Here is a 144,179-nt window from a genome sequence, read left to right on the forward strand (position 1 = left end):
CAGAAGTTTTTGATTCCCAAATGCTGAGTATATTTAAATGTAGCTTATCAAAATAATTTCTTGTAATTTTGTAAGGAATTAATAGCTCAAATCAAGTTTTAATATCAGCATTAGAGTTGACAAATTTCCTAAAGGTGTTGAAAAAAAGATTCAAGAAATTTTACTTTTTGTATTGAACAATATAACAAAGGAAATACCAGAATTTCTTAGTATGTTTTTTAAAGGAAGTTTTGTTAAACTGTTTTCATTTGATAATATAGTAAAGTGTAGGGATTTCCAGTTGGAATTATAATCTGGATCTACTCAGTTTATAATGACCTTGAATATCTAGGCTCTAATGTACGTTTTAATATCAGGAAATGTTATCCCACCCTGATGCCATGGTCTAATATGATGAAAATACGCAATTATATCTTTAATGAGTTGGTTTCCAGGAAAAAAATATTAAGAGTCTGAGCTATATACAGAATTTTCAGCAAGGGAGTCATCTTAATTAACTATAACCTATCCTCAAATGAAATGAAAATGTTGTTCCATTTTAGAGAATAATAATTTATCAAATTTATAATATTTCATAATTAGATTCAATTGTCTCCTCTATGGAACTACATAATACTATACCTAAATAATCAAAGGAGCTAGTTTGTTTACCAATGGTATATTGACTGAGGGACTGTGTGTTTTTCTTTCCATTTAGTAATATGTGTTTAGCTTTCAGTTTATTAAAGTGAAGACCAGAGATTCCCTGAAAGATGTTCATTACAGACTCTAATTCTTGTAAGACAGTTGTTGAGTTAGATAAAATAAAAAATAATGTAATCAGCAAAGAGAATCACCTTAGAATTGTAATGATCATAAATATCAGTACCTATGATCTTTGAGTTATTTCACACAGCAGCAAAGATTTCAATAATAAGAGCAAATAAGATGGAAGATAAGGGGCAGCCTTGCTTGGTGCCTTTAATTATAGGAATACATTCTGATAAAAAATAATCTAGCTAGACATAGACTATATTGTTCTTGTATATATTTTTCAGAATAGATATAAAGGAAGGAGGGAATTCAAATAATTTCAAAACACTGAAGAGATAGCCTCAGTTAACAGAATCAAAATCATTTTTAATGTCTAAGCTAACCAATAGAGCTTCTTTGTTCTCTCTGTTTAAAAATTTAATGAGAGTTAGAATTATTCTAATATTATCATGTGTATGCCTCTTGTAAATAAAACCTGTTTGATTATCATTAATAATACTAGATAATGGGACTTTGATTCTGTCTGCAAAAATGGACATGAAGATTTTATAGTTGTTGCTTGAAAGAGAACTGGGCCTATATGAACTACAATTTCAAGGATCTCTTTTGGCTTGTATTATAGGGGTGATCAATGAATACCTCCAAGCATACTTCTTAACCTCTTAGAGCAAAAAATCTGGAAAATAAGCTATTAATAAAAGTGGGACAAAGGCCCAAAATACAGACAATTTTTAAATATTGCTCTTACAAATTTAGAAGGTTGATAGAATAACAGGTCTTGCATTAGCATGGATTTTCTGAAGGGTCTGAAGTCTGAATCTCAAATGTATGTCGTTATTTTCTAACTTCAGTTTGCAAAAATTGTCACTAATTTTCCAGAAAACCACAATTTTATGAACAACGGACCAAAAAAATATGAGGCAAAAATCTGGGCATTCTGTGAAAATCTGTACAGTTGAGAGACATGCTCCAAGAGGGAGGGATGTTATTTTGTGTTTGTACTTCAAGTAAGGTTTTGTGAAAGAAGGATGTGATGGTTGAAGGGAATAATTTAGATATTTCTATAATTATGCCATCTATTCATTGGGCTTTGTCAGGCTTAACATTTTTTATTTTTCCTTTATGCCATTTAAAGATATTTGTGTTTCTAGATCAGACTTTAGATTCTCAGGAATATTTGTTAAATTGAGAGAAGAAAAATCAATCTTGAAAGTGTTGATTTCTGAATTATTAGTTTTGTAATGATTGGTATAATAATGTTTGAAAGCATCAAGGATATCACTTATATCAGATACACTTTTTTGGCACCTTCATGTGATAATTCAGCAATGTTATTTGAATTGGATTGAATCTTAGAGCTTACTGCTAAATTATGCATATGTTTCAGTAAGTTAAAGCATAATAGTTTAATTTTAATCTTTCCAGAGCCAGATTCATTTTATGAGTTAGGATTTCTGAGTAGTATTTATTTAGTTCTTCTGCTTTCTTTTTTTTTCATCTAAGGAAAGTTGAGTAATGTTAGCTTTAAGTGTTAGAAGTTGAGATTGTATATTCTGCAATTCTGAGTCCCATTCTTTCAATTTATTTTTATGCCAGGTGATAGTTTTACCAAATATATAAGCTTTTAATGCATCCCAAACCATGATTATGTTAGCATCAGGTGTATAATTTATTTCCAGAAAGAATTGTAATTCTGATAAGAGCTAAGGATTAAAATCTTTAATTTTGGTTGCATAAGCTGGTATCTTGGATATATGTATCAACCTTTTGTAATCCATTTGAAATTGAATATTAAGTGCATCATGGTCAGAGATAGGGCATAGGAGAATTATGAAAGATGAAATGTTCAATTTTGAGTAATTGGAGACTAAGATTCTATCAATCCTTGTATGAGTCCTAAATCTATGGTCCTTATGAGAAAATCTTAAAGAGGTACAATCCTTAGATTTGAAAGTATCATATAAGTTGAGTGATTCAGACATTTTTTGAAGTGTTTTGCAGTAAAAATGAGTCTACGTGGATGGTTATTTGATGTATAAGAATTATCTAAGATGCAGTTGAAGTCTCCCCCAGTATATGATTACCTTTATATGTGTTTCTGATAAGATCAAGATGTTTTTAACAGTTTTAACTCCTAACCCTGGGAACCAGTAAAGATTTACTAAGGTCCAAATTCTATTATTAAATTTTAGAATAAGAATAATTAATTGTCAATCTGGGTCTTCATATTTATATATTATTTGAGGAAGTACAGTACTTTTTCCCCATAATGTCATGGCTCCCATCTTCTTAGCTTTATAAGTTGAATGAGCAAGTGTTATGTAATTACTGGGATTCCAAATGTCTTTTCTGGTAGTTTTAAAGCGAGTTTCTTCCAAAAACATGATTTGTGATTTGTTATTATTCAAGTATCTTAACAAATTAGATCTTTTCCTTGGATTGTTCAACCCATTAATATTTTGAGATGTTAAGGTTAATGTCATGGAATTATGTGAAGGTGTATGTGGGAGTATAATTAAAATTTTCTGCTAATAGTCCAAAAATTCTTTCTTAAGTGTAACAAATTAATATTTCTAACATCTGAGTAAAATATAACTGAACAATGAGAAGATAATTCTTTTAAGGCAAAATTTGTGATTTTAGGCCTATGGAAAGAATCAACTCAAAAAATACTATATGAAACCTGGCAATAGTAAAGATAAAAGTTTTCCAAAACATACATGGAATTATAAAAATTCCTAGTCTGAGAGATATGCTATGATCTAGCAAACTATGTTCCATAACTATACCAGTCATACCAGCAGCTGTAATATGTCTTATAAAGGAGACGTGTTATGTGTGTATTAACATACATTAGAACTGCTTAATCTAAATATAAAAGGAAATTCATCTTGCAAAATGTTAGCTAAATCTGTGAAGAAATCCTTGTGTGAGACTATGAGTAAACTTAGCTCCACTGTTCATTTATGTTTACATATAAGTGATGTTAAGTTTAGTTACACCAAAGAAATTAATAGTTGGAAAAATCAGAGTGTTATAAGTTGCATGTAATAAACAGAAACTTTTTAAATTTAAAAAGAATCTTCTGTAGTACTACTAATATAGCTGAAAAATATTCCCTCACAATCAAATGATTTAGAAACAGTAGAAGAAGAATTAACATTAAAACATCTGTACAAAGCAAGTTATGATTACCAAAGTCTACACTTCAAGCTCAATACACATGAAAATAAGTAAACCTTTAGATGGCTGATTATTATCTAGTATCAATCACTAATCCTTGTGTGTGTGTGTGTGTGTGTGTGTGTGTGTGTGTGTGTGTGTGTGTGTGTGTGTGTGTGTGTGTATATATATATATATATATATATATATATGGGTCTACATTGAATCGCCAAAATGATATTTCAATGAAACACAGTTGACTGACTCCACTTCTCTGAAATGCTATTACAACGAAACCATGGACTGCCAAAATTCTTTCCCTGTGAAAGGAACCACTTGGCAACCAGGAAAAAACACCTAAATGGACCAAAGTTAAACCCATCCAAGTGGGGGGTTTCGCCACCCACACCCTCCAAGTGGGGAGTTTCACCCCTCACACCCCCCTTACTTAAATATACCAACTCCAAGATCACACTACATTGAAGAAAGAACAAAGCTCACTATGATGGCCAAGTGGTCCCTTTCACAGGAAAAGGATTTCAGCAGTCCGTGGTTTTGTTGTAATAGCATTTTGGAGAAGTGGAGTTGGCCAACTGGGTTTTGTTGAAATGTCATTTTGACGATTCACCGTAGACCCATATATATCAAATATGCAAGTATTCAACATTCATTAAATATTTACCATTCAGTACAGTTAATGATCTATTAAATAGTTGCTGGTTAATAATTAACAAAAGTAAAGTTAATGGCAAGATGTGAAAGAAAGAAAAGGGGGGGTGTATTAAAAAAATATTACATTTCTGAGTACAAGAATAACAACTTTTAAGCTTCACTTGTGGGTATATGTAAACTTTGGTTCTTAGTTATAGCAGAATAATAAGGGAAAACTGAGAAAAAAATAGATAATTTTATTATAAAATAACCTCTATCAAGAAATACACAGATATCAACCTGACTATAATGCATTATGTTTGATAACATGGATAGTAGATTCAAGAGACTTATTGGTGCAGTATTACATGCGGCAGTTAATTCTGACTACTGGATATAGATCTCACTTTAACTAGTGCTAACTTTAAAAGGCAGTATAAAGCAGTGCTTTTGCACAGTAATGCATGTGCCTGAATATGAGACTTATATGTAAAATGCCAGTTCTTATATATAAAATGCCAGTTTTATAAAATCAAATAATTTTCTTCTAATTATACTGATAATTAGTGGCAAGTGCTTCTAAAAGGACTAGGGGGTATGGGAGAGCCATTCCTAAGCAAAACCAACTTATATTTAATAAAATCAAATGATCAGTAGTTCACCAGACCTCAAAGTATGCTCATTTGCATACATGACAGGCAAAACTTTTTTCATGAAAATAAAAGTTAAGAAATTTTTTCACAGAACAAATAAATATTATTCATTGGTTGTTTCTAATGTTTTCAGTTAAAACACTACAAAACAGCTTATTATGACTAGTGGTGCATCACAGAAATAGTTCCATTCATTTCCTGTGTGTTACACTAAAAATGGACGCCCAGGAAACATCACAGACTTCATATAGCACAAAGAAGAATGGCTCTTGAGGCATCTTGAGGCAAGAAAAGCTTCACTTCAAGCTGAGAAGTGGAATTTTTGTAAGAAAACTGAAGTGCAAGCTTTATTACCACAAATAATGTAAAAAAATGCTGCAGAGCTTCACAGCCATTTTTAGTTAGTATTTCATATAAAAAAAATATTTTATTGTAACCAATTAACTGTCCTAAAGCAATTTTGCCAGAATAAGTAAAACACACCATTCAAAGACTAATTTATATATATATATATATATATATATATATATATATATATATACATGCACATATAACATTTAGCCATGGCAGAAAGTATAGTTATGACTCTTTTGACTAAAGTTTCTTAGCTGATAATGCATTTTAAGTTAGAGAGAACCCCCCCCACCGCCATGTTGCTGATTACCATCAAAGCTGTTTAGCTTAATAGACATGTAAAAAAAAAAGAAATTTATCTGCATATAAGAGGAATAAACGCACTGCCATTGTTTGCTAATATGGGTTAATTCATGTCACCTCCTTGACATATATAAACCCAATAAAAATATAGGAAATTCCTTCTACAAATACTTTGTTGCACATGCTTGGAACTCACTCCCTCAAAACATAAGAAGCATTCATCAAAAACACCTGTTCAAAAAAGAACTTAAATTTTTTCTTCAGAGTACATGGTCCTGCCCTTGTCTAACTCCCATTTGATCTAGCCTCTTTTCTTCTCAACTTTAATGCCTTTTCCCTGTTCTACTCTTTACTTCCTTGTACTTGCCTCATATACCTTTATATCTCCATCTCCCCTCACTTCCATAGCATACATATTCATATATATCTTTATTAAAAAAAAAAAAAGAAGGAAAATATTTGATTGAATGTTTTGTCTGTTTATATGTCCTTCATGTGTGATATTCTCTAGGCCTCTCAATTGTTATTTAACCTACTCCATGTACAGATATTCTCTAACTGTTGATTTTCTTATTATGCTTCATGGTGGTTTTAATTTTTTACTCGTATTTTTATTTTTGATTTGATTTCTATTGTAAAAATATGTAATACTTCTGGAGCTTTTCTCCTCGGGTCTCCACTGAAAATGGGCCCCTGGTCATTTGGACCAACTCAGTTAACAAATGTCAATAAATAAATAAATAATTGTTTTTTCAGTGACATTGAATTATAACAAAATGAAAAAGGAGGCATCATTTTGATTGGCATACTGTATGTTACTGTACAAGATTTTAGTGAGAAAAGAGTCATTAATATTTAAAGAACACATAAGTCATTTAGAAGTAGATTCTTTCAGGGATTTGGTACTGGAAGCTGTTGTAGTGTTTATTCTTTGTTTATTCTTTTTTTTTTAAATCAGTCCAAGTACTTTTTTTCCCTGAGGATCTCTTTAGTGAAGAAGATGGTCAGTCCATATCTTCTGGGATGGTAATTATGTTGCTGTTTATTATGAAAGAAGACAGTTCATCCAGGTTGTTGAAAATTCTTGTTTCATTGACCAGTGTATTTTGACTCTTGCTGGGTATATAATTTGCATTTTGATATTATTTTGCTTTAAGAGTTTAACAAGTGGCCAGTACTTCTTTCTTATCTCTAAGACTTTGGTGAAATAGTCATTGTCAAAACTGATATGACTTTGTTTAAACCTCAAAGGGGCTTTCCTCCATGCAGTTTTCAGTACGTGTCCCTTGTCTAAATGTGAAAGAAACTTTATAACAATGGATCTAGGTGGAGATAAGGATTATGCCGATGCTGGTTTCCCTATAGCTCTCTGGACTCTTTCTATGCCATAGGAGAACCCTCCTGTAAGTTCAAGGTTTCAGGAATCCATCTGTTTAAAAAGGAAATGATGCCTTCTCCTTCAGTTTTCTCAGGTAAACCAAATATTTTAATGTTATATCTTTTTTCACACTTTTCTAAATCATCTAGTTTATTCTACAGTCAGGTATTTTGTTTTAAAAGAAAGTTTGTTGTTCTTCCTTAAGTCTACCATCAACATCATTCAATGCAGTTTCAATGTCTGATATTTTGTTTTGTTGTTGTTGGAGAAGTTCTTTAAATACCTCAGTTTATTTGAGACTATTTTCCTTAAAGTTTTCCAGATTTTGTTGAAAGCCATCTGTTTTCAAGGTCAGCTCTTGTAGAGATGATGTGACAAACTTCAGTTCCTTCTTCAAGGCTGAGTCCGAGTAAGATAGCGTTGATCTGCTCATATTCACAGTTGAAAATTATCTCCAGATATTTTGACAGGAAATTTTCAGAAATAATCCACCAAAATTTGTAGGCTTGAAGACTAGACTGCTATTAATTAAACTTTATATATATTTTTTTACTGTAGCCTTAAAATTTTCCTGTCTAATTAGTCACTTTTGTAGATCTCTAAAATTTAGCTGCTTTCGGTTGGCCATCAGACTCTGCCCCCTATTTTGCTTTATTTTGGACATGTCTGGCATGTGACTGTGAAGTACATTACCCAACATTTTGTAATTTATTATGGAGTGGATGTATGTCTGACCTCAAATAAGGTGTTATAATTGGATAAGGTTGGACCATAGTGTAACATCACATACATAGCAGTTAAAGCATATAGATTGTATACTTTATGTCAGAATTTTCAGATATTAATTTTTTGAGTTAATAACTATTATGTATGTATAATGTTTTGCTCCTGTGTTGAAATGTGACCCATGATGCTTCACTGACTGAGTGATAATAATGACTCGCCAGACCACTGCCAGCTAAGTCAGACTCTGATGACCAGGATGGAGATCACAATGGCAACAATGATGATGATGATAACATCCCAGGAGCTTCACATGCCAATGTTCCTGTGAATCAGCATTGAAGATGTCCTCCACCACGCCAGACTGAAGACTATCAGGACCATATCTGTGATGTAGTGACTGATATTCTCCAGACACAGATGAGGGACCTGATGGGTAACTTTTTTTTTTTTTTAGGACATGGAGCAGGCCATGTATGACTTCTTCAAGAAAATTGCTAGGCAGATCTTTCATGATGTTCAGCCCCATCAGGGTGGCCCCTTTGTGATGTAAGTATTGCCTGTGTGATCCATTTTTTGCCACCATGGTGCTTTCAATATTCCAATAAGTACAGCATAGGCACAACTGTGCACACATTTCATATTGTTGTCATGCTTTTTGGACATACGTCATGATGAACAATGCACCTAACAAATCATATATGGCTTTATTTTGCCACTGCAGTAGGACATGCATAAGCAAATGACACATGCATTACCATTATTATTTGTATGATTGTCACGTGCTGTCATTACTGCATACATTGCTCCATATGGGCAGGGGTGCTATTCCTTCAGAGTGTGTGTGTGTGTGTGTGTGTGTGTGTGTGTGTGTGTGTGTGTGTGTGTGTGTGTGTGTGTGTGTGTACTCCTATGCATGCAATGCAGCATAATATTGTTATGTCTGATACACTCTGGCCCTGTATGTAACAGATATGACTGTTGCAGTTAGCATAATGTGTGTGAAATGCAATTGTTCTGCTTGTGTTGTTCCTGTATATACTTAGAAAGGTTGGCAGCAACTCATATACTACATTATTCCCATTCCTCTCAAGTAACACAGTGATGTCATTCAAGTATGTTTATATGCACATATTATCGATATGTATGTATTGCACCTATATGTGTGATGATTTTTGCTGACATACATCTGCTCAACAACATGACAAGCCCTTGATTATGTACTTTAAATGACATTTTTGGGTCATGCTGTCCCATTGGAACAATGATCTTGTGTGTACCATGTACTGGCAATAATTGTACCATGTAATACATAGTTTAATACTACTGTTGTTTTACAGTATTGTGAGAAGTATATTTGCACGCTTCCTTTACATACAGCATTGGCATTCAGTGGTTCTTTATTGAATATACAGAGGTGAAGCTTTGTACAGCACAATTCATGACTCTCTTTTTTTATCTGTATTATGCTTATGGCACTAACCAGTCTTCTTGAACATAGTATATATTAAAATATGTATACACAGTTTAGCATACATGTCCATGTGTATGCATTTGTAATACATATGCGCTGATTTACTTGGATATACATGTGCATGGCCCTAATATGATCGATACACAAGCACTTTTGTAGTACAGTGGATATAAAAAGTTTACACACCCCTGTTAAAATGTCAGGTTTTTGTAATATAAAAAAAAATGAGACCACAATAAATCATTTAAAAACTTTTCCCACCTTTAATATGACCTATAACCTGAACAATTCAATTGAAAAACAAATATATCTGTTAGGAGAAAAAATATAAAAAATAAAAAAAACGTACAACACACTGGCTGCATAAGTGTGCACACCCTTAAACTAATACTTTGTTGTGTGTGCATACCATTAAACTAATACTTTGTTGAAGCACATTTTGATTTAATTACAGCATTCAGTCTTCTTGGGTACACACCTGCCATCAATTAAAGAGACTGATTAACCCCAAATAAAGTTCAGCTGTCCTAGTAGGATTTTCCTGACATTTACTCAGTTACTTGCTACAGCAAAAGCCATGGTTCACAGAGAGCTTACAAAACACCAAAGGGATCTCATTGTTGAAAGGTATCAGTCAGGAGAAGGGTACAAAAAATTTCCACAGCATTGGATATACCATGGAACACAGTGAAGACAGTCTTCAAAAACTGGAGAAAATATGGGACAACAGTGACATTGCAAAGAGCTGGACATCCCTCCAAAATTGATGAAATGACAAAATGAAAACTGGTCAGGGAGGCTGCCAAGAAACATACAACACTGAAGGAGCTGCAAGAATTTCTGGCAAGTACTCCTTGTGTACTACATGTGACAACAATCTCCCATATTCTCCATATGTCTGGACTATGAGGTGGGGTTGCAAGACAGAAGCCTTTTCTTACACAAGAAAACATCCAGGCCCAGCTAAAATTTGCACAACAATACATCAAGTCTCCCAAAAGCATGTGGGAAAATGTGTTATTGTCTGATGAGTCCAAGGTTGAACTTTTTGGCTACAATTCCAAAAGGTATGTTTGGCGCAGAAACAACACTTTGCATCACCAAAAGAACACCATCCCCATGGTGAACCATGGTGGTGGCAGTATCATGCTTTGGGGTTGCTTTTCTTCAGCTGGAACTGGGGCTTTAGTCAAGGTGGAGGGAATTATGAACAGTACCAAATACCAGTCACTTTTGGCCCAAAACCTTCAGGCATCTGCTAGAAAGCTGAAGATGAAGAGGAATTTCACCTTTCAGCATGACAATGACCCCAAGCATACATCCAAATCAACAAAAGAATGGCTTCACTAGATTAAAGTCCAATAGAAAATATGTGGAGTGACCTGAAGAGGGCTGTGCAAAAGAGATGCCCTCACAATCTGACAGATTTGGAGTGCTTTTGCAAAGAAGAGTGGGCAAATATTGTCAAGTCAAGATGTGCCATACTGATAGACTCCTACCCAAGAAAACTGAATGCTGTAATTAAATCAAAAGTTACTTCAACAAAGTATTAGTTTAAGAGTGTGCACACACAAAAAAGTATTATTTTAAGGGTGTGCACACTTATGTAACCAGTGAATTGTATGTTTTTTATTTGTTATATTTTTTCCCCTAACAAATGTGTCTGTTTTTCAATTGAATTGTACAGGTTATAGATCACATTGAAGGTGGGAAAGGTTTTGAAATGATTTATTGTGGTCTAATTTTTTTATATCCCTAAAACCTGGCATTTTAACAGAGGTATGTAAACTTTTTATATCCACTGTATGTACTTAGTTTCATACACTTATTCCATTTGTTGTGCTGTACTTGTGTACACGAGACTGTCCTGTGATCAGTCTTACACATGTACTGTGATATTTTTATCACTGTTAGTGAATATGCCACCTGTCGTATTATGTTTGCATGGCAGTATATAGTGGTATGTGATAGTCAAACCTACTTTTGCGTGAGCCTATACCATTTGCTGTTTAACAGTTGCACATTGCTGTGATGTTTGTGTCATTAGCACACAGACAGGTTTATAGCCATCCCCAGTGTACTATTCACTTGTGTCAGACGTTGGCCATTTGCTTTACTGTACTTTGTGAGGTCCTGCAGTCCATCCTGTGTTGTGATCACATGCATGTGCTCTGTGTCCCTTATTTATGATTGTTCTACTTTATTATGTGACTTCTTTTTCTCGCTAACATTAACTCAGTGATCTGGGCCTATGTTGTCCATCTCCCTTCCTCCTTATAGCTTTGGCCTTTATGTTTCACATATACATAGCATATGTACATGTGTATGTTCACTTTCCTGTAATGTATCACCATTGTAATGTAGGTGTACTATTACAACATGACCTTGTGCCACCATGTTGGGTATTATGCAAATGCAATGCAGGTGCAAACAAGGTGGTGGCAAGTGAGTAGAGTCCATCAGCATTTATGTTTTACTTGTGTGTTATGCATTACCATGCATTATTATACTTCCTGCTTATGCACAGGCTTACTTTCCTTAGCTTTTATTATTCATATAATACACACACACATACACACACACACACACACACACACACACACACACACACACACACACACACACACACACACATACACACACGCACACATTTACTTCATATTCCATGTCATTGCTGTGGTCTATTTGGCTTACGTAATATTATTGCATGTCACACATCTACATTGCATACTTCAACAGCCATCTATGTAGCCTCTTGCAGGGAATGTGGTCTTTTACACATACATCCCATTTCTCCAACGTTTGTGGCGTGTGTACTTATTGGTTTATTACACAGCCACATCACTGTTTTGCAGCAGTAGTGCTGTTTGACACTGGGCTTAGTTGTTTGCCTTTTGTATGCAGGGTTGGATGTTATAGCTTGTTCCTGCATTTCCTGCCTGCATTTGCTCATCCATGCATTTGCTTGGCTTACACTTGCACTGCTGACAGCCTACTGGATGATAGTATTTGAAGTCCATGTTATATTGTAGTGACAGCACTCACCATGCTGTGTTCTCTGACACACATCTACAATCATTCATACTCATTCTGGTATGAATGCCACGCAGTTTGCAGCATCTCAGGACTGCTTTGCACATTGGTACATATGCTTTTTTTGAGATGCACCATGACCGGTATACATTCCTGCCATGTTTGCCTTTTTTCCTTCACTAGTGTTGTATAGTCTATGTGTGTGGTGTCTGTGAAAATAACCCTTTATCATAGCATCTGCATAAAAAATTATCTAAAGCCATTGTAGCCCTCATATTCATTATTATTGTCACAAATATGTTTTGCTCTCATCAGTTGTGTTTTGGGAAGGTTCTTAATAATGTCAATGGGGCTGCAACTATGACATGTTAAAAAAGTTTTTTTTCTGAAAATGGAAGACTTTAAAGTTTGATCCTGCAATTTAGTAACTAAGGTATTGAGGAAATCAATAGTAAACAATTCAATATGCAATGTGAATTGGATATCAAAAACATTATTATTTAATCCCAAATAAATACATCCAAATCCTTACAACTCCCTTTCCATCTTAATCAACAATTGTTAAGATAAAAATGCCACATATTAATATTAGCTAAAAATCCTCTGAATGTTTTATATATATATATATATATATATATATATATATATATATATATATATATATAGGCATGAATGCTGTCCCTCTGTAGTCTTCCTCAAGTTCAAGTCACATTTTGTTTGTCGAAAAATGCATTTTAGTCAAAGCTAACTCAATGAGTTATTACCAGTAGTCACCAAATTCAAAAGAATACAAACATGAGTAATTCAATCAATATTTCAAAGGCTCATAGGTTGTACTTGGCTATCAGCCCTAGGGCCTATGCAAGCCTAGCCATAACAATTCCCTGGGTATTTCTTCCCACAATATTTGCTTCCCTGCTTTACTTCAAAGCTTCCTGCCCCCCCCCCCCATTCATGGGGAATACAATGAACTGACATGTGGTGTGCATAAGTACCATGCTGGTTGTACCTCAATATCAGATATTAATTGTTTGAAATAAATGGTGTCTTTCGTCCTCAAACCTATTTCTGCTAATAAAGATTTCAAGCAGATTTCCAAAAACATTGACAATGATTTGGTTAATGAGCCATTCTCAGAATCTCAGAAGCTATGTGTCTTCCTGGAGTTGAATGTATTTTTGGCAATACATAAAAACATCTGTGAAGCTTGGTTAGAAAGAATTAATTCATTAAGTAAATCTTTCAATATTGCATTGCTTTCATGCCAGTAAATCAACAAATCATCAATCTATTTTTTTTTAAATCTAATGGGGGGGGGGGTCAAAGAGGAGTCTGCAATAAAAGTGGGCTTCATAAGCTGTTTATCTCCTCTTCATATTTCACTTTGTCCAAAACTACTACAGTACCTCTTTTGCATGCAGTGCTAATTACTAAAGTGATCATATTCCATCTCCTTTATTGATTTTTATTCCCACTTGTAAAATGAAGATGCCTTATAACCAACATTTTAAATTGTTTGACCACAGGATTATAAAGAGGATTATATTTAGACTGTTTAAATTTGAAAATGGTCATGTTATCATCATTATTTTTAACCTCTACCTCTCTCTCTCTCTCTCTCTCTCTCTCCTCCCCCCCATAAAAACACACTTTTACATTCAAAGTAGGATAACATTACTTCAATTCTGTTGCTATCATAACTTCAGCAACAACCCTGCTGAGTACAAATTTAAGATCTTTATTCAAAATACTACTTTGAAAATGTGTTAACTCTTTCTTAGAAAAAAATCATCACTAACTTATTGCATTCAGTCAAATAATTTACTAGACTCTATTCATGGCAATCTTAAAGATGTCTATTTTATCTTTGTTGATGTTTCTGACCAACCTTTTGTTTATGTTTGCTTCTATTAAAGAGGTATTAATTAAAGGAATGGTGACAGGTTTATTATTCAGCTTTTGCATTTGTATTAATTCATAAGGTTGAGAACTTAATTCAAAATCAGCAATCAATTAGCAAAGATTCATTTATATTGTTAGATACTTAAGAACCATTATTTTTAAGACTAGAACATGAGTTCTGTGAACCCTTCCTTGTTTTCAAACTAATAACTCTTAAAAGCTTTTAAAATTATTTATATGTTATTAATATATGATTTTCCTTTAAAACACATTAATTGAATGCTGAATGTATTGTTTAAACGCTCATTTAAGTGTGATGGTTTTAAAATATTTACCTTTTACGTATTAGATCTTGTTAGCACTGCATTTAATAGTAACATATGATGAATAAGAATGTATGGAAATTAAATGGCAAATCAAATTGAATTTGATTGTTTCTTCAGGTTTGAATGGTAATATTAACTATAAATGTAAGACTCACCATTTGAGTAGTGTAGTGTTATATAAGCATGGAAAGTGGAAATGAAACAATTCTGATGAAGACGTTTTTAGGCTGACAGCACCAAAAAAGTAATTATTTTGTTATTATAAATTTCAAATTTTGGACTTAGTATTGCTTTTTAGTGGATTTAAGACATTCCTTCTTCAACATTTTGATCTTTTACAGCTTGTGAAGGCATTGTTGGTTTCCAGCTTATTTTTTTTTTGCTTTTATACCATGCATACGCATTCATTCTTTAGAAATATTTTTGTTTGTCATATATTTATGACATGCTTTCACTTTTAATTCAGCATCATATGTGTTTAATTAATTAATCATATTTGTTTAAAAATCGGTAATGATTAAATTGTTCTATATACTTACATCAGATGTTAACGAGTTGAACACTTCCTGACAGTCATTAATTCACTGCTTGTGTAACTCATATTTTCTCTAACTGTATTGTAACAATATTTTAGCAAAATCTATAAAAGAATTGTGTTGAATGTAACACCACTGTTTCATAAAAATAATGTCAGACTTACCCAGGCCTGGTTGCAAATTGAATTTCAAGTCTCTTGGACCCATATCAGTTTTAATACAGACCTTAAAAACTGTGGTCAGTGCATAACTTCCTTGAGTCAACTATTAAATGCTGGAAATGTTTATAAAGAAGAGGATGCTGATGTAATATCCATTCCTACAACTAAACAAGTCTGCTGATCACGGAAACAATTAGTGTTATCCTTGGATGACATAACATCATATGAAAATTCATCCAAATCTTTCAGTGCTTCTATCATATATCAAATAGAGTCCAGCAAAAAAATTAAAAAACACAAATCCACAAAATGTTCTAAGGACCTTCAATGCACAGCATTGCCCATGAGGAGAAGTCAGTTGCAACACAAAACACCAGCAAAGTGCTAAATTCTATGAATAAATCCACTTTTCTTTAACTCTCTTCACTGGCTGATTAGTATTATGTATGGAATATTTAATGCATCTATGCTGAGGTTATTCCTTAGATGTTCTGATGAAGTTGTGGTTTTAGTGGCAAATCTAGTCTACTATACTTAATAAAATACTTTTATATGGAGGTGAATTTATTCATAATGCTTAGCATGTTGCATGAGTTTTATGTTGTATCTGCTTTCTCCTCAAGAGCACTGTTGTTTACTAAGGGTTCTTGCAAGATCCTGTGGATTTTATACATATATATATATATATATATATATATATATATATATATATATATATAAAAAACTCAAAAAATATAATAAAAATTTAGTATAAAAGTTTTGTAAATTAAGCCCTCCTACCCACCTTAGTCATGTGTGCTCACCCTAACTAGAACCCTAACCTTAGCTCTACGCATTGCATTACTAAAAACCCTTTCTATAACAGTATCAGTACTAAAATGACACCTCCTGATCTCTTGTAGCTGGTGATTATTGATATAGGACTTTGTTTAGTGGGAGAGAAATATTCGATCTTTTGAGATTTACTCTAATGAGTCATTTACTGTTTGAAATTCTCTCAGGCCATTTTAAGCCTAGACAATTTCCCTGTTTGTGCTCAAATTAACCTATCCCCTTTGGTTAGAGATTGGTCTTACCCATCCCATGGCAAATAATTATATATTACTCCTAATGAGAATAACTGGGATCATACCATAGATAATTTGAGGGACCCATGCACAGGATAAAGCATTTAGGAGCTGCTTTTGCCCATTAGTAGCACATGGACAGTCCTGAGGTAACTTTTTTTGTTTCCCATCCATAGATCCAAGTTATGTTTGAATATGCACAGGGATGAACTTTTATTTTATGTCTGTGGGGAGTCTTTTCCAGAGCAGCAGTATCCCCTCAAGATATACCTGCCTCTCCAAGCCATTCTGTTGATATTGCATAAGAGGTTTAGATCCCTTGACCAAAAATTTCTGATCCCATTTTTCTTGCTGATGTGCAGTAAATACATCAGTGTTGATTCGGAGGATGCCTAGTATGCCAGACACATGTCACCTCTTAGCACTCTGTAGGACACCAGGTATTGTGACAGGGTATGGAGTCACAAGTAGGACATGTTGTTAGGGCTTGTCTCCTTTTAGTAATGTATGCCTGTGGGTGTTCTAGTTGTTGCAAGTGTCTGGACAGATACATGCCAAAGGGGGCATTATATTTAATGACTGGCCTAATGAGGCTGTGTGAAGTGGGACAATAACATCTCTAGATATAGATACAATGCCTTTGTCTATAAGCTGTGCAATATAGAATGACTTTCTTATAGAAATGGATACATGCTGGTCAAAAGTTATGTCACTGTCCATATAAGTTCCCAAATCCCAAAAAAACTACATAAGCTCTTAGAGAAGTATTGTCAATGTGGTAGTTCCTCAAGGTAGACGAATTTCCAAAGGATACAATAATGGATTGTTAGCATTTAGTTTCAGCCTATGATTTTGGCACCAGTTATTTATCTGGGATAATCCTTCCTGCAGGACGACTAATTCATTTGGGGATTCAAAGACTGCTCCCAGCTTGCAGTAATCTGCAAAATTAGTCAACCAGAGCCCTTTGGTATTTATGACTTTTACTTCAGAAAAGTAAATGCCAAACAGGAGATCACAGCACAGAACCCTGGGGGACTCTATAGGTGACTGATCTCTTTGTGGAGGTAACTTCCGTTAATTTGATTTCCTGCATTGTATTTGTGAGCCAGTTGGCAATCTAGAGAGTGACACAGGGGTTTATTCAGTTTATTTACTTTTTCTACTATTCCTGAGTGGAGAATTGTGTCAAAAGCATTGGCCAGGTTGAGGTATGCAGTGTGTATACCATTTTGCCTTTATCCATTGCTTTGGTGATATTTAAAAAAAATCCATCATGACCTGCCCTTGACGAATCCAAACTAAGACGGGTCCAATGTTTGGAGCTTTTCTATGTCTTGATTGATTAGTTCCATGACAATATGATAAGTCTTTCTATGGCTTTGCATGTGAAGCTGGTCAAACTTATGGATCTGTAATTGCCTGAATCTGTGGAAGGTCCTCACTTATGCAGGGAAATGACTGTAGGTGGTCTCCATTCATTTGGTACAAAACCCGTATCGAGGCTGAGAATGAACGGTATATTTAGGGGTGTAATTAAATCATGCTTCATACTATTTAAGATGCATCCAGGGATATCGTCAGGCCCTACCGATGCAGTAATTTTAGCTTTTAGAACTTCTTTTAGGACTTTTAGGGTGTTCTTCTCTCCAAGCAATTCTGTGAAAAAAGGATTAAGTCCACCAGCAGACCTTTTCTAAATAAAAAAAAAAAAAATCATTAAAAAATGTAAAAAGAAAAAAAAAATATTAATAGTCAGGGCTAACCACTCAGTAATGTAAACATTGACTCTAGATGATTTGATCACATTGACTAATGTTGATGTGATACTCCAAACACATGTAAAAATAACAAAAGGGTCTGATGATGATAATGATGGAGAACAAAACAATGTTTACATTCAGAAGAAAACTGTAAGAAGCTGCATACACAGGGTGGGTGCACTACTTTCTAGATAATTTTATACAAACCAAATTCTCGACAACCTTGCATCTATGATGCTTTTCTTCTAACTTCTCTTCCTCCCTACCCCATTTTCATTAACTAATTCCATTCCTTATTTGCTGAAATGTTTTAGCTTATTCAGCCATTTTTTTGCTTTTTTGTTATGGTCTTTCCCCTGAACTGATGATATTATTGGCAGATTCATGCAGAGTACAATCCATATCTGCCCATTAATTCAGCTAAAGTGTTAAATCAGGTTTAGTACTGGTACCCTTGAAATTCAGAAACAAATGATGAAAACCAGTGAAAATAAACGAACAGGCTACGATCTAGCTTGAACACACAGCAGTTCAATGTTAAGCGATTTTCGTTAACACCAATGGATAACTTCTTCAGACAACAATATACAGTCAAGCAGTCCTTTTAAAACTAAAAGGGCACCAAAGTAAACAATTAACTCTTTAACTTAATTACTCAAATGGTAAATCACTCAATTAAGAAACCTGTAAACCTTATTTTAAGACTTGACACTCAAGAAACAGAAAAAAAGGAAAAAAAAATACATCTAACTATAAGTTAGCTATTCCTACTAAAACGACTTTCTATTAAATTACACAGATATACAACTGTATATAATGAAAGTGTATAAACACAATTAAAAATAGACTTTATATTCCTGTACCAAGACTAAATATGTCAATACCATACAGCTGCTACAAACCTGAAAGGCAAATGTGTCAGCGGTAAAGTTAAAAGGAATTTGTCTACATAAAACATCTTAACAGAATGTTAAGAAAATATTAAATGTATGTGTTACAATTTTACAACAGCTAATGGGTGCATTAAATACAATACAAACATCAACTAATAAAAATGGCTTGCAAGATAACCTAAAAAACAGCGTTTTTAAAAAAAAAACGTTTTTTTTTTACAAATGTGTTAAAAAACAATTTTGTTAAAAAAGGCCAATTCACCTCAGTAAACTTCTCAGTTTAAGGATGCATGCTAAAGAGGTGACTTTGTTCAAGCCAGGTGGTGTGTAAGAATTTAGCCTTAGCTGCCATAACAATTCATGTTTCTCCAATATCAGTTGATGTGGTCCACCCTTATTGTCTAAAACTACCTGGTCTACGACTTTAAACAGAAAAGAATGTGAGTGGTGCTCACTGCAGTGTCTAGCCAGAGCATTAGTCTTACTTTTTTTCTTTATGTGGTATGTATGTTCATAAATCCTTTCCTTTAGCTTCCTCTCAGTTTTTCCTACATAAAATGCTGAACACATCTGACAGGAAGCCAAGTAAACCACAGATTTAGAATTACAATTGTACCTACCTCTGGCTTCATAAACGTGTTGGTTAACCTTGAAACTAACCCCTGTAGAAATAAATCTACAATAATTACAAGCTTCACATTTGTATGTTCCTTCAGTCCTAAGAGGCTTCAAACTGTTATTTTCTACGATGTTCTTCAGGTTTCTACCCTTCTTAAAGATTATGACTGGGAAGTCTCCTAGTTTCTCTGTCAAGTCCCTTTCGAATGTCAACAAAGACCAGTGCCTTTCAAAAATGTTCTTAATAAAATTTGCCTCTAAACTAAAGGGTGTTATAAAACTCCTCCTAAAGCTCACTGTTTCCTTAACTATAATACTTTCCTCTGATCGAGTAACACTAAACGAGGCAGGGGCAAAACAAAAAGACCTAACTCCAACGTTCAAATCTATTGCCTCAGTATCATGTTCCCTTTTAGAAAGGATAGGATTAAAAGAGCCTGCCAACCTTTTAGTGCAGACTTCCCTTACTAGTTCATCAATCATCTTACATGGGTAACCTCGACTCATGAACATGTTTTTTAACAAAATACATTTATTTTCAAAAGAAGCATCCTCAGTTGTCATCCGAGCAGCTCTTACTAATTGACCTTTTAGGACAGACTTTTTCTGATGAAACGGGTGACAACTGGAAAAGTGCAACAATGTGTTCGAGTACGTAGGCTTTCTATAAATTTTAGCTTAGTATCCTTCACCTACAGGGTCTCCCTTTAGTTCTACATCCAAATAGTTAATTAAATTCTCATCATAGGTGAAGGTGAATTTCAAAAAAGGTGTACTGCTGTTCAAAGTTTCCACAAATGATCGTACATCTTCCGCACTCCCCTCAAACATAATAAAAATATTGTCCAAACACCTGTTATATAGTTTTACCCTCTTGAATATATCCTTCTTAAAAATAAACTCACTTTCCCATTGGGCTAGAAATAGGTTGGCGTAACTCGCCCCACATGGTGACCCCATTGCTACACCTACCACTTGTTTGTATATGTTATCGTTGAAACATACAACATTATTGTTTAAAATGATGTCTAATAACTCCTGGATTAACCTTATTTCATTACTCTCTGCCTCATAAAGTAACAGTTTCTTAGTAATATAATCAATTTCTATTTTGTGAGGAATAGAAAAGTAAAGATCAACAACGTCTATAAGAAAAAAATATTCCTACTATAAACAAAATTCTCCAAACTTTTCAAAAAGGCCCAGGAATCTTTACAAATCTGTTCTTCTCTATCTATGTACTTTTTCAACAAGTGGTCTACATATTTAGAAAATGTATATGTAATAGATGACCTTGCATTTACTGAAGCTCTTATCGGGGGGGGGGGTCATTAATGTTTTTATGGAGTTTAGGTAAACCAAACAGGTTCGGAATTCTTGGTTTCAAAATCACTAAGTAGTTAGTAGTTGTACACCTCTATGCTGATCAAACTTTCTATTAATAAATCTCTTAATAAATCTCTTTAAGAAACCTTAAGTACACTGCAAAATGATACATTTAGAAACAAATTCACAGCTGTCAAATCAAACTGCCTGAACAGGGCTGAGAATATCAGTAATGTTCTTCATATAATTAACAATGTTGCATTAAATGTGCCAAACAACCTATTCAAATAATGCACTACCCTAGACTGATAAAGCATCTCAGGGAAAAGAGGGATGCAGATTGGAGAAAAAGACCAGTGGTGACATATCAATTCACTAAGTAAATGCAACGAAATAAGAACAAATGCCAGAAGCTGATCAGACAAGTAAAACAAGCTTACGTCTTTTACCTACAATACATAAACCTTAAAATTGTGCAGATTTCTAGAAAACTGTCAATAACATTTTGGGAAAAGGTAATAATGCTAGCGATAAGACTCTGGACCTATCATCACAGTGAAAAAATCAACAAACTACTTTGAATCCATCGTCAAACAATACAGGGTCAAAAACAGCAGCCACATCTCATAGTAACTTCCAGAAAATTGACTATCCTCATTCAGAATTTCAGCCAACAACAGTTCGACCTCTAAGAAAATAACTCAAAAAGTCAAAAAGCTCAAGGACCATGAGCCTCTCTTAATTGATAACAGCCATTAGCATACCTAAAAAAAAACTTGCACCATTTATTCCACTTCCACTAATAATGCTAATAAATAAAAACCTACACAAATTATGTTGCCCTTCTTTGTGGAAAAAAGAAAAAGTTATCTCTTGTACATAGGTTCATAGGTTCATAGGTTGGTACTAGGCTATCGGCCCTAGGGCCTATACAAGTCTAGCCGTAACAATTCCCTGGCTATTTCTTCCCACACTATTTACTTCACTGGACCCCTGTCTAGCAGGGCGACTGATGTGATCCCCGGGGTGAAGTTCTTTTCTCCCATACAATCATCAAGATTCCTTTTGAAGAGGGTCAAAGAGGCGCTCTGCTTGACATGTATGGGCAGTCTATTCCAGAGTCTGGGGAGTCTCTGGGTCAGGAACCTATCCCTCCAGCATGTTTTGTTTATTGTGATGACAAGATTTAGATCCCTGGAGCGTGTGGCTCTGAGGCATTGGGATTTCTTTAAATGTAGCATGTCCAACAGCTCGGGGTTTGACATGGCCTTGTATGCTAAGCAGAGATTGCCTCGGAGTAGACGATATGTGACAGCTACAGCTGTTTGATCTGCACAGTACACTTTCCGCCTTTGATGTCATACCCAGAAAGCAGTCCTAGCACCATTCAAATACATGGCCACCCATCATGAAAGCATACCTACAGTTATATTGTTTTCTTGAAAGCCTTCAGCAAAATAAAACATTCCATCCTATTACACAAATTCCATTCCTAGACTCTAACAACTTAGAAATATAACATAATTTACCAATTGCCTTGCAGGTATAGTTAGCATAGGGGATTAAATCTCGAAAGGACTAATGAACGTCTTCCTATAGCCAAGGTTACAGGGTTTGATTCCTACCATCACGTAACCAAACAGTGCTATTGTGTCACCTCTGTAAAGGTACCCTTGTAAAGACTGTGATTGCCTAGTTAACAAATGCAATAAATAAAATGTTTTCCAGATATATCACAGGCAACTGAGTTGCAAAACACACTTTTTCTGAATTTCTTATCAGCAATGGAGTGTCACAATAATTTCCTATGCACATGCTTAGAAACTGGATGCCTTCTCAGTCTTCTTCATTTTAGACAGACATTAAAACCATTCAAAACTAAGTTAAATTATTTTATTTAATGCAGTCTTGGGCAAGTTCATGAGTATAGCTGTCATTTAAATCCAAATTCAATGTAACCACTGTTTTGCATATAAATGTAAATAGAAATATAACTACTCTCTGTTTAATAGTCAGACTTTCTTGGTAAATAACGACAAATAAATAAATAAGGTAAATTACTTTATTAGATGCAGTCTTGGGCAAGTTCAAGAGTAAAGGTGTCATTTCTTGGACAGTAGTGATAAACATGGATAGCATTTGATTCAGCATATTACAAAGACAAAACTGCTCATGATTCAGATTGGGACTGCAATGATGTGCCATGCTCAAGCAGTAATGAGTCAAAAAAAAAAAGAAAAATGTAAAGCAGTCAACGTACCAAAAAGCTTAGAGGCAATTTGAATTGTAATGATAAATTTGATGGACTTATCTGACATTTTGATGAAATAACTACAAATGACCATAGCTTATGAGTTGGAGTGTTTCTCTGATCAGTTGGATGCATTAGAATCTTCCAGACTACAAATGCATGGCAGATAAGATAGGACTGGAGAGATACTGGGTTTATATCAGTCCGTCGAAACGGCTGAATATTGAATACCAGATGTTCGAACTGCAAAGTTCGAACACTGGTAATCGTGAAGCCGCGGCTCACCGAATTCTTTCCCAGGGAAAGAATTTGGTGGGCCGTTTCTGTGGCTTCGCCAGTATCAGAACTGTGTTGGGAAGTTACAGGTTGGGTTCAGGTAAGTGTGCGATTATGTGGATGTTAGGGTTAGTGTGCAGGTTAGGTGAGTTAGGGTTAGGGCACAGGTCAGGTGAGTGTGCAGTAGTGATGGACCTTAGGGTTAGGGTTTGGGTTAAGGTAATTGGATAGGTAGTAGTGCATGTACAGTTTAGTGTAGGGTTAGATGTAGGATTTTGAGTGTATGTGTGTGGATTAATGTTGTTTTGATGTGTTTGTGTTGCGTGTGTGTTTCTTGGAACAGCAATTTTTTTCCCTGGGAAAAAAAATCGCTGTTTTAAAACTTCAATGTTTTTGCAGTTCGTGGTTTGAAGTTCAAACATATGGTGTTCGAACTTCAGACATTTCGATGAACTGATATAGACCCGAGATACTAAAGCAACTGGAATAAATAGAACATCAGTTAATAGAAACTGAAAAAATACGAGAAAGAGAAATCTGAGACTGTACAGGATCTTAGAGTGAAAAAAGTGAATGTGTTAGACTATACTAAAAATAACATGGTAGAGTGGACTGTTTTTATGAGAGACTTTTTGAATATTATGCAGGTGAGATATTTTCCAATATCTGAGACTAAGACAAAATTTGAAAAACCCAGTCCAATTCCGACAGAATTTTGACTTGTTATCAAATCCATGCTGACCCCAAAGGTAAGAAGACTGCTGAACTAAATGAAGCAGGTGATCTGGAAAAAGTAGAAACAGGTTGGGGAAGCCCAAAGAAAATTTGGACTGGGGCAGTTTAAGAATAATAAAGGTCTTGTATACAAAACAATGGACAATGGTCAGGGAGTTTAAGTGTAGGCTACTGGTCTGTACAGTGTAAAATCTTACTTTTATTAAATTTTAAGTTTTAAGAACCATGACCAGTTTATGTAATAGTTTAAATGTTTTTGTATTATATGGATATTGGGATTCATCAATTATTAACAAAAAAGAAATTATAAAAAGGTTTTGTATTTCTAATTGTTTAGCAGTGTGAGTGTTAACCATATAATTTGTTTAAATGATTTGGAAAATAATGGAGAATTATTATGGATTAAGTTGGCCTTCTTATATATGGCAGATGTAAACAATGTGTTATTTGCATATATTATTTAAATTAATGACCGATACAGATAAATGCAGTTTATAGTTATAATTTAAAGTAGTATTGTACACAGATAAGTAATGGAATAAAAAAAATAGAAGTTTGTTTTAGGCATTAAGAAGGCTATACTTTTTTATTGTAAAGAAAGTATACTGTTTTCATGCATGGAGTATGTAAGACAATAAAATGGAATCGGGACATACCTATGTCAAGTAAAAGGTATGCAATTTTAATTTTGTATTATATGTGACTTAGTATTGCAAGTTACAAATAAAATTTAACAAATCTCTGTTTGAATAACCTTAATAATTGTCTGACTTTAATTTATAACATAATTTTTTTAAATGTTTCTCAATGTTTAGAGTGCTTCCTTTTCATGATGAATAAATGCTAAATAGTGTAAAACAAATACAGTTGTTAGTGAATTGAAAATTAAAAGTGTGAGTGATTAAGGGACTTCTCGTGGGCATTGCACATTGTAGGTGGGCAAATCATTGTAAGTAAAACTTTTGTTTAAAACTCACTTCCCTAAAGAGACATACTACGATTGATAGATGATAGAAAACGTGCATTCTGTGTGAATCAACTTTTCTGTTCTTGAAGTACACTGGCAAGAAAAGATAAAGGGCACAACAGGCCAATGCATGATCCAGGAGCTACATGAAGTAGCTAAATTGGTGGGAAGTTTTTCTAATTTTTTTAGCAATGAGTGTCAACACACAAGCAGGTTAAGCAATGATTATCGATGGCTCACGCAGAGCAAGGGTGACATTCTGAAGCCAATGCTGGTGGCAATCAAGAGGTGCAATCCTTTTGCCAAGCTGCTTTCATTGTTACTAAGTTTGAGGCAATAATGGATAAAATCAATAGATGCTGCTGAAGTGGCAAGAATGAAAATAAAACAAATATTTACAGTAATATGATAGTGTAGGTCTTCAGACCGATCATACCTCTCAACCTCTTAGCACAAGAAATCTGGACAAAGGCAAAATTATGGGGGAGAAAGACCCACCAACAGGGACAGAGTTTATAAATGCTGCTCTTCTAAACATAAAACTTTGCTAGACTAATAGGTTCTGCATTTACATGCATTTTCTAAAGGATATGAAATCTGACACTCAAATGTATGTTATTATTTAGGGATTTCATTCCTCAGTGATCTTTCAGAAAACCACAAATTCTGTGAAGAGCAGGCTAAATGTAAGAGGCAAAAATCTGGACATTCTGTGAGCATCTTGAAGTAAGAGGTACGAAACTGATGTACAAGAGGTAAAATAGGTGGCCGAAGCCAATCTAGTCAGAGCAGAAAAAATGGAAAACATAGGAGCATAATTTAATGACACAGTGCAGTTCAAAAACCTGCCAGCAATTCATGAAACAGCTTCTTGATAAATGCACTAAGCTGCCTAAACAGGAAATTTATATAGGACATACACACAGAGTTTCCAGATTGGCAGATAGTACTAACCCATCATGAAGACAAACCATTATGCATTTTCTTATGTACAGCCTTGTAGCAACCTGGTAGCCAGCTTGAATATAAAGACAAAATATGTTTTTGTAAGCATGATTACTCTGTCCCTTCCAGGTAAGGGAAGACTGATTTTATCCCAGTCATGAAGATGTGTCGAGTCCAGAAGTTAAAATTTACAAAACTACATCCAGAGGACTTTTCTGTCATGTTTTCTATTGGAATTAAAACTTTTCCTTACTCAGAGGATGCAAAGAAGGTATTATTTAAAGGGGTGCAGGAGAGAGAGATCAGGGAAATAAAACATGATTTTAGCCACTAGATTTCTCCCTGATGTTTGGTGCACACTAATAATGATGCCACTCCACAAGGGTGGCTCCACTACTGACCCCAGGAATTATAAGCCAATTAGTCTTACAAGTCTCAGTTGCTAAGCCACAGAACATATTATAATAGACTAGATAAATTATAATATTAAAAATCCCATCAGGCTAAATCATCAGCAGCTTGACTTTGTTAAGGGAAGATCCTGTCTAATGAATCTGGTTAAGTTCTTCAAAAGGGTAACATAGGCTGCTGACAGCAGTCATGCTGTTTACACAGCATGCCTTCACCCAGCCAAAGTATTTGACACCAACCCCATGTTAGCACAGTTTATGAACTTAATGCATTTCAAACAGATCCTTATGTAGTAAGATGGATAGCAAATTGGCTAAAAGACAGAACCCTTACAGTGTGAGTAGCAGGCAAGGGAGCCCGCAGGATTTTTTGCAGGGGGGTGCAAACCCAAGCCCCACCCACACAGCCCCACCCCCTCTGCTGCCCCGCCCACTAAGCCCCACCCCCATCCCCTGCCCACGCAGCCATTCCAGTGTCCCATTACTTGGCTATTTCTCCCCATTTGTCATAGACACTGTTCAAATCTCTCAGTGTGCATACTGTTTTATGCTTTACTTCTACAATGATTACAGATATCTGGATTTCATTTACAACTTTTATTTCAAATTTTATAGCACAAACACTGATAGACATTTACTAAACCTAAACAAAGCAATAGTCTTACAATGAAAACAAACAGCATTAAAACTTCTCTACCTTTGAAACCCACATTCAGAAACAGCATCGAAACCCACATTCAACGAACATGCATCTGGCCAGTGGCAGGGTAAGTTTACCTTTGGCCTGTTTCCAAATCATAGGCTCCTTGCACACATTTTTAGAACCATGCAAAAGTTATTTGATTCACCTTCCTGACTGTATTAATTATTCTACATAATAATTGAATTATATCCCTTGTATAATACAGCACCACTTGTTAGAGTGCGTTTTAAATTTATAGTTCTGAGCATTTTTCCTTTAAGCAATGAAACAAATCATATGAACCAATAATGACAACCTGCCCAATTCAGAACATTTCAACCATAAAGGGCCACTCAAACGTCTGTCATACAATCCACCAATATCAATCAATATGCAGAATCTCTGCAGAAGTAAAAGTCATCTGAATAATTCCACATTAAAGAGATCCGAAACCAATGAAGAGGTTGTTGCTAGAAAAAGCTTTATATTTCAGTGTTTCTTTTACAAATTCACTGCCTGTTGCCCTTGAAGAATAAATTGCCTGTGCTACATTAAAATAAATGGTAAGTTGGTATATTGCAATGGGGAATGGGTGGCAGGCTGAAAAACAGGTTCATAGTTATTAGGTGTCTCATCCAAAGGAGGACATACTAAGAACAGCAGTACCATACCCCCCTTAAAATACAAATGTACATGCTGTATGAATAGAACCTACAGCCCTTTGCATCAAGATGCTTCCTACTGTCCTAACACTGCTTTAAAATTCTATACCACAATAATGATACCATTTGCTAAACAAAACAGTTGCACATTTTAAGCAGACTTAGCATGACCAGCTGTAACCTTTGCTTCCCTTGAAGCTCATAATTCCTTGAAAATGCACTTGAAAATAAATTCCACCTGTTAGATCTAACTAGGGCATTTCTCTCTCTCTCTCTCTCTCCGAATCTGTCACACACACCTCAACTTCTTAGTGCAAGAAATACATAAATAGATTTTTTCAAAATTACAACAACTTTAAACTGTGTGTGACCATGGTGTGTGTTAGTTTTTGACAGAAAGGTATAAAGGAATTCATGTCTATGTATATAGTTGAATCTCTCTGTACTGAAGTACTCCCTACCATGATGCTGCTTTAATAAATAGTGTGTTTGCATTCAGAAACTGTTACAGCTTTTATACTGAATTTTATAGCTACATGAATTAGAAAATAACCAATTTCCTTTTCAGAGCCTAAGCTAAAAAGTCCACTCCTTACAAGCACTGCCTCCCCTGGAAAACATCTGTATATGCATCATCACAGAGACCTAGTTCAAGACCGATGACAGCACTCCTTTAATGCAGAATTTCAATACCTGCCACAAGTTCAGGCCTACCACCTTAGATGAAAGGGTGATGGTGTCTACATATTCTTAAAGAACAATTCATCTCCAGACTTGCTAGGTGAGATAATGACGTGGAATTCCTCTGCATACAACTTAGCATTAACAAAACTCCTTACTGTGTCAAACCTAACTCTCTATGTACCCCATCAGTCCATATCTCCTACCTAACTAATATAGTGTCCCTATGCATTAAGCCAACAACATTATTCTAGGAGACTTCAATCACGTTTTCTTCCAAAATTGCCATTTTGAGGAGGGATTATTAGGGGAGATCAACATTTTGAGCCAAAACTGGGGACAATGAAGAGGTTTGGATATTCCTAATTCTACAAAGCGATTTGCACATACCTCTCATCCTCTTAATGCAGGAAATCAGGACAAGGCCAAATATTGGGAGAACATACAAACACTACTAAAAATTGTTCTTGTACAAACTTAAGACAAGTGATAGAATAGCAGGTCTTGCATTAGCATACATTTTTCTGAAGGTTATGACATCTGAAACTCAATGTCCATCATTTAGTGACTTCATTCCTAAATTATTTGCTAGAAAATCACAAATTGTATGAGGAACAAACCAAAAATAAGAAGCAAATATCTATTCATTCTACAAAAATATGGGCAACTGAGAGGTACAGTTCAATCGGGGCTGTCTGAGATTGCTACCCCCCCTCACAAAATCATGGTCGAATGGAGCCTCTCCCCTGCAGCCATTCCAATGCTGCATTCCTTGGTTATTTTGCCCAAGTTACTATAAGCACTGTAATGTACATACTGCTTTACTTCTGTGATGATTTAGATTTCATTTGAAAGTTTTATTTTGCATTTTACAGCACAAACCCTAATAGATATCTGTTAAACAAAGCAATGCAGTCTCACAATGAAAATAGACTTAGCATTAAAACTTTTCTGCCTTTGAAACTCACATGCATTGAAACAGCATTGAAACCCACATTCAAAGAAAATACATTTTGCCAGTGGCAGATAAATATTAACTTTGGGCTATTTTCAAAATCATAGGCCCCTTCAACATGAAACATACACATGCTCTTTGATACACCTTCCCGACTGCATTACATTATATTCCTTGTACAATATAGTACAGTTGTTAGAGGGCATTTTAAATTTATTGTTTTAAGCATTTTTCCAGTAAACAATGAAACAAAATGCATACACCAAATGACAAAACTGCCCAATTCAGAACATTTCCATCATAAAAAGTCTACTCAACCTTCTATAGTCCACCAGTATCAGTAAATATGCACAATCTCTGTAGTAGTAAAATCCACATTAAAGACATCTGTAACTAATAAAGAGGTTGCTGCTAGCAAACAACTTTATATGTCATTGTTTCATCTACAATAAAGTGCCTGTTGCCCTTGAAGAATAAATTGCCTATGTTGCATGCATTAAAAAATAAGCTAGTAATACCACAATAGGGAATGGATAGCAAACTGATAACAGGTTCATAGTTACTAGGTATCTTTGCCAAAAAGGACTGCAGCATCCACCCCTTTCATAACACAGTACAATATCAGCAATGCATCTATCTACTGTGGGAGTAGAACCCACAACCTTGAGCATCAAAAGCAAATACACTAGCTGTTGTGCTATTAACAATGCAAGCAGACTAAGCATAAGCAGCACTAAACTTTTGTTCCCCTGCAGCTCTCAGCTCCTTGTAAAATCTACTTAACACTCAGCTGTATCTCTGAACTTTGCAGCACAAGAAATCTGGAAAAAGCCAAAATTTATTGGGGGGGGGCAAAAACCAGGGACACATTTTAAACATTGCTTGTATAATGTTGGAAAGATGCTAGAATAAAATGCTGCATTACCACCATATATTTCACTGCCACGTCTTGAACCCAGGGGACCCTGTGCAAAACAGAGCAACATACCATTATGCCAAATAAGCTGTTTTGTGAAAGAGGAAGATGGAAACTTAAATGGCTACCATCTAGTGAATTCAGTTCTCACCATAGCACAGCTGTCAACCTCTTAGCACAAAACACCTGAACAAAGCCAATAATGGGTGAATACAGCCCCCAAACATTCAGTGAATTCAGTTCTCACCATAGCTCTCATCAATCTCTTAGCAAAAACAACCGGACAAAGCTAGTAATGGGGAATATAGCCCCTGCCCCAAACATATTCCGTTCTTACCATAGCTCTCACACTTAGCACAAAACCTGGATGAAGCCAATAATGAGCGAATACAGTCCCAAAAATATGCACAAATTTCAAATAACCATCTTATACACTTAAAAATTGCTAGAATAAAAGCTTTTGTGTTACCATGCACTTTCTGAAGAATATGAAGTCTGATATGCAAATGTGTGTCAGTTTTAACATTTGTTAACCAGGAACGTCTGACTTGGAACAAAAGCTAACTTTTAGTAGGTAAGGCACCCCAGCCAAGAATCAAACCAAAGAACATGTAGCTGTCAGGCAACACTGCTACCACTGCATCAATGCACTACTGGCTTTGCAAGGGCACAAAAATACAGAAACCACAGATTTTATGAAAAACAGATCTTAAAATGCATCCATTCTACACTTCCTTTTATACAAATACAGAGGAAATACCATACTTTCAATTTAACAATCAATCAATTAATCCAATAGCTACTTAAAGTCACAATTGCTTAGATACACTCAGTAATTAAACCTGAACTCTAGCTACAATTGCAACCTACAAGTATACATTATATTCGCTATGGGTTTGAGCACACTAGATAATGCATAGACATTTCTCACCGCTACAAATCTATGAACATGAACTAAATATAGAATGAAAACACATTATAAAACAAAATAAAATAAAATATTAATAATCTCCGACAAAAATATATATAAAGTTAATATAATACCATTAAACAAAATATATGAAAACAAGCATATATACTATGTATGTGCATAAATATAAATGCATATTTGTACTTGTTGTGGAGTGACTTGAGTTTGTGCATTATGTGGCGGATCCTGGCACCCAACAGGCAGCTGATAGTAACTTTCTCCTTGTTTAGCCTGAGGAGTGGAACATCAGTGTGCCTGACTATAGAGTCACCAATGACTAGAGTGTTGGATATGTTGTTATGACTTATGAGCTGTGGTTGAGTGACACACTGAGTTTGTGAGCTATGTGTCATTTGGGTTGTGTTGGGGGGCTGGAGGTTGCTTGCATTGCTGCTTTGGAAGTCCCTGTTGCTTGGGCAGATTTTTATTGAAAGCCTCCATGAATGTAGGTGTGTGTTTTGTGTTTCTATGTGTGTGTTTTGTTGGTGTAGGTTTTGAGGGACTATGTAATGAGTGTGGTGTGGTGCAAGTGTTTACCCTCTCCTCTTGACTGTCTAGTCCAGTCTTGGTTGAAGAGAGCTTTCGTTCCAGTTTGGCTATATAAGAGCATCTCTCACAGGTTATAGTGTTGGGTGGTAGGAGGAGAGGGTTGTCTGTGTACATGAGGCAATTGCTGCATTGCCCCAGGATGCCCAGATTCATCAGGTAGATAGGAGAAAACACTGGTAGCTGACCCTTAGACATGCCTGGATAGGTGCTTATTTATTAAGTACTAAAACTTGTTTTCCTCTAGACAAGTGAGGAAAGTTGAGTGCTGTAGTAAATTGTAGCTTATTTAGTGCTTACAATGAGTTCTGAACAAGTGCTGAGCTCAAAGAAACAGATTTGAGTGCTACAACTAAAAAACTGGCTAGTTCTAAGGGAAAATTTGAGGAGCAGACTTTGACGCCGGGAATAGTTTAACCCTAGCTAAGCGGCAGGGGCTCAGAAGCTTACAAACAGTCCTGGATGCAGCAAATCTGTATCTGGACTAGACTACTTAAAGGAAAGGCAGGAAACAAGTTTAAACATTTTTTTTGGTAAAGTGGAAAGGGAATAAGGAGGAGCAGAAGATACAAAAATCAGAACAAACAAACCCAAACAGGTGCTTAACAAATGTAGAAAAATTCCAGTTAATACCTCACACACAGTGAAACTAGCTAGAAAAGTATGCAGCAGACAATAGAAGTGCTATAAATAACCCGTAAAAATAAACAAAAAATAGGATACTTGTACTTGTTTTCTCTGGCATTGTATGTACCTCTTATTTGGAAAAATGTGAATACGTGTCCATTGTCTGATGGAAAGAAAGTCTGAAACTGAAATGCCTGTCATTATTTCGTGACTGTTCCTCAATGATTTGTCAGAAAAAAATACATTTTATGAGAAACAAAGTCAAAAAATAATGACATGCTTTTTAATTTCAGAGTCCTTCATTCAGACTAGTGCTTGTCTAAGAGATAGCAATTAAAAAAAAAAGTCTGACCACTCAACTGGACTTTTGCTGTTAGTATATGCTCAATTTACAATGGGCACACTGGTTGGGCTGACCAATCAGCGTGCTTGTTTCTGAATGTTAATGGCGGTCACTGTATAATTCAGAATATTCATGTATTCCTAACTCAAGCATGATATTTGTATAAGTAGTAGTGGTCATGACACTTTCATTCATTACCTTGATTGTGAAAGGATTTCATTTAGATGGACTTCCTCATTAAAAGCACTAATTAACTAAATAAATTGGGTTAATTAAGAATTGCATTGTCTAATCTGCATCATTCTTTTGGGAGAGTCACTCTTGGAGCAATATTGTTTACATCTGTACTTTTGAAAACTTTGAAAAATATGTGAAAATTTGAAGGGTTTCATTCTCTTTTTTTGGTCATCTGTATAAAACTCACTACCACCTGTCTGAGTGTCCATATTTATATTTTCTACGGCACATCTTAAAGCAGCTGAAATGAGTACTTACATAAAATTTGTGAATCTTTTGTTCTCAGTTTGGGTAGACTTTTAGTTGAGTCTAGAACAAGATTATGTAAATGGACAATTATTAGGGCATACAAAATACTGTATGATCACCATAAAAATCAATCAGAATAGGTTAGAAATTATTGGGAAAATAGAATAGAGAGATAATTTATGAAGGAAAACTGGAAAAAAAACTTTAGGACTCCCAAATATTCTACAAAGCTCAGAAGGTTTAGGATTTTTGCATGGAATTATATGTACCTGCATTTTTTGACTTGAAGTAGACTTAGAGGATTTTTCCTCAGACAGACAGCAAATGTTGTAGATGTGATGAATAAAAAAATGCAGACACAATCAGCAAAATGAAAATTATTGCCTTTCTTTACAACATTCAAAGTCTCTTTTGTTGTGTTAAAATTTCCAAAATTGTGTTCCTTTGCTGTCTTACAGTGCAGCTTTGTACAAGTTAAAATACATTTTATACTCACTTCTAATTTCTAATTTTCTAATTATCAGATCCACGTTGTGCTTTACCAGATAATGGTGTTCTTGCATGACTGAATATGTATATATATATATATACACACACCTACCTCTCCCTTCTACATTCATCTGGCGCGTCCATAGTCCAAACGTCCTCTGCAATTCAAATCCCCGGTAGGCGCGTAAAAGACGTAAACCAATGATCGCACAGACACAGAAGATGAAAACGGGTCGCAAAGACCTGTTGCGTCTGTGCAACCGGAAAGGATGCAAAGGGCATTCTTAAAGGGGAACGCGATGCAAAGGGCATTCTTAAAGCGGAACGCCGCTTAAAAAAAAAATGAAAAAAAGTTTTTTTTTTTTTTTTAATTAAAATAAAATTGCATTTTCAGCCATCCGGTTCCAGGGGGGTGCAAGTGCACCCCCTTGCACCTGCCTGCGGGCGCCCTTGGTAGCAGGTACCTTATCAGAGGGGATGAAGGTGACCAGTGGTGTCCCACAGGGCTCAATGCTGGAACCCCATCTGTTCAATATTTATTTTTCTGATCTCCATACCTTGCATCTCCATAAAAATGTAGGGATCTATATCACATTGCCCAATTCTTAAAAGTTCGAACATCATATGGTTGACACCATATGATCGAACTTTTAAAAGTTTGAACATTTCAACGGAGATCTCCGTACAGTGCGGAATAGGAAGATTTCCCTTATTTGCACTGTAGTGCAATCTTGGAGTTGGTATATTTAAAGAGTGGGGGTGTGGGGGGTGCAGCTCTTGTGGGCCATTTTAAGCCTAGCCAATTACCTCACATGAAAATCATACCCTGCACCTTGCGTCTGTAAGGTAAACATGTTAACAATTATGCCAACCTCCCACCTGTGAAGTTAATGTCTTTATCTCATAGACACAATGAACAGGGTTTGATTATGACCTCAGGTTATTGGCTAGGCTTACAAATGGCCCTCCAGGGTAGTTAGCCTAATATTCACTTGTGAACCTATGAACCAAGACCTCTGACTAATCAGATTTCAGACAACTGTAAACTGGAAGCAACTGTCAAGTCCCTCTCCGATGCCAAGTACCTGGTGTACTAAAATGGGCTCAAAGTAAATGCTAAAAAGTACAATATTGTCATATTTAGTCATTTTTAGACTAAAATGGGCTCAAAGTAAATGATAAAAAGTACAATATTGTCATATTTAGTAAACAACCCCCCCCCAGTAGACGATATAGTCGACACCCCAAATGAGAATGTTGCCTAAAACCATGGAACTCTGCTTAATAATTCCCTCTTCTTAAAACATCATGTAATGACAGTAGTCGGAAATTCCTACCACTTACCACAACTAATTAGCAAAGGAATTTTCTCCTTCTATTCAGCACTGGCCTGACCAATTATTAAATACAATGTCCTCTTTGGGATGTACCTCAATAAACATCTCAAACAACTAGAAAGACCCCAGAGGTTCCTAACTAGGAAGGTGACTGGCTTGGTTTAAAAACCCTGCATTACCAGAAAGCAGTGAAAGCGCTGTCTCTTTATTCGGTATCTTACAGATTTCTGAAGGAACACGGTGGTCCTGGATCTCTTATATCTCCATAAATCAAATGGCGCCACAAATAATCGAAGCAGGAATGTAAATTCTCATCAGCATACAAATAAAACAGAATGGAGAGAGAGTTTTCTTACACTGCTCCTTCCCCACCTCAGGAATAGATAGGGATAGACTACTGCTGTAACTCAAGTAGTCTGATACATGGTCTGACTTCAGACAGGAACTGGATGACTAGATAGGTATTCTCAAATTCACCTACAGATTGACTGGTCTAACTGTCCTTTAAAAAGGAGAAAAGGAGATACAGTCTAAGGGTGGGTACTGGCAAGACATAAATGATTACAAGACTCACTTAACTTATACTTCCCATGATTCCTATAGGTATTGACAAACAGGAAGGTGTTGTTGATAATGCTGGGATCCCCATTCTTAGAGGAAGTCAAGAAGCCTTATGAACTCTTTCATAAGAGAATAATAGCAAGAGAGAAAGTCATTTTGGGAGTTAAACTAAAAGGTTCATTTTTTTTAACATATGCTTTTAGTAACATCACAAGCATCAAAAGTAAGCGAACAACACAAAAACAAGAATGAAACAGAGATGTAGGAGTGGTAAGATTTACATCTTATCAGCTAAATTCAAGATAAGTAAAACAAGGTGTATGCAGTTTAAACTAGGCACGTATTACTTGGCATTCATGCCCTAAGAATTCTTCCCACATTATGTTTAGTTTTTGTAATGTCTTTTTCCAAGATTGTTTTCACACTTTTAAGGATTTTGGGCAAAGGAAGTCTCTCACACATTTCCCTCTTTTGGACATTCACTCTTTCATATACTTAACTGACAATTTACAATGTTATATAGGATCTTACCATTGCAGATAACTGCAGGAGCCATGGTCTTTCAGAATGTTCATACCATAACCTTTGGAATTCAATGCCATCTGAAGTGAGTTAGGAAAACTGTGCCTCCATGAAGCTAATGCAGGTTGTCACAAAGTCCCATAAAAACCTCACAGGAGGAGAGCCCCAAATGTATGCAACATGCAGTCATCTACATTTTCACATTCAGAGAATATCACTGACTTCACAGACCTCCTAACAACACTGCCAGCAGGATTTCAAAGAGCCCTTTGGTATCAACAAGGCCATGTTTTCAAATACATGTGGAAATTGCTTAAGCCTGACTAAGCATGATCTTTATTAATATGCCTCTTCATTTGAGTTCCCCATCTTTTGAATTCTTGGTGAAAGAGTCTCTTCTCTGATTTACTTCCATAATGGAATTATGGATCAAAATTATGTAAATGGAAGAGGCTTTAAATATCTCCTGACTGTACCCACTTCTCTAGCAAGACTAGAATGGGAAGAAAAGTGGGAGGGCTGACCCAATCCTTTGGCTGTAATCTCATTATTAAATATTTTAACCCTAGTATTTCTAAATGGTGTTATTTGGAGTCACAATTTGATCTGTGTGTCGTCAAAGGAGACACATGCATCCTGACCATCATCCTCTAGTCTGACATTTGACAACCATCAAATGCCTTTCTTCTCCCACATCTGATCCTGCATAGGGCGTCCCTCTACTCACATTCATGGACACCCCAGAGAGGTATGGCTGATCCCCACACTTCCTTAGGACCTACTAATACAGACTTTTAAGAGCTAAATACTTGGCCCTAGGGGTAGGTCATGCACTAAGGTGCCTTGGGAGAGAAAAGTTATACCAGCTTAGCCTTCTTAGTGTAACACTATTAAGGATTTTAACTTCAAGCTCAAGGTGGATGCTCATTTCTTCTTAATCTGAATAGTCCCATGCATAAACTATATCTGGCTCAAAAGAACTAAATTTGAAAGTGCCAAAATCTTGGTGTACTGTTTAATAACAGCATTAATCACTGGGGGAATATGGGTCTATAGTTAATAACTTGGAATAGATAATTTGGAATCACTGTGATGAAGAAGGTTGGAGAGGGTGGATTAACTCAGCCCTCTTCTTTAAAGAAGCCATAAAGTTTTCAATACGCTGAATTGTTCCTGAAAGCATTGCTATACCTTCACACTAAGCTCATCTGGGCTTAGGGATTTGTCTTTTGTCAGTTTTCTGAAAGATTTCTGGATTTCATGTATGGTGAAAGAGGCATTTAGCAGAGCTTGTTGTTCCTCTGTTGAGCTGTGGCAGTAATAACTGCCCCTGAAACACTCTGATTGTCATATTCCTGATCGCCTGATGGTATCATTTGTGTACAAAGAAGCATAAAAGAATGTAAATGTTCTGTCTGTCTCCCTTTCAATGACTAGGATGTTTCCAGTCCCTATTTATTTTACCCTGGCAATTTCTGAATTGTTTTTCCCTCTTTTGAATCTGTCCTCTGACAGCCTCCCTGGCGTGTTGCCCTCTGCCCATGATCAAGAGCCTGTGCTGTATAAGTACAGTTGAATTTTTTTTAATTTGAAGGCAATCTCTGCTCTATACAGCCTCTAGTATTTCTTAACCAGCTTTGACCTTTGCTTTATAAGTCATCATGTCTTTCGACTTTTCCCCGTTAAGGGTTGCCAAAGCAGAACTCCGATCCGCTAATGATTGGCAGTGGATTTTTACTGTCTCAAGTTACCAGCCTGATGCCCAACCTTCAAAGAAGGCACACCCATTCACGCATGCACCTACCTGCATGTCTTTAGACGTCACTCGACTGTGGGGAGGACGTGCAGACTCCACACAGAAGGTGGTCCAGACGAGAATCGAACTGGAGAACCTCTTGCTGTGAGGCAACAATGCTAACTGCTGCACCACCGCGGCTACAACCGTTGCTGCCTAAGTATGGTTGAACTTTAATGCAGTCTATTTTCTATGTAGTTTCTAGTATTTCTTAACCAGCTTTGAGCTCCTGAATTAAGTAATTCATCAGACATTTCATATGAAGGCCAATGTGGCTTCATGGTGTGTAAGTTTCCTCCAGCAGGATAGTCTTACACACCTTACATATGCCTACTAACACAAAATTCAGTGATTCCTACCATGTCAAGATGGGAATACTTCTCAGTTGATTATCTTTTGACAAACTACTCAAATCCTGCTTTGATGAAATGAACCATTTTAGGATCCTTAAAGATTAAAGGGCCCATTCTCTATAAATGGGATGGCTCAGACAGGCTCCTGCAATCCAAATATATCAATCCTTATTTATGTGTAATCAGTCACTGGGAATGGAATTATCTCTGCCTCTATTATCCATTGTACAGCTACATAGGTTACTACATAGGATACTAATTAATAATCAAGCCTGACAGCTGAACCATGGACTGGTAAACATGTTTTAATGCTTCAGAAGGATATAGTAGTCTCCAAATGTCAACTGTTCTGCTCCTGTGATAAAATAGATAGATAGATAGATAGATAGATAGATAGATAGATAGATAGATAGATAGATAGATATCATTAAGCTGTAATATGTCACTCTGTTTTGGGGTTACTCATACTACAAATGCTTTTTGTGAATGTCAAACTACTATAAAGAGATTTTGCAAAGATTGTCAATACACTTGGTTCCATTTCATATACTACTGCATAAATATGTAAACTAGGTAAGGAGTCCAGTTGAAGACAGAGTGTATGAAGTGTATAAGTAATGACTTCATTTTTATAATGGATGTATATTTGAAGATGGCAATACTTTAGGGTTCATATGATGCAAAATGAGAGGATTTTTGATTTGTCTGAGTATGAAATCTGCATCAATAATTTAGCATAAAATGCCATGCAGATAGATAAAGTTACTGGCTTTGTGTTTAGAACCCTGAAACCTACAGAAAAAAATACAAAAATAATGTTTTACTGTGATTTTTGAAGTAAAGAGGTTTCTTAATTATATTTATGAATCATGTTTTTGTGCAGATTACTATTCAAATAAATGACACCACTCACAGAACTATGTCACAGATATTATCACAAATAATTTTGAGATAGTCCATATAGCTTAGAACATGCATGTTTGGAATAATTTTCATTCCAGAAAGATATCATGGGGATAAAGATGGTTTACAAGGGTTACCACTCACTAAGAGTACTAATGCAAGTTGTTCAGAAGAAAAATGTGATGATTGTGGAGTATTCAAATATCTTCCAGTGGCAACTTTATACATTAAATCATGGACACATAAATATGTAGTGATATGTCAAGGCTCAGAATGTTTTATTAAAGAATTTCATGACTTAAAGAATATGTATTCACAGCTTTTATATCCAGAAAAGATGATCAAAGTATACATCATTGTATGTATGTTGCAGCCGGAGTCATGCTTCTCAAACTAGACCAATGGTATTGTCATAATTACGTGTCATTCTAGTATCATTCACATGAAAGGTTTATATTTAAATACGGTACTCAAACATGAACTGGGATTTATAAAAATATTACCACCCGTGGTATTTTGGCATTCCATAGTGCCCAATAGCGAGAGCAATATAATGTGATTTAGAGATATGATAAAGCTCCATACAGCAATAGCTCATTATCATATCTCTGAAATAAGCAGTTTCACAAACACCTGCACACAGTACACACACATACACACACACACACACACACACACACACACACACACACACACACACACACACACACACACACACATACACACGCACACACACACGCACACACGCACACACACACACACACACGCACACACACACACACACACACACACACACACACACACACACACACACACACACACACACACACACAGACACGCACACACACACACACACACACACACACACACACACACACACACACACACACACACACGCACACTCACCTAAATGTGTGTACACACAGACAGTTCCCCACACAAAAGAAATTACTTTGTAGTACTTACCTGCTGCAGCACTAATAGTCTCCCCTCCTACAATAGGGTCTATCCTGTTAAAATACCATGCACTTTTTTTCATTTCACTCCCCAAATAGTGAAGTAGTGCTACTCATTGAATTGCACTAATGGTTTATTCCAGTCCCAATGAAAAATTCCAGGAAAGCTCACATGATTAATTACCATTAACCATTCCCCTGGATCACTGCATTTGCATGTGGCTTTTACGAATAAGACTGGTATAGCACTATGGACTAGAAGCTTCCTACTTCTGTAGTACTACAGTGGTCTCTGAATCACTTTGGCAGAATGTGACAATCCTGTTACAAGCAGATTGCACAGTGCATTCATTATGCATTTCTGAATCCTGACCATGATTTTTGACACTAAGAATGAAGTTGCTAGTTCTACTACACATCAAAAATGCAGCAAGTGTCAAGCCACTGCTCCTTTTTGTTTTTATGAGAAAATCCAAAGAAACCATGGAAATAAAAACATCACATTGACTATGTTCGCTAGTTTCAAGAAAGTATGTATATAGCCATTACTGAATGTTTTTTTAGCTACTCCTAGTTGTAACTACTGAAAACGTAAGGGAAAGCTTCAGTGTTCAGGGCTTACCTCTCAACTGCTATGATTTAGGAATAGCACTATGATTTTGGCCCTCATATTTAGCCTTGCTCCTCATCGATTTGTGATATTTCTCATAAAGTCAGACCTGTTTATGGGTACATACTTTATTAAAAACATAGGCTAAGCCTATACAAAGATTCATTATCACTAACACTGTGGGGGTCTAGTGGGTAAAGAACTTCTGTTGAAAAAGTTAGAAAGTGCTTCTCCTTCTGACCCTCTGCTATGATTTTTAAAGGCCAGTGCTATGATTTCTAATGCTTGGAGGTTGAGTGGTATGGTTCAGGGGATAACGTAAATGACTGCATTGGACGACTAAGAATCAGTTATAAATCATAGACTATATAAGGAAGAATGGAATTTTTCACATTACTACTTAGTTGTTATTATTGTTTGCCTATGTGATTAGCAATTAACTGAATATGTTGTACAAACACTCAAAGAACAGACGAAATAAGTGACCGATGTGTATCTTAAAGAACAGGTAGCTAAACTTTATTTAACACTTTGTGCCTTACACACTTTAGTTCATCAAATCCTGTTGTAAACTGGGTGTCTTTTTAACAAAACCATAGTCGATATAGTTTGCCCAAACATTTCTATGTACGTTTGACTGACCTGAGTAGTTATTATGCTTTTTCTATTTGGCCTCTAAAAAAAAAATAAACAAACAGCCTATCTTAGGACCTTGCCTTTGATAATACTTCATCACTATCCATTAAATGTTTTATGATTTGAGGACTTACTTCTGCTTCATCTTCTTTTTTGATGAAATCCCCAGTTGATCCATATTACTGATAATTAATACCTGCACATCTGTATGAATATCATGAAAATTGTAAGAGGTACATGTTACTGCTTGTTAGGATCACACCAGTTGTACATTAAATGGGAATAGTTGATTCTGTTTAATGTTTAGTCAAAATGCAGCTATTGGCATTAATGAGATTGTGGGAATAGCATTTCTTATTGCTCTGAAGGGTGTGTGATCTTGGACTTAGCTCATAAGTTCATAAGTACAGTAATAGTGTCCTGGCCTAAAGGTCAAGTGACACTGATTCCCTTATATAATGTTTCTAAACTCTATCACCTGCCCAATCATTAAAGATTATTTTAAATATTTCCAAGATTCCAGACTGATGGGGAAATGATAGGAATTTTATTCTAAAGCATGCTATGTTGTTTGTAATACATGAGTGTTGCAATTTTCTTTTTCATAATTGTTTGAAATCTCATGTTCTTGTGCCCATGTATTTTATTTCTTCTATAAATGTCCATATTAAACAACATTTCTAGTACAGTATCATAAAAATGTATAGGTAAGATTTAATTTCCCACTTATGCACCTGTAACATATGGACTACATATTTAAATATTTATATCATCTCCTAAAAACTTTTATTGAAATTATTATTTTTATAAACTTCCTCTGTAGATCTCCTTATGTATTTAGTTGTCCCTTTGTTTTTGCACAACACATATTACTGTGTACTAAGATAGGTCTAATGCAGATTTTATATACCAGAATGAGACATTCTTCATCCCTAGGTGACATATTCCTCAGTAAGTATCCAATTTGTTTTATAGATTTTTTGCTAACAAGATTAAAATGAATAGTAAAAGATAAGTTAGATGAAATCATAATCCCTAAGTTGTTATATTGATTAATTTGATTAAGTATAATTGGTGTTAGATATATAAGGTTGATTACAATTTTATAACTAAAATACACAATGTTATCCTTCTCAAGCTTAAAGTACTGTAGCAGAGCTCCATTCTCCCATAAACTTTAAGTAAGCATTTAAGTTTTCACTACCATTGTTATTTTGTATTATGAATTCTATTTTGTAGTCATCAATATATTTGTGAATCCAAAACTTCCTTCTTCTTTGTATTGTAGAAAACATGGTATTAAATAGAACCAGACTCCACACTGATCCTTGTGGGACTCCAGAACTCACAGATTAAATGTCTGAATTTTAACACATTGTTTTCTGTTAGTTGTCCATTCCATAATCAATCTCGTTATGCAAAATGTACTTTTAACTTTTTAAACATTTATGAATTACCAAAAGATGTCAGCAATCAAAAACGTTGTCAATGTCCAAATATGTGACTCCGGGGACAGTCTAAGATCTAAAGTTATTGTTATATTTTCATTATTGTTATCTTTTCATTAAAAGTAATCAAATTACTTAGAATAGACTTGCCTTTTACACAACCATGCTGGTCAATGTCAATAATTAAAAAATTAATTCTGGTTTTCCCCAAAATTTCAATCTTTAAAAGCATTTGCCTGTGAATGATGTTAAAATTATTGGTCTATTTTTTCTTATTTTCTCTCGTTTATAAATTGGAGTAATATATGGAAGTTATCAAAGTTTAGGTATAATTCCATTCATTAACATTTTATTGATGTTATCAATCTAATATATCAGGTTTTCATAATATATATGGCCATAACTGTACTTTTTACTGGTTTACTCTTTTGTTTGATAGATATTTTTAACTCAAATACTATAGAATTATGATCAGAATGCCCTAATTGTGTTATACTTTTTATATTGTTAATTTTTTTCAATTAGTTGTAACAAAATCAAGCATATGGTTTCCTTTTGATTTTTTTTTCTGTACCAAGTTGAGTCAGTCTAAATAATGTAATTATTATATTAATAAATTTTCAAAAGTTGCTTTTGCCAATAAATTTCCCCATGAAACCCCAAGGTAATTAAACTGCCCAAGTAGCAAAATACTTTTATTATGTCTAGATGGTCTCCATAATACGTAAATATTCCCTGTGTCCATATGGAGAGCACAGTAATATAGTACCACCTGTATACTGTTTTTATTTATATTATTTGTAATCAGTATAATAATGCTCTCCATTTTAGTCACATGCTTTATCTAGAAAAATAATACCAAGAAAGTACATTTAGAGAAGTGCAGTTGTGGCATTTCATGGGAGGGGGGGATAATCAGTTAGTAAAAATTTAAAAGTGAACAACATGTACTGTTGACTTTATCAGTTTTCATTATTCCTGGTGTGATTTTGAAGAGTGTGATGTTAAGTATAACTCTAATACTATTTGCGTGGGATATCATCTAAAAACCAACATGAAGATGAGTTGAACAGTGACTGATACTTTGTAGTATGAAAGCTATGGAGTGTTGTTTGCAAATATCATTTAAAACCATATGTCTGATTGCCTTATTTCTGTAAATATATCAAAAATAAAGTGTACAGAAGTGTCTTAAATGCATCTCAGAAAGTTGATAACTGCCTGCCTTAAATTACAGGTCCCGCAGGTAAAACTAATGAGATAAGTTGCTTTGGAAAAAAAGGTACACTACAGCAGAAAGTATTACTTTTCTATACTTATACTGAAAAATAAAATCTGGATTAAGTATTAGAGTTTTGAAATAAGCATCCTTTAAAGTTAAATGTCCATTCAATAAATCTATAGATTTATGTTTTCTGCAGCATGTGTAATTTGTGAGACAAAGCAAATATTCCCTTGAAGGGCTTCAGACATCAAGAACTGTAGTCAGCCAACGTTGATTTCTACACAAGTAGTTAATTAGTGAACTGCATCACAGTCAGCTACTAAATTACCACTTCTTAGTTACTTAGCACAATACAGAACTGTTCTTCAATTGCATCACCCTAATTTCACAAATAGTTGATGAAAAACTAGTTACACAAAAGGAATACCATGATAATGCAGTGAGAACACATGCTTTTAACACAAGCAAGTTAGCAATTTCAGAAAGGTTTGTCCAGAAAAAAATGGATCCCTCTAAGAAGAAGAAGAAATGTGATTAGTCCTGCATAGAATATAATGGGACCAGGTTATGCAAGAATAATTGTCAGAAGGCATATTCATCAGATTTGTATATTGAATTTGGACTGGTTACCTTTGAAGAAGACTCACGTAACACTACACTGGGTGAATCCATGTTTCCACAGATGGTTAAGTGATACATCTATGACTGTGAGCATCACCACTCAGCCAAGTAAGGATGGCCAGGCTAGTGTTTTGCAATCACCTAAACAATATTACCAACAAGTCTGTGATGGATGTCAAAGGTTCAGGTAAGTGTGATAGGTCTTGCTTCTCAACCAGAAGTGAGGTGCTCTACCAAAGTTAGATGATGGCCAAAGTATTTCAAAGACTATGCTACTCACAAATATTTTAATTGTGTAAAATAGTGTTCCGGTCTCAAGTCAGCTATAGTAATGCATAATTCTAGACTATGGTATGACTCTTTTAAATTTATATTTTTTTGTTTCTGCTAACTAGTATTTTTTTACAGATACATTTATATGAAGAACCAGTATTTTGGAGTGTCACTTGTAGGCTGTTAGTACATGATTTGTCTCTTATGTGTGCAAACTGAACTGTAGAGATGCTGTGATTATTTGGAATCATAAATTTACACATCTTTGACATATTATATTTTGCATTTTTAGTGCTCATCACAGAAACTCTTCTTATCCCAGTGGATGCTTTATTCCCTTTCTTATGAATGACTACTAGATCTTGCTTCACATAGTTAGTGAAATAAGTTGCATACACCTGCTGTATAAACTATTCTGCAATCAAAACTGCTCAAAAGCATAAGACATTTTTATAAAAAATTATGGCAGTTAAAGATTCACTCCTGAGTTGCATTGCATGTCTTCAACATTTTTCAGTGTGATGGGAGACTCCCTAGAACTCCATTGAAAAAGGAATCCCCCCAGGTGGACATTTCTGGGCACAAAATGGAAATAAATTAATCAGTCAGTTGTTGTTGTTGTTTGTCTTTTCGGCTTTTTCCCATTTAGGGGTCGCCACAGCCGGTGAATCTATTAATTGCTCAATTAATCAATTTCAGGACATCACATGTTATTATACCATCACTCACATTGTGTAACATTATCTTATTATATCTCTATTCTTAGCTGTGTAACACCATGTTATTATAACCTCACTCATAGGTATGTGACACAGCTCTCAACTTCTTTGTTCAAAAATCAAGGATAAAGCTGAAAATAATAGGAATGCAAAGATTTCAAAACAGTGACAATTTTAGCTATGACTCGTCATTCGATTAAAACAGTGAATAGAACAGGTTTTGTGTCAACGTGCATTTTGTGAACAATAATTATAACATTTTAATGTTTGTCAATCTCGGCCATCTAATCTTTAGAGCTTTACCTGAAAATCAAAAAAAAAAAAAAATAGGAGGGACAGGGCAAAACTAGAATGCAAAATATGGACTTTTCTACATAATTAGGTACATTTAAGAGGTATGGTGTTTAACTGTGTAACATCATCGTATTATAATTCTGCTAACTATGCAGCACCATGTTGTAACTGCTCTCTGTCCCAAACACCACTTTGCATCATAAGAACATTGTTTTGAAGGAATCCTTGGTATAATGTAAATCGTTCCTTTCACTTTGCCTTATGCTACTACACCATTAACACAGTAACTTAATGTCACATTCAGTCGTAACCTTTTCAAGTTTTGTCTTCTTTCCAGCTGTGCATTCATGGTAGATGAGCTTTATATGGAATGTGAAGTGACTCTAAGGGCTTAGGTTGGAATGTGATGTTATAATAAGAATTTAATATGGAATGTGATGTTATAATAAGAACTTCATATGGAATGTGAAATTATAGTAAGAGCTTCTGATGGAATTTCATGTTATGGTAACAGCTTCAGATAGAATGCAATGTTATGGTAAGAGCTTCAAATGGAATGAAATGTTATAATAAGAACTTCATATGGAATGTGATTTGGTGGTACTAAGGGCTTCAGATGGAATGTGATGTTATAGTAAGAGCTTCAGATGAAACGTGATGTTATAATAAGAACTTCATATAGAATCTGATGTGACTGTAAGGGCTTAAGATGGAATATGATGCTATAATAAGAACTTTGGATGTAATGTAAGGGCTTCAGATGGAATGGAATGTTATAGTAATAACTTCATATGGAATGTGACGACATAAAAATAATTTCAGATGGAATGTGATGTTATAGTAAGAAATTCAGATGGAATGTGATGTTATAATAAGAATATCATATGAAATATGATGTTATAGTATGAAATTCAGATGGAATGTGATGCTACAGTAAGAGCTTCAGATGAAATGTGTTATAATACAAACTTCACAGAATCTGATGTGATTGCAATGGCTTAAGATGGAATATGATATTTTAATAAATACTTCAGATGAAATGTGATGTTACAGTAAGAGCTTCAGATGGAATGTGATGTTATAATAAGAACCTTGTATGGAATTTGATGTTATAGTAAGAAATTCAGATGGAATGTGATGTTATAATAAGAATTTCATATGGAATCTAATGTTATAGTAAGAAATCCAGATGGAACGTGATGTTATAATAAGAATTCCAGATGAATGTGATGTTATAGCAAGAAGTTCAAATGGAATGTGATGTAATAGTAAGAACTTCAGATGGAATGTGATATTACAGTAAGAGCTTCAGATGGAATGTGGTATTATAATAAAAACTTCACATAGTGTCTGACTGTAAGGGCTTAGGATGGATTATTATGTTATAATAAGAATTCTGGATGGAATGTGATGTTATAGCAAGAGCTTCAAATTAAATGTGATGTGATAGTAAGAGCTTCAGCTGGAATGTGATGTGATAGTAAGAACTTCATATGGAAGGTGATGTTAAGATAAGAACTTCATATGCAATGTGAAATTATAGTAAGAGCTTCAGATGGAATTTCACGTTATGATAAGAGCTTCAGATAGAATGTGATGTTATGGTAAGAGCTTCATATAGAAACTGATGTGACTGTAAGGGCTTAACATGGAATATGATGTTATAATAAGAATGTCTGATGGAATGTTATGTTATAATAAGAATTCCAGATAGAATTTGATCTTACAGCAACAGCTCAAATGGAATGTGATGTGATAGTAAAAGCTTCAGGTGGAATGTGATGTAATAGCAAGAACTTCAGATGTAATGTGATGTTAAAGTAAGAATTTCAGATGGAGTGCGATGCTATTTAAGAGCTTCAGATGGAATGTGATATCATAGTAAGAGCTTCAAATAGAATGCGATGTTGCAGTATGTGTTTCAGTTGGAATGTGATGTTGCAGTATGTGTTTCAGTTGGAATGTGATGCTGCAGTATGTGCTTCAGTTGGAATGCGATGTTGCAGTATGTGCTTCAGTTGGAATGCAATGTTGCAGTAATTGCTTCAGTTGTAATGTGACGTTGTAGTAAAAGCTTGAGATGGAATGTGATGTTATGGGGTGTTGTGGTTTAGTGCTGTCTGTGTGAGTCAGAGGAAAAATTCTTTATTTAGGAATAGGATCTGGTGAACATTGGTGATTGTGTTGCTTATGTTAATGGGAGCTAGTTTTAATAAATCAGATGCTACAAAAATGAAGGAAAGATGACGTAAGTTTCCCTGCAGCAATGCTTTAATATGGTATCGTCCACATATTTTGATGTTCTAGGGATTAGAATGTTAAACACATATTTCTTATTGTTTTTTCCATACATTCATAGGCAATCAGTCTACAAGCCATTACAAACCTAGACAGTAAACTATATTCAGTAGTTCCCTCCATTCTCAATGAGAGCAACACAAGATACTCTGGAGGAGAATTTGAGGCTGCCCATCCCATTATGTAGGTTTACCTTGAAGATGGCAAGGATACTATTCTGCTTGACATGTAAGAAAAGTGCATTCTGGAGGTAGGAAATATATTGGAATATGTGTCTAACATGCCAATGTGTTTAATTTAGTGATTGATGAAGGCCTAGTTCCTTTAACTTGATATTTGAGGAATCATTTGTATTGCATAGAAATAAGAGGGCAATGGAATCGATATTTCATAGTTCAAGAGGTTCATCGCAGTTCCCTACAAGAGTCTATAAGAGACCAAGTACAGAGAGAGGAATGTCAGCGGAGACATAGCTAGTGTGGAGTAAAGGAAGCAGATATCCCTGGCACAAGATGTCAGGGGGTGACCTTCATTCTCAGCATTCAGTTTCTAAATACCAATAATGCATTTGCCAAAGCACTTTAGTACTTCATGTGTGGTCAAGTGCGTTACTGGCCTTGATGGTACTGCATTTTCAGAGCTGAAGAAGCCCTCAGCACTCCCTGTTAGCTCATAATACTTGTTACTTTTGTAGCAAGCAGTTTGCTACAGTTTAAAAAAAAGCAGGACCTTTTTTTTTAGTCCTCAACTTAAATCATTAAATAAATGCTAAAGGGACTAGCTTGAGAGCAGGTTGTGATTTAGGAGGGATAGTGAACCTTAACTTCTATCTTAAAGTTCTGAAATTCTCTTATGAAATCCCTTTAGATCTTCAAAAAATATCACCTTGAGTCAGCATTCATCTAAAGAAGCTTTATTTGGATTAATGCTTTCGTCCTGTAGACTTTTTCAAATTAAGAAAACTTACAGTAATATTGGCTAATGCATTGCTCTTTTATCCTAATTTCAACAAAGGAGTGTGGGAGGAGCAGTTGCTGGGATTGGTTTTCATATTAACTTTTAAATCAGATTTAATTGAAGCTTCACAACTGGCTGAACTTTCATAATACTATTTGCATGTGTTTTTCTTTTTAGAAATAGCTATCTAATTGGCTGTAATTGAGTTGAGGGGAGTCACTAGATTGGTGAATAGACCAGAGCACCAAAAGAGCTAGCTATGGCTGTGACTGTCAGTTTCTCTTGATAACTTAAGATTTTTGAGGTACTGATATTTTTATTTAGGAATTTTTGCAGTCTCTTAAAAAGTTGAGTGATATGTTTAGACAAATACATAGCAAAGAGGCATTATATTCAATAACGGTTCTAATAAGATATAAGTAAATTGGAATTATGACGTCTATAGATCTAGAGGAGATGCTTTTGGAAATTAAATGAATCAGATGGAAGGCTTATTCAGCTACTGCAGCATGATAATCATAAAATAAGGAATTATCAGAAAGAGTGCCTACATCTCTTCCAACAGTGAATGATTGGAGATGTGTAGATGTTATGAAAAAATGCTTTGATTACTAAAATGAACTATAAAAGATTTTTCAGATTTAATTTGAGACAATTGTCCTTGCAGCAATTGTTAATATGCTCTAATCTTTTTGGAGCAATTGTGACTCAACAGATAATTGAATTTCACCCAATTTGCAGAAATCAGCAAACTTAGATAACCATAAACAAGAAGGGTTAGCCTGAAGGTCTAAGAAGTAGATGCCAAATAGGTGAGGACCCAAAACTAAATCCTGCGGTACAAAAAAAATCCTGTATTACACCATTGGTAATCATTTTGCTTTCAGAAGTGGCTCCTGCAACTCTAACAACATGGGTTCTGTCAGACAATTAGTAAGTTATCCACCTTACAACATAAATGTCTATATTCAGATTTACAAATTTGTCAATCATTCCTGCATGTTAAATAGTGTCAAAGGCCTTGGCTAGGTCCAAATATTTTGTATGTACTTCTTAACAGCTATCACCAGCTTTGGTGACTTTTCAAAGACATTAATGATGTTAAAGAATCTGAACTTTCATTTGGCAAAGCCAAATTATGAGGATACAGGGATAAGAGAGTTTCCATGTCCAGACTAATGAAGTCGGAGATACTGCTGTCCATCGGTTTACATAACAGATTAGAGACACTAGTGAAACTAATGGATCTGTTATTACCAGTGTCTGGGATCAGGCAACCTTTGGAATAGCTATTTTCCAGGTTTCATGAATGTAATTGGTAGAGAAGCTTAGCTTGAAGAGGTTAAGTAGAGGTTTTCATAGGACATATTTGGTACTGATAATTAGGCAACTTGGTATATTATCAGTGCTCGTGGATAAGGAGTTCTTAGCTTTTGGGAGTGTTGGGGGGGGCTTGTTCCATAGTAATTAAAGGAGGTGGTTGGGACTGTGTAGTCTATGGAATAGTTAAAGCTGTCAGTGTAGTATAATATACAGTAAATAGTTCTACTAGGTGGTTAGTATCATCACCTCACAGCAAGAGGTTCTTCAGTTTAATTCTCAGCTGGTGTGCCTTCTGTGTGGAGTCTGCATGTCCTCCCTGCAATCATGTGGGTTTCCTCTGCAAGTGAGTGGTACGAATGAACTACTGAGGCAGGACTAACCACCCAGCGATGTAAACCTTGGCTCGAGATGATTGTTACTGTTGAAGTGACACCCCAACCCCATGTGTAAATGAGAAAATGGGCTGTGGATGGCAGACGGGTTTTCTGCTAGGTTATAAGCAGTTAAATTAGCGGTTATTTTAGGGGCTTGCCCCCCTGCTAAAACGTGAATGCCAGTGTAGGTGTTTAAATTACATTTGCACATACACTGACATCACATTTGATATTCAACATAAATGTCAAATCTGCTGAATTCAATGTTCGAACGTTTTTTTTTTTAACTTCGATTTTTTGATAGTAAACTGATTTTAGCTATTTTTTTTGGTCATCATGGGCAGTATTATTGTGAACAAGCTGTAAACATTATTGGATGTTAGTTCTTAACTTCCTGACATAGGTAAAAAAAGAGTTGTAGTTAGTTTTAGATTCAGTGGCTATTTTAAGTTCATATTCAACTTTGAGTTTTCTAATGATTCCCTTAAGCTCTTTAACAGTTTGCTTATGTGTACTTTTGAGGTAGGTATAATGAGACCTCTTATAAGCATTAAGTCATTTTTTTCTCTTGTTATACAGTTTATTTATACTGGCATTCTGCCATAGGGGTTGTTTTTAAATTTCTCAGTATATATGGTGCAGATAAGGACTGCCTTATCAATGAAACTAGTTAGGTGTAAGTTAGACAGAGGTGTAGCTAGGATGAGGCAAAGAGATCAGCCATGCAGATGCAAGGTGTTAGGAGCTGTGATTGACAGTTATCAGTGATGCAGTATTGCAATAGCAGCATTGATAAACTAATAATGATACTGTATTTTCATCCTTGGATGACATGATAAAGTCCTGTAGCACATTGTGTGTGGTATTCTAATTCCTAACTGTAGCTAGCTGCTTGTTGCATTTGTAGTAAGTGGTCTGTTACAGTTTCAATCAGAAGGACATTTTTTGTCCCCTCTGTCCTCATTTTTACTGCCACGGCCCCCAATATCCCATGTCCACCCAGGTCTACCAGCCACCCCCCGACTTACCCTGCTGTTGGTGGGGCTGGTTGTAGATCGTAAGGGTCTTTATATGTTGCCCTGTAACATAAATTGGTAGTGGTTAATGTTACTCTTTTTAAGCTCTTCTGTATTTAGACTGTGCTTTTATGGCTTTGAAACCTGAGGTATTTCTGACCTGATCCAATGGATGCTATGTGAGCCTTGTTTTGGTTTTGTGCTGTTTTTTTTTTTGACTGCATTGACATATGCTCTTTCTGGTTCTGACCTTAAGGGCATCCTGGGAGTTTGCCCATCTGTCCCTCCAATCACTGGGGGGTGGGGGGTTATGGGTTTATTTTGTATAGCCTACTCACTTTCCCTTTCTCTGTCCATACACTCATTGATTACGTCTGAGGGCAACTCCCTCTTTGGAGTATGCCTCCCTTTAGGGAGCATCATCAGCAACCACCCCATGCCTATCCATCCCTGTTACTCTCATTGTCCTGATTAGTTAATCAAACCTTTGTCAACTTGGCCGTAGCCAGGCCTTTATTCCTCTAGGCCACCAGTCAAAGAAGGACACTGTTTTTTGGTCCTCAGTTCAGAGCTGAGGAGCACCAAACTGGGGAACTGCACTCAACACTGCACTAGCTAGCAATATCTCTGAAGTTAGAGGTACAGGCAGCATCTTTAGCAATGGGATCCAGTGGAGAAGGACTGCAGCATAATTTATGTATGTCATCAAGTAGAAAAAGGTTTGGTTTTAAGAAATCCCAAAAAACTGATTTGCAGGGGACATACCACCAATTTTAAAGGAAAATGTCACTGCTATAAGTTCTCATTTAACAAGGGAATGCAGTACTTATGGAGGTGTGTAAGAAATGGTCACATCTGTGAGGACAAGATCAGGGGTGGTTTGAGACCCTAGTAGGATGGTTAACTATTTGCATAATTTAGAATATCAAGGAAGCTTTGAGCATGCTTACCATAAGCTGGCTGACTTATCCATGCCATTGGGCATACTGACTATTGGTTGCATACGTCAGACCGTTTATTAATATGTAATTGAAGTTTCCTAATAGAAAGGTGTTGGATTTAATGTGGATTTCAATTAAGGTGTTAAAATAGCTATCACGATCACAAGGGAACACAGAGAGTGTTTATAACTAGCTGTGAATTGGTAATTAATTTTGGTTAGGGTGATTTAGGCACAAAGGACTTCATATTTGATATCCAAAGGAATGGAATCTGTACCCTGGAATGAAGATATTATTGACAAATAGTGATAACTCCCCCATAGTTGCCAGTAGGCCTGATGATGTGATAGGAAATAAACCGAGGAATAGAGGGAGCGCTTTCATTGTTTTAAAACAATGTCTCAGTCTCTACATATATACGACTGTGTTTAAGTGTTGTGTATTTGAGTATGTGTCTATTCATTTACGTATGTATCTCTCTCTCTCTCTTTATAAATAAATATATATATATATATATATATATATATATATATATATATATATATATATATATATGGGTCTACTTTATTTCATTGAAAGCTCTTTTCACTGAATTTGAATTCACCCTGACCAAATCGCTGAAAGCTCAAATTACTGAAAACTCATTTCACTGAAGTGAAGTACTGGCACTGTGAAGAGTACTGTAAGGCAAGTAAAAGGTATATGCCCTTTTCCCCACTGTAGTGTGATCCTGGAGTTAGTATATATAGTTAGGGGTGTGTGGAGGGGGAAAAGCACCCCACATTGGGGTTGTGGGGGTGTAGTCCCTCACTTAGATTGGGTTTATATTGTCTTCTGGAAAGAGCCATTGGTGTTGTAAGTATGCATGTCTATGGTTTAACGTGTATTGTTTTGAAGCTTTCTGTGAAATGTAATATAAAACCAAACTGACTCAGTGAAATGAGCTTTCAATGAAACAAAGTAGACCCATATATATATATATATATATATATATATATATATATATATATATATATATATATATATATATATATATTATTTATATTTGTTTACCAGGGTAGTGCACTGATCAATACAGATCAATTTCAGGCTCAGCCCTGGTTAAATACAAAATGTTTCACAACAAGAAAAGGTGGAAATGTGAGTAATAACAGAGTACTTCAAATTAGTTACACAGCAAAAATACATATGAACAGGATTGTAAACAAGCAGAGTGTAATGTACAATATTTACATTAGTGTCTAAATTGGTTCAACTTTCAGTAATTATGTGAGAAGAGAAGAGGGGAGAAGGGAAGAGAAGAGAAGAGGAGAGAAGAGGAGAGAAGAGAAGAGGAGAGAAGAGAAGAGAAGAGGGGAGAAGAGAAGAGAAGAGAAGAGGGGAGAAGAGAAGAGAAGAGGGGAGAAGAGAAGAGAAGAGAAGAGGGGAGAAGAGAAGAGAAGAGGAGAGAAGAGGAGAGAAGAGAAGAGGAGAGAAGAGAAGAGAAGAGGGGAGAAGAGAAGAGAAGAGGGGAGAAGAGAAGAGAAGAGGGGAGAAGAGAAGAGAAGAGAAGAGAAGAGGGGAGAAGAGAAGAGAAGAGAAGAGAAGAGAAGAGAAGAGAAGAGGAGAGAAGAGGTTAGAAGAGAAGAGAAGAGAAGAGAAGAGAAGAGGGGAGAAGAGAAGAGAAGAGAAGAGAAGAGAAGAGAAGAGAAGAGAAGAGGGGAGAAGAGAAGAGAAGAGAAGAGAAGAGAAGAGGAGAGGAGAGAAGAGGGAGAAGAGAAGAGAAGAGCAGAGAAGAGGGGAGAAGAGAAGAGAAGAGGAGAGAAGAGGGGAGAAGAGAAGAGAAGAGAAGAGAAGAGGGGAGAAGAGAAGAGAAGAGAAGAGGGGAGAAGAGAAGAGAACAGAAGAGAAGAGAAGAGAAGAGGAGAGAAGAGGGAGAGGAGAAGAGAAGAGGGGAGAAGAGAAGAGGGGAGGAGAGAGGAGAAGAGAAGATAAGAGGGGAGAAGAGAAGAGAAGAGAAGAGAAGAGAAGAGAAGAGAAGAGGGGAGAAGAGAAGAGAAGAGGGGAGAAGAGAAGAGAAGGGAAGAGAAGAGAAGAGAAGAGAAGAGAAGAGGAGAGAAGAGGGGAGAAGAGAAGAGAAATGAAGAGAAGAGAAGAGAAGAGGAGAGAAGAGGGGAGAAGAGAAGAGAAGAGAAGAGAAGAGGGGAGAAGAGAAGAGAAGAGAAGAGGAGAGAAGAGGGGAGAAGAGAAGAGAAGAGAAGAGAAGAGAAGAGAAGAGAAGAGAAGAGGGGAGAAGAGGGAGAAGAGAAGAGAAGAGAAGAGAAGAGGGAGAAGAGAAGAGAAGAGGAGAGAAGAGGGGAGAAGAGAAGAGAAGAGAAGAGGAGAGAAGAGAAGAGAAGAGAAGAGAAGAGGGGAGAAGAGAGAGAAGAGAGAGAAGAGAGGGAGAAGACGGAGAGAAGAGGGGAGAAGACGGAGAGAAGAGGGGAGAAGAGGGAGAGAAGATGGAGAAGAGAGAAGAGAAGAGAAGAGGGAGAAGAGAAGAGAAGAGAAGAGAAGAGGGGAGAAGAGAAGAGAAGAGGAGAAGAGAAGAGAAGAGGGGAGAAGAGAAGAGAAGAGAAGAGAAGAGAAGAGAAGAGAAGAGAAGAGGGGAGAAGAGAAGAGAAATGAAGAGAAGAGAAGAGAAGAGGAGAGAAGAGGGAGAAGAGAAGAGAAGAGAAGAGAAGAGGGGAGAAGAGAAGAGAAGAGAAGAGAAGAGGGAGAAGAGAAGAGAAGAGAAGAGGAAAGAGAGAGGGAGAAGAGAAGAGAAGAGAAGAGAAGAGAAGAGAAGAGAAGAGGGAGAAGAGAAGAGGGGAGGAGAGGGGAGAAGAGAAGAGAAGAGGGGAGAAGAGAAGAGAAGAGAAGAGGGGAGAAGAGAAGAGAAGAGAAGAGAAGAGAAGAGAAGAGAAGAGAAGAGAAGAGGGGAGAAGAGAAGAGAAGAGGAGAGAAGAGAAGAGAAGAGAAGAGAAGAGAAGAGAAGAGAAGAGAAGGGAAGGGAAGAGAAAAGAAGAGAATTGGAAAGGGAATGTGCCCTGTGTTGAAGCAGGAGCATTTAGCTTGGATGAAGAGATGCTTTCTGAATTTAGAATAAATGTCGATTTCCTTAATGTCAATGGGGAGAACTTGCCAAAGTGTAAGTGCCTGAGAGCAGAATGGATGTGCAGTGCTGTGGAGTTTGAATCTAGGGTTAATGAACGTTGGTGTGGCTTGTGAATAGTGTCTCAGGTTGTATGAGGAGATTTTCTTTTTTATGAAGTTTAGCTGCAAGGGGTGTAAATGTCTGGAGATGGATTAGTTTGTAGACTTGGGATTCGAACAGAAGGGTAGGTCCTGGTCTATGAGCAGCCATTTGGCTTTTTCTAGGGTGATACAGCGACATTCACAGACATGTGAGTTTTTAATGAATCGGCAGATGCTGTTAGAGATTGCTTGGAGTGTAGTGCTGTATTTCTTGGAAGAGGATGTGAAAATGGTCAATCTATATTCTAGATGAGAGAGGAGAACTCCTTTAATAATGTCTACTCTAGCTGTTTGAAATAAGAAAAAGGAGATGTTTTGGCATATGTAGGTATGCGTGTGTGTTTCTGTGCGCGCGTGTGTGTGTGCGTGTGTGTGTGTGTGTGTGTGTGTGTGTGTGTGTGTGCGCGTGTGTGCATGTATATGCATGTGGGGACTAGTGTTTGGATTCTGAAAAGGTATTTCTTCAAGTATTTCTAGTCTTCACCTCACAGATGGTGATTTTAAGGGAAGTCTCCACTATTCAGTCTTGAGTTGTTTTTCATAACAGAAGAGGTGGTGCATGGAGAGTGGAGGTAATACACCTGTAAAGCAAAGCCCCCCTCTCTCTCTCTGTATAAATATATATATATATATATATATATATATATATATATATATATATATATATATATATATCTACATATGTATATATGGATCTACTTTAAATAATTGAATTGCCATTTCAGTGAATCACATAAGATCGAGACCACATTGCCAAAAATTTAATTCAACGAACTCCTGGAACATCGTATTCTACTGCCAGGAAACTAACCACCTGCCACCAATAATAAAAATACTAAGCTAAGCAAATTAAAAGCACCAAAATGGGGGGCTGTACCCCCCACACACCCCTAGCTAAATATACCAACTCCAAGATTGCACTACAGTTGAGAAAAGGGCAAAATTCACCATGGTGGCATATGGATCTACTTCTAAAGCTCGAAGTTTCAAACCTTTGAACTTCAAACAGCTGAGATCAAAAGATCGAAGTTTTGAAACTTTGAAAATGAAATAAAAAAAAAAATTTTTTTACGTTTTTGCACAGAGGGCAAGCTGCCCTGTACCCTCCACACTCCCTGTTAAATAAATATACCAACTCAGATATCACAATACAGTGAGGAAAACGGTACATTTCCCATTCAGTGCTGTACGGCAATCTCCATTCAAAACATTCAAAGTTTCAAAACTTTGATCTTATGATCCTGGCCATTTGAAGTTTGAAGTTTTGAAACTTCAAGCTTCTGAACGGCTAAAGGGAAGCCATATATAGATATATATATATATATATATGCACATAGACAGATATATACATAGATGGATACATTATAAATGTTTTTGTACAAGGAGCAACAATAGCCATCATTGTAGCGAGAGTTCCTCTCTTTTTGTGCCCTGGTTATATGATGTTATCATTAATTGCACTAATCTCACAGTGGTGTTATTGATGTTACATTTGCTAGTCCTCTTCCTACACAAAGTCATTGTTAGTGCACTCAGACCAAATTATTTTTTATTTAATAAATCCTAGGTTCTTTCTAACTGGGATTGTGTTAGGCTGCCATGGTCTTACTTAACATACCAGCCAAGATCTTGTTCCCACTTACTGCTAACATTGTTGCTTTGACCTTCAATATCTTCTGTCCACATCTTTCATACCAAGACAGAATGTTTCCTGAGAAGTGAACCTTTGTAGCTACTCTTAGCCATTTCTTTGAATTGCATCTTGTACTGTAACAAGGCTATAATGAATGCTCTCGTTAAGAGGACGTTATTATATCAGGACAAGGAAAGGCACATTCTTTTACAGGATTAATTAAGCAGACATAACACTAATAATGAGGTACAATGAGCAGTTGATTCATTAGTGCAACTCTCAGAATAGTGAGAGTTGTTGTGTCTTTCAGCTTTTCCCGGTTAGGGGTCACCACAGCGGAACTCCCGTTCGCTAATGATTGGCAGTAGATTTTTACGTGCCGAGTTGCCAACCCTGATGCACAACCTTCAACGAAGGTACGCCCATTCATGCATGTCTCCACACAGAAGACGCTTTAGCTGGGAATCGAACAGGACAACGTCATACTGTGAGGCGTCAACGCTACCGCAGCTGATGGAAAATGCAGACTTATATGTACTAAATTCTAGATTGCTGTTCCCTAGAATATTTCCTTTCTTCAGCTGAATGACAGTCTCAGAGGTGGTATATATACATTCATGGGGTGTGGGAGTAACCTTGGAGGTTGCATGGAACAATTTTAAAAGAGAAAGGATTGCTGGTCTTTTTTTCCTTCTTTCTGGGGTTCGCTGTTTTGAGTCTCAACATTTCAATACAGAGCCAATATAACGTCTTTGCTTTCTACTTGGAATACATTTTTGATGTGGTCTTCCTTATCATTCAACCACTAACTACTAATGAGTCAAATCGTAAGGGACTTTATTGCTCTTCATGTTCCAAGGTAAGCAGAGCTGTCACAAAATGTACTTTGTACTCCAAACACTAATATAAGTGAAAGTACAACTCTAAGGTAAGTGAAGGTACCACAAATACACTCTGGGCTCTCTCCTCTAAGCTCTAAGCTCTAAAATAAGTAAACCTGCCATAAATATATTTTGTGCTCCAAACATCAATGCTAGAAAAGGTGTTATGAATACACTTGATGTTACCTCTTATGAAGTATGTAAAGCTGCAAAACTGTGCTCTGTGCTCCAAATACTAAAACAAACAAAAAAAGCTTCCCTGAATAAACTGTTTGGTCCCTTCTCCAAACATCATCATCAGACCCCTTTTTCCCATTTTCTACATGGGTTGGGGTATCGTGTTAACTGTTGCCATCTCTCTTGATATAATGCCACACTCCTGCCTTCCTCAACACTCATGCCTGACTGTCGCAGATCTTCTTTCACACAATCCATCCACCTCTTTGCTGGACGTCCTCGCTTCCTCTTACCTTCTTCCTGTCTGTCCCAAATCTTCATCACCAGACTGTCTTCTGCTTTTCTGCACATGTGCTTGAACCACCATAATCTGTTCTCTTTGATCTTTTCTGTAATTGGAGCTACTTTGGCTTCTGCTCTTTTGTCCTTATTTCTTCATCTGTCCCACAGAGTGCATCCTACCACCCTTCTCAGGCACTCCATTTCCATCACCTCTAGCTTCTTCATCTCCTCTGCCTTTACTGCCTAGGTTTCTGTAACATACAGTAGTACTAGTCACACCACTGTCTTGTACACCTTACTTAGTACTAGTCACACCACTGTCTTGTACACCTTACTTAGTACTAGTCACACCACTGTCTTGTACACCTTACTTAGTACTAGTCACACTGCTGTCTTGTACACCTTACTTAGTACTAATCACACCACTGTCGTGTACACCTTACTTAGTACTAGTCACACCACTGTCTTGTACACCTTACTTAGTACTAATCGCACCACTGTCGTGTACACCTTACTTAGTACTAGTCACACCACTGTCTTGTACACCTTACTTAGTACTAATCACACCACTGTCGTGTACACCTCACTTAGTACTAGTCGCACCACTGTCGTGTACACCTTACTTAGTACTAGTCACACCACTGTCTTGTACACCTTACTTAGTACTAATCGCACCACTGTTGTGTACACCTCACTTAGTACTAGTCGCACCACTGTCTTGTACACCTTACTTAGTACTAATCGCACCACTGTCGTGTACACCTTACTTAGAACTAGTCGCACCACTGTCTTGTACACCTTACTTTTCAGCTTATTTGGCATTCTTCTGGCATAGACTACACCTGGTACCGTGTGTCAGTTAGCTGTAGCCCCACTGATTCTAGCTTTGACCTCTTCACTCAGACTTCCCTTCTCTTCAACCACCCCTCCCAGACACTTGAAGCTATTTACCTGTTCCACTATCTTCCCTTCTATCACAATTCTCAGCTTCCTCTGATTTCCCCAGTTTGCTGCCATTACCACTCCACTGTCACATCTATGCTTAGTTTATTTATTTATTTATTTATTTTTATTTATTTACATTTGTTGACCGGGAGTGTCCGACTGGACGTAGGTCCATTTTCAGTGGAGGCCCGGGAAGAAAAGCTCCACAGTTAAGATAAACAGACAATAGTTACATTGGATTACACAGCAATTAACAATTTAACATAGCAATTAATTACAAACATATTTACAGATGAAGAACATAGTACATCAGTAGACAACTAGAATCTTTATCTTTGAAGTACATAACAGACATTAACAAATGTTACAATAAGAAGTTCCTGCTGTATAATAAGTACTAGGCTTATGAGCATCTGAGCTTGCTATAATCAAGGTAGCTAATGGGGTGGAAAGAAAGGTAGTGGTTGAATGGGGTGGGTGATATTAGAGTGGGAGTTGCAAGGGCATAGCCAGCATGTTTTTAGGTGCGCTTTTAGTAAAGTTTTGAAGTGGGTGCATGATGGTACAGAGGGAATTGTGGGTGGGAGGGAGTTCCATAATTTGGCTATGGCACAAGAGAATAGTGCTTCACCAGCAGAGTTATTGGCTTTAGTGATATGCAAGTTATTTTTGTTGCTGGATCTTAGTGGTCTGGTGGTGCAATAGGGTTGGAGTAGATTCTGGAGGGATGGGACATTTAGTGGATGGTTTACTAGTTTGTGGGCGAGTGATAGTTGATACCATTAAAGGAGGTGAGGGAGTTCAAGCCAGCCCAGTTCAGCAAGTGAGAGACAGTGGTGACTATGATAGGATGCCCCTGTGGTGAATTTGGCGATTTTGTTGTATCAAGTCTCTAGCTTGTTTAGATCGCATTGCCTTAGGTTGGTATATATTGGAGAGGCATAAAGTAGGGTGGAGATAAGGCGGGAATTTGCTATCGAAATCTTTGCTGCTTTGGTGAGAAGTTGCTTATTTCTGTATAACTCTCCTAGTTTTTAGTGGATTTTTTTTTTATGGTCATGGATATGTGAATATCAAATTTTAGTTTATTGTCTATTTCCACTCCTAGCAATTTGGTGTGTTCAGTTGGGTACATAGTGGTGTTGTCTTTTACTATGATGTTAAAGTGAGAGTTGTTTTGAGTATGTTTGGTAGGTTGGAAGATGAGTAGTTTAGTTTTGCTTCCTGTGTGACTTTTTGCAGTTTGGGTAGGGTCTGGGCTGAGCAGATGATGGTTGAGTCATCTGCATATTGTATGAGTGTGCCATGTTTGGTGGCAGAGGCTAGATTATTGGTGAAAACAGAGAAGAGTAGGGGTCCAAGGATGGATCCCTGGGGAACCCCTATGGAGACAGGTAGTTGGAGAGATATGTCATTCTGCCATACAACGGATTGTTGGCGGTCAGACAGGTAACTCTGAAACCAGTTGGTGACTGATTGAGAGAAAGATAGGTTATTGAGGACAGAGATAAGTTGTTTGTATGGGACCATGTCAAATGCTTTAGATAGGTCTAGGAAAGTAGCAGAAGAGAGATAGCCATTGTTTTTATGCTGAAGGATAGTGTTAGTAAAGGAGAGTAACGCAGTGGTGGTGCTATGGTGTGGTCAGAAACCATGCTGAGTATTGGAAAGAAGGTTGTTAGTAAGGAGGTAGTCTGAGACCTGAGAATGTATGCATCTCTCTAGTACTTTGGAGAGTGGAGAGAGAATAGCTATGGGGCGGTAACTGGTTAGTTCTGTGGAGGGGCCGCCTTTGTGGAGGGGAATTATATGTGGTACTTTCCACAGTGTGGGAATGTAACTTTCTGACAGAGATTGGTTAATCAAGATGGATACTGGGTAGGCCAGAGCATCAGCTGCAATTTGTAGGTATTCACTTGGGAGGTTGTCTGCTGCTAATTTGGTGGGCTTAAGTTTAGTTAAGAGTTTGTTTATGTTGGAGGTAGGTACAGGAGAAAAAGAGAAGGCAGTGGGGAGATTACTAGTTGAAGGTGTAGGTTGGAGGGGAGGAGGGTTGTGTTGTTTAGCTAGTGATATTATGGTTTGTGTGAAGTGTGTGTTGAATGAGGTAGCAATATTTTCGGAGGAGTGAGGAATGTTAGGAGGAGGGGTACTGACTTTACCTGGGTGGAGGATGGAGTTTATGGAGGATCAGAATTGTTTGGGGCTGTGTTGGGAGGAGTCTAGGGCAGACTGGTAGTATTGGAATTTGTCCTGTTTTATTAGCTTTTTAACTCTATTGCGAAGTTCTAGGAATTTCTGTCTAGTTGAGGGGTTTTTGGTTTTGCGCCAGTGCTTTATCCCTGTTTTTCATTTCTGACATAGTGGTTTTCTGTAGCCATGGGGAGGGTTGTGCTTTTATTCTGGAAAGTCTTATGGGGGCATGGTAATTAAGGATGCTCAGGAAGGTAGTGTTAAAAAATTCAACTGCATCATCAAGACTGAGGTACTTTAGGGGATGCCAGTTACATTCTTTGAGGGATGAGATGAATGTGAGTGGGTTAAAGTTTAGTTTTTTACGTATTTGACAGTAGATGGCAGGTTTAGCTTGGTATAGGTATTTTTTTAGTAGGAATGTTGGGGAGTGATCACTGAGGCTATCTGATAAGCAGCCTGTTATATATGACTGGGGGCTCTTACTGACTAGTATCCAATCCAGGGTAGTGTGCTTGCTGGAGTTTTTATTTATCCTGGTTGGCAACTGGACTAGTTGGGTGAAGCCATGAAGGTTTATATGATGGGTTGGATTGTTGCCAGAACAGGATTGCCAGTCAATATTGAAATCACCTAAAATGATAGTTTCTTGGGGGAGATGGTGGGTAGACCAGCTGAGGAGGTTTTCTAGTGGACGGATGTTTTGGCCAGGTGGGAAGTAGCCTCCAATTATGTTGATGGTTTTGTTTTGGTTTATTTTGAGGTTGGTATATATTATTTCTTCATTGCCTATTTGTGGAGCTGATGATTTTAAGATCTGGATGTTTAGATGTTGTTTAAATATTATAGCTAAAATGCCTCCTTTCTTGTTTAGATGGTCTACTCTTAGTATGCCGTAACCGGTAGGGAGTATTTGCTCACTGGTAATGTGAGGTTTTAGCCAGGTTTCTGTCAGGATGACTATATCTGGGGACTACAAGTCTATGGTGGCATGGAGTTCATGGACTTTGTTGGATATATTTCTAATATTTAGGCTTAGTAGAAGGAAGTCACTTGGCTTTCTATTGTCTCTGATATGGGAGAAGTTGTGGTTTCTAGTCTGATTATGAGGATTGGGTTTGGAGATTGTAGTGCCAGGGTTGAGGTGGATGTCTCCACTTAGGGCTAGTTTTGATATGCATGAGGTTATTAGTTTTCTCAGTTTTTGAATGTGTTTGTTTATTAGGGAAACATTATGATTGTGCTCTGTGGGTAATAGATATGGTGGAAGGGATATTATGTTAAGTTGTAGGGATGCTTTATGTTTGAGTAATATAGTTGGTAGAATATGCAGGGGATGCATAGGGATGGTTCTTGAGTTGGTGGGAGGGGAGCTGAGTGAGGGTGAGACATGAGTGGTGGTGTGAGTAGTACAGTGGTAGTGGTTGAGTGGGGGAATGATGGAGTTTTGGTAGGATGTAAGATATGCAAGGAGAGTGCATGCAGTGAGCATAGGTAAGGTATGCTTGTACATGTTAGTTCAGGAGGTGTGATAGTAGTGGGAAAATGAAGGAGGTAGTGTTGGGTTAGCGCTGTGGTTGGCTATTGGAAAGATGGGAGGAGTTTGTGAGTGTAATAAAGGTAGGACCACTGGGGGCGGGAGGGAATAGGAGGCAGGGTGGGGAGCGAAGCTGGTAGAGACCCTGTTAGTTGCTCTTATGAGGGGGCTGGAAACAGTCAGGTAACAGAGTAAACTGATAAATGAACATATAATAGTGACAAAGGGTGGTTGTAGTTTTAAAAATGGTGCCTGCCACAGGTAATATTTATTAACTTGGGATTGGCTTAAGGTAAGGGGGAGGGGGGAGAACAAGGGTGTGAGCAGTCAGTTCTTTTGTACTGCTGCTAATGAGCCAAAGCAAAGACAAGTTTGTGTTTAAGAAACGATCAGAATTGACCAAGGACTGCTCTGAAACTGTAAGTCATTTCTTAACCATTTCTCAGGTGGAAAAACAGGCTAACCTTGTATCAGTAGGCTGCTGTGGTCTCAGTTTAAATTAACAAACACACAGTATTGATCAGTTATGGATACTATTTGCTAACAGAAGGGAATAAGAGAGAAAGTGGAAGATGAGTGTGTGTGTGTGTGGGGGGGGGCTGCTTACAAGCTAAAGCACAGTGCTCTCTAGGGGAAAATGAATATTGGCTCAAACAGGTAGACACATACTCAAAGTTAACTTTAGCTGTTTGCAGACAGTTCAGACCCGGAGTGCGCTTTTCTTATAAGAATGATTAAGGTGGCATCGCAGTTGAATACTTAAGAGTGGTGTTAGGTTCAAAGTTAACTTTAGCTGTTTGCAGACAGTTCAGACCCAGACTGCGCTTTTCTTATAAGAATGATAAAGTTTCTTCCCATGTGCCATCAGATTTGTATTCCATTGCTCCTCTGTACTTTTCCGGAGTTTTTGCTCAGAGTCTGCCTGTAATGCCACATCATCTGCATACAGCAACTTTGTTGATCTGTCCCCTTCAACCTGTTTGCTACTGTAGTCCATGACCAGTATGAACAGCAGTGGGCCCAGAGCTGAACCTTGGTGTACACCAACTTCTACTGGAAGCCCTCTGCGAGGCCAAACACTGTTCGTACTTGAGTTATTGGGTCCTTGTACATAGCCTGCACTAATTCTACCAATGTCTCTGGGAATTCGACCCCCCCCCCCCCGCATTACTGCCCAGATCAGATTTCTTGCGACCTTGTCATATGCTTTCTCAAGTCTAGGAATGCCCAGTTGGACTCTTTCCTCATCTTTAGCTTCTTCTCAACTATCTGTCTCACTGCAAACATCAGGTCAGTTGTAATGAGAAAAATATATCAAACCTCCAAACCAACAAAGGAACCAACAGCAGCAAAAACAAGTAGAGAAGCAAAAAAAAGCAATCAACACGGCACACCTTTAATAACACCAAAACAGGGTAAGCGCTTTCACGGATGTCCTCTGCTTCATCAGACCATACAATAGTAAAACAACATAATGATACAACTATTTAAATACTAAATAGCCAATAAAAATAGTGTAGGTTAGCAAACAAATTTAACCCATTCATATCATGTTGGTAAGCAATTTATATAAAAACATGTAAAAAGCAAAACTCATTGTTGCAATATTATAAAATTATTGATACATGAAATCTTAGAACTTGTTGCAAATAAATAAACTCCATGCATCACATATATAAAACATGAACAAAAATAGACATATTACAGTACTAATGCAGGACTTGTATTCAAGTATCTATATATAAAAATATATATATATGTAAAAATGTATACGTAAAAAATACACTAGCTAATAGAACAAATCAATGTTTAAGAGCTCTAGCTTTAAGAAATGGTTTCAGTGACACTTTGCTTTTCAGGCCTGGGGGCTTATCAGCCTGAAAGCGTATAATCCATTTCTGTTCTACTGCTTCGGTTTTATTGCTGAGGTCCCCACTTCTCATATTACTGTGTAGAACCTCCAAAACAAAAAACTTAAACTTGTGTGTGGAACCTTTAGTGACCACATGCATAGCCAGAGCACTAGTTTCTTTGGCATTCCTGATATCTCTGATATGCTCCAGAATTCTATCTTTAAATGCTCTGTTGGTCTAACCTATATAGAAATAAAAACATATAGTGCAAAAGCAAAAGTAAACAACATTTTTGTGTGGCAATCAGCATAAAAGGTTGTATCTATCTCAAAACCTAACTGTAAATGTACAAAGAACCCACCAGCATGTATGCATGCACAAGCTGTGCAACTCCTGCAAGCATAAGTTCCCATTCCCTCAGACTGAACATGGCCCTGATGGCCTACGTGTCTATAGCAAAGCTGGTTCTTGAGGGATCCATTATTTCTAAATGTAAAGTTAGGTTGATGGCCTATCACTCCTTTCAGTTCTTGGACTGTCGAAAGAATATCCCAGTTATTTCTAATTACATCACATACCATGTGAATATTGCTCGCAAAAGTCAAGGGCATCCTAATACCCACCTCAGTATCAGTTGTAGTACCATTTGGAATGTTAACGTCACTTACAGCATTAGTCTGGGCATTGGATAAGGTATTCACAAAATAGGGTCTACATCTCCCCTTCCTCTCTTTCCAAGCTTCACTAATCTGAGTGTCAATAACTACACTTTTGTAGCCCCTTTCAATAAATTGTTCCTTAAGTTTGGCCAAGGCCAATGTTAACTGTACATCATAACTATGAAGACGCATCATACGAAAGATTTGCCCTCTCAAAACATTAAGCTTGGTGTGGTTGGGGTGCATACTACTATTGTGTAGTATATTATTCCTCCTAACACTCTTCCTGTACAGAGTGGTAGATACAGAATGTAAAGCATCTTTGCTTACTCTCACATCTAGAAACTCTATCTCATCTGAGTATTTGTACGTAAATTTCAAAAAATCATTCAAGCCATTCAAATAATGCAAAAACTGTATTAATTGTTCTTCTGTATCTTGCCACAACAAACAAATGTCATCCACAAAGCGCTTATACAATTTTATCGAAGCACAATGTTTATTGTTAGAAATGACATATTTGGTCTCCCAATTAACAAGTGATAGATTGGCGTAGTTATTTGCACAAGCAGTGCCCATAGCCACGCCAACCTTTTGAATGTAATAAGTGTCATTAAAGATGAACGCATTGTTCTCAAGAATAATCTCTAGGAGGGTACAAATAAGTTCCACCTCACCAGTAAGAAAATTGCTTCGACAAAGCACTTCACTAACATTATCTATACCCCAGCTATTGGGGATAACAGTGAATAGAGAGGCTACATCCAATGTAACAAAAAATCATGGGCCTACTATAACATCAAGATAATTACTTAACTCACTGAGAAACTCCTTAGTGTCTTTCAGAACAGTATGACAATTGTCTAGAACTGCATGAAGGCTCTTCTCTACAAAAATTGAAAGTGGTTCTGTTACCCAGCCTTTACTCGATACAATGGGTCACATTGGTAGATAGTCTAAATCTTTATGTACTTTAGGGAGGCCGTACACTATAGGAATAACTGGTTGATCCACTTTAAAATATTCAAACAATGGCTCAGATATTAATCTAGTTATTAATAAGTCAAAAACATAAAATTGTACTTTCTCAATGACACCTTTCAATGCAGCACAAGATATGGGAGTATAGGTGTCTACATCACTTAGTAAGTTCATCATACTCATTATATACATATCTTTGTCAAGCACAACAATCCCACCCCCCTTATCTGCTGCTCATATCTCAATACTATTCATACGTTTGCGTTCTAGCAAAGCTTGCCTATCAGCACTTGACAAATTGACAAAACCATTACTATGCTTATCAGCAAACTTTTCCCTTAATTGTTTGTCACAAACATCAAAAAACAATTCAATAGTTGGATTAGTGGAAGGAACAAAAGTGCTAGGCTTCTTGAATATACACTCATTTGTCATATTATTGCAAAAAAATAGTTTTCAGTGTTAAAGCCCTGCCAAATAATCATAGGTCTTGTAGCAGATCTACCAAATCGGCTTGCTGAGCCAGAACAAATGTCAAGCCTCTATTCAAAGCTGAAAGTTGCACTCCAGTCAATGCTGTGGAAGAAATGTTATATACTAAACCTGCTTTATCCTCTTTCTTTTTCTCGTCACCTCTTCCTCGCTGTGTAGTCGTCTTATCCTGGGATTCGTATAGCGATTCCTGGATCTCCCTCTGACTGGGAGCGGATCCTACAACAAAAAAGTGGGTTGTGGTGAATTAGATAAAACCAAGCTCTGTTCGGCCCTAGTAGGACTCTTTCGTGGCATCATATTAGATTTCTGCCTAACGGCAGCATCATTGCTCACAACAGCAGAAAACTGCTGCCTGCAATATTGACATTCAAATCATTAGATTGTGTCTCAAACAGGTTCTTTTCTGACGTTTTAGATGCTGTCACTACTCCTGATGTAGCTTGCATACCCACAGGAGTCTGTGGCAGTTGCTGAGTATGTACGCTATGTATCTCAGCCGTTCTAGCGTTCTCATAGCTCTGCCCATTTCCTGTTGAGCACTGTGTGTTAAGATTATGGCTAGTTCTTTCTCTAGACCATGAGAAAACATCTCCATCATGAAAATCTTGTTTGTCCCCTGAATCTTCCTAGCTTTAGTGGCTGAGAGCCTTTTATCATAACCTGAAATATTGTCAAATAAGGTATCCTTTCTATCACCTATGCATAGCCGACCTTAGGCATAGGCCAACTAGGCATCCGCCTAGGGCGCCGCTCTAGCAGGGGCACTTTTCCAGTATTTATTTGGTGTAGGTAGATCAAGATGGGGGCACCAAGTGGTGTGGTAGGGGGTGCTGTGGAGCCCTTTTGCCTAGAGCACCAGTTGACCTAAGGCCGCTCCTGCACCTATGACATCTTCCGGATATGTATCAAACATGACATTCTGCATAGCTTGTATCTCCTTACATAGTTCCACCTCTTCAGGTCAGAAAAATTCTATAAGCAATTGCATGTACTTGGAACTACACTCAAGATTGAGTAACTGCCAGCGCCTTAGAAGTTCAGGGTATGTTTGACCATAGCTAGGCATTGTTAACACTCTAAGTCCCCTCTGTGCTATTTTTAAGCTCAGAGGTAGGAAAACCATTTCTTAAAGCTAGAGCTCTTAAACACTGATTTGCTCTATTAACTAGTGTATTTTTTACATATACATTTTTACATATATATATATATATATATATATATATATATATATATATATATATATATATAGATAGATATAGATATATATAGATATATATTTTTTTTATATATAGATAGATACTTGAATACAAGTCCTGCATTAGTACTGTAATATGTCTATTTTTGTTCATGTTTTATATATGTGATGCATGGAGTTTATTTATTTGCAACAAGTTCTAAGATTTCAAGCATCAATAATTTTATAATATTGCAACAAGGATTTTTACTTTTTACATGTTTTTATATAAATTGCTTACCAACATGATATGAATGGGTTAAATTCGTTTGTTAGCCTACACTATTTTTATTGGCTATTTAGTATTTAAATAGTTGTATCATTATGTTGTTTTACTATTGTATGGTCTGATTAAGTGGAGGACATCCATGAAAGCGCTTACCCTGTTTTGATGTTATTAAAGGTGTGCCATGTTGGAACCATTGTGCTTTTTTGCTTCTCTCTCAGGTCAGTTGTGCTGCATCCTGATCTGAATCTGAACTGCTCATCTCCCATCTTACATTCTGCTACTCTGCGTATTCATGTATCAGTCACCCTCTCTAGAACTTTCATGCAATGTGATAGGAGTTTGATACCTCTGTACTGCCCACACTTGTGGATGTCCCCTTTGTTCTTGTACACTGGCACGAGTATGCTTGTTCTCCAGTTATCTGGGATACACCTTTCTCTCCTCACTGCTATGAGTACCCTCAGGAGCCATGTCTCCCCATCTCACCTAGCATCTTTATCATATCTGCTGTGACCTCATCTGAGCCTGCTGCTTTCCCTGACTTCATTTTCCTTAGTGATATCCTTACTTCTTCTAATGTAGGCTCCTCTTCTTCTCTTCTCATCGTAGGCTGTTTCTGGAGCAGTACAACTTCTGGGGAGTTTACTTCATTCAGATGCTGTTGGAAATACTCCTTCCATCTGCCTTTATCTGCTTTATCTTTCTGGCTTTGCCTTGGAACCTGATATAGTTTCTTTGTGCCACCTAATGAGTCACTTTCCCGAAGTTGGAAGAGTGCCTCTGATGCCCTGTTCTTTGCTATTGCAACTACTTTCTTAGCTTCTTTGTTAGCCAATCAGTAGTCCTTTTGAGTCTGGTCAGTTTTTTCTTTCTCCCACTTTTTCCTGCACTCCTTCTTTCTTTTGATGACTTCCTAGACTTCTGCATTCCACCACCAGCTTTCCTTATGTACCTTATTTCCATACCTGACTTGGCCACATATCTGTTCTGTAGTCCTCATACATGGTGTTGTGAGGCCCTGCCATTCTTCTTCAACTCCACCTATTCCCCCCTCTTCTTGGGGCAATAGAGCCCTGAGTAATTCTTTGAACTGTTGCATTTTCTCTCCAGTCAACTTCTAGGTCGTCAGCCTGGTCTCTTTTGACCTTTGAGCCTTCTCTGACCACTGCTTGCAGCTGATTGTGACAACCCGTGGTTTATGCTCTGGGAAGGCTGTTTCACTGGGGATGATTTTGCAGTCATTGATTGTTTTCCAGTGTCTTTTCCTTACTAGGAGAAAGTCTACCTGAGTTGTGTGTTGGCCACTCTTGTATGTGATCTTCTGAACCATGTGTTGGCTACTATTTGCTAGACAGAAGTTTAGAATGGCCTCTCCTTCTTTATTCCTGTTGCCTCATCCATTTGGACCCAGGCAGTCTTCATATCCTGTTCTGTCTGTCCCGATAAGTGTATTTAAGTCAACCATTATCAACACCAAGAAAATATCCAATAAGCAGCCAAAGGATGAAGTGCCACAATACCAAAGAAAATATCCGACTGAATAAAATTATCGAAAGCACACCACAGTTCAAGGAACTTTAATAACAAGAAATAGCACACAGTATAAGCTCAGCTCAACAAGGAATAAGATATGAAATATGTAAGTGCTTTCACGTTTCTGTTGAACACTTCATCAGACATAAAAAACCACGCTGAAACAGAATTTAAATACCACATAATTGCTAATTCCCACCAATCATCTTATTTAACCAATAAATCAATTAAAAGCATAATAAATCACCATTCATCTAATGATTATTGAATGAAACAAATACATACAGAAAAAACCCTTAACAGTGCCCACAAACAAATATTCTAAAACCAATTATAAATATATGAAGACTTATAAATACTCATGTATATTAATTTAAAACAAACTTATTCCTCTATTCTAGAGCTAGCCTCAAAAATCATAAAAAAAACACTGGATGGCAGCATATAACAATAAATAAATACATAAAATGCATAAAAAGAATTTATACATATAGCACTTATATAAATATGAATTAAAAAAAACGTATACTCCTTAGTGATTAGAGGAACATACACCCCTCCCACCATTTGGCGACATTTATCAACATGACCAAATCACCTAGAGACATATTTAACACTGAATGGCTAGCCCTGCCACAGTGCACAGTCTGTGATCCATGTTCTCCTATATTGAGGATACTGTACCTCTCAACCTCCGAGAGCACAAAATCTGGACAAAGCCTAAAATGATGGGGGGACAAATAGGGGCAGATTTTAAATATTGCTCTTACAAGCATAGATAGTTGACAGAATAATAGGTTTTGCATTAGTATGACTTTTCTGAAGGATTTGGAGTCTTAAACTCAAATGTTTGTCATTATTTAATGACTTCAGTTCTCACGTATTTGCCAGAAAGGTACAGAATTTAAGAGGTACACACCAAACATATGAGGCAAACATCTGCACATTCTGCGAAAATCTGTACAGTTGTGAGGTATGCTGTGCACCACAGTAGATGCCCCAATGTGGTTAGTCTGTACAACTCTTCCACCTATAGGGCACCATGTAGAATCTGTGCTACTGTCCACAGCTCCATTCATTGATGAGTTTGAGATGGAAACACTCAGCGTGTTTTTTTTCAGACGTGAGAGGAACCCCACAGAGAGAAAGGGAAAAAATGCAAACTCCAAAGAGGTATTGGTCAGAGGTCAAGGTCAAACCTTGTACCTTGGGCATGGGAGGTGAAGACCTTAACCATTATCACAACTGGTCTCTCCTCCAAATGTAATGCAGCAGTAACATGTTCTATACTCTATAAGCATGCTAAGCATATACTCTATGGTACCCGCTCCAATGTATTTAAAACTGCAGGAAATGTATTCTCTGCTCCTTCTGCCAAAGTTAACAAAGCTGTTATTGCATGTGCTCTTCTTTTTATCTTGGTCAGCCCTTTAGTGTACCACTTTGGTTATCAAATTCAAAACATATGTCATAGAGAACTGGATGAGGTAACCTTATTTTAGAAGAGAACCTTTGTAGCATCTCTAAAGGTACAGGTAAAAATAATTTCACAACGTGAAGCACATTACATGCAGTACTGAAATAACTTCCAATAGTGCAATATTTTTAGCATATTACACGGAGTACTGAAATAACTTCCAACAGTGCAACATTTGTTGCATATTATTTGATGTGCTAAACTAGCATTCAGTGGTGGAAAGTGTAGAGCACATAATTTGTAGCACCAAAACAACATCTAGCAGTACAAAGTGTGCAACACACTGCATGCTTTAAAGCAACTTCCAATGATGCAAAGTGTGCAGCATATTAAATATAACACTACTGTTCCATCCAATGGTGCAAACTGTACAGCACATTACATGCAGTACTAAAGCAACATTCATCAGTGCAAAGTATGAAGCACAATACACACAGTGCTGAAGTAACATTCAACAGTAGGAAGTATACAGCACATTGCATACAGTGCGAAAGTAAGATTAAACAGTGCAAAGCATAAAGCACATCACGTGCAGTGCTAACATTCAGATGTGCAATGTGTGTAAACCATTACGCACAGTGCTAAAGTAAAGCAGTATGAAGAATTGTAAAACAGCTTAATGCATTGTGATACAACACATCATAAGTAGAGGTGCATGAACGGCTTTCATTTTATGGGGTTCTCAGGCTAGGATCCATTTCTGAAAGTTGAATGATACAATGCACAAACTAAACTCCATATTGAAGCACAGTGTAATAACAGCTTTGTACATCACAGAAAGTGTCACAGCTATGGTACTCTAAACATGCATTTGGTAGGATAAGATTTTGTTCAAGAAAAACTTGGTTATGCATGCAGCAGGCATTTGGATTTTCACTAATCATAAAGCAATATGAGAAGGTTAGCCATGCACCCTGCTTTTAACATTGATTATTTCTCAAATGGTGTGACATCTTGCAGAAAAGGCATTCAAGCAGCACACAGTCTGATCAGTTTACTGAAGGATAATGAAATGAAATGAAATGAAAGCCATTCATGAAATGTAGATTGTGTCAATGAGCATTTGATTTGAAGGTTGTCATGTATCTGCAAACATGCAGACTTAGCTTTAGCTTTATCGATTGTACTATTTGTTTGATCACCTTAGGGAAGACATTTTAACTACAGCAGCCATACACCCACAAATAATGCTGACAGATGCAGAAGAACACTGCAAGAAACTCCTGAATATCTGCCATCAAACTATGTGGAAAAACAGAATAGAAAACCTATTTAACAAAATATTTTGATAATAAGGAAGCACTACAAAAAGAATGGAGAAGCACCTCCTGCACGTTCATGCATATACACACACACACACACACACACACACACACACACACACACACACACACACACACACACACACACACACACACACCATCAATACCTAGATGACCAGGTGCTAATTTAAAGCGATTTGACATTTTGACAATCCAACATCTTTTTATGTTACAGTTTCAAATCTATATGCCATCTGTCAGTTATAAAGCTTTAGTCTATCACCTCAGGAATCGAAATCCCTTAACTATGCCTTTTACTCTTAACTTATCTCAAAAGTGCAGCAGGAGATGAAATCCTGCATTTGAAAAAGCATTAAATACTATTGCCTGACATTCCAACACATTTTTTTAATGGCCGGAGAATGAAGGAAAGCAGCTACAGAAAGAGTGGATTATGGTAAAAAGTATATGAATTCTGATTTTGAAAGGATGACTTTCAAAAGTAGCTTTCTATATACAAGGGTTGCTAGTGCCAGACTTGCTCCAGGCAAATGGCTGTGCCACATTGAGGGGGATGCCTGCACCAATGAACCACTGCTTAATCCTTTACTTGTGATTTTCAGAGATAAAATATGCTCTGTTTTTCCTAAAGATATATGTGACTATCAAGTCATCTAGACATTGGTTATAGAACAGTAGACCTTTGTGTTTCTCCTGCCCCAATTCATCGTAGAGAACAGTTTCCTTAATAATGAAATTGCACTTTACAGTGTATGTCTAATAGTAAAACAGCAATTCTTCTAAAAGCAGAAAAAAAGCGATTCCAACTGCTGTTCTCCAACTGCCATTAAGACGCACTTAGTATGTCCTCCAACTAAGTGATGTTGTAATGTAGCATTGACTACATTAAGGGAAAATGCATATGTCAAAGAATATGAAGGCAAAACAGAAAAACTGAAATGACAGAGAAGCACGTGACCTAGGTATTGCGAGATAATGCTAACACCACTTTTGTTCACACTGATATTCACAAGAACAGACAATCTGTGTGCTTATAGCTTTAGCCTCACAAAGGCTTTATGCAGTTATTGCCTAAAATATTTATTAGGTTACTAATGAGACGTAGTTACTGTTGAAAGGTCATGTGACTCTGATAACCTTTGCTGACTGATGCAGAAATTAAGTTAAGTCTAGCTAAGGAACTCTTGTTTTACTGAACAAAGTGGTGAGTGAAAAATAAATTTGTGCTTGGGCTTCAGATACTACACACCCTCAGGCAAACTATCCCCTGTAGTCTTACTGCAATACTAGGGCTAATAGATAAAAGGACAGCAATATGGCTACCTACAGATGTAAGGAGCATAACAGCACGTTCTCTTTAAGTGTTTAAAGCACAGAAATTTAAATTCTGTTGGCAGGTGATAACCACTTGGCCACCCAGCCTGCCATGTTTATACCTACTGGATAGTTTCATAAGTGATATATATATATATATATATATATATATATATATAATTATAGTAACTAATACAAAAATAAAATAACATATAATAATAATAATGATGATGCAATGTAATGCTATAATAAAAATAAAAGGTAGTATCCAAAATAATAAATAAAACATATCATGCAGTGACACAATGGTAAACAATAAAAATGATGGTGAACAATATAAATGATGAAATTAGTTATGTGAATAAAGTTGATGCCAGTACATGATTCTGTCACTATATGCACTGAGATTGTTTTAGAATGCTAACTGTTTAAACAATTTACCATAATATTAAAATACATGTCAGGTGTTAGTACATGAATCTGTTGCTATTAGCACTGAGATTGTTTTAGAATGATAACTGTTTAAATCAATTGGTCGTTACAAATGTAAGCAGGCTATATAATATATTGATGTTGTATTTATTTACGTATTTATTTATTTTAGTTTGTTGAAGAGGAAAACCATACAGGTGACTTGTGCACTGTAAAATACAGTATTTGTAGGCAAGCTGACAGATATTCTAATAAACTTCAATATTACAGTGATGTCTGATACTAGAAAGTGGTGAAGACATATGTACAAGGAACTCAAAGGGTTTCCAGAACACAGAAGCACACTTTAGTTGACTGTGATGTGGCACTCCTGTTACAATGTTAATATCAACCACATGTTGGCACAGGTTTGGCCAATACAAAATTAGTGCAATTGAAGGGAAAGCATATATGCAGCAGAGAACTTGTGTCAATACCTTATGCACTGTGAAATACAGTAGAAATGCTTTAGTATGATGTGGTAGACATTCTAATAAAGTTCAGATTAGTTGTGACTTGTAATGACTAGTTGGTAGTAGGCATATGGGTCTGTTCAGCCATCGAATGGAACTTCCATCAAATGGCTGAATATCAAACCTTATCCATTAAATGTTCATTCAGCAAATGTTCATTTCATCGACTAGGAATGCAACTAGTTGGCCACCACTTCCCTGTATGCCCCACTGCAGTATTTCAAACCCACCCAGGTGGGGGGCTTCATCCTCCATACCCCCCCTAACTATATATACCAACTCTCTGACTGCACTACAATGGGGAAAAGGGCAGATGGAGAAGTGGTGGCCAACCAGTTACTTTCCCTATTGATGAAATGCAAGTTCACTGAATGAAAGTTTGATGTTCAATGGAAGTTCCATTCAATGGCTAAACATAGACTCTCTGTCTGTCTCTCTCTCTCTCTCTCTCTATATATATATATATATATATATATATATATATATATATATATACACACACACACACACACACACACACACACACACACATATATATATATATATATATATATATATATATATATATACACACACACACACACACACACAAATATATATATATATATATATATAAAAATATATATATATATATATATATATATATATACATATATATATATATATATATATATAAATATATATATATATATATATATATATATATATATATATATATATATATATATATAAATATATATATATATATATATCGTATATATATATATATATATATATATATATATAGATAGATACAGATACATACATGGGAATCCAAATATAGATACATATATGGGAATCCAAAAATTGCCATAACATTAAAATACATATCAGTTGCTTTTAATGTTTTAATACAGCCGTACTGCTGATAGAGTAGCATTTATCACATTAGAATGTGTTTGGCCAGGGCATAATTATTGCAATCAAAGTGATGCCTAGTTAGGGGTGCAATCATTTTGCATATATGCAGCAAAGATTAAGTGTCAGTGATATGTGTATGCTGAAATAAAGTTTTAGTTCTTTAAGTTGATCTGTCAAATTTTCCCATGAAGCTGATTTTATTTTTTATGTGTGTTCAAAAGAAGGTGGTCTGCTTATATGAGCAATGGAGTTTATGGGATGGCAGAGCATAAAATATTTTAGATGTCTGAAATATTTCAGTACTGCTGTAATAGTGAAAGCATTATATAATTAACTGATCCATTGTGTACAGGTCTGGTCTTATAGCAAATTTTCTTTAAATAAATGATCTTGCTAAATTGAAAACCATTATGTACTGAATTCTTACTTAAGTATAGGTGTTTGATTGCCAGTTGATATTTCTATGATTTGTTGTCCATCTTGAGTGATAGCAAGTGATGTTATGATCATTCATTGTTATGATAGGCATTATAAATGCTCAGTATTGCAATTGACTGGGGGTTGACTATGCTGTTGTGAATATTAATAGAAGGGTTGGATGTGCGTGGCTTCAGATCCAAACTAGTGAATGAATATTCTATAAACAGAAAGCAATGATCTGTAATGGTTTTCAACAGATGTCGCTTGTAGTATCAGCTTCTACATGACATTCATGCTATCATTTTATTGATCTGGGTGTTCCAGATTTGTGTAATGTACATTGCTACATTGCTTTCTGAATTATCTAGTCCTGTGCTTATGCATTTACACATTTTGCAGTTGTCTCCCATTGCATATAATCTACACACTATTTCTTTGGAGTTTGTCCACTTTTTTATATGGTCTATCTGTTTTTAGTTTTATGACTAACTAATAAATCAGTCTTCACTACAATTTCATTATTATGATTTCTTTATTGCTATCTTTCATTTTTCTGATGATCCTCTTTTAGCATTTATTAATGCACTCATTGTTTATGCAACATTAAGAAACCATTTAAGCTGCTACTTCACCATATTTCAATTCACATAACATAACAACAAAAAATGATCACTCTTAAAAGATTGGCCTGACAATATACAAGCTGCAAGACATAACCTTGGAGTATGCAGAGTAAAAGCAATATTTATTTATTTATTTGTTTATTTATTTATTTATTTAGTTGGTAAGTGAGCAGATCCACTGAGGTTTTCACTCATGCCCAGGTGGATAAAAAAATAACGTCAAGTATATTATTAACAGGAATGCAGTCAGATAGTGTAAACAGTTTACAAAAACATACAATAAGAATAACAATTTATAAGGTATACATACTACATTTACAAGGAGGTAAACAATATAAATGTTTTTATGTTTATATTATTCTAAAGAAATACCAAGTTTAATTCAGTTGCAGTATCAGATCATTTATATGACTGTGGTTTGATAATGGCAGCACTAAGCAACATTACACTAGCAAGTGCACTTGGCATCCTTATTTAGGAATCGGTTTAAGATGTTTTTTAAAGCCTTCTAAGCTGTGATTGTTTTTTGTCTCATTTGGAAGATTGTTCCAAAAAGTAGGCCCAGTTCTAGAAAATGTTTTTTCTAATATTGTTTGCTTGAATATTGGCCTAGAAAGTGTGAGCATTGTCTTGCTTACTCCTTAGAAAAAATGTATTGATCTGTAAGAGTTTTCTATTAAGAGAAGGGCAGTGTTATAGATGTAAATTTTGAACATGAGAGTACCAATTAAAAAAGTAGCCCTGACAGTTACTGGGAGCCAGTGGAAAGTCTTTAGTATGTCACCTTTGGTATTTTGGCATATTAATGGGGAAAATTTGCCTTTTTGTATTTTGTACTTTCTGGCAAGTCTTCCTGCACTCCCTCACACCACTTCCCACTTATATATACCGACTTTATGATTGCATAAAACTTGTGAAATGGCATATTCCCCAATCCCAGGATTATGGTGATCTTGCGACACTATAGTCGACCCGCATTAACAAACCAGGAAGCTAGTCCATAATTTTGAAAATTTTGAAAAGAACTAGGTAATGTATAATTTTGCTCTGTTACTAACATTGCTGTACTGCATTCAATAGATCGGTTAGATATGTTACTTAAGCACTTTGTCAGTGGTTTATTTTCCCCCAGCACTTGTTAAGAATGCTCACATTATCTACGGGCACCTACAAGAATGCATGGATTGTGTGATCCCAAGCAAAACCAAGACTCACTCCTCCAAGAAAAGGAAACCAGTCTGGTGGACCCCTGCCATAAACAAGCTATACAACAGAAGGAGGAAACTAGTACAGAAAAGAGTAAAATCCCAAGAAGGGAAGACATCCCTGATCAGTATCAGCAAGAAACTATGATCCCTCATAAAATCATCCAAGGCTAGCGTCGAAAGAAAAGTTGCCAAGGACTCCAAAGAAAACAAGGCATTCTTTAGCTATATCAAGAATCTAAGTGGCAATTCTCAGATCTGCTCGGAGTTAGTGCAGAATGGCACAAAATACACTGAACCAACTGATATCTCCAACATCCTGGCAGACAGGTTCAGTGCAACCTCACCCCCCACTCACCCCCAAAAGGGCCCATAACCATACCAGAAGAATATGTAGTGCCCCTGAAATCACAGACACTCAGTTTAAAACAGCCTTCTCCAAAGCCAAAAACACAGCATCAATGGGACCGGACGGTGTCCCAGGCTACATCCTACACGAGCTGAAAGATGAACTAACCCCTCACCTAAACACACTGTGCAAGCTCAGCCTCTCCACAGGCTACATGCCCATAGAGTGGCGCACAGCAATGGTTATTTCACTCCACAAAGGTGGAGCCACAACAGACCCCGGTAACTATTGCACTTTAAGCCTGACTAGCTTGATCGCAAGGCTATAGAGCGCATCATCATGGATCTCATAAGCAGAGACATTGGGGACCTCCAAACACTGGACCCTACCCAGTTCGGGTTTGTTAAGGGCAGATCATGCCTCCTAAACCTGGTGGACTTCTTTGAGACAATTACCAAGGCTATAGACGAAGGAAAGGTGGTCCACACAGCCTACCTAGACCTCGCAAAGGCCTTCGACAGCATTCCCCATTCAGGTATTATAGACAAGCTCCCCAGCCTGAACATAAACCCCTACATAATGAAATGGGTTGCCAACTGGCTCATGGACAGAACCCACATGGTAAGAGTTGTGGGAGCGAGGTCTGACTCTAAACCGGTTACAAGTGGCGTTCCCCAGGGCTCAGTCCTAGGACCCCTCCTGTTCGGCATATACCTCTCAGAGGTACAGGCAAGCACAGAAGGACTATGGCTGACCAAGTTCGCAGACGACTGCAAACTAGGGGCTATAACTGACTCTCCGGCGGACATAGACATCCTCCAAAAGGGTCTCAATGAGACAGATACCTGGTGTCAAAACCATGGCCTCAAGCTAAATGCCAAAAAGTGCATAGTCGTCCCCTTTGGAAAAAACAAAGTACCCACAAACTACCACATAGGTGGTAGCTCCCTAAATATGGAAGACGTAATAAGGGATCTGGGGACCCAAGTAGATAGTAACCTCTCCTTTGATAATCACATTGCCAAAGTAGTTAGAAAATCCTTCTATGAGGCCCACCTAATCACAAAAGGGTTTGCATCCAATCAAAAGAGATCATTGTGTCCCTCTATGCATCACTCATCAGACCCATCATAGAGTACAACACCCCATTTGGGATGTAACTTACAAGACACCTGCAACAGCTGGAAAGACCACAGAAGTACCTCACCAAAAGGACCACTGGCCTCAAGCAGATGCCCTATGCAGCTCGACTGAAGAAACTCCAGCTGTACTCAGTTGCATACCGCCTACTCAGAGGTGATATCTGCCTGACATACAAGGTCATGTCCAACCCAGAATTGTTGGACATGCTCCACCTAAAGAAAACCATATCCCCTCATGCCACATGCTCTATGGATCTAAACCTCACCACAACATTAAATAGGATGTGCTGGAGGGATAGATTCCTGTCCCAGAGACTTCCCATGCTCTGGAACAAGATTCCAATCTACATTAGGCAGAGCTCCTCGCTAACCCTCTTCAAGAGAAACCTTGATGAGTGGATGGGAAACAGAAAGTTTACCCCAAGGATCACTTCAATGGCTCTGTTGGACAGAGGCACAGGGAACTAATCTAAGGGGGCGGCGAAAGCCAACACATTCTGGCTAGGCTTATAAATGCTTTCGGGCAGATAGCCTAGTACCTACCTATGAACTTATCCTATGAATTCTTGAATTCCACCACGGCTTTCAAGTGTATAACCTCTTCAGGAAGGCTACTACAACCAGCTGCCATCCTTTTGATGAAAGTTACATCAATGCATGTCCTCCAAGTTAGTTACCTTGCATCTTCAGTCTATATCTTTTGTTCTCATGCATCTTCTTTTTGTAATAAGTATAATTTTAAATGCTATGAATTCTCTTAAAATAAATTAGTTGCACAAGATACTTGATATAGTTTGCATTTGAAATGGTCATTTCTGGTCTTACCTCAGTTATTCTGGAGGTAACTCCTTTCCTGGGCACATCTCACGTGGATTTACTATGGACTTTGTGTTAGTGAAACGTGGAAACATTAGATATGGTTTTCTCATTAGGGTTTCTGAGCATGGAAGACATCAGATACATGTTTTTTCTTAGTTGTCTAAGCTATTTTTTTGTCCTAAGGAAATCGCATTCTGAAGGTAAGAAGACTTTACCTCCCATTTATGTTGTCCTGATGTGAATTTCAGTTACATTACTTCATGTTTTTAATGGCAGACATCTACACTTGAATGTCCTGCCATTACTGCAGCTTTTACCAGCCTCTAGACATCTTGGATCAAAGCCACCCTGTTGAGGAAAGCCACATTTGGGCATGTTTTCAGAGATGTAACTGGCACACGCTATGGAAGCCATTACATACAAATTTTCTTACCCGCCAGGTGTCCTAGCTTCAGACGTATAAAGTTGACTAAAAGGGTACAAGTGATCAAGCAGAACAAAATAACTGCGATGTGTGTTTGTCATATTACTGATTATTCAGTGAAAGGCTACTAGTGAAATAAATAGAACGCAGGTGTTGCATCTTTAATCCCATATTTAGCACATGAACTATGAAAAAATTATGTAGAAGGATTAGGCAGTGCAAATATTGGCATACAAACCAGAAAATTCAAGCTACACTATGTAGGGGTGGGAACATAACATTCTGGAAGATATTCTACACCATGAAATTCAAGTATCATCTCTCACACATACTCTTAGTGACTACCCTCCTATTCTAGCTATTCTCTCTTTCAAAACTCCCCCAAATCACATCTATACCCATATACATATATGAAGCAAAAAGGCCCTAGTTTCAAGATGAATTACAAAAAATCTACTAGTCAGCACTCTAACATCAGACAACTACATTTTTATGTTCTCTTCAACCCCATCATGAAAACTGTCATGGACAACAGAAGTGGAATGCAATATCTAAAGGAATATTAAAAACTCTACTGTCCTTGGATAAACTCTAAAACAAAATCAAAGCTTAAAAGAAGAAACACAGCTTGACATAAATGGAAGTAAACAAGAGACAATCACTTAGAATCTGCTCCCTTCAGAAAAGAAAGTAAACAACTTATTAAATCAGAAAAATGACAGCTGCAACCCTTCAGGGACACTTTAATGTACAGAGATTTAGCACTTTCATCAGTGGCAACTCAGACTTCATCAGAATAACATAATTTCAAAATCACACACTTTTTAAACATTAAATTCAGTCACATGTCCACAATTAAAAACTACCTTTTCCAGTTTTAAAGAAATATTGCATCCCCTTTTTTGTAAAACACAATAAACACATAATGTTCATTTATAGGTTAGAAATACTTTGCATCCTGTACAAAAATCTCAATAAACGCATTCTTAATAATACTGCACAATGTTTTTTTTTTTTTAAGTTCTAATTTCAGTTTCAGTACACTACTGATGGATATGGTTTCACTGAGTCCTGGGGGGGGGGGGGGGGGGGGGTACCTGTGTTGTACTTTATTTGCCATCTTAACTCTTTATGTTCTAAGTACATGCCTGCAGGTCCCCCTCTTGGTCCTATATCCACTTTGTCAACCGGTGTAAATTTAAAACTGTGTGAGGGGAATTTCTGAATGCGCCTCACTAGTGCATTCTTGTCATCCCCTCTGAATACATCCTACTGATATTGGTATATTCTTTTCCTAAACATACCCTTTGTTTTTCCTATATAAAATTTTAAACATTCCAGACAGACCACTAAATAAACTATACCAGAGCTATAACAGTGCAGCTTGTGTTGTATTTTTACTAACTCCCCAGTTCCAATTCTGACTTCTGTTCCTTCTAAAATGTACCTGCATTGTGGACAATACCCACACTTATGCATCCCACGGTCTGTTCCCCCTCTGTCACTTTTTTCAAGTAAAGACTTAAAGCACATGTCCTTTTTATAAACAATGGTGGGTCCATTCTCTATTTTCTGAAATATGTCAATGTCCACTCTGAAAATGTTCCAATCGTGTCTAATAATGACGCTTACGTCACAAAAGCTGAGATTATAAGGTATAATAAAGGCTCTTTGAAACCTGTTGGCATTGGAAGTCTCAACTGCATTTCCTATTCCGCCCCGAGATATATTGTCAATACATCCTAAAAGTGGTGCAAAAATACCTTCTTTCCTTTTATATTTAACTTCTCCTATTGTTTGATCCAGTAAGGTATTGGGGTATCCCCTCTTTTCCAGCATAGTTCTTAATACATCACATTCCCTAGAAAAGGTGACCTCTCTGCTGACCATGCTTGCTAACCTAACATATTGTTCCTTAACTAGGGACTTTTTTGGTGGAGAGGGTGTCCACTAGTAAAGTGAAGTAAGGAATTTGAGTATGTTGGTTTCCTATAAATAGAACGTTCAAATTTATTTCAGTGCCTGTTTTTAGAAATGGACACATCTAGATAATGTACACACTCACTATTGGTTTCCATCGTAAATTTGTGGAAACTAGTGCTGTAATTTATATATTGGAAAAAAACAGTCAAGTCTATTGAGTGAATTTTTCCAAAAGATGATCATGTCATCTAAAAAATGAATATACATACACCAACAGTTTGCAAACTCAGAATTAAACACTTTTTCCTTCTCCCATTGGGCCAGGAGTATGTTGGCAAAAACAGGGGTGCATGCTGCCCCCATAGCCACTCCATTTCTCTGTTTAAACAACTGATTTTCAAAAACAAGAAGTTGTTGTCAAGGATGGCCTCTGTCAAGGCCATGATGGTAAGTATCTTGAAATGGTTGAAATTTGAGTTCCCGCAAAGAAAGTCATAAAACATTTCACCCCATCCTTGTGAGGTATAACTGAAAACAGGTCTATCACATCTACTGTGACAAAAATCAAGTCCTCAGAGTAAATTTGGGATGTCACCTTGGACAAAAAGTCTCATGAGTCTTTATATATGTACTCATGTTTGTCCAGGTTACCTTTCACTTGAGTATTCACATATTTGGCCAGTGGAAATGTTTTGGATGCCTTTCTATCCACTATTGGTATCAATGGGGAGTCATTGATACATTTATGTATCTTTGGAATTCCAGATATAGTGGGGGGGTTTGGATGAGTCACCTTTAAATATTCATATTCCTGTTTAGAAATCTGTTCATTAAGTAACAGGTCTTCTAACATATAATCAATCCTTTGATATGCTATATTTTTTTCATTTAGGGAGATCTCCTCATATGTCTCAGAATATAAAATATTAAACATTCTTTTGATGTAATCATTGACAGCCACAACAACTAATCCACCCCCTTATCTGGCTTCATGATTCTTAAATTTCTCTTACCCAGAATTTCTTTCAGTAGTTTGTTCTATGTATAATGTAGGTTGTGCTCTAGGGGCTGTGCTTGTGAGAAAAACTGTCTAATTTCTCTTTCACAAATCTTGTCAAAAATATTCGCTAGAGGGAGTAAAGGTGGGTTAAACGAAATTGGGTGTCTAATGGTGGCCTGGCAATCTGGATTCTGGTTCACAAAGTAAGTAAGTAGTAAGGTTAAGTTCCCTTACAAATAATTTAAGTTGTATAAGTGTATCTTCCAGGTTTCCACATCTCGTGGGGACAAAGGTAAGCCCCATTTCAAATAGATTTGCCCACTCACTAGTGACATCTGTACTACTAAGATTGTATATGTTAAAGTCACTGACTGTATTTTTCACAACTTTACATTTAGCCTGGTCAATATCTACCACTGGTTGGCTCTCATCCTGCCTCTCCCTCTCCCCCTGTACCTCCTTCTCCTCCATTGAGCTTCCTGTTGGTACCAATTCCCTGATTCTATCCCATTCATGTTTCTCTGTCTCTGATTCAATAAACAGGATGATCTCCTCATGGGGGTACATCTAAAGGGGCGTCCTGCATACCCACATCATTGCCTTCATTGACATTTTCTTGTTCATGTACTGGTCTATCCCCCTCCTCCCCATCTGTACCCTGAACCCTAATACCAGTGTTGCCTGATGGAGGTGGGTAGGCTGTCCCTGCCTCATAATCATTTTTGTCTCTTAATAACTTTTTAGTTTTTTTCTTTTTTGGGTCCTCAAGTGTTTTGTCAACTTCCAGTAACATTCCTCTATAAACATGCATTTTGCTCTCAAACAGTAGATCAGCTTGAATACTATTGTTATGTATGTTAATAGAGTCTTTAAGTTTGTCCATACACATAAAAAAAAACATTGTGCAGTATTATTATGAATGGGTTTCTTGAGATTTTTGTACAAGATGCAAAGTATTTCTAACCTGTAAATGCACATTATGTGTTTATTGTGCTTTACAAAAAAGGGGATGTAATATTTCTTTAAAACTGGGAAAGGTAGTTTTTAATTGTGGACATGTGACTGAATTTAATGTTTAAAAAGTGTGTGATTTTGAAATAATATAATTCTGATGAAGTCGGAGTTACCACTGACGAAAGTGCTAAATCTCTGTACATTAAAGTGCTCCTGAAGGGTTACATCTGTCGTTTTTTTTTTTTCTAGGTTTGGTGTTCAACAGTTTTATCAACTTATTAAAGCAGTTAAATCATTCCAGCTGTGAAATAAACAAAATTCGATGACTTTTTAACCGCAGATGTTCTGGAGTTATCAGAAATTTGACCTACTTTGATACCATCTCCACAAAAATTCTCTGATATATGAAACTCTCCATCAAAATGTCAAGAAGCTCAATATATCCCCTACATGGAAAACTAACTCCAAAGCATCTAGTCTGGCAAAAATATCCCCTACGGGATAGAATTCATCTGAGCCTATCATATCGATACATCCTGAGAAGACCCTCCAGTCCCTATTTTACTTCTACTATGGGCTTCTACTGTGGGCGAATTCATCATATCTTCCTCAAACTTGCTCTAAAGACATAGCTAAGCCACGATGTCACATACATTCTTTATAATAACTGGAAATGTTCCCTCATAATTCAAGGACTCATTAAGAATGCCCATTCCTAAGAAACCCATTCCTCCTTAGGAAGTCCATCCAATTTCCATACTTTGCTGAAAAAACAAAAATATCTGAACACCTAAAATATAATCAGCTTTTTGATGATATCAGCATGTATGTAACACATTCAAGTACATCCCCAACATGGGTTTAGACCAGGTCATAGCACACTCACTGCTATTTGTGCAATAACAGATAAAATTTCCTTGGATTGGAAAAAGATCATCCAATGCAGAAATTTCTTTACTGACCTGACCAGAGCCTTTGGGATAGTACACTATATAAAACTCCTCAGTTAACTATGTAACTTAAATTTTAGCAGTGATGTCACTAATTAGTTCAAAAACGAACTGGAATTTAGAACTGTCAAAATTAAGTAAAGTAGCTTCCTCTGACAAAGAAATATTCACTTCAGGCATGCTCCAGAATTCTGTACTTGGTCCTAATTCTTTTTTCTTTATACGTAAAAGTTATTATCACCTTGCCTTTAAGTAAAAGGCTTAATTTACTCTTACTAAATCTTTCAGAACCGCCTTCAAAATGACTTTTACCTTCTCTGTAGTTGATTCCAAGCTAACTTTCTATCTGTAAACACTACTAAGCTTGGTACCTACCAGAAGTTCTCCAAATACCCATTGGTTTCCCTTCTCAGTCCAGACAACTCCCAGCTGTTCTAGGTCACATGATACAAATATTTGGGTCTCCCACTTTACCGTATCTAACCTTCAAGATGCATATTGAAGTAGTATCCGGCTAGATAAAAACCTAGCTTGAAACCTGTTGAGCCAGCTCCAGTTATCTAACCCCCATGTCCATCATCTCCCTGAAGTAAATGTTCTAATACCACATATAGAATACATGGGCAGTACCTGCATGCTGCATATCCTCACCAACAAAACTTGTTCCCCAAGCTGAGCACCTGTGCACTTCTCTAAATAAAGCTAAATGGCTTCTTGTTACAGCCAGATCTATCTTTTGCCTTTTTATCTTTTGTCTTTAAATTATACCACAATGACTTCCACCCTTCACTGTAGGCTAAACTTGAAGTCAAACACTCTTCATGCCTTTTAAGAACAAGACAGTAGCACCATTACATTAAAACAGCCACCATTTGGAAAAGCTATTAGTGAAAAAAGTCTCTCAAAACTTGTTTGCACTACATTGAATTATCTCCCCACTAAACTGAGGGAATGGAAAATCTACCCGTATAGATTAAAATCCCAGCCGTATCAAGGATCTAATCTTGTGCCAAAATAAATAATCTTAGCTCCTTGTAAATGCACAAAAAAAATAGTATACCAAAGCTTAAAGTCCTCGAAATTTCAATAACTTTCTCAGTCCATTTGTCAAAGCAAAACAAGCCTTCAAAGTCCTTAGAACAGGGTCTTGAATCAAAACCATGCATGCATCTGAAATCACTAGACTAAACTTTACAGGCAGACTACAAAGAATAAACAGAGGGTACAATGAGTCCCTGCTTTGAAAGCAATTCCTCTATGAGAAGTCATCATAGTACAGCAGCCAAATGAGTCATCTTCCACATGGTCCTTCACTCTCTCTACCTACGATTGTTCCAACACTCAGATCCCTTCTTATGATGTCTCCAGTGTAAAAAAGCCATCCTCTGACATGTCTGACAGCACCTGGAATCTATTGTACAGTGCCAGGTGCAAGTTTTTTTTCTCTAGGCAGTTTTCCTGTATTGTGTGTTCCCTGGCTGTCTACTTTATCCTTTTTCTTCTACAGGTATTCCTTAGGAGATACTGAGGGGGCTTTGTCCCATTTTTTGGTGAGGGCAAGGAATAATTTGTTACATTATCCTGCCCAGATAATAACTTTTCAATGTCCTACAGGGAGCAGAATGAGAAGTTCTAACCATCCTTAACCTGAAAGACAGTGTCTGGGTATCATGAGGCCCATCTGACAACATCTCAGATATACTGCCATGGTGTTTCTGCAGTTGTATGGAGCTAGCTGCACTTTAGTTGGGAGTTATCTATACAGCACGCTCTGCAATAGTTAACTTAGCACCCGAGTCACTGACCTTCTAAAGATTAATTTCCCAGTTATTGAAGTCTAGGCACTTGAAAATAAAGTCCCTAGGTAGGTTATTGTTTAGCGATTGTGGAGTAATGCAGTGTGTTCTTTCAATTACCGGAGCTGAAGTATTGGCCAGAAGTGTCTTCAATTCATTTCTAATGAAATTGATGGCATCAGCTCCTCTCACCTTCTCCAGGAGACCAATAACTTTTAAATTGCTATGGCTGGCCCTGTTTTCCCTATCTTCAATCTTCTGCAACATATCTTGTGATTGCATTTGGAGTTATTGGAGAATTCTGGAGTGGGCCACCCCAATCGCTCTTTACTCCCCCAGTTCCATCAGCTGTTGCCTCACAGAAAAACTCGATGGCTGACCGCTGCTCATCATGTTTAGCAGTGTCCATCTTTATTTTGCCACTTCATCAGTGGTAACTCTCATTAAATTGGAATGAGTTTTTAAGGAGGTACAAACTGCTCACAATTCATCCTCTATGGTGGTCCCATCACCCTCCATCATGGCGGGGTCTATAGATTTGTGGTGGTTTAAAACTGACACATAATCTTAAGAAAAATTACTCGCAGCCAAAACTATCCCAACTACCAATATCTATAGATGTCAGGACCAAAAGGATACTTCAAAGACTCAGCTTTTGTCTTTTCACATTCCAGACACCCTTGTTCAGTCAGACAAGCTAGAGTTAGAGTGTCTTCTCCATCTGCGGAGTTGTGTGCCCCCCAATTGTTAATAAAATGTTATTGAATAGTTTAATTATTTCTGTAATCTATTCCTTAAGTATTCCTGCTTGTAGTGAATTAGCTCACCTTATTGTTTCTGCTGAATCTGTATAAAGGGTGAATATGTGAAGAAAGTCAATAGGCTCTAATCTCAAAAAAGGGATATGGAAAGGCCATGGCCGATTGACATTTTCTAACATAGGAACAATGTACAGGAACAGTCTGGGAAAATGTGCAGTTGAAAAAGCAAGAAACCAGCAAAAAGCAGCCTGGGGGAATGATATTATTTAAGACTGTAAAAGAATGACATTGGTTAACTACATTTTATGAATGTATTTCTGAATGCTGACAGTTTTCCATTCCCCGTCATGAGTTTTGCATACTTCAGTAGTTTTGCTTGTAGGATAATAAACAAAGCCCTGGTTATTCAGCCTGAACTTGCTTTAAGTGTTTTTTCTATGTAATTTGATATTTAGTCTCTCATACAAGCTGGATATAATAATGTGTAGTGTTTACTGCAGAGTTCACTGTTAGATTATTCAGCTTCAGAATAAGTCTATTTGATAGCCAGAAACTTACTTCTAAAAACAAATCTTCAGCCAACTGTCCAGTTATACAGGCAAAACATTCATCTTTAGTTTTAAAGATACCACAGCCACTCAGTTAGAGGTAGTTTTATGGTTTTCTTGCAACTGATTGATATATATAAATAACATTCAAGGCCAAATAAAAGCAACTAGAAATGCGTTTAACAGCCATGTTGTAATAATGGCGTATATTAAAATTCAGCATTTTATTAGTAATGGTGTATATTCAAATTCAACATTTTATTACATTTTGAATGGAAAATATTTTACTTGGTGGCCTACCTAAAATCTGTTCTACTGAAAGTCACAAACTCATTCAAACTGACACCAAAAATCTGCTGCCATCATTCCTTTAAGAAAAAAGGATATTAGAGCTTTAACTGGAGTCGTATGCCCAATTCTAAATTCCATAACCAGATTTCCAGAGTTTTGCATTAATTTCATAATTTAGAGATTTGATGTGACATGAAATGATTTTGTATGATGCACTAAAAGAAACCCAGATGACACATAGATAGTTTAATAAAAATATTTCATTGCAACCAAATAATTTGAAAAAGATAAGACTAAATGTATAGTGTAACAAAATCCTATTAATCCCAGTCTATAGGTAATCTAGTTGGCCTCTAGCCTTAATTTCCAAGCTGGTATAGAGCTCCTCACCTAGGTAGCTTACAGGTATTTCTAGCCACCAAACATATGACTCCAGATTGGCAGAGTTTGTATTGCATTTTCAGCGCAGTCCTGAATCACCTACAGTCTTGTTCTAGTGCATCTAGTGTAGCCATGAGTGACCTCAGTTTCCCCAACCTGAAAAGGACTCCTGGTTTTCTACAGTCCTAGAAGGCCCATATGTTCTACTTCTCTGAGGTTATTGGGGGTTTTTAGTGGTTAAGTGAATTAGAAATTTCTGGAATCTTTCTCTTACTAGGCCCATGCTTCTATAACTACCTAGAGCAGTGTCAGGGGAATTCTCCACAATGTCCAGATTTCAGAGGTCATTCAAGATAAAGCCATGTAGCCTGGCTTATGAGCAGCTATAACAACTATTCATCATATTGTTCAATTTTATTGTTAATTTCCCTGCTGAGCTCCGTACATTGTATGCAATTAATAAATTCATACACATATAAACACACATACAGTGTGTGTGTATTAGCTAGCTTCTCATAGAAATCAGCTCAAATACCATTACAACATTTCACATAACACAGCTCCACCATTGCTATATTTAATTTCATTCTTTTAAGAATAATAACATCAGTAGTTTCCAGGTTCAAATTAACATGCTTTACTAAACAGAAATTTCAGTTCTTATAAACACAAACATTTAGTGACAGGAATTCCTAAACATATTGCTTAACTTTAGAAATAATATATAACAGAAGAGCTCACAGTCCTTATTCGGGTTTAGCTTCTGTGTTTCTATTCTTTGGCTACAGACTTTGCCTGTGCTGTTCTCACCTCTTTCATGTAAAACCAAAGTTACATTCAGTGACTAGGTTGTCCTACTCCTTAAAGTTGTTTTCAGTCCATATTTGTATTTATTTATTTTTTCAATGAGGTCTCCTACCTCGACTGACTTCTCTAGTGAGGTTCCCTAACCACTTCTCTCTCTAAGCCCAATGTTCTCTTTCTCCTTCTCTCTCTCACTATACTTTAAGTGGAAACAGTCTCTATCTAGGACTAATGGCCTGTCATTATTTGCTATGAGAGGCAACTACCCTACAGCCTGGAGAGTAAAGCAGGTGTCCTAGGGCTATCATATTGCCACTGTTGGGAGTGTTTACTATACAGCTTAGCTCCCCTAATGTGATAGGAAATTAAGTGAATGGGCATGAGATGGTGGCATGAAGAAACTGTACTTATCTAAGGGTGGCACTCCCCTCTTTTGTGCACTCATAATACATTCTAGCCACCACTCCAGTTAATGGCTGCAGTCTCCACTAGAGACTGATTTACGCATGCATCCAGCATGCCACCTACCCCCTTGTCCCTGAAGGAGGTGAGCTGGCATACCTTTGTCATTTCTCTTTCCATTCTAAGCTTCTCAGGATGCTAATTTGAAGCTGAGTCAGAGTCAGAGTTTCATCGTCCTGAACCACGGAGCCCACCTATGTTTAGTTATCTTCTAATGTAATGTGTTTGGGAAACAAGAACAATGCTAAACATAAACATTGATATAGAATTCAATAGTTTACACATTTGATGACTGCTGCTTATTAAACTGAATATCGGTTCAGAGGCCTCATTGGTAGTTAATAAGTATTTGGTCCAGAAGACCATTGAGGAACCCACTCCTATTTGCCAGTTGTCCCAGAGCACTGTCTGATCAAGTGATGTTCATAGTCATACAGTAAGCAAATGGACACTGAAGGATTCAAACCCTGGACTAAAGGAAGCAGCTTGTTAACCGGGTCTACTTCACGTTGTCGTAAGCTGACAATATCGAGTCTGATATTGTCGGCACGACAATATCGAAAGTGAAGAACATCGTGCAAGTAAACGGAAATCTCTGTAAGGGGAGATTTCCATTTACCTCAATGTAGTGCGGTCTCGGAGTTGGTATAGTTAAGTAAGGGGGTGTGGGGGGTGCTAGGGAGGCTTGCCCCCCTGCCTACGCCATATAGTTTTTTTTTTTATTTTGTTTTTTTTTTTTACGTTATTCGATGTTTTACTTAATCGCGCAATAAAGTTCTACCTTTATTGATTTGATTAAGTAAACTTTCGATAACATGATATAGACGCTGTTAACGGCTCATAGCCTTGATCCTGTGCACTAACTGCAAGTAAAAGAAGCACATGCTGAACAGGACAGCTTGTACATTCAATGAATTACCATATTCTTCAGAAGAAAATGCAGTTCTGAAAGATGATATTTGGGCAACATCATCAGAAAGTAATACAATGAAGAAATTACGATTAAAATGTATCCTAAAAAGCAGCAAAAAATCAAGAGAAAGGTTGGAAACATAGCATTTGCTGCTATACATAAAAAGAAAGGCAAAAATCAGTCCGTTAACAGTAAATCTATAAATTACACCATAATTATGTGATAAGTCATTGAAAGACCCAAGGGAGGACCTGAATTGACAATAGAAAATAATGACGTGTCACCCATGCTGTACACACAAAAGGAAACGAGGCACAAATAGCTGGTTTGATAAAATTTTACAGTCATTAAGGCAGCCTATAACCTGCACATAAAATGTGTGAGAAAACTGTGAAGTGAATGGTCACATGAAATCGTTATTTGTCTGACACAGTAGATTGCCTTTTGAGTAGCAAAACATTTTCAGTGAAATGGGAAAAATAAGAATAAGTGTAATTATAAAAAACAGTTTAAAACCTTAATAACCTTTAAACTAATATTATCTTTTATGAATGCCATCTTTCCTGAAGACTACAAATAATGATAGTGATTTGGGACCAGTCCTCTTAAAGTAGCATAGCTAGTACTACCTGAGAACTGTTACAAATAAAGAATAAACCATAATGCAGGGACTTCAGAATAAAAAGCAAACATTAGAACGATTGCTGATGGTAAGTGCACAGAAGAGCCAATTTAAGACGCATTAGGCACTAAATCGCTCAGTTTAATTTTCTGTATGAATGGTGCTTCCGGTATTACTTTATTCAGATCCTACTTTTAGGATACCACATCTGTTTTGAAAGGGACTGTTTTGTATTGTCTGTTAAGTGAAGTAAAATAGTTACTTCTTCCTTTACAGCATCTCTTACAAGCACTCAAGGAAGAACTCTAAACAGATAGCAGGGATTCTCATTGTGTATGATACATAATCTTTAGTTAGCCTCAAACACAAATCTTGTATAACATACACACAAAACCTGAAGAAAAAGCATTGTTTTCCAAAAAAAAAAATGTCAATATATATGTAGAGTTCTATGTTTATAATGTATTTTTGAATAAAGCACCCATGTTCTTTATTTATTTTTCTCTCTCCTTTTTAAGTAGTGCACAATAACCCCCTCCCCAACATCATGATTTAGTTGGGATGCCCTGATTTAAATGCAGCCAGCCAGCCAGTGAGCCTAAACACAAGGTACATCAGCAAAATATTAGTGATTATTATTTATTTATTTATAGCAGTTGGAACAGCCCTCACAGCTCAGCTCCTCCTTCTTCGTGTCTAATTTTTATACCTTTTCTTTGTATGTTGAGAGACAAAGAGATAGTGTTTAGAGAGTAGAGATAGCAGCATGTACAGTATCTCATCATGTTTCCACACACCAGCTCAAAAACAAATCCAAATCAATATTGAAATTAATCAGGGCAGTGCAGCGCTGACTTAGTAACCTCAGTACTTTCATTTTGCTTATTCAGCGAATGAAGTGAATTCACAGCTGGTATCTGCCAGAGGTAGCACAACTGTGTCTGTTTCACAAGACATCCTAGTTCACTCTGCACATTGCACTTACAAGTCAGTTTCTGTGTAACTTCAATGGGCTACTGCTGATGTTGTGATACATACCACATCTCTGATTCCAGCAATCAAAATAGAGGGAGCACAGACATTTATTTTGTTGTAAATTTACATATATGATGTTATAATAAAATAAAAATAAAACCTGCATCTCGCTTGTTTCTGTAGGTCTGACTACCACATCCTTGAATATTCTGAGTGCTCCTGATTTTAGTCAGATGTCCCCCATTTCTCATTTTTAGGAGATTTTCCCCAATTCTTTTGCTGGACATTGAGAGGTAATATGTCCACAGTTTGCAGTGCTAAAAAGTATAATCTCTATTTAATACGCAATTGCTCAGCATCAGAAATGTGTGCTAGCATGCACTATAAAGCCCTAGGCATGGTAATGGATCACCCCCCCACCACCACCACCACCACCATAAACAGCTCTTAGAGCTATTCCAGTGTCCCATTACTTGGCTATTTCTCCCCATTTACCATAAACACTGCTTAAACTTCTCAGTGTGCATATTGTTTATTTCTCCCCAGTTACCATAAACACTGCTTAAACTTCTCAGTGTGCATATTGTTTATTTCTCCCCCGTTACCATAAACACTGCTTAAACTTCCCAGTGTACATATTGTGTTCTGCTTTACTTCTACAATAATTACAGATATTGGATTTCATTTAAAACTTTTATTTTAAATGTTATAGCACAAACACTGATACACATTTGCTACTCAAAATGATACAGTCTCAATGAAATCAGACTTTAACATCAACAGAAATCTTCTCTGCCCTTGAAACTCAACACACTTTGAAATGGCATCAAAATCCATAGCACAAACACTGATACACATTTGCTACTCAAAATGATACAGTCTCAATGAAATCAGACTTTAACATCAACAGAAATCTTCTCTGCCCTTGAAACTCAACACACTTTGAAATGGCATCAAAATTCACATTCAAAGAAAATGCATCTGGCCAATGATGGATAAAGTTTACCTTTTGGTTGTTCAAACCGTAAGGCCCCCTGTACATATTTTTAGGACCATGCATACGTGCATATATTCTTTGATTCACCTTCCTGATTGCATTAAATAAACAGTACCATTTGTTACAGTGTGTTTTAAATTTGTAGTTTTGAACATTTTTCTAGTAAGCAATGAAACAAAACATATGAACCAATAATGACAAAAACTGCTCAAGTTAGAACATTTCAACATTAAAAAGACCACTTAAACTTCTGTCATTACAGTCCAACAATATCAGTCAATATGCACAATTTCTGCAGAAGTAAAATTAATCTGAATAATTTCAGATTAGAGATCCATAACTAATGAAGAGGTTACTGCTAGTAAAGAACATTATATTTCAGTGTACCATCCACAAATTCAGTGTCTGCTTCCTGGAAGAACAAATTGCCTATGTTAAATTAAAAAAATATGGTAAACTGGTAATACTTTAACAGGAATGGATGGAAAACCGACAACAGGTTCATAGTTACTAGCATCTCATTCAAAGGAAGACATACTCAGGACTAAGCACCCTTACTCCCCCCCTTAAGGTACAACACTACCAACAGTCCATCTACATGCTGTGGAGTAGAACCCACATACGTCTGCATCAAAAGCAAGCATTCTACCTGTTGTGCTACTAACAACATTATCAAGCTTCCAATGGCAATGACCATTGGCTAAACAAAACAGTTGCACATTGTAAACAGCATGAGCAGCAGTAAACTCTTCTTTTGAAGCTCATAACTCCTTGAAAATGCACTGAAGCAGATAATTTCTGAAAAGGCACTTGAAACTCAAGTCAGTGAAAATGCACTGAAATTCAAATTTTTTTAACAGCTTCATAGCTGCTGTAGAGGATTCAGATTCTTGACTCCTTTAACTAAGATACAGGATTTGAGCCTCAGAAAATTAACTAACCTGTCCATCCCTAACTAGGGCATTACACACACACACACACACACACACACACACACACGCACACACGTACACACACACACACACACACACACACACACACACATGCAGTCACATTGTATTGACCCACATAAACGGTTTTGAAGTAGTTGTGAAGCTGGTAATGCATAGCCTCAGCTACAAAATATTAAATGTAGAGATAAATGGTGGTCTGTTCTGAAATCAGCAGGTTTAGCTGTGAGGTATCACTGGGTTCAGGATTAGATCCTGAGCTTTTATTTTCTGCATTTCACAACACAAAGAAAGGAAGACAAATTTTTATATGCAGGTGAGATTTGACAAGAAATACACATACTGACTATCACAGAAGTTAGATTTGAATGAATTTCACCAAAATGTTGAGTGACCAGCTGCAGATCAAATACAAATATCTGTTTTGTTACTACTTATAATATCCTTAGTGAGCAGATTGCTAAACTTTTGAAGTATTATTGGCCAATGTTGTTTAAAAACTGGGATTTATCTGACATAACAAATTCTGTTCCCTATATTTCTTATAGGAGGACCGTAGCCTAGCTGATATGTTGGTCCATAATAACTTTAGTCTTCCTGTTGTTAGTGTTTCTAAGACCCTTTGTTTTAAGAAGGGTACTTTTCAGTGTGGCAAATGCTCAGTATGTAACCAGATTATAAATTGTTTTTCTAAGATTAATAATGTTAAGTTTAGTCCTATTAAAGAGTTTACCTGCAATACTGAAGGAATAATTTATGTCTTGAAATGTCCCTGCAATTTATTTTATGTGGGGGAAAGCCAAAGGGCTTTCAAGATAAGGTTTCAAGAACATATTAGGGACATTAAAAAAGCATGCTTGGAAAGTCCATTGGCTATGCACTTTATATTTTATCATCAGGGTAATTCATCTCTACTAAAAGGTTATATTTTAGAACAAATGATGAAATTGGGTGAACACGCCACTCTTAAAGACAAGTTGTTGTATAAGGAAGATTTGAGTTTTTTGAAATACAATACTTTGGTACCTGTGGCCTTAAATAATGACTGTGATTGGAAATATCCAAATAACTAAGCATGTTAGAGTATGCTTGTTAGTGTTTTAATATGTCTGATTATATATTGCTGGTTTCAGGAATCTGTGTTTTATTCCTTGAAGGCATTTTAGCTGAGATACTAGAAGTGATTCAATAATTTGCTTTTATTTTCTGGCTGTGGCTGTTGTTACTCCTTCAGAAACATGGGTATTCTCTGAAAAATGAAGGTCCAACTTACAAAGCAGCAGGCTTATAGCCATAAGATGGTCAGAAGCTGGCTAGTACTCTGGCCATGGTCCTAAAATACCATATAATTTTCAGTGGAAATGGTTCTAGCTAGCTGGAGGGGATCATTCAGAGAGTTCAAGAGCTCTCCTAATGCTTGTATACAAAGCAGTGTGTTAGTGTTCAGGGAATAAAGGGCATGCAACACAATGGTATATTCTTTAACAGCCAGCTATGCTTAAGAAAGACTTTCAAAATCCAGAGTGAAAGAATGTCATACTGATATAAAAAGTCTATTGTCATCACTAAACTGTAGGCAATAGCTATCAATGTCCATTATTTAACTAAAAAATTACTGGAACTGTTTTGGGGTAAAGAAACGGAATCATGCATGTTAATGCAGTCATAAGGACATGGCATATACAAATTGATATAATATTAGCAGAACTGAAAGTGCACAGTATGTCAGAGAATGAAAATATAAAAAAATAGAAGCAATTTGTAACTGTATGCATAAAGGAGAGATGTGCACAAACAACTAATCTGTAAAACAAGGAAGGCGGATGCAAATGTTGAATCTACATAAAAGAAACAACCTAATTTTCTAAGTAGGATTATTTACAGATGGTTAAATAAGGGGGGAAGGGTGACAATTATTTGTTTAGCTAGCTGAAACTGGTAATTGGGGGTACAGCATGATGGAATATAGCCTTACACATACAGGAAGCTTTAAAGTTAGTAAGCTTAGGATATGACAAATGTTTATTACACCACATTACTTTATAAGAGCCACATGAGACAGATACAAGGCACACTGTGTTCCCACCCTCTTATGGAGTAGTTAACTCTCTGTCTGGAACTCACCTATGATACTAAGAAGTTTACATTAAAATGTGGTTATGTGTTATGTCAATGACACATCATGCTCAGTCAAATGAAACACTACCTTGCAGTCAGTCTGTTTATACAGGGCATTTAAGGTGGGTTTAATTCTTCATGTGGCAAAACTTGATCACCTTACTCATACTCAGAGACGTTTTTCTTTCTCTCTTTCTGCCTTTTCACACAGCCACTATAACACATTGAAACAAAGAGAATTTTATACTCTGTAGAGGCTGTTAAAGCCAAGGCTCTAGAGAACTTTTGAAGTTTTCTGTTGTTTTTTATAAAACATTTTTGGATTCCTGACCTTTGGATTTGTGGTTTGCTGTTACAAGACAGACAAAGATTGGAAAAAACAGTAAGGACAGGTAAGTTACATAGACGGTACACTGCATAACACAAGCAATGAAAAGTTGACAAACAGGTTAGGGGTGCATATCAAACCAAGAATACGCAGGGCAGACTGAGTGCATGGATTAAACCAAAAGCTTCCAAAGTCCAAAAAAGAAATCCAGCACAAAGGGAGATGAAGGTTTCAAAGTTTTATTGTGGCAAGCTTCATAAATAAAAAATCCACAGCAAACCGGTTTCGGCTGAAAGTTCAAGCCTTCTTCAGTGCAAAAGAAAAATACAATAGAGCAAAACCCTGAAGCCTGCTTATATATGTGTACTTAAATTGGCTTAATCAGCTTAATAAAATGATTGAAATATTTAATCATTAATTAGACAAAAAACTTGGTCATCCAAAGCTGTATTTAGCTGAACTCATTCAGGCCTGGTTTAAATAAAGAACCTAGCCTGATTATCCAAGATGATTCTTTATTATTTAATATATTGTGCCAGCCAGCTTTGGATGTTCTATTCATTTGAATTTTGCCAATGATGTTAAATGTGAACTTAGCAGTTTCGTGTACTAAAGTGTGTTTATACAGAGCGTTTGAAATTCTTTTGTTTCTAATTTCTCTTAGATGTTCACTGATGCAATGTTTAAAGGGTCTAGACGTTTGTCCAACATAAAATGAAGAACAAATGCAGGTGGCTAGATAGATAATCCAGTTGCTACTACAATTCCCAAAACATCTGATTTGGTAAAGTTTAGAAGTGTTGCAACTGGTAAACTCCTTCGTTTGAAATATGTGTGGACAAGCACTGCAGTGACCACATGGAACACAACCAGTTAATGTGTCACCAAATAAAGTTTTTTGTAAAGTGACTGGTGGGTAATAGTGTTTGTAGTGGGTTAAGTGTGAATTTATTGTTCTACCTCTTCTATAAGAAAATGAACATCGAGGGCCAAGTATCAGATGTTTTGGGAATTGTAGTAACAACTGGATTACCTATCTAGCCACCTGCATTTGTTCTTCATTTTACGTTGGACAGACGTCTAGACCCCTTAGACATTGCATCAGTGAACATCTAAGTGAAATTAGAAACAAAAGAATTTCAAACGTTCTGTATAAACACACTTTAGTACACCAAACTGCTAAGTTATTGTGCTAAGAGGATGGGGGGGTGAGGGGCTGTGGTTATACCAGTTTTACTTTACTTATTTTACATTTGTTTACTGGATAGTCTGACTGGGAGAGAACCCATTTTCAGTGGAGGCCCAGGAAGAAATGCTTCTTAGTGCACAGGTGCTAGAAATATGTAAAATAAGTTTGGTTTATCTGTTTATACGAGGGAAAATATAAGGGAATGTGAAATGTAATATACATTTAATTTTGATTGCCCGTTGGTTAGGAGAGTGTGTAAGTTAGTTATTTGGGGCAAGAGGATTTTGTTTTTGCAGTATCTATGCTGTATATGTAAAAGGTAGAGAGAATGGGATAGGGGTGATGAAAAGGAGGGGAGATAAATAATGGGACAGAGAAGGATATTGTAGTTGGCTATTGCAGGCATAGGTGGGCATTCTTGTGAGATGCTGCTGTCTAAGTCAATAGCCTTAGGCGTATTGGGTGAGTGGTGAAGGTTAGCTTATTTCAGCCTGGCTTGGGACATGATCTGCTGCATGGTAGATGTAACACAAGTGTATCGATGTCAGCATATTGGATTGTGAGTGCTAGGGATGTGGCGGTACTGAGGCCAATAATCCACTAAATTGAAGTGGATCAAGGATGTAGCCTTGTGAGACTCCTAATGTGAGTGGAAGTAGAGGGGGGGTAGATACTGGAAACATTTTATGGCTGTTTATGACCTGTTGGGTAGCTTTGGAGCCAGTGGAGGGCTAAGGGGATCCAATTAAGGTTGGTGAGAGTAGTTAGTAGTTTGAGAGACTCTGACAAAGGCATTTAACAAATTGAGAAAGACAGATACCATCATTTGTAAATTGATGGTGTTGGTATAACTGAGGATGGCAGTTGCAGCATGAGGCCTGAAGCCGTGTTGGGATTTGGCAAGTAAATTATTGGCTGAGAATGAATGCATTCCTCTAGGAGTTCAGATAGTGGGGGAAGAATTGCTCTTGGCCTATAATTTAAGTTCTGTCAAGTTTCCACCTTTGTGCAAGGGTATAATGTATATTTTCCAGATGGTTGGGATGTGTACTGCAAGTATTCAGGATAAGAACTGGCTTCAGCTGCTATTTTTTGAAACTGTTGGTAGATTGTCAATGAATTTGCAGTAGGTTTTACTTTTTTTACAAGTTTGTCAAACACTGTTCTGCTATCTAGGTTTATAGTACTGTTTTACACTATCCCTGATGTTATATCTTGTTCTGCAGTTTTTTTTTGGCTGTTTGAATTGTGCTGAGAGGTTAGGAGGTTGATGGGGCCTGCACGTTGCTTAAAATGCCTAATGTTTGGAGGGTAGTTTGCAGCTCTGACAATGTTGCTGCTGAAGGTATAGATGTTTTGAATGTATACTAATGCAAACCCTGTTACACTACTATTGCATATAACTGCAATGTTCTACTCACTGATGCAATGACTGCAACTTTTTCGTTATCCATAGTTAATGTGTTGAAAGTTTGGGAGTGTGGTTAGGGCCTGTGAGAATGTTGCAGTGTTCAATGTTTGCTTGGAGCTTTTTTAATGGGGGGTCACGTACTGTATAAGGACATTGTTAATGCTATGCCTATTTTTTTTTTGTTTTCACTTTATCCAGGATTATTGTGCATCGACGGAGGGGGGGGGGTGAGAATTCCACAGAATGTACTGATGTCTTAATGCATGCTAAAGTAAACACTGTTCTGCTGTCTAGGTTTATAATACTGTTTAAATATCCCTGGTGTTACAGCTTGTTCTACTGTTATTTTGGCTGTTTGAATTAGGCTACTTGGAGGTTGATGGGGCCTGATATCTTAATACACTCTAATATAAACACTGTTCAGCTGTCAAGGTTTATAGTACTGTTTAACTATCCCTGATGTTACGCCTTGTTCTGCAGTTATTATTGGCTGTTTGAATTATGCTCTTTGGAGGTTGAGAAGACTTGTACATTGTTTACCATGCCTAATGTCAGGAGGATAGTTAGCAGCTGTGAGAATGTTGCAGAAGGTGTAGATATTTGAATGTATACTAATGCAAACCCTTTTACGCTACTATTGTGTTTACCAACAATGTACTACTGATGCAATGGCTTAACTTTTTTCGTTGTCCGTACTTATTGTGTTGAAAGGTTTGGAGTGTGGTTATGGCCTGTGAGAATATTGCAGTGTCCATTGTTTGCTTGGAATATTTTTAATAGGGGGTCACTGACTGTAAGCACATTGTTTATGCTACTCCTTTTTGTTTTCACTTCATCCAGAATTCTGCCTAGACTTGGGGGGGGGGGGTTAAGAATTCCGCAGAATGTACTGATATCTTAATGCCTGCTAATGCAAACACTGTTCTGCTATCTGTTTATAGTGCTGTTTAACTGTCCTTGATATGCCTTGTTGCAATGACTTCAATTTTTTTGTGGTCCATAGCTATTGTATTGAAAGTTTTGGAGTGTGGTTAAGACCTGTGACAATGTTGCAGTGTCCATTGTTTACCTAGAGGTTTTTTTTTGTAATGGGGGGGGGTCACGGACTGTATAAGCACATTAATTTTTTCACTTCATCCAAAATTGTGCCGAGGATGGTGGGGGGGGAAGAATTCCACAGAATGTACTGATGTCTTTAATGCATACTACTGCAAACACTGCTCTGTTATCCAAGTTTTTTGGCTGTCTGAATTATGTTGACTGTTTAGGAGGTTGATGGGGCCTGTGAGAATTGTGTCCAGATGATTTTGGTTTTTGGCCTGTTCTCTCTCAAAATGATTGCATAGCACAATGTGGAGGGCTGAGGCTACTAACAGAAATGGACTTCTTGTTTCATACCCTCGACGTAATGCATGGTACATTCCCTGAATTTATGCTTTTGTACACTGATCTTGAGCTAAGAGGGGTTGTGGGAATGTCCATCTCCCAATCTGTGTGCCACTTCTACATCCCTCACAAATGAGGTTTTCTAGCAAATCCATGATTTCACTCCTTTGTTCAACCAATGATTTTGGTTTGTTCAAGTTTGCTAAGAGATTGAGAGGTAGTGGGCATGTGTAGTCTGTATTGTACCGTAACATTTGTCTTGCCTCAGTTTGGTGTGTTCCCCTTCAAACTTGTGCCTCTCCTAGTCATTAGTTCTTTTAGACTTTAGTCTGAGAGCTTATAATATCGATCTTTTGCATCATTTGTGACCTCTTCACATGTTTAGGGGATGAAAGGGGAAGAATTGTGTAGAAAAAGCTGAAGTTCACCTCTAGTGTTAGATATTTAACATGAACCTGTAACCTGGGCCTCTCATTACTTGTTTGTGCCTACGGGTCAGTCATTCTTCAGTCTTTCTGCCTGCAGTGCAATAGTGACTGATGTCAATGCAAGTCATTAAGCATTTTTAATAACAGTATAACAAAAGGACTCTGTCTGCATGTGTAGTAATTTTGCTTTACTTCCATTCCCAGTTAGAGATGAAGCGTACATATTTGTCAGGAGCAGCAAAAAGAAAGCTTCAGCAGCAGAGGAATGAGGATGCAAATAGACAGGGTTCCATTATGAAATTTTTCTGTAACTCATCGGAGGGGAGATTCAGGAAAAAGTCTGCCTTCAGGACAACACATTGGTTCTGCATTAGTCTGACCACTGTGAAGCCAGCATCCTTTCACTAGAAAGTGACAACTCTCTTGCGGCTACACCACAGACTATCTCCTGTGGACGTACATGGGTGAAAGCACGGCAGCAAATGCAGATTCACCTGAGGTGTTGCCTGGATCACCAGACTTTGATACAGAAGGAGCCCATACTTCCGTAGTGACAGATGTGGCCTATGACTTGCAGGGAGTGTCAGGTACATCTTTGGAGGATCTATGGACTTGGCCAGACTTGATTAGGGATGAGTTTAGGGTAGCTGCCATTCAGCATGGACCTGTGCAAGTGGTGTTACCACAGTTCCCAGTCAATGAGCAGAAAAGAAGATTTACATCTGAGAACTATTTCCATGTGCTGCCTAATGGAGAGAGAGAGCAAAACGCACATGGCTGACATATTCGGTCTCAAAGGATGCACTGTTTCGCTTTGCATGCAAATTGTTTGGACATTCTAACCATCTTCTCAGGTCAGGTGGTTATAAAGCATGGAGAGAGATGTCCAAAGCTTTACACAGCCATGACCGAGCACCAGAACATACAGCATGCATGATGAAGTGGTAGAAACTGGACAATAGAATAAAGAGTAGGAAGACTATGGATGATAAGAATTAAGCAGTGGTTGAAAAGGAGATAACTTACTGGCGGGGTGTGTTAGAACTCATTATTGCTGTTGTCCAGTACTTGGCAGAACAGAACATGGCATTCTGTGGTACAACTGATGCCCTGGACACCTATGGCAATGGCGACTTCTTAGGTCAAGCGCAACTTTTGTTGCAGTTTGACTCTGTCATGGCTGAACATTTGCGTTGTATTCGGAATAAAGAGGTAATGGATCACTGTCTTGGGAAGGACATACAGAATTAAGTTATCCAGCTGATTGCAAATGCTATTTTAAGGATCATTGTAGGGAAGGTGAAGGACACTAGGTACTTTTCTGTGATTCTTGACTGCATGCCAGACATCAGCAATCAAGAGCAAATGACTTTCGTAGTTCGGTATGTGAATATTTCACAGACTGCAGCCACAGTTGAGGAACATTTTCTGGGACTTGTGTCTGTGAATGACACAACTGGGGCAGGATTTACAGAAGCTCTTCTTCAGACTCTTCAAAATCATTCATCAGTACAGGCAGTGTCATTCTTTGGATGTCTGCAGAACATTTACGTACTGTGTTCAGCATCAACAAGCCGATGGCAGACCTTAAAACGGCACACAAATGTCACTGTGAAGCCACTGTCAGAGACTCACTGAGAATGCAGGATAGACTCTGTCAAGGTAGTAAGATTTCAGTTGAAGGGAGTCATTGAGGCATTACAGGAGATAGGTCAAGCAGTATGTACAAATGATGCTGCAACATATCAACAAGCAAGAGGACTGTGCTCAGAACTTATGTCATACCAGTTCATTGTATGTTTAGTGGTATGGTATGATGTGCTGACAGAGGTAAATCATGCAAGCAAAGTTCTGCAGAGTCCATGAACTGCAGAGAAATGGGATTTCAACATGTCATGGGCAAAGCCTCCAAGATAGCGGAAGAACTGGATGTTAGCACCACATTTCAAGAAAAGAGACAGAGGAAAGTAAAACGGTTCTTTGACTATGAAGGAGAATATGAGACTGTACAGGATCCAGCAGTAAAATTACGTGTAAAGTTCTTCAACATGCTGCTGGACACAACAATCCAATTGTTTTACTGACTGGTTTCAGCAGCTTTCAGAGTTTGATAAGGCCTTTTGATTTTTATCAAATATTAAAGCCTTGAGTGATATTGCAGAAGTCACACTGCTGCAACACTGCAAGGCTCTGAAAGAACAACTGACTGACAGAATAAGTGGCCACTGTGATATTGATGACTCTGACCTTGGACACGAAACTTAAAAGCCTTTCTCGAATGATTGATAATGAATCATCACCACTGACTGTTATTCACAACAACTTGCAAGACATATATATAAATACTTATGTTTCACTGCGCATTTATTTGACTGCACCCTTTACAGTGGCTACTGCAGAATGCAGCTTTTCTAAGCTGAAACTCATAAAGACATACCTGCATTCGTCAATGAGTCAGGAGAGACTTTCAGGCTTAGCTGTGCTCTCAATTGAGCATAAAGTGGGACAAAGTGTATCACATGGCAGCCTCATTGAAGACTTTGTCTGGAAGAAAATTCGTAAGATCCCAGTAAAACTGTAGGTTAGGTATGTGCTCATATTTCCTTTCCAGTAATCTTTTATAATGCTATCAGGCAGTAATTTCAGGTAGTACCTTAGTGTGGCTTGTATGCTGTGTATTCACTTTTTGTTTGCGTACCTCCAACAGGTAGGACCATGAGGATGGAACTAACAGGATGTTAGGCAAAGACAGCTAGGAGCAGCAGGACTCATCAGGAGTGGCAGGACTCGTCAGAAGGGGTAGGACACGTCGGGAGCAGCAGGGTAGTGACAGGACTTGTCAGGATGGTAGGACAGTTGGGAGTGGCAGGACTCATCGGGGGCTAGGACAGAAGCACAGGAAGAACAGACAAGTGGCAGCAGTCAGAAGCTGAAGAGGTAAATGCATATGGAAGATGAATGACACTCTGTTCTTCACCTTTTTCTCTCTGGGTTTGAGTCTGCCTGTGTCAGACTTACTAATCCCTATTACTCTCTTGTGCATGGGTTTGAGTCTGCCTCCGGCTCAGTAATCCCCATGTTTCTTTTGAGTGTTTATTTGGGTTTGAGTCTGCCTGCCTCGGGCTCCGTAATCCCCATGGCTTTCTTTTGGGTTGGTTTGGGTTTGAGTCTGCCTCAGGCTCTGTAATCCCCATGGCTTTCCCTTGTATGTTGTCTGTAGCCTTTTCTGAGTTCCATAGCTGTGTTGTGTACATCTGCAGTGTGACTGTTCTGCATGTCAGTAATTGCCTTGAGTGATGTCAGTTTATCTAATGCTGCTTAAGTCTTGCTGTATTGCTGTCATTGTCTTGTGTTTGAGAGTGGTGTCTGTTCTGTTTTGTGGTAGTTCTGACTTAATCTTGTGTGGGTTTATGTTCAGTCTCGTAGTAAATTTGTCTTGGTCTTGTCTCTGTACTTGTGGGGGTGGGTGCCTCTGTCCTGTGTCTGTGTGGGTGTTAATGTTCAGTCTTGCTGTAGTGCAGTCTTTATCATGTGTGGGTGTCTGTCCTGTGTGCAAGAGTCTGTTTTAGTGTGCTTCTGTCCTATGTGAGGGAGTCTGTGTCCTTGTGTGTGTCTGTGTGGGAGTCTGTCTTTGTGTGGGAGTCTGTCTTTGTCTCAGCCTGTGTGGGTCTGTGTCAGTTTGTGTGGGTGTCTGTGTCAATTTGTGTGGGTGTCTGTGTGTGGGTCAGTCTGTGTCAGTGTCTGTGTGCATCTGTCTTTGTAGGTCAGTCTGTGTCAGTGTCAGTGTGCATCAGTCTGTCTTTGTGGGAGTCTGTGTTGGTGTCTGTGGGAGTCTGTGTCGGTATCTGTGTCTTTGTGTACCTCTGTGGGACTGGCTACCTTGATGCAGTACAGAGGCTTGTCATACTGTAACAACATTGCTACTAAATGCCAGTCAGTGTGGGTGTCTTTGTGGGGAGTCAGTGTGGGTGTCTTTGTGTACCTCTTTGGGACTGGCTACCTTGATGCGGTACAGAGGCTTGTCATAATGTAACAACATTGCTACTAAATGCCAGCTGTATCTCTTGATCTCATGGCACAAAATCTGGACAAAGCCACAGATAATGGGGTTCCAGCCCCAAAGATCTGGGCAAATTTTAAATATTGCTCTTATAAACTGAAAATGTTAGAATAAAAGGTCTTACCATGTATGTTCTGAAGGGTATATGACGTTAAACTGAAATGCCTGTCATTTAATGAATTCAGTCATCAATGATTTGCCACAAAAAATCCAGAAAACTCCAAATTGAGGAACAGACCAAACAAGAGTCACATCTGGACATTCTTTGAAAATCTAGGCAGTTGATTACGCAGTCAGTGTCTGCATCTGTGAGTGGCTACCTTGCTGTGGTACAGGGATTTGTCCATAATATAACATTGGCACTAAATGCCATTTGGTGTGTGTGTGCAGCTGAGTAGCAACCTTGATGTGGTACAGGGATTTCATAATGTCACATTGGTACTAAATGCCAGTCAGTGTGTGCACCTGTGAGTTGCTACATTGCCGTGTGCACCTGTGAGTCGCAACCTTGCTGTGTTACAGGGGTTTATTGGAATGTAGCACTGGTACTAAATGCCAGTCAGTGTGTGTACCTGAGTCGCTATCTTGCTGAGGTACAGGGTTTGTCATAATGTAACATTGGCACTAAATGCCAGTCAGTGTGTGCGCACCTGTGAGTAGCTACCTTGCTGTGGTACAGGGGTTTGTCTTAATGCAACATTGGTACTAAGTGCCAGTCAGTGTGTGCACCTGAGTCGCTACCTTGCTGTGGTACTGGGGTTTGTCTTAATGCAACACTGGTACTAAGTGCCAGTCAGTGTGTGTACCTGTGAGTAGCTACTGTACTGTAGTACAGGGGTTTATCGTAATGTAATCTTGGTACTAAATGCCAGTCTGTGGCTTGGCACATCAATTCTTAATGATCTGAATGTAGTGACATAGGGGTTAAATGGTGCTGGATGAACTTGACAGGGAAGGGGGTGCAATGGCAATGTGGTCACGCTTGATGTTCTCTTGAGTAGGGCCCCCAACTTGAACCTTGCTTGGGGCCCCCAAAATGCCAGCACCGGCTCTGATCACAGTACACATTAGGTTAGATAAACATATATCCAATTAGTCCAGCAGCAGTGCAGGTATAAGTCAGGTAAAATCACAGATGATCAAATGCAGGTCTAACAATGCTAGATAATTCCAGCAGATGACTGAACCAAACCTACAGCCATGTATGGGAAAGGCAAACAACCAAGCACAGTGCCAAATAGAAGTAATGCAGAAAAGCAACAAAGGTTGCTACCAACACAAGCAGATGTACACAAACCAAACAAATCTATAATGGAATATGTATGTTACACACATATTCCTTGTCAAAGGCAACACAGGGTGTAAATGTGTATGTATGTCTCTCAGTGGTATAAATGGAATATATGTGAAAGCAATATCAATACACATACAGACATCAATGGCTTGCAATAATATGTTCAAAAATGTAAAAACACAGCATAATAAAAATTTTAGGTTGATACAATGCAAGTGCATGTGTGCAGCACACAGGGTCCTATAGAAGCCAAACAGAAATATATTTAACCTAATGGAAAATGTATGTCAAATAGTCAGATTGTTTGCTGATGTCCACAGAACTGGACATGCATAAAACACACATACACAGTAATGTGCAATCATGTTTCATCAACATGTATAGGTATATAAGCTAAGCAAGAATTACAAGCACATACATATATACTGTCATTCAAATGCTGATTAAAGAAGTGCAGGTATATGAGGATACTCCTGTGAGCATCATTACAGCACATCAGCATTATCTCAGTGAATGATCACATGTCAAAAGTACATTTGCGTGTTAATATGTATCCGACTATGTCCACACACACATACATTCAGTTGTACAGCTATTTCTGGAAGGTGTAAACTGATGTCACTATGTAATAGATGTTGAAATGCTACATATAACAAACACAATGTAATGTACTGTTACAGAATGGGATATTTATAACACTGTGTATAGATTAATGCCCCATTGCTGTTTGATGCAGTCAGAAAAGTAGGACTGCACAAGACAAGATATACCTGTGTATGATCCCGCGCAGCAACAGTATTGTCAACTCATGACACACAATACCACATCATGGCAGTGGGCCATCATGACTATTGTCACCCAACACACTTGTGGAATGACATGTTGGTCTGTTGCACATACCTGATATGGCAAAACACAATTCTAAGGTATATCATACTGTTAGTGATAGAGTATGGACAACATATGCTGTCCATGTTTTGACCTAGTAAAACACATGTATACAGGATGCCTGTTGCAGCACTAGCTGCAGCTTAACTACCACAATGCATGAACAGTTGAATGTGGGATGAAAGTGTAATGTGTCAATGTGTGCCATGCATACATTGAAGCAGAAGTAAATGTCACATGACAATCACACATAAGCATGACAGATATGGTATCCCTGCACAAAAGTGCATATACAGTCCAATCAATGAAATGGAAATCACCATGTTGGCAGTATGACATGAGTGGAGCAGAAAGACAACAATTACAGACAGGAAGGCCCAAGCTGATGTGGCTCAGACTCCCAAATGCCCTCACGAGCTATTGCTCTGAATGAGTCCCACATAGCCCATGCTATATCCTCAAAGAAGGACTCCATCATGTCTCTCATCTGTGTTCAGAACACATTGGTCATGACCTCCCAGGTGTCCTCCTGATAATCATTTCCAGTCATGTCATTGTGTACTCTGGGGTGCAGGAATGGTAGATCAGGCACGGGCAGCTCCAGGTTCTTCATCTTCGTCATCATCATCTTCACTGTCATCCTTGGAAGCCTTTGGCAGTGGCCTGGCATGCTCTTGTCATCATCCATGGGTCCCAAGCTCTGTCAAGATGAATTGCAAAACATAATAGAAAAGAAAATCAAATGTCTATCATGCATTACAGTCCCAGGAATATCATAGCACAACAGTATATGATTATGATGACAATTTACACAGGGACATACACACGTCCATTATGGACAGAGTTACCTCATAAATGTATGGCCTGTATATCCTATATGTAAACAGAACATCACTATTCTTTTATAACAATTCTATAGGCTTAGGCACACCCACTCGGGTCATTAGTTTTGTAAGAATTTATAAATGCTCAAATCAAGAGATTGTACTGTCTGCATTCAATGATTTATCTAAACAGCAACAAAGTGTCATTGTTAAAATAAGGAGAAAGTGATATGACAATGCCATGCATAATAGACAGGCCATATGACAAACATCTGAGACAGGCAGCATGATAATTTACTGGACTCACATCAATATAATGAATACAACTGTAAAAATGATATATGTTCATTCACCACAACTGTCAACATATTGAGAATCAAATGCATCTGGTACTAACAGTATTGTATGTGTACAACACTATGTATTATCTACCAAAAAGTATTATCAGTAGTCTGAAAAAATCTAAACATTGAGAACATGCTTGCAAAATATGAATTGCTGCAATCAAATATCTAGCACAAGTGTTAGTAAATGTAGGCTAGAAATGTATTTCAACAAAAGCACTTAAGGTGCTGGAAGCAGATACAATACTAATGTTGACCTAAAGGCCCTGCAATGCAGCCTGCAAACAGAAATGCAAACACCCATTCACTCTGTGAATAGGCAGGCTATGTACAACAGATCAATCACAGAAAAAACATATATATATTATATACATACAAACATATAAACTGTACAGCTTAAACAAAGTTAAAGCACTTAGACTTGTATATAAAACACCCAACTCAACCTATGTGTGACAAATATACCAACCCAACTGTTATATAGGTTGTGCTGTACAATTCAAAAACTGATTGCTGAAATAATGGCTCACTGGTACATGAAAGTATAACAATTTTAGATTGCAATCACAGCTGTAACCACAACCATCATGTGGTGATTTCACTTACCTTATTGATGCATGATGAGTATTCCTGCATTCTAATCAATATTACTGTGAAAAATACAGGCCTGTAAATGGGGGAAGATGCATTTCATTTCATAAAACAGGAAAAATAATACACTACCTCTCTCCCTCCACTATTCCCCAAGCCTAGACATCCTTTCAATTCATATGTCTCTGTTCTTGCTGTGATCCTCCTCTTCTGAAAACAGAAAAGAGAATGTCAAATAACAGTGATAAACATTTCTCAGAACAGTTTCTAGACATTTATTTCTGAAGAACATTAGATAATCACTATACATGTTTGACAGTGATACATGCAGGTGTTATCTTTGAACGGAGATTGGAGAACATGATATTTAAACCTGCAAATACACTTTATATCCAAACTCTAACTCCTGTCTAGCTCACACATCTTGACTGAAGCAGCATGTTTTGAATGCAGGGACAAGACTTCTTTTTATGACATCATCTGTATGGGGATGGTCTACTAAGGATCTTGCTTTAGGATTTCAAAGTATGAACATGTGTTATCTATTTATTTATTGCATTTGTTGACCGGGAAAGTTCACTGGGCCTAGGAAGAGCCCATTTTCAGTGGAGGCCTGGGGAGAAAAGCTCCGCAGTATAACATACATAAGCTCCACAGTAATACATACATAAGTAATAGTACAATGTTGATACATACAAAAGTAAAAAAAGAAGTTGAAACATAGGACAATGTCATTCCATTAATTACATACAAAAATCCTTAACTATATGCAAGAGTAAAACTGTGTTAATGTGTAGGATCAAGTGTTGTGGGCAGTAGAGTGGTACAGGAGGAAAAGTAGTGGCAGAAGTGACACCTACAGATGTGAAAGTTCTAAGGTGAGCAGAGTTGACTTCTGGGTGTAGCTAAGCAGTCTGAAAATGTCATTCACATCAGCACTGTGTTCAGAAATATTAACAGTAATGGAAAACATCCATTTTTGTGACAGTAGGATAATGTTATGTAGCATAGAGCTTCTGTGAACAAAAACGTAGAGGTTACTGAACATAAGGGACACAGTAATGCATGTGTGTATGTGTGAGGACCATGATATTCCTTGCCAAAGTGGACATCACTAAGCAAATACATGCATCTTCCCTGTTCTACATTTCATCCGTTAGTCTGACCATCCCATTCTCTCAAAAGATGTGGATGATGCTGTTAATGAATTGAATGTAATATTTGATAATAAAACAGACCTTGACATCACTTTTACAAAATATACAATAGTAACTGAAGAATTGCTCAGACATAGAACAGTACTTAGCAAGCTTCACTGACCCTGCTGTTAAATAACTGATGTTAACAGAACACTGCAGATTACGGATATGTTCGTAGTACTTGGTCAAATAACAGAGTACACAACCATGCTCAAAATATATGATAATATCAATAAGTGGAATATGCTTCTCAAAATAAAAGCTATAGGTAGATTAAAGCAAGATAACAGTTTCAGATACGTGTCTCCTCTCTGGATTTGAAAACACAGCATGCCAAAATGTAGGCATGCTGGCCTGTTTCCTTACAAGCCAAACTAATAGACAGCACATATCATTCTCAAACAGGTACTGCTCTCCAAACCTTGTTATTAGAAAGTTGATGTTATCACAGTATTATGGATTATGGGCATATTCATACAGCTTCAATGGCTGAGTTATTTTATAAACATGCACAACAGAAACATTAATATCAAGTTTTGGAATATGCTTACTCAAAAAAATGCTTTGGGCAAATCAAACCAAGACAACAGTTACAGATATACATTTCCCCTGTGTGGACTGGAACCCACAGTATGACAAAATTTATATATATAGTACTGGCTGGTTGCCTTATAGGCTAGCCAACAGTCAGCAGGTGTTTCATTTTCTGTTTCATTCTAGAAAACAGATACTGTAGGTGTTTATTTAAGTCCTGTAGAGAACAGATAAATATGGAAACTGCAAAAATGTACTGGACATTTTATAGTACAGAAATGAAAATTATGAACACATAACTGAAAACATATCTGTAAGCAGATGGACAGACATTGCCTTTTAGCTTAAATAAACATGATTATGCTCTATCTTAAGAGGAAGATAGTTAATGAAGTTATGTATGTGTTTTAATTCCAACATATAATGGCGCAGTAGGCAATATGATGGTACTATAATGGAAAACTGCAAAGTGCACAGTCATCTGCAGCCTAGGCACTACAGGCATCAGTGATGCATGATGCTAGTAGCTATGTGAAATTATGTTGTTAGATGTTGCATAAGACATATACATCTACAAAGCTCATAATTTCATAATTGGGGATATTGTACACATTATTAAATAAATTAACAACATGGGAATCAAACCTACAGTTAATAGGGCAGTATTTACCAACTTCATGTAATTATCCCATTGAGGTAATTGTCACAGTAGTTACCAAATGTTATAAAAACATTTATCTGATATGTATATGGTATAGAGAAATATCTGTAAAATCTCAAATATGTATAGAGTATTGACACTTGCTGTAGGGATCTACAGACTGCCTATGCACCTCAGCAACCTGCCATCATAGATAATCCACATCACCTCAATGCAGTTTGTCACAGTGGTGGAGAACCTGCACTCCAATGCAGTCGATCTCTGTCCTCCTTCAGTGTTTCCACACTATCCAGTTCAATGTGTCTATCTGGGTGAAGTTCCTGGGTGTGGTTGTCATTTTCTGGTCCGATTTGGAATACACAGTCAACATCTGGGTCATCTCCTCATTGGTCCAGTTGGCTACATGGACACATCTCAGCCTCCTAGAAGTAATATTTATTATCCTCAAGTTGAAGAAGTCTGAAAAATGCAAATGCAGAGAAATGCTTACTGAAGTACCACTCAGTTCATAGTTAGCAATGTTTTGATCAGTACATGTATCAAAATCAGTATGTGAAAGTGGTGCTGATGTCAAGCTATCAGATCATTGGAAGATAATGGGCACATACCACACATGGTACCATTTATCGATACCTATTGGGTGTTTATGCAGTACACCTGGGTGTTACAGTGCATGAAGTTAATTTACACAGAGGTGCACAAATGGGATTCCAAAAACATGAATTTTAATAAACCTCATTAATTATGTGTGGCACAAATGGCGCTTAAAGGTGGGTGATTCTGTGATTTGGTGTGGGAGGTACATTGTTAGTAGCATTTCTGTTTTGGTTATTAGTATATCTCTTCATGTCAGTCACATCCAAAGGTACCTGGTTAAATTAATTGTTACTCAAAATGATATCTTTAACAGAAGTTGTTACAAGTTACTGCAGTACTATTGTTTTGAACTTTATGCATTCAGGTGTTGCTATTTTAAATAAGTGATTTCAGTCCCATATGCAGTTGTATAGACTGACTTATATTACAAATGTTAACAGTATATGAAGGCTGATTTGCAGACCACCCCCAATTCGATATCTGTAGTATGTGATGCTGATATTAAGAATATTCCTTAATTCATTTTTCCTAACTAAACAGTTAAAAACGTGTTGTTGCTGTTATGCATATTTCTTCAATGATGCTTCTTAACAAAGGTGTTATAACTACTGGCTCAATATACTAAGGATCCATACTGTCTATGACCTTCCTACAGATCCTGAGGTTTTCCAATGCTTTCTATAAGTTGTTAAATTGTTACTTACTGTAGTATTTTAATGAGTGCAAGCAGACTTCTGTGGCATTATGCTGTTGTCTTTAGACATCCATTCAACTTATATGTAGTGTGAGGGGTTCTAATCCCACTCATGAGCTGTTAAACTATTACAAGTTATTTATGAAGGCATTGTTGTTTCTTTTTATATGTTATGTTAGTATTTATCACAGACAGTGTTATACAGACCTTTGCACTGCACAGGAATGCATACTGTTTATGTTAACATATTTTGTTCACATAATCAAATGTATAAATGGGCTCACACAAGAATATTATCATGTTTGTATCACTGTCTTTCAGACTGGCAACCATCCCAGGAGTGACAATCCCCCCCCTCAGGAAAAGGACTTGAAATTTGGTGCTCTGTGGCATCATGGATGGAGACTGCTACGCCATTCAGGTACACTTTGGATACATAAAATGTGGGCCAACCTCACCAACATGATCAATGCAGTTGGAGGCCATATCCAATCATGTGATGCCTGTAGATGATGCTATTCGGACATGATCCTTCATGCAGCCAATAGAGTGAGATGTTATGAGAGATCGAGGGATCTCACCAGTGGTGACCCAGCACTGACCCCCCCGATGACATCACAATATTTCTGGCCTCACTGCATGTAGCAAGAGGTGAGCAATGCATCCCGGGTGGTGGGAATGAAGCTGGAGTTAAAGGCTGAACAAGTATGTCTTTCTTGCCATTACATGGCTGGGTATTGAAACAATCACTGCATCTTGCCGTAGTATACATATCCATGTATTGTTGTTTTTGATTTACTGCAGCAGAGTTGAGTGGTGCACACACATCCACACAGGATAAAGCTGACAAACATAAGTTTCATGATATGTATTGATATAACTGAAGTACAGACAGAGCAGTTCAAACAAAAATTGTAATGATATTTGCATTAATATTCACGGGTCCATCTACTTCAGGACTAAACCAGGGATCAGTATGTGAGTGTCTCCATACTGTTACTCTGATCGCTGCCTTGTTGTTACCTCAGCCTCATTTCATAGCACTGCTGTTTACTGTCATATTGTTATTTACCTAACATTGTACACTACAGGTACATCCAGTGGAGGTCCGAGCCATGCAGGTTCAAATGTAGACAGACCAGGTATCTTACAGCAAAATTGTCATAGTTTGCATCAATGTGTAGCACTCATGTGATATATGACACTTATATTTGTTAGCACAGGACCATCTGGTGTGCAGTTGCAATGTCCATCACATGAGTATTTGCAGCCCATGTTGCTGTGTTGTATATATGATGCTGTCAGTATTGTTTTTGCTAAATGCCTGACTGTGTTATCTAACTCTTTACTGTCCCACTGCATGATCCACAGTACAACCCACAACCTCTCCACAGCAGGAGTCTGTCAGTGGTATGTTATTAACTATGTATTATACCTGCCGTTGCTGTTACTCCTGTTGTTGTCCTCCAGTGGTATGTTGTTAACTATGTATCATACCTGTCGTTGCTGTTACTCCTGTTGTTGTCCTCCAGTGGTATGTTGTTAACTATGTATCATACCTGGCATTGCTGTTACTCCTGTTGTTGTCCTCCAGTGGTATGTTATTAACTATGTATCATACCTGTTGTTGCTGTTAATCCTGTTGTTGTCCTCCAGTGGTATGTTATTAACTATGTATCATATCTGCCGTTGCTGTTACTCCTGTTGTTGTCCTCCAGTGGTATGTTGTTAACTATGTATCATACCTGTCATTGCTGTTACTCCTGTTGTTGTCCTCCAGTGGTATGTTATTAACTATGTATCATACCTGTCGTTGCTGTTACTCCTGTTGTTGTCCTCCAGTGGTATGTTATTAACTATGTATCATACCTGTCGTTGCTGTTACTCCTGTTGTTGTCCTCCAGTGGTATGTTATTAACTATGTATCATACCTGGCATTGCTGTTACTCCTGTTGTTGTCCTCCAGTGGTATGTTATTAACTATGTATCATACCTGTCGTTGCTGTTACTCCTGTTGTTGTCCTCCAGTGGTATGTTATTAACTATGTATCATACCTGTCGTTGCTGTTACTCCTGTTGTTGTCCTCCAGTGGTATGTTATTAACTATGTATCATACCTGCCGTTGCTGTTACTCCTGTTTTTGTCCTCCAGTGGTATGTTATTAACTATGTATCATACCTGTCGTTGCTGTTAATCCTGTTGTTGTCCTCCAGTGGTATGTTATTAACTATGTATCATACCTGGCATTGCTGTTACTCCTGTTGTTGTCCTCCAGTGGTATGTTATTAACTATGTATCATACCTGTCGTTGCTGTTAATCCTGTTGTTGTCCTCCAGTGGTGTGTTATTAACTATGTATCATACCTGGCATTGCTGTTACTCCTGTTGTTGTCCTCCAGTGGTATGTTATTAACTATGTATCATACCTGTCATTGCTGTTACTCCTGTTTTTGTCCTCCAGTGGTATGTTATTAACTATGTATCATACCTGGCATTGCTGTTACTCCTGTTGTTGTCCTCCAGTGGTATGTTATTAACTATGTATCATACCTGCCGTTGCTGTTACTCCTGTTGTTGTCCTCCAGTGGTATGTTATTAACTATGTATCATACCTGTCGTTGCTGTTAATCCTGTTGTTGTCCTCCAGTGGTATGTTATTAACTATGTATCATACCTGGCATTGCTGTTACTCCTGTTGTTGTCCTCCAGTGGTATGTTATTCACTATGTATCATACCTGTCATTGCTGTTACTCCTGTTGTTGTCCTCCAGTGGTATGTTATTAACTATGTATCATACCTGTCGTTGCTGTTACTCCTGTTGTTGTCCTCCAGTGGTATGTTATTAACTATGTATCATACCTGTCGTTGCTGTTAATCCTGTTGTTGTCCTCCAGTGGTATGTTATTAACTATGTATCATACCTGTCGTTGCTGTTACTCCTGTTGTTGTCCTCCAGTGGTATGTTATTAACTATGTATCATACCTGTCGTTGCTGTTACTCCTGTTGTTGTCCTCCAGTGATATGTTATTAACTATGTATCATACCTGTCGTTGCTGTTACTCCTGTTGTTGTCCTCCAGTGGTATGTTATTAACTATGTATCATACCTGTCATTGCTGTTACTCCTGTTGTTGTCCTCCAGTGATATGTTATTAACTATGTATCATATCTGTCATTGCTGTTAATCCTGTTGTTGTCCTCCATTAATACTGTGTCCTTCTTCTCATTCCTAGGCCAGTCTGCATCAACAACAGTAAGTGCCCATATGAGTTGTATGTATACGTCACACATTCTGTATGTTTTAACTGTGTTCAGCTGGTTAATGGTATCAATGATGTGATCACTAATGCTGTTTTTTATTTTTCCCTGCATTAGTTAAAGTTCATCCCTCTTCAACAGCAACATCTTCCCATGTTGTCAGGTATGTGTGTTTTTTGTATTCCCCACATATGTCATGCATGTTGGCCTTGTAACCAAATTATATACTCAATGTATGTAGATTCCGTTAGACATACATACAGTATACCTCATATAAAGTCATTTTTATCATCGTCATCATTGCAGTGAGATACATATGTCAAATGCCTTTGATAACACCCATCATGTGATGTAAGCACATTATTCTGATCTTTGTCTTTGTATCTTGTAGCACATCAGCTATCTATATCATTCAGCAGCCCTTCCAGCGATCATGATTTGGTTCACAATGTGTCTCAGCATGGTAATATGGCCCCTGGCACACAGGACCATGGGTGTTTGAAGACTTCATCCATGAGGTTGACAGTGCCGTTGCAGTAGATGTAACCTCAGATGTGGAGGTTCACTTGTCTAGCCATTCAGAGGATGCTGGCACAGTGGATGTTGAACAGTGTGAGGCCATTGACCAAAAGGCCAAAGGTGAGACTGCTGCTGATGGTAGTGCCACACAACAACCAGAAACAGGGTGTTACGGTAGATGTAGATGAGCAGATGTTGTGCATGGCCAGGTGTCAGAAGGTGCCCACCTCCTGTTGCAAGTGAGTGAACAGTCACAGCAATGGCAGATGTCCATGCACTTGCCCTTGCCACAGATCATGTGGCACACCAGCTATATATCATGCATGAAGTGCAAGAGTGCAGACATGGTGAGATTATGGCTGCATTGGATGCTCAGAATGAGAATCTGTTTGCTGTGGCATGGTCAAAACCCTGGCCTCTACTGTACTAGAGCAGTGTCATATTACCAGGAGGATTCTGCGTTCCTTGACTGTGCTCAGCAGATTGCAATATGGGAGAGGCAGGCCACCTGTCCACAGAATCACTACTGGCCATCGAGAATCGCATTTGTGATCTAACCTGCACAAAGTTCAACTGCTAACCCATCTGCTGTGGTCCAGCCAATCACAAGGCCTTCAAATCGCAGTCATGTACCTTTACTCCAAAATGTTGCTGTCACCCTGTCAATCTCTTCTGTGGAGCAACCAGGGCAACATGTGTCTGTACATGTTCAGGGCAAAGCAGACCATGGTGTGAGATGTCAGCAAGGTCAGTCTAGACTGCATTAGAGTGTGTCCAACAGCGAAGTACACATTGCTGGCAAATATCTTACGACTTTAGTCTGACATGTCTTCTGATATTAACATTTCTGCAATATGCCCTGTGTAGTTTTTCTTTTCATGTTATTGTATTGTAGAAATATGTATGTGTAGCACTTATGTGTGTCCCATACTCTTTTCCATACAGTGATAGAATGATCTGAGTGTGTATATGCATACCTCTGTCAGTTCTGCCCTGAGTTGATGGTCTCTGTTGTGACAAGTTTGCAAATGTTCATGTTGTGATACGTTATAATTATGGAGTTAATTCTGATGCTCTGTTTGTACATCTATCGGGCAGTTGCCATTAGATGCAATCTGTGCTGCTGGGGTGCGGCAACACCTGAGCATCAATGTTCAGTCTGTGTACTCAGGTACATGTAGCTTGTCATGACTCAAAGATGTGGGTCAGACTCTGCTGTGTTGCCTGGGCCTGTACTTGTGGTCACAATCTACTTTGCCTGTGGCTGTGCCTCCTTTCCCCTATGTCTTCCTGCTTCTCCTCCAATACCTGTATCTTTAGATATCTAGGGTTCTTGTGATAGTTCACCCACACCTGCAGCTGGAAGGCCACCATGTGCTTTACATAGTATGTTGTCCAGCATGGCACACATTGTTATTATTTGTGCTGTCTTCTCAGGTGTGCATTGCAGTGCACCCCCAGGCTTGTCCAGACATCTGAACCTAGTATTCAGTATACCAAACACATGGTCTATGGTGTTTCTAGTTGTTGCATGTGATCTATTGTAGGCCTCCTTTGTAGGGTTGGATGGGTCACAGTATGATGTCATTAGCAACAGTATGATGTCATTAGCTACAGCTCAAGAGGTAACCACAGTCACCTCTAGTGGGGAGTGGAAATACATTTGGTGAGGATGGATGTTGTTGTGAGAGTTATCCTTAGCTTCCATCCTAGCTGTGCACCTCTGCTTACCTAGTAGTAGTTACTCAGGTATTTCACCTTGCTGGAATGCAGCCCTCAGTCCATATGGCAACATCACAGACACCTTCAGGGTGTGTTGCCATGGGAAGTGTATGCAGTCATCCATATTGCTGCACATTGCTTCTATGGATTTTGCTAGGATACGACTGGCAGCTGTCTGTGATACTCCCACAGCATCCCCCCACATATCTCTGGAATATCCCAGATGCAAGTACACCCAGGCAGAGACACACTTTTGGCTGCAAGGGGGATGGGATTTCCTTGTAAGGTCTGTACAGACACGTATGGGGCATACATATTGCAGACAGCCTGCAGCAGTTGTCTGTCTAGCCGGTACCTGTTGATTATTTGCTGGTCTGACAACTGGTTTAGTTGCAGCCTTGCTCTGACTCTAGCTGGCTGCTTTCTAGGTTGCACAACCACAGCCTCATTTATGGCTTGTATCACTGCAGCCTGTTGCATTTTATTAACAGTGGGTTGCATTTTTGTATATTTTTTGATGCTTTGCTATGGAATTTGCCGTAAGCTGTAGTATTTACTTGAATTCATTAGGGTCCACAAGGCATACGCCGAGGATTTCAGAAATGAATTTGGTATGACTGGTTGTCTCATTTAAGTTGCGTTGTGTATGCACAATATGTTTTGGAATCAGACCGGCATGCACGGAGTACCTAATTATGCTACACTGAATATCTAAGTACTCAGGGTACCTTCAGTGTGTCTTCTAAAGTCATGGCTGCAGCATGTGTGCCAAACTCTTCCTTCAGTGTGTTGCACTGTCTGCAAATAGCTTCCGTGAACTTTACGGAATCCAGCTCCAGGTGCATACAGTTAAACACCTATCTTAGGTTCATGTGCATGTTGAGGGGTATTTCTTCTTTTTATTACAGACATAAGGAGGCCGGGAATAGGCAACATTTTACCTGATAATAAAGGGGAAGTAAATTTATTTATGATACAAAAGAATAAGAAAATGGGGATGTTCTTGATAGTGTTAAGTTAAGAAAATAGAATTAAACACTGCAAAAACACTTCAAATAAATGGAATAAATACCAAATAAATTGAGCACTTTCATTCTTTACTTATCACAAATGAATTTCATCAGAAGAGAGAATACACAGTAGTTCAAGTTTAAGTAACATTCAAACACATGACATGATCTGTTGCTGACAGCCTCTTAAGCCAACATGTTAAATAAAATGCAACATAAAAACAGAAATTAGTAAGAAGATGCAAGAAATGCATGCAAAATTAAAAAAAAAAAAAAAATATATATATATATATATATATATATATATATATATATATATATATATATATACATAGTAAATTCAATAGCATTAATTTCATAGCTTCTGCATTATTTTTAATATGCAATTGATATTAATGCTCTCATTCAAGCCTGGCAGTTTATCAGCTGTAAGTGCTATCTTCCATTTAATTTCTTTAACCTCAACAAGATTGTCGGTATCCCCCAAAAAAGGAAAATTTAAAATATTGTCAATTACAAAAATCCTTAAGTTATGAAATACTATATAATGTTTGGTAAGAATGTTAAATCCATTTTTGTTTTTAATAGCTTATTTGTGTTCTCTTATCCTTTATGAGAGCCTCCTAGTGGTTTTTACCCACATAGAAGCTCTCATATGAACAACAGGTATTAATATACTGGACATTTTCTGTGTTACAGGTGTACTCTGCAAAAGTGATAATTTTCTTCCCCAGGGTGTTTTAAAAAAACATTATATCCACTTTTGATAAACCTACACCAAGCTTTGTACGCATCGATTATTCTGGAAGTTGTTATTGATTATGTTAGAAATTATTTAAGTTCATTCACTAAATTTAATATTTGTTTTAAGAGACTGTCAGCAACAGAGCATATAATTTAATTATGTCATGTGTTTAAATGTTATTTGAACTTGAACTACTATGTAGATTATCTCTTCAGATGAATCTCATTTGTGATAAGTGTAGAAAGAAATGTGCACAATTTACCTGGTGTTTATTCCATTTATTTGAAGTGGGCTTGCAATGTTGTATTTGTGATACAGCCGTGTTTTTCTTTTATGGAGTGTTTAATGGATGGCCTGGTCATGACCAAGTCTCAAAACTTAATATTATGGCTAAATCTAGATATATGGATACTTGCATTCCCTTGTAGACAGAATGTTAACTAAATAATAATTTAGTATCTCTGCAGTGTCTCTTCATTGAATGATGTTGAACATTTTTTGTAAAAAGTCCCATATTTATCTATATATATATATATATATATATATATATATATATATATATATGTGTGTGTGTGTGTGTGTGTGTGTGTGTGCGAGTGTGTGTGTATGTGTGTGTATATACATATACCACTTTTTTGTGAATCAGAGCATAACAGAAATGTGAACTGCACAAGTCGCATAAAATCTGCAGCAGATAAACGTAAATATAAAATGTAGTCTGCTATATGTGTGTTCCTGTGACTTGAAAATATCAGCTTGTGACATTTTATTGTGAATATAAAAACAAGAAAAGAAAAAGGTATAGAATGTTTAAAAGACAGGTAAAAAAATTATTGTCTTTGTTGAGAAACACAGCCATTAAACTCAGAATGCGAAAAGCATGTTAGATCTGCAACTACACAAAATTAGAACAAGTTGTAAAACAGAATTAAGAGATAGTTCAAGGAGATAGTCCAGGTCACTAGTGTGTAACTGTGGAAAACCTGCTTGGTCACATCTGTGGCTTCTGGGTGAAAAAAAATATAAACCAATAGCAGATAAAGACAGCAGCTGAGTTTTGTTGAGAAGGAACACTGACTGGAGCTGACTGAACCTATAAGTATATTTTCTGTAGTTGCCCCTGCCCATAATTTGTAAATAAGCTATTGTGGTTTATTTCTCAATAATTCTTTCACAAAATAATAGGAAGTAAAAAAGTAGTAGAGGTAGATGTTTTATTTGTTCAAAATGTTTATTTTCTGTTTCCTTGTGAATTGCAATATGTAGCTGTTTACTGTACTGCTTAACACATTCTTTTCTGGAGTGTTTTTGTTTATTTTCTTTGAAAAGTTGTGGCTGGTAATCCTTTATGTGTTTATTAATTGATATGGGGGTATTTAATAATAATAAGCTGCTGCAATCTGCCTCCATTGGCCAGAAACTGTTCTGCACACTATAATTTGTGTTAAAAATTATTTGACTTATTATCAAAAGTGAATACTAACTGGATATCTCCAGACTAATAATCTGGGCTGGTGACAGTCTGCTATCATAAGCCTTGTCAGAAGGCTGTAGTTCTGGAGAATATTTCTAGGCTTTCTTGAAAACTAATGTGTGTGTGTGTGAGTGTGTGTGTGTGTGTGTGTGTGTGTGTGTGTGTGTGTGTGTGTGTGTGTGTGTGTAAAGATAAGAGTCTATTTAAAAGATTACTATTGTGGTTAAGTGAGCACTTGAAGGCACTGAAATTAAGAAAAAGTGGTAAAAAAGAGTCTGGGAAGCTAGGCCAAAGACTCTTCTCAATGGGGTGTTCAGTGTGGGATCTATTCATGGGTGTAGATGGTACACAACCATACACAGAGCAGGAGTGCTTAATTCCTGCGTGTTTTTCTAGTTAGGCTGCCCTTAAGATATTATTTAGTCATTCATATTTGTGTGTCATTTTGTATACACTATTCTATTTGGTGCCTATGTTGTGGCTAAAAAGACCATAACCCTGGTGGCTATTCTTACGGGTTGACAGTGGTGGAATTCAAACTCCATTCATCTGACCAGTCAGTATTTTCTTTACATTGGTTGGCATTGGTGGGATTCAAACCCCCACATGGCTGTACAACTAGGTTATTTTCCTTACATTAGTAAACAGTGCTGTTAATATTGAATTAGACTTATTTAGCCTGTAAAGCAGTTTTTTTGCCAAAGGCATATCTATCCTTCCAGTCACAGAGTAAATATACAGAGTTTAGATTGCATAGCAGCTATTTCATTTTTTAGGTAGAATTAATTTAGGAAATGGGTAAAAATTAAGTACTCTGAAGAAAGCACCAATATATTAGTTCCATAGCTGACTAAGGAGTGTAAAACTAAGGTGAGTCGCATACCAGTTTGTCCAAGGAGGAAATGACAGCAGCTGGAATGCAGCTCATTAAATCGAGAGACAATCTTATGGCAGGTGTTGCAGCTGTAAAGCACAAGGGCAGTCTATTCCATCCCCTGGTGGACTCACAACCTGGATAAAATTACAGGGACTGGCAGGGACTTGAGTCAGTCAGCTGAGAGAATGAAGCAACTGGGGACTAAAGAAAGAAAGAAACGGTATCAGCATGAAGAGGAGATTCAGATCCTTTGCTGGAGATGTGTGATTGCTGGGAAAGAGAAGCCAAACCCTACCAAAGTACCACAAGGACTGTGAAAACTATAACCAGTAAAAGCATACTACTAATGATGTTGAGCCTATGTCAAGTGATATTGCAGAGCTAATTATATGTAATGTCTTAAGTGATGGCAGGGAGCTACATGGATTACTAATTCAGACAGCACGGTCACACTTATAAAGACACAGTATGTCTGTAGAAAGAGGACCCTTACTGAAAAAAAACAGTTGAAGAATTGTGCATTCATGCAGATAAAAAGCAGCATTCTTTTACTCAAGCGGAAATAATACAAACTGAGTTTAGAAAGGTACTTCATCCTATTGTTATAGTTCCCTGTTTAACTCATAAAACAATAACATTGAAAAATTTCCCTTATGTTAAAGGTTTGTGAAGACAATGGGAAGAAGATAATTTTGTTGATGGGCTACTTTATTAATCTGAGGAGGGGAACCAGCAAGTGAATAAGCTTTAAGTTACACCTCTACCCATTCTGGAAATGAAGAAAACTGCCAAACAAACTCAGCATCAGTTATTCAAACAAAGATCAAATAAGTATGCTAGAAAGCTCCAAGGGTACTAAACTTTGACTACGGATAAAGAAAGAGGAAGAACCTATGCCACCTAAAGAGATATATCAACATTCACACATGGTGCAGCATTATAAAAGAGCGAAGTCAGTAAAGGGAAAGGAGCTACATAGCAAAATTTTGCAGTCTGAAAGTGCTGCAGATGAAAGATTAGCAGAGCTAAAGAAAAGGAATCGCTCACGTACAAAGTATACTTCAGGGAAATAAAGTTAGAAGGAATAGAAAATGGAGACCTGAACAGATTTCTAAACTTTCTGTCAAACTAAAACCAAAAGCTCCATAAATGGAGAATTCTAAGCAGCAGATGAGCTTTGAAGAGGAAAAAACATCATTATTCAAGACTTCAGTACAGTAGTTAAAGAGGAGGAAGCACTACCAATTCAGAGTTATAAACCCATTTGTGTCAATCTATGACAACATTCTCAGATAAGGGAAGTATGTAGGAAACAGGTTTCTGTAACTAAGGGACAAAGTAAAACTGAAGATACATTTTGTTCTAACATACCCACTGCAGACAGATGTCAACCTAGAGAAGAAAAAGAAAGGATGAGCATGATTTTCACTCACACTGAGATACAAGAGAGAAAGCTAAAGAAGACATGGAAAATAAGGTATTGTATACTGAGATGCAAGACAACCTTAAATAAAACCCTAATGTTGTTCTTGTCAGATTGTAATGCAGAAACATTAAATAGAAAAAAGAGGGCTCAATGCACCAGGTTTATAAAGGAAATGGGTAGGAAAAAAGGAATTTGGAAGAATTACCAACTAACACTAAAGAATGATGATATAACTTGTCTTTCTTAGGAGTAGTATAAGACCCTGAAACCTTGTTGTGCTGGTAGGGAAGTAGGCAGAGCATTTTACCTCATGAAAAACATGGCAGACCACTCCAGTGTTGGTTGGCTTCCAGGTAAACCAGATAAGCTCTAAAAAGGTACAAAGGGAAGATGATGCTTTGAGCACAGCAATGTAAAAAATAGCTAGAGCTGCAGGAGAATATCTGAATAAAATGTTCCTGCTTCCTATCGATAATTCAAATTATAAAAATGACTTATTGTACAGAGGAAGCAAAAACTGAGCAAAAGCAATACATCACCTATTAGTGTCCCAATTTTTCAGGAATGCAGTGATAAGGTTAAAACAGTTACATACTAGGACAACACTTAAGAATAGATAAGACTAAAGCATGCATTCTAGCAGTGTTTACTGGTCAGGAGCAATAAAAGAAGTTGAGAACTTTTGTGCTGTATGCCATGATGCTAAAAGAAAGCCCCAACCTGGGTTTTAAGAATTGTTTGATTCCAATAACCATTAAAAATTGCCATTTTATTTATTATTTATTTTATTTTATTTATTTATTTATATTTGTTGACCGGGAGTGTCCGACTGGACGTAGGTCCATTTTCAGTGGAGGCCCAGGGAGAAAAGCTCCACAGTTAAAATAAACAGACAGTAGTTACATTGGATTACATAGCAATTAACAATTTACATAGCAATTACTTACAACATATTTACAGATGAAGAACATAGTACATCAGTAGACAACTAGAATCTTTATCTGTGAAGTACATAACAGACATTAACAAATGTTACAATAAGAAGTTCCTGCTGTATAGTAAGTACTAGGCTTATGAGCATCTGAGCTTGCTATAATCAAGGTAGTTAGAGTGGAAAGAAAGGTAGTGGTTGGATGGGGTGGGTGATATTAGAGTGGGAGTTGCAAGGGCATAGCCAGCATGTTTTTAGGTGCGCTTTTAGTAAAGTTTTGAAGTGGGTGCATGATGGTATGGAGGTAATTGTGGGTGGGAGGGAGTTCCATAATTTGGCTATAGTGCAAGAGAATAGTGCTTCACCAGCAGAGTTATTGGCTTTGGTGATCTGCAAGTGATTCTTGTTGCTGGATCTTAGTGGTCTGGTGGTGTGATAGGGTTGGAGTAGATTCTGGAGGGATGGGACATTTAGTGGATGGTTTACTAGTTTGTGGGCGAGTGAGAGTTGATACCATTGAATGAGGTGAGGGAGTTCAAGCCAGCCCAGTTCAGCAAGTGAGAGACAGTGGTGACTATGGTAGGATGCCCCTGTGGCGAATTTGGCGATTTTGTTGTAGCAGGTCTCTAGATTGTTTAGATCGCATTGCCTTAGGTTGGTATATATTGGAGAGGCATAAAGTAGGGTGGAGATAAGGTGGGAATTTGCTATTGAAATCTTTGCTGCTTTGGTGAGAAGTTGCTTATTTCTGTATAACACTCCTAGTTTTTTGTGGACTTTTTTTTATGGTCATGGATATGTAAATGTCAAATTTTAGTTTATTGTCTATTTCCACTCCTAGCAATTTGGTGTGTTCAGTTGGGTATATAGTGGTGTTGTCTTTTGCTGAGATGTTAAAGTGAGAGTTGTTTTGAGTATGTTTGGTGGGTTGGAAGATGAGTAGTTTAGTTTTGTTTGGATTGAGTATTAATTGGGGATCAGATAACCAAGTTTCAACAGAGGAAAAGGCTTCCTGTGTGACTTTTTGCAGTTTGGGTAGGGACTGGGCTGAGCAGATGATGGTTGAGTCATCTGCGTATTGTATGAGTGTGCCATGTTTGGTGGCAGAGGCTAGATTATTGGTGAAAACAGAGAAGAGTAGGGGTCCAAGGATGGATCATTGGGGAACCCCTATGGAGACAGAAAGTTGGGGAGATATGTCATTCTGCCATACAACGGATTGTTGGCGGTCAGACAGGCAACTCTGAAACCAGTTGGTGACTGATTGTGAGAAGGATAGGTTATTGAGGACAGAGATAAGTTGTTTGTGTGGGACCATGTCAAATGCTTTAGATAGGTTTAGGAAAGTAGCAGAGGAGAGATAGCCATTATTTTTATGCTGAAGGATAGTGTTAGTAAAGGAGAGTAAGGCAGTGGTGGTGCTATGGTTTGGTCTGAAACAATGCTGAGTATTGGAAAGGAGGTTGTTAGTAAGGAGGTAGTTGGAGACCTGAGAGTGTATGCATCTCTCTAGTATTTTGGAGAGTGGAGAGAGAATAGCTATGGGGCGGTAATTGGTTAGTTCTGTGGAGGGTCCGCCTTTGTGGAGGGAAATTATATGTGATACTTTCCACAGTGTGGAAATGTAACTTTCTGACAGAGATCGGTTAATCAAGATGTGATTTGTAGGTATTCACTTGGGAGGTTGTCTGCTGCTAATTTGGTGGGCTTAAGTTTAGTTAAGAATTTTTTTTTATGTTGGAGGTAGGTACAGGAGAAAAAGAGAAGGCAGTGGGGAGATTACTAGTTGAAGGTGTGGGTTGGAGGGGAGGGGGGTTGTGTTTAGCAAGTGATAGTATGGTTTGTGTGAAGTGTGTGTTGAATGAGGTAGCAATATTTTCTGAGGAGTGAGGGATGTTAGGAGGAGGAGGGGTACTGACTTTACCTGGGTGGAGGATGGAGTTTATGGAGGACCAGAATTATTTGGGGGTGTGCTGGTAGGAGCCTAGGGCAGACTGGTAGTATTGGAATTTGTCCTGTTTTATTAGCTTTTTGACTCTATTGCGTAGTTCTAGGAATTTCTGTCTAGTTGAGTTGAATGTATTGAATGTATTGAATGTATTGCTATGGACATTGTCGGGCCCTTGGTAAAATCATTTCAGTCATATTGGACTTTGCAAATATTACCCAGAAGCTGTTCCTCTATGCTCTGTTAGTGTGCAAATATATACCTATGTAGTTACTCTTATTATTTTCCAGAGCAGGGATACCTAAGAAGATATTACTAACCAGGCAACTCCAATAATGTTTAGAACAATATAGCAATTATGCAAGTGTGTTAAGGTTAAGCAGTCATAAATCTACGTGTACCCTCTCCACTCACATGGTTTAGTTTAGTGTTTTATTGAATATTAAATGTTCATGCTGAGAGAAGTGCTATAAGCCTCCACAGGGTTCAACCTATTTGAGTTTTTATATACCAAGCACCATCATGGGTTGTTAGATATTACCAGAAAAACTTGGGAAGAATAGGTATCCCCATTTAAAAGTGTCATGGAACACTGTACTAACTTACTAGAGAGGCTAAACGTGGTGTTGCAAGGAAAGAGCCTAGGTCTCATAACAAGCGCTGTGTAATAGAAATGCAAGGACAGGAGAATTCAAAGCTGGACACCAAGTGTTAGTTTGTTCCCCTCAACAAAAAAAGAAACTTTTGGCTAAGTGATCGAATCCACTTCATATTAAAAAAATGAAATTAGGTAAATGTAGGATTAAGCAACACTTGCAACACCACATGGCATATTTCAGTATGGTGTCCTTCCTTTTGGGTTATATGGTGCCTCTGCAGCCTTTCAGAGATTAATGGACATGTCCTAATCCCCCATGTCAGACATGCTGCAGCTAACCTAGACAATGTCTAATACACTCAGAGGTGTGAAACTTCCATTTAGTTAAGGTACAGGCCATGAGACAAAGCAAGTTGACTGTCAATGTCTTCAAGAGCAAGTTAGGCATGATGGAGGTAAAATATATTGGTGTATGTACAAGGAAGAGGGATTATTAGGACCCAGAATGAAAGTGGTGAGAAACTGGCCTGTTCCAAATACTGAGTAGCTTAAGATGGTATTCTTGGGGTTAGCTGGGTACTATCAAAAGTATGTTCTGCATTTTCCATCAATAGCCTTGACAAGAGAATTTGCTTTTTTAAAGAAAAATGTACACTAGAAGAAAATAATGCTTTTAAGCAGTTAAAGGATGTATTGTGGCCAGGATTTCCTCAAGGAAACACAAACCTGTCTGGTGGATATCCTCTATCAACAGGCATTACAACAAAAGGAAGAAACTGTTGTCCAAGGGTAAAAAGGAACAAATTCCAAATCGAAAAAACTCCCTCCTCTGCCTCAACAAGCAAATTAGATCACTAGTGAAAACCTCCAAAGCCAATTATGAGTTGAAACTAGCCTCCAAAACAAAGGGGAAACCACAAGTTCTTCTTCAGTTACATTAGGAACCTCCATGGCAAAGCCCAAGTTTATTCTGAATTAGTACTTAATGGTACCACTTATACTGATCCTGCTGACTTAGCCAACCTGCTGGCTGATAGGTTTAGTACAAACTTCAGCCCCTTATTGCCCCCCAAAAGCCCAGTTGACATCCCCAATACTTGTCCCACACCTCACATCTCTGTGCATCAAGTGTTAAAAGCCCTATTCAAGGCAAAGAAATGGGACCTGATAGTATCCCAGGCTGTATTCTGCACCATCTACAGCAAGAACAAATTTCACCGTTGAGCACCCTATTCAACCACAGCTTAACTACAGACTTCATTCCAGTATAGTGGAGAAATGTCATTGTCATCCCTTTGCACAAAGGTGGTGCCACTACTGACCCAGGAAACGGCAACCCCCCTAAGCACACAACCTGTGGTGAGAGACCTCGATACTCAGGTTGACAACAATCTCACATTCGACCATCATTAGCTTGACTAGTCCAATCTGCAAAGTCATGGGGAGTATTATTATGGATCTCATAAACAAGGACATAGGCAATCTGCAAGCACTTGACCCCACCCAGTTTGGATTTGTCAGGGGCAGATCTTGGCTATTGAACCTAGCTGACTTCTTTGAGACTGGCACCAAGGCCCTGGATGAGGGAAAGGCAGTATATACAGCTTACCTTGACCTGGCCAAAGCCTTTGACACAATCCCCCACTCAGGCATCCTCAAAAGGCTAACACAACTTGGTGTTAATCCCTATCTAGTCAGATGGGCGACCAACTGGCTCAGAGCTTAATATCAGAGCTTTGGCCGGCTAACATCTACCTGAAATCAGCTGGATGTATAAGTGAATTTAACTACACTTTTATCTGCTCTTTTGCATATAGTACTGTATTTAATTTATTTATTTGTGTTTTTCACTAAATATTAACTCAGCTGAAGTCGTGGCTGTCTCTCTACAGAGTACTTGTTAGAATTTCTGTGTAGCCATTGACAGCAGTGGGGGGTAGTTTCACCTCATCATTGACATACTGTTTTGCCTTATATAAGTGGTACGTTTTGAATTATCTCTGTTTAATATCAGAGCTTTGGCCGGCTAACATCTACCTGAAATCAGCTGGACGTATAAGTGAATTTAAGTTCACTTTTATCTGCTCTTTTGCATATAGTACTGTATGTAATTTATTTATTTGTGTTTTTCACTGAATATTAACTCAACTGAAGTTGTGGCTGTCTCTCTACAGAGTACTTGTTAGAATTTCTGTGTAGCCATTGATAGCAGTGGGGGTAGTTTCACCTCATCATTGACATTCTGTCTTGCCTTATATAAGTGGTACATTTTGAATTATCTCTGCTTAATATCAGAGCTTTGGCCAGCTAACATCTATCTGAAATCAGCTGGATGTATAAGTGAATTTAAGTACACTTTTATCTGCTCTTTTGCATATAGTACTGTATTTAATTTATTTATTTGTGTTTTTCACTGAATATTAACTCAACTGAAGTTGTAGCTGTCTCTGTACAGAGTACTTTTTAGAATTTCTGTGTAGCCATTGATAGCAGTGGGGGGTAGTCTCACCTCATCACTGACATTCTGTCTTGCCTTATATAAGTGGTACATTTTGAATTATCTCTGCTTAATAGCAGAGCTTTGGCCGGCTAACATCAACCTGAAATCAGCTGGACATATAAGTGAATTTAAGTACACTTTTATCTGCTCTTTTGCATATAGTACTGTATTTAATTTATTTATTTGTGTTTTTCACTGAATATTAACTCAACTGAAGTTGTGGCTGTCTCTCTACAGTTAGTTCCCCACCCACCCTCTCTGTTCTTGTTTTGGTGTTAATGTTGGTGGCTTTGAAACTGCCCGCCCCTCTTGTAGACTTGTATTTGGATGCTCCTTCTGGGCCCATCTCATTCGCTCACTCATCTCAGTGCAGTGAGATCATATTCTGATTTCAGGCACTTCTATTGTGTACAGAGAGCATTTGGGAAGGATAACCCCTGTAGCCTCTTAATCCTGCTCTGTTCCCTCCCTAAAAAAAAAAATATATATATATATATATATATATATATATATATATATATATATATATATATTTTTTTTTTTTTTTTTTTATTTAGCTGCTCTTACTGTAATTGTCTTAGTTGCTCTTCTGCATGCTATCTGTTCAGTTGCTCTTACTTTGCACTTATTACTGCTTGTTAGTAGCCTTCTAATTTACTGCCTTCTCCACTTGTTTTTAGTCATTTGTTAATTTAATTGCATTTATTTGAACTGTATTTGCCGTAGTGTTGCTACACACTCAGGTGTGCTGGCCAGCACTACAATTTGAATTGTATTTAATGCTGTTTTATCTGCTTTTCTGTAATGAAAAAAAAAATTCTAAGCTTGTTTCCTGCCTTTCCTGTAACTAGTCAAGTCCAGATACAGACTTGCTGTATCCAGGACTGTTGGTAAGCTTCTGACCCCCCAAGCCTTTCTGTGTTGGAGGGAGGCTTTCTAGCTTATCAGTGGGAGTGGTAAGCACTAGGAAGCCTATCTACCATGGGAAGAGTGGGTTTTGGCCCTGAAATTGTAGTTCATTGACCATTTGGGCAGTTTTTCCATCTCTTTCTACTTTCTGGGTAAAAGCCCGTTTTGTGTTTGGTCCCCACCTTTCCTATAACTAGTGTAGTCCAGGTACAGATTTGCTGTATCCAGGACTGTTGGTAAGCATCTGAGCCCCCCCTAAGCCCTTTTGTGTTGGAGAGAAGCCATCTAGCTTATCAGTGGGAGTGGTAAGCACTAGGTAACCTATCTACCACAGGAGGAGTGGTTTCTGGACAGAAATTATAGTTTATTGACCGTTTTGTGAAGCTTTTCCATCTCTTTCAACCTTCTGATTTAAAAGCCTGTGTTTGTGCTTGTTTCCTGAATTTTCTGTTACTAGACTAGTCCAGGTACAGATTTGCTGTATCCAGGACTCTTTGTAAGCTTCTGAGCCCCCCAAGCCTTTCCGTGTTGGAGGGAAGCCTTCTAACTTATCAGTGGGAGTGGTAAGCATCAGGTAGGCTATCTACCATAAGATGAGTGGTTCCTGCCCTAGAAATTGTAGCTATTGGCTGTTTGAGCAATTTTGCCATCTCTTTCAACTTTCTGGTTTGAAAGCCACACTTGTGCCTGTTTCCCGCCTTTCCTATAACTAACCTAGTCCAGTTATAGAGTTGCTGTATCCAGGATTGTTAGTAAGCTTCTGAGCCCTCCAAGCCTTTCTGTGTTGGAGGGAAGCCTTTTAGCTTATCAGTGGGAGTGGTAAGCACTAGGTAGCCTATCCTCCATGGGAAGTGTGAATTTTGGCCCAGAAATTGTAGTTTATTTGGCCGTTTGGGCAGTTTTCCATCTCTTTCAACTTGCTGGTTTAAAGGCCTACATTTGTACTTGTTCCCCGCCTTTCCAGTAACTAGTCTAGTCCAGGTACAGATTTGCTGTATCCAGGGCTCTATATAAGCTTCTGAGCCCCCTAAGCCTTTCTGTACTGGAAGGAAGCCTTCTAGCTTATCTACCACAAGAGGAGTGGTTCCTGGCCCAGAAATTGTAGCTATTAGCCGTTTGGGCAGTTTTTTCCATCTTTCAATGTTCTGGTTTAAAAGCCGCACTTGCTTTTATCTGTTCAGTCACTCTTACTCTGCACTTATTACTGCTTGTTAGTAGCCTTCTAATTTACTGCCTTCTGCACTTGTTTTTTTGTCATTTGTTAATTTAATTGCATTTATTTGAACTGTATTTGTCGTAGTGTTGCTACACACTCGGGTGTGCTGGCCTGCACTGCAATTTGAATTATATTTACTGCTGTTTTAGCTGCTTTTCTGTAATGAAAAAAAAAAATAAAAATTCTAAGCTTGTTTCCTGCCTTTCCTGTAACTAGCCTAGTCCAGATACAGAGTTGCTGTATCCAGAACTGTTGGTAAGCTTCTGAGCCCTGCAAGCCTTTTTGTGTTGGAGGAAAGCCTTCTAGCTTATCAGTGGGAGTGGTAAGCACTAGGTAGCCTGTCTACCATGAGAGGAGAGGTTCTTGGCCCAGAAATGATAGTTTATTGATCATTTGGACAGTTTGTCCATCTCTTTCAACTTTCTGGTTTAAAAGACCACATCTGCGCTTGTTTCCCATCTTTCCTGTAACTAACCTACTGAGTAGCACTAGAAAGCCTTAGACTGATACAAGCCTTCTAGCTTAGGAGAGAGATTTTGGAGTGATTAAGTATCAGTTTTCTGTACTTTCTTGCTGTACTTAACTGTTTTCTGCCTAAATGCAGATTTTCCAGCATTTATTGTGATTTAAAAGCTTGTTTTTTTTCACATATTGTACTTATTTGACTGCCTGCACTTTTAAAAAGTTGTTTTTGTTTAAATCATTTGTTTAACTGTTGTAGGCTACACACTAAAGTGAAATAGCCTTTTCTGATTGCTTGTAGTCATTTAAAGCTGATTTAAATGTATTTTTTACTGTTTTTGCCTTATGTTTTCAAAAAAACAAAAAAAAACAAAAAAAAATCCTTGTTTCCAACCTTTCTAAGCTAGTTGTTGTTGTTGTGTCTTTCGGCTTTTCCCAGTTAGGGATCGCCACAGCAGAATTCTGGTCCGCTAATGATTGGTAGCTGATTTTTACGTGCCGAGTTACCAGCCCTGATACACAACCTTCAACGAAGGTACGCCCATTCACGCATGTCTCCACGCAGAAAATGCTCTAGCTGAGAATCGAACCAGACAGCGTCTTACTGTGAGGCGACAACGCTACCGCAGCACCACCGGCTAGTGCTGAATTCAGGGCTGTGATACTAGTTTCTGAGTTGCCCATACCTTACTTGGATAGAAGAAAGTTTCTCTGTTCACCTGTAAGAGATGGGAGCTTTGAGCAACCTATCTGTCCCTGGGGGAGTGGTTCCAGTCCAGAAGTTAGTAGTCTATTGGCCATTTTGGGCTAATTTTTCTCTCTTTCATTTCCCCACTATAAAAACTGCATTTGCACGATTTTGCGCACCGGGCACTGCTGGTTAGCTACGGTTAAATTATTCCCGGCTCCACTAAGTCTCCTCGTCACTTTTCCCCTTGAAACTAGTCTAACTCTTAACCTAAGCACTCAAAAAGCATCTTTCAGCCCAGCACTTGCTCTGACCTAATAGCAAGCACTAATATACCCTGATACTGACTGCCCATCGTGGCAAGGCTCTTTATTCACCCCTCACCAACCAAGTGACTAAGCAGCTCACTCTACTATTCAGGCATGACCAAAGGGCAACTTTAGGTGCACTCGCCAGTCCAGCTGGTGAATCTGGGTATTCTGAGGCAATGTTACAACTGCCTCATGTACACAGACAACCCTCTCCTCCTACAACAAAACACTAACATATGCGAGAGATGCAATTATACAGCCAAACTGGAAGCTAAGCTGTCTCCACCCAAGACTGCAACAGACAGTCAAGATGAGAAAGTTAACACTTGCACCACAACTCCAGCCACACACAGACCTACTAAAACAGCACTGGCAAAAAATACACATAAATACAAAAAAATCATACTCGGAGGCTCTAAATAAAAATCTGCAAAAGCATCAGACCTCCAAAGCAGACACCCAAACAACCTGCACTTCCCATCACAAACCAAACAACACATGAAACACAAAATCAGTCTGCCACACAATCACAGCCCTTAAGGTGAAATAACATACCTAACACACTAGTAATAGGTGACCCTATAGTCAGGCACACTGACGTCCCACTCACTAGGCTGGACAAGCAGAAGGTTACTGTTAGCTCCCTGTCAGGAGCCAGAATCCGCCACATAACACAAGCACTCAGGTCACTCCAGAACAAGTACAAATATGACCCTGTCATTGTTCATGTTGGTGTGAAAGACCGGAGACGTACCTCCCTGGACTACATGAAGAGACATGGAAGAGCTCTCTGATCATGTAGCCCAGGCTGGTATGACCCTGACCCTGAGTAACATCCTGCCCGCACCAAGAATGTTACATCAGTATAAAGAAAAAATTATCAATTTCAACAATTGGCTAAGCTTCTGGTGTCATTCAAAGGGGATCCAGTGTCTGTCAGCCTGGGACAATATGCACGACAAGCCGCATTGCTTCACAAGAGATGGCTTGCACCTGTCACCCCTAGGCTTTCAAATACTGGCCAAGGCTCTTGCTGCCCCCATAGTGCCTTTTTTAGGCAAGGCTCAAAAGTCAAACCCACCTACAACTAATCACTCTGGATGTCCACACCCCACCACCACCCCCAACTAAGGAAACCACAGTAAAAAACTTTTCTAAAGCAAACTTCACCTTACTTAAGACAGAGGTGGTAAGTTTCACAGCCCCCATGCTAAAGGATAACGCTGCCCAAGATGCAGAAACCTTTACAAATGCACTCTATGAGCACCTACAAGGATGCATGGATCATGCCATCCCTAGCAAAACCAAGACTCACTCCTCTAAGAGAAGGAAACCAGTTTGGTGGACCCCTGCAATAAACAGGCTATACAATAGAAGGAGGAAACTAGTTCAGAAAAAGGCAAATCCCAAGAAGGAAAGACATCCCTGATCAGTATCAGTAAGAAACTAAGGTCCCTCATGAAATCATCCAAGGCTAACTTTGAAAGAAAAATAGCCAAGGATTCAAAAGATAACCACAAAGCCTTCTTTAGCTATGTTAAGAATCTAAGTGGCAACTCACACATATGCACTGAACTAGTGCAAAATAGCACAAAATATACTGAACCTACTGATATTGTCAACATCCTGGCAGATAGATTCAGTATAAACTTCACCCCCCTCTCACCTCCAAAAGGGCCCACAACAATACCAGAAAAGTGTAGTGTCCCAAAAATCACAGATGCACAGGTGAAAACAGGCCTTTCAAAAGCCAAAAACACAGCATCAATGAGACCAGATGGTGTCCCAGACTGCGTCTTGCACGAACTACAGAACAAACTAACCCCCCCACCTAAACACACTGTTCAGCCTCAGCCTCTCCACAGGCTACGTGCCCATAGAATGGCGCACAGCAATGGTTATTCCTCTCCACAAAGGAGGGGCCACAACTGACCTAGGTAACTATCGCCCCATAAGCCTGACTAGACTGGTCTGCAAGGCTATGGAGCGCATCATCATGGAACGCATTAACAAAGACATTGGGAACCCTCAAACACTTGACCCAACCCAGTTCAGCTTTGTTAAGGGCAGATCATGCCTACTAAACCTGGTTGAGTTCTTCGAGACAGTCATCAAGGTCATAGACGAGGGAAAGATGGTTCACACAGCCTACCTTGACCTCGCCAAGGCTTTCGACCCCATTCCCTACTCAGGTATTACAGAAAAACTCACCAGCCTGAACATAAACCCCTACATCATGAGATGGGTTGCCAACTGGCTTACAGACAGAACTCACACAGTAAGAATAGCAGGCTCCAGATCCGACTCTAAACCAGTCACAAGTGGTGTCCCACAAGGCTCGGTCCTGGGACCCCTACTGTTCGGCATATACTTCTCAGAAGTACAGGCAAACACAGGAGGACTATGGCTAACCAAGTTCACCGATGACTGCAAACTGGGAGCCATAATTGACTCTCTGGCTGACACGGATATCCTCCAAAAGGGCCTTACTGAGATGGACACCTGGTGTCAATGTCATGGCCTCAAGCTAAATGCCAAAAAATACATAGTCATCCTGTTTGGGAAAAATAAAACACCTACGAATTACCACATAGGTGGCAGACCCCTTAATACAGAAGAGGTAATAAGAGATCTGGGGACCCAGGTAGATAGTAATCTCTCCTTTGACAATCATATTGCCAAAGTAGTTAGGAAATCCTTCTATGTGGCCCATCTAATTACTAAAGGGTTCGCATCTAGAAATAAAGAGGTTATAGTGCCCCTCTACTCATCACTCATTAGACCCATCACAGAGTACAATGCCCCATTTGGGATGTACCTCACAAGACACTTCCAACAGCTGGAAAGACCACAAAAGTACCTCACCAAGAGGATTACTGGCCTCAAACATATGTCCTATGCAGCCCGACTGAAAAAACTCCGGCTGTACTCAGTGGCATATCGCCTACTCAGAGGTGATATCTGCCTGACTTACAAAGCCATGTCCAACTCAGAATTGATGGACATGCTCCACCTAAAGAAATCCAAGTCACTGCAAGCCACTCGCTCTAGTGAGCTAAACCTCGTCACAACAATAAATAGAACATGCTGGAGGGATAGATTCCTGTCACAGAGACTCCCCATGCTTTGGAACAAAATTCCAAATTACATCAGGCAGAGCCCCTCCCTAACACTCTTCAAGAGAAACCTTGATGAGTGGATGGGTAACGGAAAATACACCCCGGGATCACTTCATTGGCTCTGCTTGACAGAGGATCAGTTAATTAATCAATGGGGTGGTGAAAGCCGATACACTTTGGCTAGGCTTATAAATGCCCTCGGGCAGATAGCCTAGTACCTACCTATGAACCTATGAACCTAAGATAGGAGCCACAAGGTCAAAATAGGTGCTGCCACCTCCACCAGCAGACCTATCACTAGTGGTGTTCCCCAGGGATCTGTCCTGGGACCCCTCCTGTTTGCCATATACTTCGCAGAGGTCCTGACAAAGGGCCTGTGACTGACCAAGTTTGCAGATGACTGTAAGTTGGGTGCTGTCATTGACTCCCCAATTGATGTTAACATACTGCAAGAGGGTCTCACAGCTACAAATAACTGGCGCCATAGTCATGGCCTTAAGTTAAATGCAAAAAATATATTATCATGTCATTTGGCAAAAACAAGGCCCCTACTGATTACCACATCAATGGCAGCCCCCTAAGTACACAACCTGTGGTGAGAGACCTGGGTACTCAGGCTGACAACAATCTCATATTCAACCATCACGTGGCAGTGGTGGTCAGAAAAGCCTTTTACTTGGTTCATCTCATAAGTAAAGGGATTGCATCCAGAAAAAAGGAGGTTATTACCTCTCTGTACTCTTCCCTTATTAGACCTATAATTTAGTATAATGCCCTATTTGGTATGCACCTCTCCAAACACCTGCACCAACTGGAAAGGCCACAGAAATACCTGACAGAACACCTATCCTATGCAGACAGGCTTAAATCACTATCACTCTGCTCGGTATCATACACATTGCTCAGAGGTGATCTGTGTCTCGCCTACAAGGCAATATTGGACCCTGCCCTTCTAGAGATGGTCCATATCTGTAAGTCTAACTCCTCGTGCAATACCCACTCGATAGGCTTAAATGTAATATGTGACATCAACAAAACCTGCTGGAGAGACAGTTTTGTCTCGCAGAGGCTGCCCCGTCTCTGGAATAGACTTCCCATACATGTCAGAGTACTTCACTGACCCTCTTCAAATGCAACCTTGATGAGTGGATGGGAAACCATAAATTTGTCCCAGGGATTCCACCTTTGTCCCTCATTGACAGGGGCTACACTTGCTGACTGAAGGTTTCTTTTTTGGGGATAAACTCTTGGCTAAGCTTGTAAGGGCCCCAGGGCTATTAGCCTAGTAACCTTCTATGATCCTATGATCCTGTGATTCAGAAATGGGCTAGCTCCAAGTGGACAAGTTGTGGCAAAAAGGGCACAATATCATGATAGCTGAAACCTGTGATTCAGAGACATTTTAGCTGCAATGAGAAAGACCTCATTATTAGCTAATTTGCATGTCTCTGAATTGCTCAGTGATTACCACAAGTACTAGCAAGCCCTTTGCTGTGGTAATCATTACCAGGCATGCGTCACATTGGCACAGACAACCCTCATGCACTCCTTACCCCCCCACACACATACACATGTATGCATTCAACCACACACAGACACAGACACATCTCCAAACCTCTTAAATGGCCCCTGACTGAACAGAATGTCTATGAGTCTGCCTAGCAGAATCTCTTTGTCCCTGTCCTGAATGAATGCAGTCAGTCAATAATATCAGACATTAGAGTTTCAAAGTTATTACTGTTCAAATGCAGCTTCTTGCTGAAAAAATTGGGTTCTCTTAAAGTTTTTAGTGAGGTAAAATTTAATAAGTGTCTCAAATGACTAGTGTCCTCCCCTATATATTTCAGCCAGTTCTCATTGGTCAAGGTGAACTGAGACGTATGGAAGCTCCCAGCTCTCATGTGCACACACACACACACTCACACACACACACACACACACACACACACACACACACACACACACACACACACACACACACACACACACACACACTCACACACACACACACGCACACACACGCACGCACACACGCACACACACACACGCGCACACACACACGCACACATGCACACACACACACACACACAAGACACCCCCCTCATCTAGTCACATTTATGGGTGCACTCACTCATTCATGCATATACATACACAAACACACATACCTAGCTTACCTAACCCTTAACTAACCCCTCCTACTGCAAACACCCAGGCAGTCTCTCACACACACATACACACACACACACACACACACACACACACACACACACACACACACAAAACGCTGCCTGTCCATTAAACTCTCCTGAACTTTCTTTCAATACAATCCCACACACCAAAAGTAATGGACGAATATGAACTTTTGGCCATATTAATAGGGTGGCTGGTGGTAGCAATTTACTCAGATGAACATTTAAATGAATCATTTGATTATTTAAATAAATTACTGTAGACATTTGCAGGGAGAGCATATGACCCATTATTATTATATGCGTCTACCCTGGAAAGCCCCATTTACTATTGTGGTAGATCAGAGATTCAGCCCAGAGTGGTGATGTACCTCTGTGAGTTAAATCACTGTGGTAGGTCTGTCTCTGAATTGAAAAAAAACAGTGATAAAGAGGGTTTACAACTGATGGTAATGTTTCTGAATCTTAGGGTATGTCTTAGAACCTGTTTTATCATCTGTTATCATCAGTTTAGTAGACCCCTCAAAAGTTTATACTGATGCATCAGCGGTAGGTCTAGGGGCAATAATGTCACATGCCTTTGAAGAGGAAGGATCCCCATATGCTTTCTAAATCATAAATTGAGTTTGGTATAGACCCAGTATTCCACTGCTAAGAAGGAAAGCCTAACATTGATCACAGATCATGCTCTGTGCCATAATGTACAGGATAGGAATGCTAACCTTTTTGCTGGGTACTCTCCTTATAACCATTTAAGTTTATATATCAAACATCCCTCAGACTTGACTCATTACAATGCAGATGACTTGTCTAAGGTCTGAAGCCAAGGGTTTCAAGATAAGATGGGATCAATGTAATACTGTGTGGTGGTTCTCACCCTGTTATTTGTCAAAATGAAATAAATTATATTTTTGAAAATAAAGTATTTTGTAAATGATGAATATTTTGTAAATAACTAAAATTTAAATAGTGTTGTAAATTTTAAATTTATTTATTTTGTTTGCTGGTTTGTTTGCATGTTTGCTTTTGTTAGCCATGGTAGAGCACTGATCAGTAAAGACTAATTACAGTCTCAGCTCAGGGGTCAAATGGAAAAATATGCAACAAAAATTAAACATGTATAAATGTGTTACAATGTGAAGGTATTGGTTCACAAAAAAGTAAGCAAAAATTGTAGTAAAACGCATACTGATGTAATACATTTGGAGAGCCCGTCACAGTAATAAGCAGTGGATTATACATATGGATATAACAAAGAAAAGAAGTTACAGTTTATATTCTGCCGGCATGGAGTGCTACTCTGCTCTCTATTTAGTTAAAAAAAAACTCTTCTTTTAAACTCTAGCAAAATACTTGCTACAATGCAGCAAGCAGATGTTACAGTTTAGACCATACACTGAGTGCTACAGCACTCAGGTTTGACCGCAAATGCAATATCACCTTTTAAAAGCCAGTATTGCATTAAAGATAGATCTGGATGGCTGATTCTGCCCCCAGTACTTTCCACCCAGGACAGTTGCCCCTCTTCCCCCTTCCTAGCTATGCTACTACTTCAAGTGGTTAACTGTCAGGGAACTACTGAACTACTTATTGGTCAAGAATGTTGCTGATACGACATCTTTGCAGTCTTTTCATTTCAACAAGGTTACATTCAAGCAGGTGTGACTCTAGCTGAAATAACAGGGTATCATGATCAATCAAGGAACATTCAAATATTATAAGCTATTGATGAGTAGCACTATCGATAAAAGAACATTTAGATATGATAAGCAATACATTGCTTATGAAAATGTTGCCCAGTTATTTCAGCGACAATCACACCTCACTACAGAAAATATAATCAAGTTGGCTCTGTCTTTCCTGTCCTATACCTAAACCGGTTCTGTTCCATCCTAGCTAACATTATTTTCCTCATATCCACTCTCAGATGTATGCCTGTTTCATCCCCTTTATGTCCACATCCATTTTACTTCTTTTATGATACTCAGAAAATGGTAGTTAAACTTCACATCTCAAATTCATTTAGGCATTATACAAAGATAATTTACAAGTTCTCTAATTAAATCATGCCTATATTTTGGAGTTAAAGGTGTACATGTCTGTTCTTATGTGCCCTCAAACCTCACCTTGTTCTTACTATAATAAACTCTGTTAGCTTATGTCTTTGTTCTTTGAAAATGTACCCAGCAAAATTTTAACACTCCTCATTTCTTAACTTCCGAAAAGGTGTAGACCCATCCAACCTACGTCCAAAGATCTTTCCATCTTCCATTTTATGAATTTTACAATAATATCTTGTTTACATTGTCTTATTGATTGTCTTTTCACTTCACTCTTTAATCAGTTTACATCATCTGTTATTTTTCTTAAGATGTTACTTTGAAATTGATGCCCCTCCTCTTATTTTGCAAAGTTTTTTCTTCTTTCCTGCCCCTTTCCCTGTATATACAACATCCAAGGTCCTTCTTCACCTGCATATTACTGATTTATTTATAAGACATCTAAATCAATACTTGCCAATATCTCCTGTCCTACTTTCTTATTTACCCATCCTCTTTGGTTTAACAAAACCTCCTTCCTCTTTTGGCTCTCATTGCCCTTTTCGAATTTTATATTCTACCTCTTCCCATTCGCTACTAACTCATTTTCTACTTCTATAATCTCTTCTTTCTTTTCTAAATTTGTAGTCCTACAGTCCACTCAACAATAGCCTTCTTGTTCATAGTACAACTCCTATCTCTCTGGACATATAACCTATTTTTTTCCAAAATGTTTTTATTCATTTTATAACACAATAACTTAACAGTATAGTAGCAAGAAAAAACAAATAAACTATATATAATGTCCATAACAACTAAAAAGGCAATATACTTAGGAGAACGCTTAATATTTCTTCTAACAGATTACACAATTTTGTCCAAGCAATTAAATGATGAGTTGTGTTGTTAGCCCTTGCTTTTATAGTAGCAATCTCAGTCTTACAAATGTATTTCACAAGATGAATAAACTCAACTTTAAAGACAGGCGTAGATTGGGATTTCCAATTTTTAGTAACAATTTTCCTTGCTATAGAGAGGATAGACCATAGTAAAAATGTTTGTTTTTTTAGGAATGACTTCAGGAACAGGAACATTGAAAAGGATAAGGCAGTCAGAAATTATACAGTTATGATTCCACAGATCTTTACAAAGATATTTAAAGTCTAACCAAAATGGCGAAATTATTTTGCAATTAATAACCATATTTATCTAGTCAGCATCAGGGTGTCCACATCTCCAGCATTTCATTTCATCTTTCTTGTACATTATTGCTAGTCTATGTGTGGTGAAAAAGCATCTATGTAAACATTTCCATGTGCATACACGCCAGAACAGGGAAGATGTGGATTACTTTACTGACTGTAAACAACGTTTTTTCTCTTTTTCTGAGAATAGTT

The sequence above is a fragment of the Protopterus annectens genome, chromosome 12.part0, assembly GCF_019279795.1.
Source record: "Protopterus annectens isolate FY-2018-M chromosome 12.part0, PAN1.0, whole genome shotgun sequence".
Classification (NCBI taxonomy): domain Eukaryota; kingdom Metazoa; phylum Chordata; order Ceratodontiformes; family Protopteridae; genus Protopterus; species Protopterus annectens.